The sequence below is a fragment of the Squalius cephalus genome (assembly GCF_949319135.1).
Source record: "Squalius cephalus genome assembly, chromosome: 3".
In the NCBI taxonomy this organism is placed as follows: domain Eukaryota; kingdom Metazoa; phylum Chordata; class Actinopteri; order Cypriniformes; family Leuciscidae; genus Squalius; species Squalius cephalus.
Window position 1 is genome coordinate 31215410 of NC_137124.1, and position 144179 is coordinate 31359588.

At 37.5% G+C, this 144179-nt stretch overlaps 5 protein-coding genes across 9 annotated transcripts in view; 1 reads left to right on the forward strand and 4 right to left on the reverse strand.

The window, feature by feature from the left end:
- Nucleotides 1-7575, forward strand: part of ca7 (carbonic anhydrase VII) — a 7973-nt gene extending 398 nt beyond the window's left edge. The window contains exons 2-8 of one of the 2 annotated variants that reach the window (XM_079867933.1): nt 1731-1928; nt 3447-3565; nt 3665-3760; nt 4396-4458; nt 4947-5102; nt 6555-6656; nt 6822-7575. In XM_079867933.1, the coding sequence (XP_079724059.1) occupies nt 1731-1928; nt 3447-3565; nt 3665-3760; nt 4396-4458; nt 4947-5102; nt 6555-6656; nt 6822-6980 (893 nt within the window). In that variant the 3' untranslated portion in view covers nt 6981-7575. The remainder of the gene's footprint in view (nt 1-1730; nt 1929-3446; nt 3566-3664; nt 3761-4395; nt 4459-4946; nt 5103-6554; nt 6657-6821) is intronic. The other variant, XM_079867934.1, reaches the window with a different exon arrangement.
- A 29859-nt stretch (nt 7576-37434) lies between these two features.
- Nucleotides 37435-72088, reverse strand: cdh16 (cadherin 16, KSP-cadherin). 2 transcript variants are annotated; one of them, XM_079867922.1, is made up of 18 exons: nt 72065-72088; nt 71089-71147; nt 70903-70998; nt 67449-67583; nt 66893-67022; nt 65641-65799; nt 63814-64010; nt 58124-58249; nt 56654-56804; nt 56342-56554; nt 55847-55923; nt 50910-51101; nt 47894-48135; nt 47352-47482; nt 44092-44331; nt 39215-39331; nt 37980-38096; nt 37435-37872 (listed from the first exon to the last, which is right to left on the reverse strand). In XM_079867922.1, the coding sequence occupies exons 2-18, from the start codon at nt 71143-71145 to the stop codon at nt 37772-37774; spliced, it is 2481 nt and encodes an 826-aa protein (XP_079724048.1). In that variant the 5' UTR covers nt 71146-71147; nt 72065-72088; the 3' UTR covers nt 37435-37771. The 2 variants fall into 2 exon arrangements, with proteins under 2 accessions (XP_079724048.1, XP_079724047.1); XM_079867921.1 differs by lacking the exon at nt 72065-72088 and adding an exon at nt 71502-71852.
- Nucleotides 72089-72318: 230 nt separating this feature from the next.
- Nucleotides 72319-74910, reverse strand: rrad (Ras-related associated with diabetes). Of its 3 annotated transcripts, none has more exons than XM_079867930.1 (5): nt 74661-74761; nt 74200-74568; nt 73961-74034; nt 73553-73757; nt 72319-73346 (listed from the first exon to the last, which is right to left on the reverse strand). In XM_079867930.1, exons 2-5 carry the CDS (start codon nt 74552-74554, stop codon nt 73069-73071), a joined length of 912 nt encoding a protein of 303 aa, XP_079724056.1. In that variant the 5' UTR covers nt 74555-74568; nt 74661-74761; the 3' UTR covers nt 72319-73068. The 3 variants fall into 3 exon arrangements, with proteins under 3 accessions (XP_079724056.1, XP_079724055.1, XP_079724057.1); XM_079867929.1 differs by having other exon boundaries at nt 74200-74564; nt 74661-74737; XM_079867931.1 differs by having other exon boundaries at nt 72323-73346; nt 74200-74476; nt 74661-74910.
- A 2931-nt stretch (nt 74911-77841) lies between these two features.
- Nucleotides 77842-80980, reverse strand: ciao2b (cytosolic iron-sulfur assembly component 2B). Its single transcript, XM_079865218.1, has 5 exons — nt 80748-80980; nt 80483-80560; nt 80251-80376; nt 80114-80159; nt 77842-78423 (listed from the first exon to the last, which is right to left on the reverse strand). The coding sequence occupies exons 1-5, from the start codon at nt 80874-80876 to the stop codon at nt 78323-78325; spliced, it is 480 nt and encodes a 159-aa protein (XP_079721344.1). The 5' UTR covers nt 80877-80980; the 3' UTR covers nt 77842-78322.
- A 41676-nt stretch (nt 80981-122656) lies between these two features.
- vstm2b (V-set and transmembrane domain containing 2B) lies at nt 122657-136930 on the reverse strand. The gene is made up of 5 exons (XM_079865653.1): nt 136055-136930; nt 135458-135645; nt 134689-134718; nt 133734-134136; nt 122657-124536 (listed from the first exon to the last, which is right to left on the reverse strand). The coding sequence occupies exons 1-5, from the start codon at nt 136125-136127 to the stop codon at nt 124448-124450; spliced, it is 783 nt and encodes a 260-aa protein (XP_079721779.1). The 5' UTR covers nt 136128-136930; the 3' UTR covers nt 122657-124447.
- Nucleotides 136931-144179: the final 7249 nt, after the last annotated feature.

Here is a 144179-nt window from a genome sequence, read left to right on the forward strand (position 1 = left end):
AGGCATCAATCCTTAAAAACACGTTTTTGTGAATCCATTTTAATTTTGCCCACTGCTAAACACCGGTCGTGCTTCGCGGTAATATAAGCTACTATATGCATTAAAATAGACTTTTATTTCTCATATTCTTTTTATTTTTATATATATATATATATATATATATATATATTTATTATTATTATTATTATTATTATTATATATATATTTGTTTTATTGCAAAAAATATACATAGCCTACATATACATGCAATACATGATCAGGGAAATGAAGCGTGGTTGTATCGCTATCAATGAACAATAAAAAAAAAAAAAATCCTGGATTTGGGTATAGCCTATCAAAATATATAATTACTCTGAAAAGAAAAGGGGGAAAAAATAACAAGAAAAGCACAATAATAAGGTTAAATTATATCTGTGAATAAATTGTCTTTGACTTCTACACATTTTTTTTTTTGGCAACTTTTAAAATGGGCCATTATTATTTTTGACAGCAACAGGTAGCAATTATTATTATATATTTTTTTAAATATGCTGGCCTTATTACATTTATTTAAATTAAGCTTGCACGATTAATCATTAGTCGACCAAGAATCTAATTTTCAAAAAAAAAAAAAAAAAAAAAAGTTTAAAAATGACATCCATAATTTGATAAAATGCAAGATAGAAAAACAACATAGAAAAACATTTAAACCACAGTTTAATTATCAATTGTATTCCATTATTATTATGTAGCATATAGGCTGCGCTTCATCTTGAAGACATAGGCAATGCTGTGTAGCCTACATTTGATAAATATCTTAAAAGAAGAAAAAAAAAAATAGCCCTACATGCATTCTTTTTCATACATTCTAAACGTCTTAAAATACATTTTCTGAATGTCTATTTAACAGACTTGTGTTGATCAATAGCCAACATCCTTTGGGACAGTTTTTGTGTTTGTTGTCATTCATTCATTAATATGTCCAGTCAACTGTCGTTAGATTTAGCGTAGCACATTTTGCTGCCCAATCTACTGTTAATGCGAGATTAGCCCAGTTATCTTTTAAAGGGATAGTTGCTGCTTAAACATTACTAGGCTGTAGGCCTATGCTCTGTTAAAACAGACAAGCATTGAAAGACTTAGAAATGCTGTATGCTACACTCACAATAAAAGTGTGTCAATGTAGGCCTGTGTGTTAAAAATTGTTTAACAATGAATAGCTGAGACTGATTTTACTGTGTTATATAATTTGTCTAAATTCATCATCTTATTTTATTCCCTTTATCATAAGGGAGCCTGATTTTGGCCTGACCACACTGCTGTTTTCAACTTACTTCCTTTATTAGGAAATTGTAATGTAATTATGCTAATTTTGATTAAACAAAATGCATGGTAATGAAAGATAGTTTTTTATTTTTTTTTATTATGCATTAATAATAATAAATTAATTTGTGTACCCAGACATTTAAAGTTACAAATTACATTATTAATAATAATAATAATAAATAATGCCATAATTACATCATTCTTTCAAGAGCTAAACACTTTTTGTTTGGTTTTCCAGAAGAATTGTCAACCATGTGTTACCTTTATTTGTCTGACAGTCTAAAATCCATCTAAAATTCAACAAAAAATGCTGTATCCGTACACACTCACACTCCCTAGATAAGGCTAAAACCAAAACAGTATAAGGTATGACACTGTGCTTTTGTTTATTACTTTCTGGTTGGTTGTTAAACATTGTTTTCTAGGTCCATCAGCATGGCTCAAAGACTATCCCATTGCCGAGGGTAACCGCCAATCACCTATTGATATAGTCCCTGCAGAAGCTGTATTTGATGCCAGACTGTCTCCTATCTCGCTGTCTTACAACAACTGCACCTCTGCCACCATATCAAACAATGGCCATTCTGTAGTAGTGGAGTTCATTGACTCAGATGAGAGATCAGGTTGGTGTCAGTGACAAGATTATTACTGCTTTAAAAATGTTACTGTCACAAAATGAACACAGCTTTGAGCAGGCAACGTTTAGTTCTGCATGTTTGGGTTTTTACACACCACTTGTTTCTTCTTCCTCTTCTCACAGCTCTCATGTTGTGCAAGACCACTGTGAGGTTGAATGCTATAGAAAGGTGTATTTAGAAGAACCTTAGCCAGCTGAAAATGAGATCTTATGAAAGATGAATGACTGACTTGTAGTGTGTGTTTTTGAATAAAGCCGTACTAGTGTTGCTAATGTTAATTAAAACTAAAACTATAAAAAATTGCTTTTGGTAATTGCAATAAAGTAAAATAAAATATAAATATTAAATGAAAAACTTAAACTTTAAAAAACTTAAGTTAGTTGCAGAGGCAAACTGATTTCCGTTGAAGTACAAACATTTCTAAAGGTAAAATAATAAAAATAAATTCAAGCTAAATAGAAATATATTTTATTTAAAAAACAAAAGCTAATTAAAATGACAAACATACTGTATAACAAAATTACTAAAACTTTAAACTGAAAATATAAATAATGCTATTTTAGGATTAATATTAAAATTACACTGGGCCACAACAGAGTCTATATTGAATAGTTCAGCTTTTTCTGCTCAAATGACCCTGTCATTTCAGTTCTCACTCCACCTCACCATTTGACCCAATGACTGTTATGTGAAATTGCACACATCAAAAATAGTTATAACTTTGTTCGCTCAACAATCAATCAAAAGGGAAGCTCTTGAATAAATAGACAGTTGTCAGCATTTGTGGTTTCTGAGCCATCATAAAGGTCTGGGAAGCAATCAGTTGCTTAAGTTGTCATTGTCAATTTGTTGAAATGTTCAAAGTGTCCCTCATGATCGGTGAGAGATAGATCTAGGAATTAAACAAAACAAAAGAGGAGAGAGAGTTGTAAAGAGTGTAAGAAAAATAAAGTGAGGCTGGAGACAGTATCTTGGCTCCAGTGGGTTTGCAAGATATCATTGGGTATCAATTGGGTTTGCAAGATACCATTGGGTATCAATTGGGTTTGCAAGATATTGGGTTTGCAAGACATTGGGTTTGCAAGATACCAACCACCCATTTCATATCATTTATCTATGTCATGCATGTCATTGTGCTAAATGCAATTCAGTTGTTTTAATGTAAGGAGAGCTAAAGGAGGAGGTCATGAGTTACAATGCTTCATAGTGTGTAGATTCTTGTTGTCTTTACCCTTGATTGCACTTCGAGAAAAAAAGGCGATAGTCACTTTACAATGCAAGTTATTGGATGTTCACACAGAACGTCTTTTTGCATTTCACTGCTCTGCTTTTCCATTGTTTTCCAATGAAAATATGCAAAACAGACGTGTGTGCAGCATTTCGTGCAAGAAACTGTTCTAAAAACGCAGTGCTCAAGTTAAAATAAGCTAAACTTTTAAAAAACGCATCTCTAGACCTTTTTTATTTAAATACCCTGCTTAAACTGCTCTTTTCTTGTGCCAGTGATCCAAGGAGGGCCTCTGGAAAACATGTACAGACTTAAACAGTTTCACTTCCACTGGGGAGGCAAGGGTTGCTGTGGCTCTGAGCATACGGTTGGTGGGAAGACTTATGTGTCTGAGGTGAGGGTGCAGGACAGTGACGCTCCGTCTGCTCGATGTACATGTTCTCTCTTTCTGTGCTTATCACAATCTTTTGGCGTGACCTCTGTCTCTCTCCAGCTTCATCTGGTTCACTGGAACGCCATAAAGTACAAGTCCTTTGGTGAGGCAGCAGCAGCCCCTGATGGCCTGGCTGTCCTTGGCATCTTTCTGGAAGTTAGTGTGAATCGGCACTCATTGAAGAACCAAATAATACAGCATTAGTTCAAGAGCATGTGATCTGTATTAGAATCACATTAATTTTGGAGGATAAGAAAATAAAAATAATGGTTATATAAATAAACAGACATATCGAGGAATGAGTATACTTATTTTCCTGTCAAAGATAAAAATGTAATTTAACACCATTTCAGCAGTCCACTTTAGATATTCTACTAAGTTACTAGCTATAAGTAGCTGCAACTACATGTCAACTACCAGAGTATCAATAGACCGTATGCTAACACTTTATTGAGATGCTCCCCCAACAGACATTCTACTGACTATAGTAGCTTTGCAACTACATGTCAACTTATTCTACTAACCCTAACCCTAACAGTCTACTAATACTCTAATGAGAGTTATTTGGCACGTAGTTGCAAATTAATGAGAGTTAGTTGACATGTAGTTGCAAAGTTACTTATAGTTAGTAGAATGTCTAAAGTGGACCATCAAAATAAAGTGTTACCAAATGTCAGGTTCAGAAAGGTAGTAAAGTGCAAAAATAAACAGTGCATTTTTTTTTTTTTTTTTGTTATTATTATATTAAAACAAAAATTCCTTTTTAATTTGTTTTTTTGTTTTTGTTTTAGTCAGGTGATGAACACAGAGCTCTTCATCAGATAACAGATGCCTTGTATATGGTTAAATTCAAGGTATGTGTATTTATATAAAAACTGGCGAATATATGAATTTCTTTAGGCTATTACGGAGAGAAAACATGAATGAATATATTAAAACAATCATGGTTGCTTACCAAATGGATGCGGTTCTTGAATCCCCATTTTTGCATCTGATATGATTTGGAAACACCCAGATGCCTCTTTGCATGTGATTTCATTTGGAAATGTATGTCTTGAAATATGTTAATCAGTTTTTTAAGAATTCAAATGAGTCCCTTTTTTGACACCACCACAGATTAGTGTGGTATTGGCTCTTGTATTTTGAGTATTTGACGTTAATAAATGATCTGATTATTCAGATCACTATTGTAGAAGATTAAATGTAATATTTTGAGAACTAGGCATTTCAAAAGTCATTAGTCGACCACTTATGAAAATATTGGCATGTGTCCCCTACATCCCTGTTCAGAGCATCTTTAGTTCTGCAGTACACTCCTTTGACGTTTCTTTGTTTCTCGTAGGGAAGTGTGGTTGATTTTAAGGGCTTTAACCCAAAGTGCCTCCTGCCGAACAGTCTGGAATATTGGACATACCCAGGCTCTCTCACCACTCCTCCACTTTATGAGAGCGTCACATGGATTGTGCTGAAAGAACCTATTTATGTGTCTGAGAAGCAGGTGGGTTGCTTTTGTGATTTCTTTTTTTTCTTTAGTTTGTTCACACGATAAACTTGACTGTACCTTATTTATAAACTGTATTGCTAGTGTTTTGTCATGAGCATCCTCTGGCCTATTGACAGATGTCGTTTTATGAAAATTAATGGTTGTGGAGGGAGATGGATGTGGGAAGCACTCCCGGTGAATCAAAATCATTGGTAGTGATGTAAATTAGGGATAATCCACAACATCCCAGTATGTCGGTGATGATAGTGAATCTGGTCAGAAATGATCTGGACGTGAGGGCATGTCTGTTTTCTGTAATTGGTTTTGCAATTAGTAGTATAAATAATTATTATTCATAAAAGTGGTGTATATATTATAAAATTGTAATTACAAGACTTAACACAAGCATTATAGTGTTTAGTTCATAACTAAAGCCCTGCTCAGTCAGGGCAACACATTAACATTTCACAAGAGCTATAAATGAGTGTTCTTATTTCTTATTCTGTATGGATGTGGATGGTCTAAGTATGTATTTTTAATAGAGTCTGAGTGAGCAAAATTAGTGTGAATGAATCCTTTGCAATGGGAGGGTTCAGGTTAAAGTTTTTCATTCAGACAAAATGTGCATGTCGTGGCATTAAACGCAGTCGAAATCCTACTTCTAATTCAACACACTATAGAGGTAATTTAAGCACAAGACTTGTGTACACTACAGAAATGAATACTTTTATTCAGCAAGGATGCATTAGACTGATTAAATCACAGTCAAGACATGAATAATGTTACTAAAGATTGCGATTTCAAATAAATGCTGTTCTTCTGAAAAATGTATCATGGTGTGCCACAAAACACTTTTCTGATTGGTAATTGTAAGAGCAAATCAGCATATTAGAATGATTTCTGAAGGATCATGTGATGCTGAAGACTGGAGTAATGATGCTGCAAAAAATCTGACACTGTCACAATATTACTGTTCTTATTGTTGTGTTAAATAAATTCAGCTTTGTTGAGCACGGGACCTCTTTCAATAACGTTAATCTTACTAACCCCAGAATTTTGAACGGTAGTGCATGTCCTTTGCTAGTGTCAAATTACTAGATTTTCATTTCAGATACATTCTGTGTCCATCTAAGAGTCTGCTGTGGATTTGGTCTCCAGCTCTTGTCTATCCCTCAGACTGTGTCATAGGAAATTGCATCAAAGTAAGCATGAGCAGGTTGGCATGTTGGCGGCACGGTCGTGACAGCGGCCTGGCGCGTCTGGCATGAGGCCACAAGACTTTGATCTTGTGCAGCTTATTAAAATGATTGATTGAGCTAAAAGTGGAAAAAGCTCAGGAGATTCACAGCATGGAGACCCAAGCCTGTTGCATAAGATGTGGAACCAGAGTTGATTTCTTTTGCAGTGCGGCTTGTCACTTTGCCAGGTTCTGCCTTACATGCTGTTTTTCATGTTTTCTGGGCTTAGATGGGAAAGTTCCGGATGTTGCTGTTTAACGGAGAGGAGGAAGAGGACCGAAAGCACATGGAGAACAACTTCCGACCACCACAGCCACTGAAAGGAAGAAAAGTGCGGGCCTCTTTTAAGTAGTCTGTTTGCTTATTGTGATCAACCATTCTTCAAGACACTGTTCTAGAATTACCTCTGAGGTTGAAGCATGAAAAATAAGGGTTTGGTGTTTTTTTTTCTTTGTTTTGTTTTTCAATCATGTCACGCTCTGTCTGCTGCTTAAAGGTTTTGGCCGATGACCTCGAACACAGTTTGACTTTCACATTGAGCTCTTTGAATCCGAGGCTCTACAGTTTTAGATCCCTTCTCATCCACCTTGATCAGGCTTGTGCTTGCAGATCCTTGTTGCAGGAGATATTTGTGCTTCCAAAGGGTCCAAGCTGATGGGGTCTGACAAGCCGGCTGTCGTCTGCTTTCTCACTGCTATAGGAAAGGGTCGGTAATCCAGGAGCCTGAAATTTAACCCGTTAGTCTCCACCAGAGGCTCTTGGTAACTTTTGATAAGGCATGTGTCATTTAAGCTGTTTATAGTAAGGGTGATGGTGCTTTCAAGAACATAGACCTGATGGTGGCTGGATCATTAATACTGAACGTTGCATTATTACACTGAAATGTCTCACTGATATACATAGATAGCATTTCTGTTTATCTGATTGTTGTGACTCCATGAAGTAAGTCTTTACAGACTCCTTTATTAACACTGCACTGCACTGTAGTGAATGTTCCTGTGCTGTCAGTGAAGCCTTATAAATGCTTTTACTGTAATAGGAGGGTGATGTGTGGAGGTTGAAATGAATGATGGATTACACTGCTCACACTTAAAAAACAGTTCCTATATGTAATTCCTAATGGAATCTCTGGCATGGCTGTAGGAGAGTTAAGGAAGATCTCTATAAGGTCAGTGCCGTATTTAGACTCGACTTCTGGATAACATCCAGTTGAAACTACAGGGATTTTTCTTTGGCTGTATTTGGTGGTTGGCAAGATTTAATATATATATATTTTATATTGTATTTAGTCTTTATTTTAAATATGTACAAAATAATTATTTTAATAATCTATTTGTCAATGTTTCTGACATTGTTATGTGACATTGTTTGTCATTATATTTGCAGATTAAATGGTAGCTACTTATACTTTGTTCCACAAATAAAAATATTTTTATGCAATATTTTATTTGACATTTATTTTAAAAAGACAACACAAGCACATTTTAAACGATTTTATTTTAATCTTTTTATTTTATTTTACTACAAACAACAGATACAGTTCAAAATGAAGACAAATAATATTTAGAGACTGCTGGATGAACTGCACTTGTGTGAACTCGAGGGTCAAAGAGTTCAAACATTAGCTAAAAAAAAATTCTTGGAATATTGAATTGGTTGGATGTTTTGTTATATAATGCAATGATATACAATGAATTTAAGTGTAGCCTAGTCTTCACGCTTTGTTTTTACTTTCTGTTCACCTTTCTTAAACCTTTGCCCACTGCAGCAAAGTAGAGGCCTTCTGGATGCAAAGTTACAATTGTTGTGATTCTAGAGACTATACTTTCTCCACAGAAGTGATTTGTCCCTTGTATCTTTTCCATGTGGTCGTATTTCTGTATGACCACAATCCTGCTAACATACTGTCAGCACTCTCAATCTTTTGGTCGTGCTGTGCTGCTCGCTTCAAAAATTAAAGAAACGAAAAGAGGAAGCAAACAGTGGCTTGAGACGTTCTGAATTTTTGTATCTACTTCAGCCTGCAAACAGCACACAGTAAGATCCTAAGTGTATCATGACCACTGTTGTAAAAATGAATTAAAAACACTTTAAAAATGCTGCCAAACAGTTACAGCTCAATAAAACGCTACTGTTCTCGATAAAGATCAATTGGTTTCTGTTAATCAGTCAGTTGTCACGAATTAGCGATGCATTTTTAAGGAGTACTGAACCTCTCTACAGATTCATTCTGACTAGTCTGGCGCCCTCAAATGGTGAGATGTGGATTAACAATAACTTGCAATTAGTTTAGATAGGATCGGTGGTGGGAGAGCTACTCAACATTTTAGAAGTTGACAAATTTCTTTGGTTTGAAATGATGAATTTTAATCGAATTGTTTTGATCCAATAAACATATGCAACAAATATTTCTGCAGGACCAATACATGAAGACACTGACATACAATTAAACCACATACAAAGATTCATGATAGCCTAATGTAGCTCTAAAATATTTTATAATAGCGGGTTGTTGTTCCTTTAAAATATATTAATGTTGGCTTGTAATCTGAAAATGCATAATTTCACCATTTGCGTCACTAAGCCTGGGTAGTTTTTATTTATTTATTTTTTTTTTTTTACTAAGGCTATGTGGTCCTCAAGATAAGAGAAAATAAAACCGGTACAATGAAAGTAAAGACATTTTAGAATGTTTCCTATCATTTTAAGTGATCGGAGAGCATCTATGACAAAGGATGAAAAAAAACTGAATTAGAATGAATGAATAAATGTCACTGAATCTAATAAACATAGTTTTGGTAGTTGTTCTGCAATGTCGAACATGTTAGGCCATATGAGAAAATTGTCACGATCTGGGTTGATGAAAGGAGCGAGGACTCAAGTGCAGGAACAATGGTTATTTATAAGTGGTAAAAATAAAACAAAAATACAAACAAAAACTCCCTGTGGGGGGAAACCAAGGCAGGCATCAAGAAACAACAGAACTTATTGCAGGAAACACGAGGAAACATAGACGACGAACCAGCACAGGACTGCAAACACAGGGAGACTAAATAGGGAAGCAAACAAAAGAGGGTAACGAGGGAAGGAAGGTGGTGCAAATTGATCAATAATCAGGTAACAAGATGGGAGGGGCTAGACAATCGACAGGAGAGCACATGGCTTGTCATTTGTTTCCTTGTGCCATGAGCACATGGCTACAATAGTCCTGTTTGTTGTGAGCACATGGCTTGTCATTTGTTTCCTTGTGCCATGTGCTCACAACAAACAGGACTATTATAGTCCTGTTTGTTGTGAGCGCCTGTTTGTTGTGAGCACATGGCTTGTCATTTGTAAAACACAATCACATGACAAACCGGGAGTCCCTTGTGAAAAATTTGTTTATTCAAGTGTTCTATTATTATACTTCTTTTAAACTAAAAATAAGTAAGTATACTTTCAGTCTAAATTTTATATACTTCTCAGAAATATACTTTATGTAATTCTCAGAAATATACTTAAAATTACACTGATATACTTTAAGTATAATTAAGTATTCAAAGTATATACTTATATACTTGGCTTGTAGATGTGTTAACTCTTTTGATCGAGTAGCCTGTTAAATATACTTTTTTTTTAACATAGTTTTTCATATACAGTCTTAAGAAACTTACATTGTTTGAAAATATTGATTAGAATATTGATATAAAATAGATATGTTTCTAACTGTTTCTAATTCTATCTGAATTTTTGTGTAGGCTAGTCCATTGGCGGTGTACTTTAATTCTACTTTACTCTTAGCTATCCATGTTTTCACTGTTATACGGTAGGGGGCGCTATGACACATCTTCTAGTACAGAATCTCCGGATCAAAAAACAGGAGAAGAAGAAGCTGAAAGAAGTGATAGAAGATTGCTCACTCAAATGTAAAATAACATGATCATCAAACATTAAATAGCATGTACTAAATCAAAACTGCTTAATGTTAACAAATGAAATGTCGAACCAATGAAGAGAAAACGACTGTGAAGCTTTGGGGGTGTTGGACTCGATCTACTCTATCTGTGTTTTGATCATCGTTCTCAGGGCCCTATTTTAACGATCTGAAACGCAAATATCAAGCGCGAAACGCAAGTAACTTTGTGGGCGGATCTCGGGCGCTGTTGCCATTATACTGGCGGGATAAATGACTCTTGCGCCCGACGCAAATCTAAAATGGGTTGGTCTGAAGTAGCTACATTACTCATAGGTGTGGTTTGGGCGTAACGTGAAATAAACCAATCAGAGCATCATCTTACTGTTACAATCACGCCAGACTCCACCCTCACCCAATCACGGCGCACATCCTCTCCCGAATACTGATCACACACACCTGCACATCATCAGTTCATCATTCACCTCCTGCACTTAAACCCCGCTCTCACTCTCACTCATTGTCCGGTATCGTTTGCACCAAGACGTTTCTCTGAATGCTTACCTCCAGGACTCCTCATACTACTTACCTGTTCCGTGGCTTCCTCTCCCAATCTCCCAGTCTACCTCGTGGGTCTTCGTCTCCTGTGTTCCCCAGTGTCTCCTCCGGTTCTGGTAATCCCTCTCCGCTCTCCATCTGCAAGAAAGACATACAGTATCATTCAAGTCATCATCATCAGGACTATATTCAGATCTACTCACCTTCATCTGCACTCCGTTCACTCTTCTGGTTGATTACAATAAACTCTCATTACCTCATCCTTGTGTCTGCCCCTTCTGTGTTGTAACACTTACATTCTGCAGCAGGCGCGCTTGTTCCATGGCGGATTGCTATTATAACGGCAGATTTGCCAGGCGCACACCAGGAGCGGTTCACAGCCGAGGAGACAGACATTCTCGTCAGGGCCGTAAAAGACAGAAAAGTGACATTGAATGGGGATGGGAGAAACCCACCCAAATAAGCTTCGGTTAAACAGGCGTATAATAATTTAGGTAAATGTGTAAGCTAGATTTATACCTATTTTTTCACATCTTCATGGACACAACAATGATTTCCCTCGTGTGGAATATTTTTCCTTGTAATTATGTATGGTTCGCAAAAAATGTCAACTGCTGCATCTGTGTAGATGAGAGAAGCAAAGTGTATGCATGTTGTGCACACGCTACATTATGGCCAAGCATGCGCCCTTAAAATAGCATCTGAATAACATGTGCAACGCTCCACTGACTTTAGACTAGGTTTTTCCTGGTCAGTGGCGCAATCGTTTTCTAAAACTGCAAAATAGCACCAGGGAACATTTGCGCCGGAACACGCCTCTTTTCGCTGAACCACACCCGGGAGTGCAAGTTCATTCCCTAATTTACCGACGTGCGTCTGTGGAGGGAAAAGTCCGCTGTGCGTCGGGTGCAAAATAGGAATGATACATGCGTCGGTATACAAAGTCAAATTGCAGTGGGTGCAAGATAGGGCCCTCAATCTGATCAATTTTCTCAACTTTTTTGTTTAAAATGTTGCTTTTCTTTATGAAACTGACTGACATTCAAGTAGGCTCTTGATAAAAAAGGAGGCATGAAGCTAATAAAATGTTTTTAAAATTAGTTAAAGTACATTTAAAGGTATTTTTCAAGTAAAAAAAATATCTACATTTTAACATAGTAATATATAAAATAAATATATAAGTATATTTAAAATAATATAAATAGTAAACTATAAGTAGGCTATAATGTTATGTTCACTTAAAAAAAAATAGGCCTACTACTTGTATTAAAATAGTAAACTACTAGTATACTTATAAGTTCACTTGTATTACAGATGCATTACAAATGAAAAACCTGGTTGTGTACTTAAAGTTTACTACTTTTACACTTATAGTACAATTAAATGTATACTAACTAAAAGTGGGCCAATTTAGTCTCAAACAGTATTGAAATAGTACACTTACAAGTTTACTACAAGTACACATTGATATTAGTATACTTACTACATAAAGTATACTTAAAAATATACTTGAACATTGCTTAAGTATACTTCATAAAATTAACTTGAAGTAGCCTAGATACTTCTTTTTCGTAAGGGGTGTCAGAGCTCTGTCACCAAACCAAGATATAAACTAGATAGAAGTGACACTACCCTGACTGAAATATGATAAAGCATCTTGCTCTTATCAGAGAAGGATTTGGTGTAGGCTACTTGTACACTGTTCCTATCAAATAAACAAAACAAAAATATAAACTATAGGCAAAACCAGCAATTGAATCAATTGTCAATTGTCTATATAGGTCTAGGGGAGAACGGGGTAATGTGAGACATCGGGTAATGTGAGACACCCCCTGTATCTAGGCAACGGAACACAATTTTGGCCATTTGACCATTATGTTTTCAAGCCCCTCTCATTTCCCCTTGGCCATGAAGGAGAGGACCTCATGGTGCTGTAGTAAGCATGTTTTTTTCACAAAAATATTTTTTTTGCATGTAAAAGTAAATTTTCTTGCTGTCAACTTAATCAACTGTTGTGCCAAAGCAAATTGATTCAGGTAGAAAAACTTATATCATACATGTTGATGAACTACCAACATATAAAACCATGTGATGATGCTAGCTGAAGATTACCCTGAATTGCTAAGAGAGATCGTTTTTTTCTAAAATGTGGCGGTGGGGTAAAGTGAGACAAATGCTGTGGGGTAAAGTGAGACATGAGGCACAAGTTAAGTTTAGTCTTAAACATATTTTAACGTAATATTACATGACATGTTTTATTTTTAATGTCATAAACATTGTAGAAAAGCCATCAAAAAGAGAAGGGGGAAGTAAAATCAGTAGCCTAGGGTGCAGTAGCTGAGGCAAAGAGGTGGAGCACCTTCTCCCTCTCACCTTGTCCTAATGGAGCGTTTGTCCCCTCCTCGACAAAACCCCCAAGGTCCGTTTTAGGACCGAGGTCACTGACACTCTCCCTGGGAGCCTGCTTGGGAGTAAAGTCAGCATGGGAATCTCGTCCATCTGCAACCACACGGACACTGTCCATTTTTGTTTTCGGAGGAGGACCTTCCTCCACCGCTTTTTCTGTAGGGGTGTCTCAAGCCCCTGGAGTCGCTTCGCCGTTTACCCAGACCGACCGTTCGACAAGCATACGTTTTGCTTTGGGATCAACCGAGAAGCTCCGGACGTTGAACCGCGATGCGCAGGCTCCCTACACATGGGTCTCGCTCCACTCGGGCCTGGGCTCGAGACGACACGGCCACTCATAGGGTGCGTGAGGAACCATCTGCCGGGGGCAGGGGCGGGAGGCATCTGGATCGAGGCCGTAACCGGGAAGGGTGCTTTCAAAGTGGGGGAGGCTCTCGCAGGGCGAAGTTCGGCTCTTAAGGCGTGCCAGGGGGGCCCCAGCTAGCCCCCCCCCCATTCCCCGCCCGCCCGCAGCCACCGCCACCTTTGCGGACATCCATTTCAGGCGGGCCATCTGAGTCTCCCAAGGTCTCGTGTCGACGCGCAAATCAGGGAGGAGCAAGCTGACCCTCGACCGGGCAGGGGCCATCCCCAGGCACGTCCGAAGCTCCAATCGATCGGGCACCCCGACTTGACGGCCTGAAGGAGAGGGTGCGCTCCTCTGGGCCCCAGGCAACCCTGAGGCGCCTGTTTTTCATTACCTTGTCCGATAAGTGTGGTCTCCCTCCTCTACAACACCCCAAGCGTCCGTGTTTGGACCGTCGTTGCTTCAGCAGGAGCGCCAGCAGGTGTACGGATCTGACTTTGACCGGAGATGACCCAACCCTCCCTGGGGCCGGCCCAGGAGGTCTGCGAGCATGGAGCTCTTCTTCAAATACAAGATATTTTTGGACATTTTTACGAGGAGGAATATCCTCCAGTGTGTCTTTCACCCCTAGCTCACCCAGGACGGTGCACGTTCACTGGTATGCACGCCCTGGCACCGAGGGACTGGGTGTCCAAACCAGACCCTATTTACTGGAAGTCTCGCCCGCACAAAGTGCACTTTCTCTGGGCTGGGTAAGGCGGTTTCCACACCAGGTCTGACCATCACGGTTTTCTGGTCCATGTTCCTTGTCCAAGCGGAGCATTGTCCCTCCTCCACAAAGACCCAGAGGTCCGTTTTAGAACTGACTTTGCTCCAGACGGAGCTCCAGCGGTGGCGGACAAATCCGAATCTGGACCAGGATGGGCCACCCTCCTTGGGCTGGCCAGGGGACGTCTGACTGCATTGAGCTTCCAAATGTATCACAATATTTTGGACATAGTTCTTTTTTTTTTTTTTATATCCTCCAGTGTGCCATTCACCCTTATCACGCCAAGGGTGTTGCACCTTCACTTGGATGCGCACCGATGGGCCATAAAAAAAAAATGTGCTTAATTGACCAATCCCCATGATTCTGTTTCTAGTCCGACATTAGTTCTAGAATGTGTGGTTGTCAAGCTAGCTGTCAGGATTCTAACTGTTACGACATGTGTTGTTATGGAAGTTTCAGAGTGGAAAAAGTAAGTGGATCAGTTTACCCCCAGCTGGTTCACTTTACCCCCTTGATTTATCTGGTCTGTCTCAGTTTACCCCTAAGCTGGGGTAAAGTGAGACACAAGACCACTTTTTAAAAAACAATCATATTTTCACTGCCCTTTATCCTGAATACATTCTAATAATTTCTATTTCTAGGAAACATCCTGAATTAATGGGAAATGTGTAAATTTGACTGATATATCATTTTAGCTCGCTTAGAGGGGGACAAATGTAAAAAATGTCTCACTTTACCCCACTCTCCCCTACTATTGATAAATTTATCCCATTAGCTCCCAAACTTTCCCAAAAAGCCTCTAACACGCTTTTGCTTTCCCGTAAAACCACCGTATTTAAGCTCAGCTCACGATTCAACCTCTGTTTGCAGCCTTCAGAATTGACTGAGGCTGGAGAATGTTTAACCTAGTCGATCTATGCGTCACTGTTTTTCCCGCAGGGAGCAGCAGTCGAAGTGTCTTAGTGTGGAATATTCAATGGCACTTGTTCCATCAAGTAGGCTAATCAGGCTAAGGCTCATTACACGGGGAAAGAAATGATAATAAGGGGGGATGATAATAATGAGTGAGTTTACACTTCTATTTGTTTGTTTTTACTTGCATTGTATGGAAGTGAGTTCGCTTTTAGTTCTAGAATGAAACATACATACATTTTAAAACGCAGTGAATATAAAACATAGGCTAGGCTACTGCATACAACTGTAAGGTAAAATACTGTATCAGTTGTGTGTTGTGCTTTTGAAAAACTTATTTTAGGCTACTTTAAAGCTTAAAAACAAATGTGCACAACGCTATTTCTGAAGGGTGTCTAATTAGCATTAACCAGTAGATGGCAGCATATACCTACATAGCGAGCAGGTTTCAACCGGTTTTAACCAAGGGCCATAAGAAGCCCTCAGTGCACGTCATTTTTACATCTGGACACCTGGACAAACAAATGACTTTTTTTATCAATCAATAAAATCAATCAAATTATCTCTATGCCATATTAATGTACTATTCTATTATATAATAGCACTAATAAACAACGGACAAACCTGTATTGTCTATTTATACCATCATACACTCTTCCTTTCTCCAAGGTCATGCATTTCCTGATGACATCATAGTATCTGATTCTTCACATGAAGTGATGATATCATGCTTTTGGTTGCTAAGTAATCCCAGGTGGAGTCATATCTTTGTTGTCTCCGTTGTCCGTTATCTGTCATTTGAGCAGTCTGATTCATGGAAATTTTTTCTGTTTGTAGCTTTATTAACAATTAATGAGGCTGCATGTCTAGTATATATTTAACATATTTGCAGGGATAGGATTCCCAGAATAGTCACTGTGTCGCTGTGTAAGGGTCGATGATACCTGAGCAAGCACAAAATGTATGGCTGCAATCAATGTAGCGTGTAATGTAAACTGCATCTGGATGTCATAAAAATAACAGCAAGCTGATATTTTTGGCAGCATGGATATCAATAATACCAACCACTGTCTCAACCTGAGAAATAACCAATATCGCCCAAGGGAAAGCAAAGCAGACTCTAGATCGAATCACAAACCCATGCTGTTGCTCCTTTGTTGGTCATTAAATAAGAGACATGCAAAACAAAATGTAATGAAATGTTGGTGTTAGATGCAGCCTCACGCTCCTGATCCTGTTTATTTCACAGGCTAAGAATACACCGTCAGACAACATACAGTACACGGACAATTAGTCATAGCAGTTTTTAATGCACAGTTATTTACAAAGCTTTATTCAGCTGCAATATGATTATGATATATGCAAGACTCTGATATCAATAACTGCAGCCAATAAGTAAATCAAGTTGAGATTTAAAGGGGAAAAAAGTTCACCCAAAAATAAAAATAGATAGATTAGAAATATTAGACAGACAGATAGATAGATAGATAGATAGACAGACAGATAGATAGATAGATAGATAGATAGATAGATAGATAGATAGATAGATAGATAGATAGATAGATAGATAGATGGATGGATGGATGGATGGATGGATGGATGGATGGATGGATGGATGGATGGACGGACGGACGGACGGATGGATGGATAGATGTGTTTAAAAAATATATATATATAAACTGAGACTAACTGTAACTGTAAGAAACTGATTATCTTGTTTTTCATCCAGCTTTTTGCAGACTAGAGTGAGGAGATGGTAAGTTTGCTTGTTAAACTGCAGGGGGCAGCATGTAGGTCAGCTCACATGCACCAAACCACATCTCTTCACAGGCTGATGTTGCCATGGTTACAAACAAACAATCCCGCCACTTCACATTCACCTCTGAACAAGCAATCTTTTCTTTGTACATCAGAAAATAAAAAGCCATGGAAATATGAAATAATTTTGCAGCATTTCTGTGACGTGATGCTGCCATATATATATTGCAGGTGCACGTCACGGAGAGACTGCATTGAAATGATCAATCTTTGAGACAAATGGCAGTTCTCTTCTCAACCTTGATCTCGAACAGTCATACATCGCCTGTCCAATCAGAGTTCAGTGTGACTGTCACCATTAGTCAACACCAGTGACAAGCATGTGTGATTACTGATCTCGCTATCAATAACCCATCATCGTCCTCCCTATGTTGGGGGTCAGGGACGGTCCTCATATCCACTCTGACGGGACAGACTGGGTCAGCTTACAGGCTTGGCGGGGTCCTGCTGAAATAGCAATGCTGAGAAGTGAGAATCTCAGCAGAACCACAGGCATGCCCGCTTCATGCACTGTATGCGCCAGTAACATTGGCAGGGGTGCTAAGATAGATTGTTGATTCCCACACACAATTTTCATTGATGAGAATTACTTTTATTACAGTCCTGGAAGTCACGAGATTCTGTCAGTCTGGTGTTTTTCCCAGTGATGATGAGGATGGTGACATGGCCTGGCTGGCACGTAGACCAAATACTGCCGATTTGTTGATTCATAGTCGAGTCATTTGAATCATCATCATCATAGCAGCTCTGAACAGCAAAGCCGATCATATTCCATGCATTGCGGTGTAGATTCTGGGAAAGTGTAAAGATATTCAAAAGCCTTCTCACCATCCACCCTTCTCTGTTCATTAGACAGGCAGTGACATCTCACTTTTAAACCCACTGACTATATCTATATGATTTCCTTTCCCCCACACATTTATAAATATCTGCATGTACAGTACATGTCATACACCGAGATAGAGAATATTTATTTCTATAATTCAGTTGAATTCACTCATGTTGACCCATGGGAAGAACAAAGTGGCCACCATGTCTGCTTTCTGTCCGTTGAAAAGCCGCCCTCTTAAACATGCCATCACATTAACCTTTCTCCCAGAGAACAACACTCAGACGTGTCAGAATCCTCAGTCTCCCACCGCACGGGTCACTTGTACATTACACTCCGTGCTCACATTCTCAACTGCTAATTGAACGTGTTTTAAGAGGTCCAACTTTTATGTGTGAAATATTGAATGTGTTCCTGCAGACGAAACATAGAGCAACACCAAGGTCATGGGTTCAATTCCCAAGGGAAACTGATAACATGTATACCTTGAATGCATGTGTCTGTCAATGTAAATTAGAAATTCATTTAAAAAAAAAAAAAAAAATGGCTGGGCACTTAATTACAGTTAATTAAGCAGTTATTAATTTATTATCAAGTAGTTGTTATTATTATAGTTCATCATGCAATATTGTTAATTCATAGAGTATTATTTTACCCTATATGTTTTATTTTAGTGATTTTATGTATAATGTATTCAATTTGATACTTAAAGTAAATGGGGACATTTTCTATTTTATGAATAACTAATTACTGAGCATATTTAATTATATTTGGTCTAATAAATCTATTAGCCTCACCTTCATCTTAGAAATCCCAAAGTATCCCAGTGTAAGTCATTTTGGAAATATCTGCAATTGCATTTTTTTATTACATATAAAACTATTAATAAATGACCGGGCAAATCATGAAATAATAAATAGTTATTATTAGCTCAGCATGATAAAAATCCATCTTTCACCTTGTTTTATTTGAATCATTTAATGTATTGCATTTCTTTTAATACTTTTAAAAGGGGCCATCTTGTAATTTGTTAATAACTGAGCATATTTAATGATATTTTGGCAATTAAACCAATAAGCATTGCAATACCATACTGCCCTGGCTTAGTCAACTAAAACTAAAACCACTTTTTTTGTAATGGTTTTAGTTTTAGTTAAATAACCCATGCAGTGTATACGTATATGGTATTGTCTTTTGGATTTCTAATATGGGGTGAGATGTTTATATTGCTTGAAATAATTACTTATTTGTATAATGTTATTTCTGAATTGAAATAAAAAAAAAGTTTCACAGAACATTTCACATATTTAGTTTAAATTGATATACTAAAATTAACTAAAACTGAAAAAAAAAAAAAAAAAAAACCGATACAACAAAAAAACTATACAAACTCATTTAAAATATTAATTAAACACTATCAGTTTCTATACTTAAATAACGCTGCCTTACAAGGGTGAAATATTTGTACCTTGAAAAATATATGGATATATTTTTCCCAGGAACTCAGTGGAAAGGAAACTCACGCTTGTCACTGTCATCTTACTTCACATACTGATCACTGTGAGGTTTTCCTTGAGGAACTCCACCACAGGAGTCCATTACTGCAATAGCATTTCTTCCTGGACGGCCTCCAGGACATACAGACTTTGACTGCTGTGTCACTCACTCTGCACTAAGCACTATCTCCCAAAACCCCAGCCACACTCAGGCCATGGGGTCAGTCATTCAACCATCACAAGTTTCCACCAGAAGACCGGTTAGTCAAAAAATAGACCCCTCTGCCTTTTATAAATCAAAGCATCCCTATAAAAAGCATATAGCTGGTTGGTGGCGTTGGTGGTGTGGCCCTATCTTTAGCTTTATTTATGCACTGGTGTTGACAGTAGCACTTGCATGCTTTCCAGTCACCATTCAATGGGTCACATGTCTACCAGGGCTTTGTTGCTGGAAAACACCATCTTGAGAGAAAAGCCTTTGCACGTGTGTTTCGCCAACAGTTGTAACCGTAACTTAACGACAAATCAGCTGCTAACATTCTTTCCATTCAAATACTGCTTACTTATAAATGCCATGCAGATACAAAAACACTTTTTTGTTTAGACAAATAGTGGCAAATATTAGTACCAGAGAAGTCTCCATTCTAAGTGATGTGGTTTCTTTATATATTAATAAAAAATACATGACTTGAAAATGAATTCCAGTTCACATGGTAGAATGAGAGAGATAAGATAAACCTAAAATAAAATAAAATAATAAATAAATAAATAAATAAAATAAAATGAAATAAAATTCTTATTCTTTAGGTACTAGTACCTTTTTAAAGATACTTATTCATTATATTCTAGTTCTTATTTATTAGATACTAGTACTTATTCCAATAGTGTCTAGTATTTAATTATGCATAACTTGTTAAGAAACAATAGAAATAGTGCTTATTTTTTAGTTACTAGTAATACTTTAGATCAAATATATCCTTACCTTAATAGATATTAGTGATATTTAAATAATCAGTGTGCAAATAATATGTTGAATATTAATGAACCAACAACATATCAAAGAGAGAAGACACAGGAAACAGACTGAATTGCAGAAGGCCGTTTTTATAATAACAATATAATAATAGCCATTGTAATGCTATTAGAGTAAAAAATATATAATGAATAGGCATATGTAATATAGTGCATAGGCCTATATACTCTTATTTTGACATGACTCTCATTCTCAGACGCAGATTAATATTCCGAATTTTTGATTGTAAGGAATTATGAATGCTCACCAAAAATCCTAATCTCTGGGTATTGTGGTTGTTGGCTGGTGGGTATGAAATGAACCGGTTTTTGGACCTACTTAACTGTTATTTGAATTTTATCATTGGCAGTTAAGTCTTTATTATAGCCTACTGTACATTCAAAACAATAAATGTCATATTAAACATATATCTTTCCTTGTGTTAATGCTAACCAATTAGCTATACACCAACAAAGCCAGTTACTTACGAAAAATCAATCTTCTATTGCCTTAGTTTAACCTGCATTACCATATGAACTCTGATTGGATGGTTGAGAGTATACTCATGTTTATGTAATGATCTGTTAAAAGAAGATATCTCTTAATATTTTCCTACTAGTTCCTTATGAGGTTGAAGATATCTGCAAATTAAGCTATTCTGTTTTGATATCATCTAAAAATGTATGACTAATAATTATTCCAATATTGACTAGTATCTTTTTAAATATTACTAATAAGTATTCATTAGATAGTACTTATTTATTGTATACAATTACTTTTTATTCAATACTAGTAACTATTTAATAGATACTAGTAGTTATTCGTTATTTATTAGACACTAGTATCTTTTTTTAATTGTAACTAACATTTCTTATCTTAGTCACAACTGTTTTTTTTTTTACTCGTCTTATGTTATGACTAGTCAGAATGACCACTGTAGAGTTCAATTAAAAATCTTACTAGTAACATTTGGAATACATACTAGTATCTAATAAATAGTTACTGTCTATTGAATATAAGTACTGGGGGCTAATGAATACTGGTATCTATTTAATAGGTAGTATCTAATGACTAAGTACTAGTATCTAAAAAATAAGTAATAGTACCTATAACTACTAATATCTAATATATAGTCACAATTGGAATACATACTAGTCAGAACTGAATAATTGATATCTGAATGACCCATAGAAGTCAATGGCAAAAATTGAAAATGTGTTAGTAACAAAATAATAGTTACTAGTCACTATCGAAATAAGTACTAGTATCTAATGAATAAGCACTAGTATCTAATAAATAAGTAGCCTACTAGTACCAATTTAATAGGCACTATACTAGTGTCTATACTAGTATCTAATGAATGAGTACCAGTCTCTAAAAAAATAAGAACTTGTATCTAATGAATAACTACTAGTATATTTTAAAAAGGTACTAGTAAAGAATAGGCACTAGTACCTAAAGAATAAGCACTAGTACTTAATGCAATAGACATTAGTATCTAAAAAATAAGTACTATGATAGATACTAGTAGGTTTTAAGGATTAAATGTTAAAATGGCTTGCCATATCCAGCTCTCTTGTCAACCGTAGCTTTAGATTTGTAGGCAATATAATCCATTTTTCAAGTTTCCAGAGAGTTTGCCACCAAAAAATGGCCACCATCTTATCACCTGCTTATTTGGCAGCCGAGCTAACGTAGGATAGACACAGGATAGCCTACATGGCAGTTTTCACCAGGTGAAATCAAGGGGACTGAGAAGGGTTACTCCTGGCTCTTATTCTGTTTTTAGACTTCAGTGTTTTCTTGGTAATGGCTGAAATAAACAGGAGACCTGAAACCAGTCTATGCATGGCCAATCAAAGGTATTATATGGGATTATTTGTGACACAGCTGATCTCACAGAAGACAGACACAGCCTATGTATGGTTTAACCTCCTGAGAACCAGAACAAAATCAGTTCGCGATTGCGTTCCAAACGGTTTTTAGGTTTCAGGCTAAAAACCAAACTTTAATGACTCTCAACTATGTTATGAAGGATATAACATAATGATTTGATATACTATTTTACTTTATACAACATGTGTGTAAAAATGTCCATAAATGGGTTTACCCATTCTTTACTATGTAACTACAATGCTCTTGGTGCAACATGTGATGAAAAAAGAAGTGTAATGATTCTCCTTAGAAGTTTATTTACAACAAGCTATTTGCAAATTAGTCCGATTTAAATAATAATTAAAAATAGTTCTAAATTTGATTATTCAGTCAATGTCGATGATTAAAGACCAAGGAGAGGGGGTTGTCATGGTGAAACCTCAAAACATTTGGTATCTCTGAAAAGCCCATAGTACAGTATCTCTGAAGAACATGAGATGATCTCTAAGAAATTCACAAAAATATAATGTCATCTACAGAGGACAAAAGTCTATGCCTGGGTCTACCAATCAAAATTATGAATCCATGGGAGCCTATTTGTGCCACTAGTGATGAAACTCAACTGAGAAATTGATAAAATCAACTAAGAAATAAATATAGTATTTATTTGCTGGTTGCAAGTAATCATCAATAAATGTGGATAAATAAGTAAATTAATAAAAACAAATACCTAAATAGAAAATACATTATTTTAAAAAAATTTTTTTAGGAATTGATAACAAAAAAATATTTTTTTGTTTGTTTTTGAATATATATGAAGTTGAGTTAATACCTGGATAAATAAGTAAATTAATAAAAACAAATACCTTAACAGAAAATACATTATTGTTTTTTTAGGAATTGATAGTTAACATAAAAATAATAGTTGTTGTTGTTGTTTTTAAATATATATGAAGTTGTGTTAATACCTGCATTTTCAATTATTTTTTTTCTATTATCTATGACCCTATTGATTTTGTACTGAACCAGGAGGTGGCAATCAATCTGTGGTCATTTTTTTTATTTTTTTAAGAGAAGATGTAATTCAACAACTACTGTAAAGCTCAAAAGAGGACACATTATAATAGTCCATAGAATGAACTTATTTACAGTGGAAGTTACATGACGAATTTAGCTTCATACAGTTTGTATTCAGCAACTACACCTCCATTTAAAAATATTATACAGTATGAGTGTATGTAGGTATGTATGTAATACACATTGCTGCCCCTGAAGTTTAGAAAAATTCACCGCTGTCCATGTCGACCAGCAGCAACTTTCATAGATGACAGCAGGACGTCTGCTGGTCTCCAGGGTTTAGGGGGGAAAGGCAGGGGTCGGGCAGGCTTTCCAGGAGATCTAAGCTGCGCAGCTGTCTCACTGGCCTGTCTAAACTTTAATGCGGCCATATCGGGCTGTTGTTCCTGGAAGAGCACAGCAAGATTAAAACCACTGATAGTTCCCTCACAGTGGGAGACAAAACAAAACGTTCAAATTGGGCTCTCTGCCTGCCTGCACGTAAAAGAAAGGGTCAGAGGTTAACTGTTTAAAGGGAGGGCCTGAGCAAATGGAAAAACTTCAAGCCCTATACTTGTCACATTTAAGAGCCATAAGGTTCAAGGCCTCTCAAAGGGGACAGAGAGATGATCATTAAAAATGTGCGTTTCTGACCAAAATTATTCTTAGTAATTTTGATATGTGTTTTTGCCATTTTTAATATTTTTATTAAACTTATTCTTGTTTTTATCTATTATTTATATTTCATTTTATTTCAGCTGTATTTCAAGTAATGAAAATTATTTTAAATCGTTAAATATTCACCATTTAAAAAAAAAAAAAGTTGTCAGCCACCGCCAGCGTTTTTGATCATTTTCACAAAGTTTTCATGGCCCCCAGATTATTTTGTTGTATGGATATCTGAACATGCAATATATCAAAACAAAGAACATACACTCTGCTTTAAAAAGAAACATGTTTTATTCTAGCTTCATGCATCCTTTTTTAATCAATACTTGAATGTGGGTAAATTTCATAAAAAAAGCAACATTTTGAGCAAGAAGCTGAAAAAAAATGTGTTTTTGTCTAAGACTACGTCTGAATGTACGGAGCCCCAAAGGGACGTGGTGGTGGAAAAAATTTGGGATGGGAAACTTTGTGTTCCCTTGCAAAACTTTTGCGTTCCCTCGCAAAGATATTTGTATTCCCATGTGACACTTTTGCGTTCCCTCGCAAAGTTATTTGCATTCCCACGCAAAACCTGTTGTGAGCTCGGACAGACACCTCATGTTCAAAGCTGCAGTCTGTAGTTTTCCTCTTTGTCGCCAACTCTGTTCAAAATCTGCTATTGCAGTTATTCACGGAATTATCAACTTTACGTGGGTTGTGCCTCGGCACGGCACAGCGCGGATGAATCCAATGTTTTGAGGAGAATGTGCAGCTGTCAGTCACCGCGCCGGTGTGGATAATGTCATTCGCAATCACAGATTCTACTTTTTGGAAGTATGACCAACATAAGATTTTTCACTGGAAAATGTCATCTGAACAAGTAACATCCACTTTTGTTCTGACCAACTAAGGGAAAAAAAGCATTGCAGTAAAACACGCTGATTAACGATCGCTTATCATATCACGTCAAACCGTGCAAATTATACTTCGTTCTCAAATTGTTAATGTTAACAACATTGGCATTGCGTGACTAAATTGAATGCCCTTCCGATATTTGTCCCTGTTTTCGCATGGGGCCGGTTGCAGTCTCTTTTTTTCTGAAGCCATTCCGAAGTCCGAAGTCTTTTGCATTTTACACTGGTGATTGAACCTTTCTGGATTCGCCATCAAATTGATAAGTTTAATTATATCAAGTGCTGTGAGAACAGGCTATAAATCTCCACCTCCAACATCCTCACACGCAATATTGCCTACTAGCCAAGACACCTTCTTTATGTCTACAGATGTGACGTAATGACGCAAAGACATGCTCGAATTTCCCGCAGAATTCCACCAGAACCACTGGAATTAAAAACATTAATACAAGATTACCATTTTGAATCGAACTAAGGCAAGTAGATAGTTTTGAACACTGGCTGGTTATGTACTTGCTCAAAAAATTATTTTGGATAATTTTAACCCAAAAAAGTTACGGACTGCAGCTTTAATGTCCCGCTGGCAGTGATTCAGAGCTCCGTACGTTAATGGAGCATTTCATAGTGTTTGAACTTGGACTCGAATGTAAAGAAATGCGGTCAGTGCTTAGCTCAAGGAGTTATTTAGCTATCACAGATTCGAACTTTACGGATCAATAACTCGTGAGCTAAACGTTGTTAAAACAGAAATTACAATTATTTACAATCACAGTAACGTAGACTGCGGGCTTCATCCAAATTTCCCTCAAAACGAGCTTTATGATATAAATTGATCTCTATGAGCAGGCGGCTGAGAGACAAGTCCGAAGGAACTGTCTACAAAGGCCTATAACCCCAAAAAATGTGACTACAAAAATAGTCATTAACTTCAATGTTACACACTGTGTCACCCAATCCAGTTTACACATCAATGATCTCCCACTGGTCATACTACACTGCTTTTGCACATTTTAAATTATGAAAAATATTCAATAACACTGTAACACACCAAATTGCAGTTCAGCAAACTAAGTATTGTAGTATAACCAGCAGGAGAGCAGTGATGTGTGAACTGAATTTGGTGACAGTACAGTGTCACAGTGAAGCTATTGAATATGTTTAATAATATAAAATGTGCAAAAGGGCTTTGGGTTTTGCACTTTGCAGACGGTCCCTTATTCAGACTTGTCAATCGTCTGGTTAGAGACAAATAAATATTAAAGCTTGTTTTGAGGACAATTGGGTTGTACTGTAGCTTGTTGTTTGTTTTAACAACGTTTAGCTCACAAATATTGATCCGGGAAGTTCGAATTATGTGAATATATTGCTAACTTCACTGAACTCCGCACTGACCGCATTTCTTTATATTTGAGTCCAAGTTCAAACACTATAAAACACTCCATTAACATACGGAGCTCTGAATCACTGCCAGCGGGACATTAAAGATGAGGTGTCTGTCCGAGCTCACAGCAGGTTTTGCAAGGGAACGCAAATATCTTTGTGTGGGAACGCAAATATCTTTGCGAGAGAACGCAAAATTTTGCGAGGGAAAATTTCTCCCATTCCAAATTTTTTCCACCAGCACATCCCTTAAAGCCGGGGCTCCGTATGAATGGTATTCAGAACGATGATCAAAACACAGATGGAGATCGAGTCCATCAGCTTGTCCTGGGTTCAACATTTCGTTCTGTAACATTAGGCAGTTTTCATTTATATGCTGTTTAATGTTGGTGATCGCGTAATTTTACATATGCATATGATTACATACGCTATCGCTTGTTTCTGCTGCTTCTTAGCCTGTGTTTTGATCAGGAGGAGATTCTGTAGTGCTCTTTCAGGAGATGTGTAATAGCGCCCCCTACCCTATAACAGTGAAAACACGAAAGCCGTAAATTCCCGTCAATAACGGGTAAAGAGTTAACAATAACAGCACTGTTGTGTAATACAGCAACAGGATGTTGTGTTAGAATTAAAGCAATAGTTGCACATTTTCTCATCATTTACTCACAATCACGTCATTTCAAACCTGGCTTTATTTCTTCTTTGAAACACAAAAGAAGATATTATGGAGAATAAACTGTCTTTGTCCATACAGTCTGTGTGGTCCAAAACAACATTTGTCCCCATTGACATTGTGACATGAAGGTTGGTAGATTATACCAGTTTTTGGTGAACTATCCCTTTATTTTTTCTATTTGCTATTTAAATGTATGCAGTAGCTATGGCATAATTAACTGTAAATGGACAGCATTATACTGCTCCATTTTGAATCATTTAGAAAGCCAAATCACACAGAATAATAAAGAGTGAATCATTGTGGTGTTGGCACGCAATAGTCGGTGTGGAAAATATCACAATGATAATGCACATGGCCCACATGGGTTCATAGTAGTGGATGTAGGCTAATCCCACACATAATGCCTACAAGTCTGCTCGTGATGGCCTGCGTTCACAACACCTAGTGAAGACTCAGACAGTGGGCGGCTTGTGTGGGCGAATGGGCATATGACTGTAGTAAGACTGAGTTCAGTGAGCTTCACTACCACCGGCAAGACAGAGTGGCCAGTATGTGTAGGTGGGTTATGCTGTAATGTTAAAAGTGAAAAATACACATATAGATCTGAGGACAGACAGAGCTGTATTTGTACTGAACATTTTCTGTCACATGGTGCATGTAATAATTGAGCTGTAGCTCTTCATGTCTGGCTTCATCTGGAATAAATCTTTTCATTTTGCAGAAGGACGCTTTGTGAGCACACTGTCAAAGGTGTGGATAAACGCAGTTATTTAAGTGCTAGTTTTGCTCAGTAGGATATCGTCGACACAAAAGAGAATGACGTACAAAATTGTTTGTCGTTCAAAAGGGAAAAGAAAGAGAATCAATCTGAATTAAAGGCTCAGAATTGGGCTGTTTCTATGACAACCGAGACAATGCAGCGGATGTGTCCACAGACAAATCAAACTTCCTATTCAAGGTACAGAAGAATAGCATAATTTTATAACATTAAGATCACCCCTTGAGTAGGGGTATTCACTGCGCAGTACTGCCTATAAAAAGGTTTAAACTAAAATAATGTCTGCCTCCTTATGTGGAATATAACATGTAATGGGGCTATTATGATTGGGCAGTATTGTGCTCTCACATTTATACTTGATTCACTGCTTTCAGCCTGGCTATGAATCACGGTGAACTATTTCTCCAGCTGTGTGATCATGTCTCTATGTTAGAATCAAACCAATCACAGCAGCCATACTGTCTTTGGCACTTATGTCATCATGTCTTAATAGAAAGAGAATAAACCGCATGCTTTTAACTAAAGCTGAATGTCACTGAGTTAGACTGAAGTTTTGTTCTGTGACTAATTTTTACTTTGATTATCCATTAAAGAGTAAATCTCGGACATATTTTGATGATGCATTAGAGAGAAGACGCTTTAGTGCCATACAAACATTGACCATAAAGTTAAGGGTCACACTTTAGATTAGGGTCCAATTATCACTATTAACTAACTATTAACTATGACTTTTGCCTAAATAAACTCCTAATTACTGCTTATCAATAGTTGTTAAATTTAGGTATTAGGCAGGATTAAATGATGTAGAAAATAGTCATGCAGAATAAGGCATTAATATGTGCTTTATAAGTACTAATAAACAGCCAAACCCCTACACTGTAAAAAAATATTTTCATGATTTGTTATCTTAACTTTTAATCTTTTGTCAAAACAACTTAGATAATTAATGTGGTTCAGATAACATATATTTTGAAGTTCTATTTATTAAACCATAATCTTTTGTCAAATCAACTTAGATAATGTTGTTCAGATAACATATATTTTGAATTTCTATTTATTAAACCAATCTCTTTGTTGCATTAACTCAATTTTTTAATTTCAATGAACTCAAAATTTTAAGGCAACCAGGTAACTTACATTTTTAACTTAAAAATGTAAGTTACCTGGTTGCCTTAAAATTTTGAGTTCATTGAAATTAAAAAATTGAGTTAATGCAACAAAGAGATTGGTTTAATAAATAAAAACTCAAAATATATGTTATCTGAACAACATTATCTAAGTTGATTTGACAAAAGATTATGGTTTAATAAATAGAACTTCAAAATATATGTTATCTGAACCACATTAATTATCTAAGTTGATTTGACAAAAGATTAAAAGTTGTGATAACAAATCATGAAAATATTTTTTACAGTGTAGTAATATATGCTTGTTAAAATGCAACTGGTTAATAGTGAGAATTGGACCCTAAACTGATGTGTTACCAAGATAAGAGTTAATATGTACAGTCAGCTGGTCAACACAAAATAGAGACAGACAGGGTGATGATCCGCAGTGTTATTTTAGTATTATTTATATAGTATTATAGTACCAATCAGAATGAAGTATTCCAGAGAGCTGTTTAATAAACAACAACTTTCAAAGACTGTATGAATGTTATAAAGTAGGTACGGTTGCTGTAGGCGGTACTGTTATACAGTCAACCCTTCTGTTCAACATGCTGGCATTTAGAGATCTTGACAAAGACAGACCATCTGATATGTAAAGCATGTTGCATTCTCCACAGTGTAAAAATCGCTTTAATGCAGTTAGCATGGCCAGGCACCATTTTCACTGAGCAGCAACTAGCCGACATCATAATGCAATAATAGAAAGGTCTATTCTATTAGCCCCAAGTCTGTAGCTTTCTTTGAGAGATAACTAGGGCCATTAGCTGGCAGGCATTTTTAAGCAACAGGACCTCTTTCTGAAAATAGCAAATCACGCGGCCATCTAAATCACAGTAAATGCCAACTACAATCTGATCATTTTAATGACAAAGTCTGCTGTGTTGTTATGACACAAATAATAATAGAGGTGCACATACTGAAGACCAGGCTGACGAGACAAGAAAATGTCATTTTATTTTTTAAACAGGGAAAAGGAAATTACAAACCAATGCAGAGGTTAATAGTCATGGCTCTTGTCCTATAATGTCCCTCAAACCCTCAAAGCACTTGCACCTGTGGCTAAACAAATAATGGCTGACGTGGTTCTGAAGTGAGTCTTTTTAACTGTGGTATATTAATAGGTCACTAAGGACCTCTATGCAATATCAGAAGTTAGTCAACACCCGATAGCTGCAAAATCAATCTGCCTGGTGTATATATATATATATATATATATATATATATATATATATCAGTCTATACACATTGCATGGACTGTAATTTATGCAACCATCTAAAATCTTTGGAAAAATTTGTGCTTTAGCCACTTATCAGTGTGTAGGCCTACCATATTCTATAGTGGCTGGCAATCAGCTGTGCTGGTATTTAGACACGTTTATAACAATTTAATTTGCAACGTGGTAGTAGGCTATTTTCTGTGAATGTGCAAGACTTCCAATTCATTAGCCACTATAATAACTAAGAATAACAAAGTAGAACTATTTTTGCTACAAACCAGTGTTATAATTACGGCAATACATTACAATTATTTGGTAAGAAATACCAGTTTACTATATAAAGCAGCATAACGAGCTGTTTTGTACAGCTAAAAGGACACAGAAAGCTAGCTGAACACATTCAATTTATCCACAACTGTGCCCGCTTATACGTTACAGTTTTTTACAATCGCTATGACAGTTTTTTCAATACATTTAACAAGTTTCCTAAACTCTTAACGCACCAACACACCTAAAACACACAATTGGCAAAACGGTTAATTTCATGCTCAAAATCACACATTGTAAACTAAACTCCAAAACTAATTTTCAAAATACAATAATACACTAACACAATACATATGTCTAACAAAACACTGCAAACATGTTTCAAAATCAAATAATTATTCAAAACACTAACACATGTTCTCTTCCAACAGGAACATTTAGTCAATCATAACACAATGACAAAAAAAACACTAACATCAGATGGAATTACAGAAACTGCATTATTTTATGTGTCAGGTCTGCCCTTATACAACAGACAGTATATTGTATTGATCATAGATTGTGTTTCGCACTGCAGTTTTTTTTTGAAGTCTCTCTACATTTTTGTTTTGTTTGTAATGTAAATGCATGCATTTTGTTGTTGTTGTTTTTTTTTTTTTTGCAGCAGCAGCAGCAGCAGAAATTCAATACAACAAAATGAATGACCCTTCTTAGAGTAGCTTTATTGAATGTATGGTTTATGAAAAAAAGAAGACAGAGACAGAATTGCTGCAGTAACGACTTTATTTGCAACAGGACATTTCTGCAAGATAACAAAAATATGCATACAGCTGCCATTTACAGTATTACTGTATGTGAAAATACAAAATATACAAACAGAAAAAGCCATCTTCTAATCTGCCCGGTCTTCTGCATTTGTCCACGTTCTCATCCACATCACACCTGATATCTTCCCTGGCAAGGCATCTTGGGAAGAATCTTTTGGCTTGCCTTTCTGTATCCTGGCAGTGTTCAGCTGTGATGTCTTGTATGCAGCATCTTTTGCATACAGGAGGGACATTTGGTCCTGTGGACTATGGTCAAAAACCTTTCATCTCCATGCTGAGAATACTCTTCAATGGGGTTGAGGAAAGGGAAGTAAGGGGCAAGGAAAATGGACATCATCCTCTGATGGGCGTCAAACCAGGCTGTGACTAGACGGGAATGGTGGAATGCCACATTGTCCCATATTTGCATAACTTCAATCAGCTGTTTCTCACTAGCAATGGAATAATGTGAAAATACAAAATATACGAACAGAAAAAGCACCAGAAGAATAAAAAAAGAAATAAAAAAAAGTAATCTTCTAATTATTTGCATAATTCAATCAGCTGTTTCTCAGTAAGAATAGAATAAAATACAGGGGATATATTTGTGTTTCAATTCACAATATAAGCAGCTGTTTACCTTGACTTTAGCCTGTAAGGTCAGGTTTAGAACATGGTGTTCTCTGTTCTGACATACAGTGTTCAAGCATTGGTAAATTTGGCAGTAAAAATCCATTGTTTTGGTCTTGTTTGAGCTTGTGTGTAAAAGAAGATCAAGCATTTTAAAATTGTGTTAATTGTATGCATTTTGTGTTAAAGCAACAAGAAATGTGTTAATAGTATAGCTTACACAGACGGATGTAGTGCTAACTGTGTTAAGAGTTTTGGAAAATTGTTAAATGTATTGAAAAATCTGTCATAGCAATCGTAAAAAACTGTAAAGGCACACTATGCAGTTTCCGTTTTTGTCAAACAGCGACCCCTAGAGTCGCTGTGGAGTACTTGTATTTAACGTTACTGTAGTAAATAGTTTCTCGTTTTCTTTTCCTTGACTCTTCCGACCGCGCTTTCTTCGTTTTCTTCGTCGACTCTGCCATGATTCACATCTGAAATGCGTGCTAGTGTCTTCCATAGAGGCTGCTTTATGTTGTTGATGTATGTGACGTTGTGCCATAAAGCAAGTTGTGATTCTCACGAGATTTGTCGGGGCGCCACTCTCAAACCTGCATTGCTGGTTTTGGGAGCGGCGTCCCCCCCCTGCTTTGCTATCGGGATGATTCGCCCTACTACAAGTTTGTTTACCATCGAAATGACTTCGAAGCTGTTATATTAAGGTACAAATCTTGCATAGTGTGCCTTTAAAAATAACGTGGATACAACAAGAAGTTTAATAAATATGATGTTAATATTGAGTAACTTACATTTAGATAAATTTAAGTTAGTTTGTGTATTCTTGCTCGGCCAACAAATATAGTTCCAAGCGATGCCACAGCCAAATGAAAAACGCAGTAGCTGTGTTTTTGTATAACAAATAATTTTGAGCAAGTCGGTTAAAGGGGTCATATAATGGTTCTAAAAAGAACATTATTTTGTGTATTTGGTTCAATGCAATGTGTTTACGCAGTTTTAGTTTTAAAAAAGTTATTATTTTACACATACCGTACATTATTGTTGCTCCTCTATGCCCTGCCTTTCTGAAATGCGTAGATTTTTACAAAGCTCATCATTCTGAAAAGCGTTGTTCTGATTGGGCAGCGACCCAGTGCATTGTGATTAGCGCGAATACCTTAAGCGTGTGACGTCACGCCCCTTACCAGGAACATCGGCTCCCAAAGCAATAATGACAAGTGATAATGTCGGTTCTACCTTATCAATTCGAACCCGAATCTGGTCCGGAAAATGCAGTTGACCAAGCTTATTGATCAACTTTGCCAGCGCAACTGGACCAGATCGTATCAGATTGGTAAAGTTTAATTTCATTGGGGACATTATAATGCTCTGATTATAATGATTTATACTGTCTTTTACGCGTTGCGCTATGGGTGTGAGAACACTATGTAAACATAAAACTACGTCTGCATTTGTGATCGTAGAAACGACAAGCAAGTGCTACTCTATACTGCTCAAAACTCGCGTTTGAATCAGTAGCTAATTCTTAAAATATGAAAACATACTTATAGGCTGTGTGAGTCAGAAGCGCCAGAACGTACATGCAAAGATGGAATTGCCCCACTTTTTAGAATCAGCCTTTGTGCACAGCTGGCCTTGTGTACTCTCCCAGGTTCTGGAAACAGTCCTCCAAAAAATGCGCAGCACACAGTCAAAAATTTTAGTTGTACTGTTCTGGAACAGTGTTGTAAATAAAGCTTATGTATTTTGATGAACGAAAACATGTTCTATCATAGTAGCTCAAAATTTATCAGAAATTACTATTCTGCTTTGCTCTTTGCATTTTTGTTTGTTCTTCCTCCTCCTAGTACCCCTATTTTTACAGTACTGTACCCTGCATCTCACAAACTTGTCCTTTGTCTCTGTGATACTGTAATTCTTGTTCCTTGTTGATATGAACCTGCAGCCAGTCAAACATCAAGCGGGGGACAGCAAGCAACATAACTTACCAGTTTTGGAAATGTTGTTTTGAATTTATTGCACCAGTGTGTAGACTATGTTGTTGTGTTTGTGTTTGTGAGGGCTTGTATGTGATGTCTGAGGGCAAAGTTTGTTTTTTCAGCAAGAGTGAATGGTTTTGTGTGTAGAGCTTCATTCTGACCTGAAAATAGGATGTTTGGGGAATTGGGTGAGACGTTATGGATTTGTGTTTACAGTTTTGAGAATACGAGGCATAGTTTCAAGAAATGCGTTTAAGCAATTGAGAAAAACTGTAAAAACGATCACATTTCTATAGTTGCCACGAAATTTCAATGATCATTCAGTGCAAGGTTGGAGTCAGAATTGTGTGTAGTTCAGTTGTAGTGTAACACAATACAGTTTGACCCATATTTATGATTAGGACCCACAACTCCTACAGTGAGCAAATGCCAGTAATGAGTTGTATCACTGCTGCCTGGTAAGGTGGTTAAATTTAGATCTGGTATTCTCGTAGTTGCGAAGTCTAACAGTCTGGAAACTCAAAGGTACATGCCTCACAGCATGTCGAAGATCAAATTTATCATGTGCCTGACTGATGCAGAACTGACAGAACAGAAAATGTGATACTGTTCTCCACATACTATGTTAAAGTACCATAAGAAAAATGAGTCTTCAAAAAGGAGTCTTCCAACAGAGATAATGTTTGTTTGGACCAACAGAGGGCGCTATCAATTTCCTAACTGTACTAATTACTTGTTCACACTAGACTATTGTTAATCACCATGGATTAATCAGATATCATCATCATGTTGCCATGTGTTGTGTGCTGTTTTTTAAACATTATCTAAAAACGTGGTGCTCATGGCGCGAGATGCTAAGAAACATACACAAAAACCTTTACAATGGTACAGTAGTTCATCACAGTATTACAGTTGACAATGGTCAAAATACAGAAAGTCGTAATTGTCCTAACTTTTTAAATTCATGGATATTAACATAAAAAATGTAATTAATATTTTGACTATACTGAAATAGAAATGATAGTTTTCAGTTCAGAAATCGGAATATGTACAGCTCAATTATAGATACATATGCATGTAATAAAAAAAAAAAAAAAACAGTAACAAAAAGTGACATGAAGTCCTGCCAACAACAGTCATGCAAAAAGTGCAGCTAACAAATGTGAAAACAGTATGTTTGAGTGTATGGAAGTAACAGATGTAAGCACAATGTGTTCCCAAAGAATAACACTGGGTAATGAAAATGTGAATGTTGAAGAGAACAACTGGATGAATACACCACACTAGGGTCGGGTGATCTGATTCTGAATCACTGACTAAATTGGATTTCATGCTTGTCCTTCTCCAAAAAGCTCAATAGGAGATTGCATCACTCAATGTGGTGAGATTAAATTAGCATCGGATAAAGAAAATGGCAGGTTTTCTGGTTGAAGAAGGCCTCTTCGATTTAGATGGCTAACCTTCATTCACCTTTTCCAATCTCAGCTACGGTAAACAAGACAGGTCAACAGGCAGAAGTGGAGAGAGGCTAAGTGGCAGAGGTCCTATTAAATTAATCAGGTAGGCGAACACTTGGCTCATTTTGGATAGATTAAAAAGGACTATAAATAGAAAGATTCAGAGTGTTGCTAATATTGAATCTTGACCAAGTGTGAATGCACTGCCTGTGTGGTTACTGAAACTGGCAGGAGCAAGGATGGTCAATCTCTTATGCTGGCCTGTGGCATCACTTTCAGGTCACCAGTCCCTGCCTCCACATGTGTAAACAGCAAACGATAAGAGCTGCTGATGCGCTGCGAACATTATGTTGTCTGGAAAAGCAGTGAAGAGTGAAGAGACAGTTAACAGAAAGAGGACAGTGTCCAGCTTTGGAAATGACGAATATTTTCCAGAAAGTCATTTTCACCAAACCAACAGCATCATGGGTACTTAATCACCCTGAAACTTGTTTATATGTCTCACATAGAGTTCACGCCTGCACTCTTCCTGGCCAAGAATAGAAACAGGACTTATATCTGACATTTGGCAAATCACTCAAGACATATTTCAACCCAGACTCAATGGAAAAATATTTTCTGCAGAATTATACAGTACAACTTTATTGTCAACCAAGGCTGAAATTTCTCTTTGACCACACCATATCACTTTTGAAAATAACGTACCACACTTGACCCTACACTAAACCTAATCAATAGTTAACAAAAGCTGTGAATTGTATGTATAGGTATATTTTTGGACTGAGTTTTGCAAAAATGTAGATCGTCTTTCCAATGAGCATTTATTTTCTCTTTTATAATACAAAATGTACATAACATCAACAGAGGTTAAGAGCGAAAGCTCACAGTTACAGCTTGTTGATAGTTTAATCTGCCCTGTTATCCAGCTGTACCGATCTAATCCTAAGATAACTAAAACAAGGCCAGAGAATCTAAATATAGTTCCTGCCATTCACAGTATTTTTAGGCTTGACCTATGAATGACTCAAGCTTTTTGGAAATATTCTTTTGGGCTACTGCCATTCAAAAACACACAACCATGACCATTCATATCCCTCATGGGGTTGCTAGTAGCAAAATAATGTTTTGACAGTTCCAAAAGCAATTCATGTTTTGTAATATTTGCGCAAATGTTTTATTTTAAGATTCCATTAGGGAACGTCTTGAAAACGTCTGTATTGGGAACTCTACTTGAAGGAAAAATAATCAGCATGTTGTTTTTGGACATTACGAGTCTCCCTTCCTATTTCAAAGGATGAACAACCCCGGATGTGATATTATGATCCTACGCTTAAATAGCCGAATACTCATGAAAGAGACATTGGGAGAATAGACTTTATCTGCTGCCTGAGAATTACTGGCTCGTGGCAAGAATCAGCAGCAACATGACAGGAATTGCATGGGGCAATTTTAAAAAAGCAGGGGACACGACAACAGTTTTGTTGTCCCCTTTACATTCAATGCCAAACAGGCTTCATTTACAGTCGTAGCGGGAAGGCTGATGTTTGGCGTCACTCAGCGGCATGTCTATTTTTGGCGCACTGAATGTCTATATATAGCATACTTGTAAGGTCATCTGGGTCACGTTCGCCAGTGTCATCTCACCATAAAAAGGATATGGCTGGCTAAAAGGGTTTGTGGTTAATCTTCCTGTCTCACTAAATGTGAAACTGTTTTAGGCTGATTATTATAACAGGGGATGGGATTATTATTCTATATCTCTAAAACCTGAAGATGGCCTGAAAAACAATAATGTGGTTAAGCACTCTTTTGCTTTCTCAATGTCATTCTATCTTCTTCTCTATTTATATGAAAGACCAAACAAAGCTTGTTTATTTCAGTTAAACAAAATCAATACAGCATACAAAATGTTTTAATCACCACTACCGTGTTTAATCGCAAACAAGACATTCTAATTGGATTGCATTAAAATAACAGAAATATATAGAAAATAATTTTCAAAATTCATTAACCAAAATCATGAGGTAGTTGTCAATTCACCAAAAACTCTCAATGAGTCAAATTAGCTGCTTCCATTATTATAGACTATACATTATTATTATATTTAAATTCATTTTTTAAGTGATATTATACTAATTGTAAGTTATTGTTGTCCCTAATTCAAGAGGGTGCAGATTTTTTTCCTTTATGTATATGAGTGACCAAACAGAGGTTGTTTTCTAATTGTCTTTATTTCAGTTCATTGATCACACAACTCAGCGGGGAAACAAAATGCATATTTATCAATCAAAATGTTTTAATCTCTACTAATTATAATAGATTATGATTGCAAAAAAGATAATGCAACTACATAGCATAAAAACAAATAAATAACATAGAAATATCTCATGTAGACACAATTATTGAATGCTTCACAGTGGTGCTAATATTTTTTTGCCTAATATTTTGCTTTTCGCTAAAACCACAAAAAAAAGTAAGCTAATTGTTCTTTAAAACAAAGAAATCCCTCAATGATCTGATGTTAGTTTCAAGACTGTAGTGACCAAAGATCAGGTGTTAGAGAGAGACTTTAAGTGGCACTCGTTCCTGGCAGTCTTTGTTTGGTGGTGTTGAATTCTGGTAGGACAGCCTCACAAATATAACAATAAGTATAACGCCTGTAAACAAAAACATAAAATGTGATTGCATGAACCGCAAATTGTGTTATCCTCTTCCGTTTCCAATCATTTCAGGATGTTTTGAATGAGCTGTGTACGTGTCTCACCTATAAATCCCAGAGTCCCAAGCAGGATGCCCACTGTTGACTGAATAGTGGGCATGCCCTGAAGCTGTTTTGGTGCAGTTCTACAGTTCCCCCTCACGTTGCACGGGCAAACCGTCACTGTGAGAGAGACAATGAACATTGAGCTCTTTTTAAATGCATTAGAAGGGGCAATGGTTGCACACAGGGAAATAGGACATATTTATGGAGCACTAGGTGAGGGTGATTGCAATGGAGAGGTCTCGTGGGAAAATAGAATGAGAGTCAGACAAGATGAGAGAGAGAGAGAGAGAGAGAGAGAGAGAGAGAGAGAGAGAGAGAGAGAGAGAGAGAGAGAGAGAGAGAGAGAGAGAGAGAGAGAGAGAGAGAGAGAGAGAGAGAGAGAGGTGCCATTGCCCTGTGGCCATGCTATGCATCACTGGAGACTGTGTGAACAAGATGTTTCAGGAGAGAATCTATTAAACCAATGGATGTGAATGCATGACAAAGGAGACACAAAAACACACAGCATTTGTTCTCAACCTTTTTGATCAGGTGGTCACCCCAAAGATAATTCCTCTTGTATTTCTACTGTAATTATGACAATGCTGCTTGTTTTTAGATTTTTTTTTTTTTCAATTTCTTTTACAGAAACTGGAAGTGTAGATAATAGATTAATTTAACAATTTATTTTGTGATTCTCCGAGATTCATGATTCTGTGTTTTTCAATGAAAATAATAGTTATCGAGAGGAAATAACTATTAAAATAAATATGATAATAAATAACTAAAAAAATGTCTAAAATGTTAAAATGTCAGACATCAATTAAACAAGAACAAAAAGTCTCACCTATTCCTCACATTCTTACATCAGTGAGCTTTATGAGGAACAAGACTCAATTATTACAGATACTGACTACATTAGAGCTAAATTGTTTCACAAAAATCCTCTGACTGAACAGTAATTAAGCTCATTTGTACATTTAAATTACACGAATGACGTGAACGCTTGTTTATCATTGACGTGGCTGAATTGCGTTTTTAATGTGTCGGGGAAAATTTGTTAGAGATCTAAAATTAAACATCCCATTTGTGACCTCCAATGAATATTACAGTCTCCAGTGAGCCCATTGAACATTGTGTTCAGACAGCTGATAAATACAAAGCATTAATGTAATCAAATTACGTACATGATTTTCCTCTTTATGCAAACATGCTCTCTTCAATCATTCAGTTTAATTTTAGTCCATGTATGTTACCTGGCAGATTGATGAATGTGCTTCTGGGAGGAGAGCTGCTGTCTGAGATGGTAAAAGGTACGATATAAACCTCTGGAGGCAGGTACGGGACATTTAAAGACAGGTTGGTGTGAGTATCTGTGGAAACAATAGAATTCCAGTTTACATTTCTATAGGGTGTAACTTTATCATCCACTTTAGACATTCTAACTATAAGTAACTCACTTCAACTACCAGTCATTAGAGTATCAATAGACTGTCTGCTTACACTTTATTTTGATGCTCTCCCTTCTACGGACTATAAGTAACTTTGCAAGTAGATGTCAACTTATTCTACTAACCCTAACCTAACAGTCTACTAATACTCCATAATGAGAGTTAGTTGACATGTTGTTGCAAATTAATCAAGCATAGTGTCAGTTCTGGCTGGTCACGTTAGTCAAGCTTGCATCAGCTGACTCTCAGCTGATCCACGTACCTATAGGAATACAACGCCTATCACTGTATACATATATAAGCTCCTTCAGTATTATCAGCAGCGAATTACCCTCCACCATCCCTAGCTCCTCCTGTCTCCAGTCAGGATTTGGCATTCTGAATCCCCTCTGAATCATACTAAATTCTCAAAATATGTTGTACATTAAAATCTTGAATTAATGATATCTGCAATACATTCATGTTGGTTCTGTTCAGTTTACCCTAACAGGGGTTATTGCTGCTCTCCCTGCTCTTATCCATGCTAGGCTGCATGGGTGCGCAGGGAGTTCTTGCCCTGAACAGAACCAGACCGCCAATCCAAACTATATGCTAATTGTCAATCGTATTTGACGATAGTGGTCCTGACAGAAATGAGAGTTAGTTGACATGTACAGTATTTGCAAAGTTACTTATAGTTAGTAGAATGTCTAAAGTGGACTATCAACATAAAGTGTTACTAAGATTAGTCATAACGAACAATGTTATTGCTCTTACCACTTGCTATTTTGCCTTGCCAACATAAACATATTAGCAATGTACCAAAACATGTTGGCAACATGCTAAACATAGCCTATTAGCTAATTTTTTAAATATACCAATGGTGTGATAAAACATTCTAGCAACATGCTAACTCATAATAGCAATGTCTAGCTAGCTAGTTGTGGGCTATAACCATATTTATAATCATCAAACTTTAAACTTTCAGATAAGGCTTTCTCACCCTTGATATTAACAATAAATTAATTAGGTGATCCAACATAAAGTCAAGCGGTTGAGTAATGCTGCTGAGTAAATCTTATGGAAAAACTCCTGACTGGGCCTAATCAGGACTTGGCTGTGTGACGCAGAAGCATGAACTCAGTCCAGTAAACAAGGGGGTGTTATCAGTCTCTGCTCACTCTTATCAATGGTCCAAGAAGCCCCACTAGTATCCTTTGACACCAGTCCTTTAATGTGCTAGACAACAGGGTCACCAGTACTGAACTAACACAGAATTATCTCCCGTCAGAGGTGACCAATATGTTGCCCATGGCCTCCATATCAATGTAGTTAATTCTACACAATAGAACAACTGATTCAGGCCATGAATATTTAGATCCCTCTCAACAGAAGAAAAACAAAGATATATGACCAAGACCAAACTTCACATTTTTGCACTTGCAATTCCTTAATCTGGCTTACTAAGAAGACAGTGATTTGAAAAGATCAAGTTCAGGGGCCGGTTTCACAAAGCTATTTTAGACCGGTCTATAGTGTTAGACAAGTCTAAAATTTGCTCATAGACAGTCTAATGCAAGTTAGACTGTTTCACAAAAATAAAGACTGACTTAATTTAGACCAAAAAAATTAGACACCTTACCCCCAGGCTAACTTAGGTCTAAGACTCTATGTTACCTTGGCAACCAGCAGTAACAATGAGTTACATTACAAACTGCCAAAAGAAAAGGGAAAATGGCTCATAATTTAAACATTTCTTCTTGCTACTACATTCCCAAGTAAAATGTCCTTTAGAGCCGTTACATAGTCAACGCGAGCAACGATCGACGCGCTCCCTTTCATACGCAGTCACGGGCGATGCGTGAAATGCAATACACCGTGACTGTTCAACCGTCTATTTCGCTTCAAACGCTCGCTTTATACGTGCGTCCTATTCGCCTTGGACGCGCGAATGGATTCAAAATGTTCAAGCGTCGAACTAGACACGATAGACGCGAATTTGACGCTCTATTCGCGTTTGGTGTGAATGCTGCATAATAACAGGCTGCGATGTCAAGATTGCAATGCTGGAATGTGTGTGTGTATGTCAGAGAGAGAGATGGCACGGGCGCGATCGAACAGTGGAAACATAAAAACATACTCCGTCATTTATACTCCTCCAACAAACACATATTTTCCGCTGGGGTAAACTGCACTGAGCGGTTGAATGCGCTTACTCGATCCGCCATGTTTTTTGTTTTGAAAAGTGTCTTATTTTACCCAGAATGCATTGCAGTGTAGTCCTACTTAAGATAGTCAGAGTCTTAAGTGCTTTGTGCAACAGTCTGATTTAGATGTCTATCTGAAGTCTGACTATCTACTATATCTAAGCCATAGTCAAAGTCTATCTTTGTGAAACCGGCCCCAGTTTACACTTTATTTATGATCAGGGGTGTTTCCTCCATGGAGGCAAGGAAGGCAGTGCCTCAAAAAAATTGGATGAGAAAATAATCCATATTACAAAAATAAAACAGCAGCAGGAGTTCGTGTCTTTCTTGCCTCCCCTGAGCCCTTTGACTTTTAACAGACCCCCTAAAGCGTGCGGTGGGTTTAATGGGGGGCAAATGAGAATGAATGGGGAAAGTCATGTGAGAGGAGGCAATGCCTCCATCGCACTATGATCAGTGGTTATGATTGGCTATGACTGGTTCACATGATAAATCCTGCCTCTTATTTTTGTGCACGTTCCGCGTTCGTGAATCAGTCTGAATGAACAAAATGATGAAGTTAATGGGAAGACTAATTAAAAAGCAAGTAAACAGCTCAGCCACTTAGATATCACCACTTTTTGTCACGTCATGATGACTGTGGGGGTTTTTAGTGAGCGATCAGCTTGGTGAAATCAAAGGAAATTAAAGGTAAAGGTATGTCTGTGACCAGTGTTTACCAAGCATGGCTGATGATCCGAATATTGACTAACAATTAAAAAGAACTGCTGAACATCAGTTCACAAATAAAATGTTTACATTTTTTACTGCCTTAAGTTATTATTTTGGAATCTATTTAAAAATACTTAAAACAGTTTTCTTTATAATGGTTTATGATGGGAAAATGCTTAATGTGAAACTGTGTGCATTGAATTCATATGTTGGGTTCATCTGCTTGCTTGTACATACAGTACATATAGTAGTAGGCTGTTTTTGGTCCTCCAATATCACTTTCTTAGTGCATTAAGACACATTAAGCATTTTCTTTATTATGATTTTCTATGGGAGAATGCTTCACATGCAATAGTGTATTGCGTTCATATTCTAAGAATTCCTGTATATATTATGCATCACGAATAGGGTGCATACTGAAGTTGGTCTTTTAATATCAGTCTTACAACATTAGTACACATCTGGTAAAAAAATAAATAACTGGATGAAAGCATTGTTCTGCCCTCCAGATGGGTGTCCAGTTGTCAACTAGCAAAAACTATGAATAGACCTTCAAACTTAAAAATGCTTTTTAAATTCTTTAAAAAAACGTTTAAATTCAGTTCAGTCAAGCCAACATTCAAAGTTTGACTAGTGACAAACTTGCTGTTCTATTTACAATGTACAATTGAATTTATGGATTTCTTTGAGCTTTAATTCATTTCAAATTTTCTTCCTTAAATGTCAATTCTTAGGGTAATTCTGAGTCCTGTTTTTTTGGAATTGGAATTTAAAAGATATTTTCAATTCTAAATGGTGCACAGCTAGGTTAAATATCCATCAGACATTAAAGAGGATGTGGTTGTGTATCATGAGTGGATAAACAGCATTACACGCACAGACAGGGTTAAATTTAAATTAAGACCTACAGATGCCATACTACGTCATCCCTCCCCATCATTCTTGACACACTTTCATTATAGAGCAGGAAAAGCTGGACGAGTGAAAAGCGAGAAGAGAGAGAGAGAGAGAGAGATAGGTGAGTGGGGAAAAAAAGGAAACTCTCTGTTGGATGTCAAAAGATCAATTAGATTAAAAGTCAATGGAAGTACACATTTAGCTCCTTAACCAGTCGACACTAGCTGTGAGATAATATAAATTAAAGGCAACATAATTACCCATGTTACTAGACGAGGCCTTTTTATCAATTAACAATGAAGAGAAAAAAAAAAAAAAGCCTGAGAAATACTGAGACAGACCAAGAAGTGTGTGTGCAAAAAACAACAAGAAGTGAACAAAATCTATTTGATTCTGGTCCATGACTCAGATGCTGCAACTAAGTCAACTTGCTCACCGGCATCAGCTTGGCACATTAATGATGCCTAAAGCTATCAGGAAGAGAACCATTATGCTTATTACATCCAAGACAGATTCATCTGAAGACACCAGACTTGGAGGGCAATTTCCTTCTTTGTCAGTACACTCTTTTCCCTAGACCTGCACTGTGTGTGTGATTCAGCAGGTGGCAAACATTATACCCTTTTCAGATGACGTCTCAATCTGACTGCACAGACTCTACAGCAATTTTTTTTCCCCATTTCAAATCTCTAATTTTATCCACATTGACGTCATTGCTAGAGGAGGTCAGTGTAACTGGGTATGTCAATGCTATTGCGGTTATACAACGGTTTAGAACATTAAGGGAACTATAAAGTGAGAGAAGCTTGTCTGACATGTAATTTTGAAATGACTGAAAGAAAAATAGATATAATAGTGTCTGGAAATGGGTGAGAGGACTAGACAAACCATTGATGGGAGTGAGCTTCCAGTTGCTACGAACAGTGGTGTCACTGCGGAGGGAGAAGTTGAGCCTTCCTCCATGCTGGGGCCCATCACTGTCTCGAGAGGCCAGAACCAGAGCCTGATCCTCCCAGCGAGGTGTGCACAGGTACTTCCAGGAGTAATCACCCACCAGAACTGGGCTGTTGTCATTTACATCAAGAATGTGGACTGTCACTAGCGTGGAGGCAGACAAGGAGGAATTACCTGAGGGAGAAAACAGATGACAAAATATGAATAATTTTCATCTTGAACTCTGTTTAGTGTGCATTTAGTCTGTGTATTTCAGCAATGTTGGTAACCAAATAGTTTTGGTGATTATTGACTACAATTGTACAGACACTACCATTGTTCACACACCACACCACAAAAGCTTTATTATACAGTAGATCAAGCTGCTGGTATGATAAAGCTGCTGCTTGTGCTGCTTCTTTTCTCTCTTCACTACAGTACACATTTAACCCTTAAATGCATTAATGTTTCGCCAAGCATTATTACATATTCTGGTCTTTAGCGACCTGGAACTATACCCAACAGTGATGGATCCCTACCTGTCGTGATAATATAAAACCTTCCTGATATTAGAGTAACAATTACAGAAGAATAACATAAAACATATTTTGTTACTTTTTGGATCTTGGAAGGGTTCAGTTTGAGCAGATGTTTTATACCATCATCACTGTCCTCGTCAGAGCTCATTTCCCAGTACATTCAGCATCTGGCTCATATTCACAATCTCTAACATATTCTCAAAACTATAATTTTCAACATCATCGAAATCAATATTTTGATCGCTGACAGCTTCTTCACCAGATCCACCATCAAGTGACAGTGACACTAATATTTGACTGTGTTCAATACTTGCTCTGAAGTAAATTGCTGAGCCATTTCAAGTTTTGCTGATGATTCTTCCTATTCTTTTGTTTTCTGCCTGAGTAACTATGAGTGAAACGTCACTTCATCATTGTGTATCAGACATTGCCACATTGTGGAATAAAGATGAATTGCACTTATTCAGTTATCAAAGATTCAATTATTGTTCTGCAGAAAAAAAAATAAAAATACTGTTACACACCTCGGGTCATTAGTGACCCTATGCAATTTTTTACAAAACATGAATGGGAAAACAGACATTATTTTATAAGTTTATATATGTTTTTCTTGTTAAATTGTTTATAATGAATGTATTGAGGAATACTCAATGTAAAAAATGAATGAGGAGGAGGGTAGTGAATGACGTCCCGGGTCACTAAAGGCCCGAGGTATGCGTTTAAGGGTTATAACAGATGTTTTAAAGCAGGCATTAAACTGATGCTAAATATTGGTCAGGAGATACATTAAAGGCTGTGCATATTGAGATTAATGCTGTAATGCAATAAAAACTGATTTGAAAAGGAATTTCTAACTTTATAATATTATACTGTATCTAGAAAAGAACAGCTCTTACTGCCTGAATCACATTAAGTGAAAACGTAGCCTACATACATCCTGCATGCAAGAGGGAGAAAAAAAAATCCTCAAAATAAACCAATAACAAAAACCACCAAAGAAAAAGAAAACAAAAACCTAATTTTCTTAAAGGTCTTGAAAAATCATAACTCTCATTAGAAAGACCCAAACAATAAACAAATATATAATAAAAAACACAAGTAAATTAAATAAAGATCATTCACACAGTGAATGTACAGGTGGAGCAAACATACTGTACATACTGTAATGTATTTTTTCCCATATTTCCTCTGCCACCTGCACCTGAAATAGTTATTTATTTATTTCAACATCATAGGTATTGATAAGGCGTGACCATCTTTATAAGATTTCCTTGGCCATCTTTCAAAGAAAGCCCTGAAAAAAGAAATAGCTAAAAAAAGAGCTAAATAGCTTAAATCATCCTCAACCACACACTCCAGCAAATGCACTCTTTGTGGTCATTAAAAATCCCATGGCACTTCTCGTAAAGAGTTGGGAGTGTCCTGAGTGAGAGTGTCCTGGCCACATTCTACCCATTGGCCCTTGCCAATCATGGCCCCTTAATAACCCCCATCCACTGAATTGGCTCTATCACTCTCTCTCCTCTCCACCTGTAGCTGGTGTGTTGTGAGCGCACTGGTGCCGTTGTACTGTGGCTGCCGTCGCATCATCCAAGTGGATGCTGCACATTGGTAGTTGTTGAGGAGAGATTATCTCTGATATGATTGTAAAGCGCTTTGGGTGTACAGTAGTACACATGAAAGCGCTATATAAATGCCTCATTCATTCATTCATTCATTCATTCATTTCAGACAAACCTTTTAAATCGAGTGTTTGTATTTAAAGCCTAGCCTACAATAACATGCATATAGTCCCACATTTACATACTTTGTTAAGACATTATTATATTTAACTTTATTTTGGCTTCTTAACTTTGGGATAGGTTGAAGTTAACTTAAAATAGTATTTTTGTTAACATTTAGTAAACAGATTTGAATATTTGACACAAAAATGTATCTATAGTTTCTTAATTTCTCTATCCTCATATGCCCTTCCTCTCATTTTAGACCCTGGTTCACCACTCAAGACCACACAGGACCGGGAGTCTCATTTCTCTCCTTTCTTTCTCCCCCCTAAACATTTGTGACTGAGCATTTTGGACTGGACTGATTTCACATCTGAGAGCATTGATGGGGAGAAAGAAGGTAATTGGAGTGTGACCTTCACACCTCAAGACTTTGATCTGCGCCCCTCCGTTCAGGTGCAGAGGAACAATGTGGAATTCTGTTCCACACACACATGCTGCAACATCTCAGCTGGTGACTCATTCACCGCTAGTTAAAATGTCTGAGATTTCACTCACGGCGTGTGGATGTGGCCCAGAATTTCCAATGAGATTTGATACTGAATAGAGCCTGTCACAGCATTTTGAAATGTCAAGTGTCTCAGCAGCACTGATGATTTTGAAAAAGAGAAAGCAGAGGGATGCTGATTTTCCCAGATGTCTTGCATTTGATAGCCTCTTTTTCTTGCACTTGCTCTGTATAATAACTTCAGTTTGATAGACATGTTTATTCAAACAAACAACATGAATTGACAGCCCTCCACAGTGAATGTACAGCAGGAGGAGGGAGAAAAATGTTTCTTACGCCCATCTTCAGCCAGTTTTCACACCTAATTTGTTTGAGTGTATATGTGAACAAACCAAGTGATCTCAGTGAATGTACAGCATTAGGATGGAGAAAAATATTTCTTACGCCCATCTTCAGCCACCACCTCCATGGTGTAGGTGCTGTTCTCCTCTCTGTCTAAAGCCTGGACTGTCTTGAGCTCTCCTGAGTACTTCCCAATGGAGAAATATTTCTTAGTGTCTCCTCTCAGCGAATACCTGAGAAAAGAACAGTCAAATACTGAATTAAAAATAAAATAATCTATTGCAATTTGTTAGTTGTGCTTATCAAAGCATTTCAAAATGTATAGTGTTTCCTGATGTGCATTCAGATCACATGCACATACTTTTATACTTTGAACCCAACATATTCCCAAATACAATCACAATTTTACTATGAATATTTTAACACAGTTTATTATTAGAAACAAAGGACAATATTAATTCATAAACAGTGAAAGCAAGTGGAAATATTTAGATTAAGCATTGAATTTATGAGTGGTCCGAGGCTCTCTTTAGTATACTAATGAATGCGACAGATGGAAATTGTTTCAAGGCATGAATCGATGTATAGATACCATTTGCATTGTGACCGAACTACTTATTTAAATTAGTGAAATATCACTTGACCTGATTGGATGAGAGTCAGGGTCATAACCTCTGATTGTGGCAATAACACGTCCTGGCTCCTCCCCTTCTCTGACAGTGACTTCATAGTGGCTTTGAGACAAAACGGGTCCTTCGTTGATGTCATCGATGAAAATGGTGACAGTGGCTGTGGATGCTGGTCCGTATCTGCCTCGCACCAGAGCAACTGGGTTCTGAGCGCTCAGTACCAGTATGTACTCATTCTCCCGCTCAAAGTCCAGCACCTACATACACGTGACCAATGAAGTGTTAATATATCACTTTTGTTTTTCATGCTTGGAGGATGGTTTTAAGAAAAAAATAATGCCACTATGTGTTAATAAAAATAAAAAGATAAAAAAAGCAGTGCTCTGATTTTCACAAGCAGCTCTCCTAATCTGTACCAGCCCAATGTAGTCCAGGACAAAAGAACAAAATCGGAGAGTGTCTCACAAGCCATCACAATGTGTCACAGTCAAACTATTTTTCTGAAGGAAAAATGTGTTCAAATCAGGTTCTGAGCGACCCATTATATGCTGTGATGTCATTCATCAGACTGAAGGTCAGACATTTCTCTGGACGTCAACCTGCTGTCGTCACTCTGACTGTATGCTATACACTGGGCTGTCTTCCAGGAAATCATAGCTGTGATGCAAAAGGTAACAGAGTTCAAATAAATGTCGATTTAGAAGTGGGTGGTAATGACATGTCATTATTGATGTCAAAGCACTTTTTTTTTATCCCTACCGGTAATTTTGATCTTTTCATTTTCATTTCTCATTTAACTTAATTCTCAACACTTGCACCTCTAATGTGTGTTTGTTGAAAAATCAACAACAAAAATCACCCTTTCTTTAATTGAGAATAACTGATGATGTCAGTGATGATGCAAATGTTAAATCTGTGTGTGTTTCCAGAAAACAGAAAATGAGAGAGAAAGACAGAGACAGAGAGAAAAAGACTAATGCTACTGACGGGAAGTGAACAGCATTGCTGTTTTTTCCCCACTAGTAATATTACAACCAAATTTCACTTAATTTAATTCATTAAGTCACTTTATCCACTTGTATTTTTAAGAGCAGACAGCATTCTGACCAGACCCTGCTGTTCTGTCATTCTTTGCCTATATTACATTTGTCATCCCAGCCAACCCATCAGTTGACCAGTGTACAGCTAGGATTTACAAATCAAACGCAGCCAGGAACCAGGTGGCAGTGTTCGATGAAAAAAGACAGTCTTGCAGGTTCATGCTTTATGAAATCAAGAAAATCAGACCCTTCCTGTCTCAATAAAGCCTTTGCAAAACACAAAAATAAACAAAGTTATAAAAGGTTATGAAATAAATACAAAACCACTTTCCAGAAGTCTTGTTCTCTCTGTTCTTGTGTGGTGGAATGAATTTCCAACCTCCACCCAAGTTACTCATCAAAATCTTCAGGAAACAACTCAACTTATTGTTGTGTATTTTCAAAACATTTTATCTGAAACTTTGCATTGTGGTACTGTGAGTGTTGTTGGCGCTTATATGACACATTGCTTGTGACGTTCCTCATCTGTAAGTCGCTTTGGATAAAAGTGTCTGCTAAATGACTAAATGTAATACTACATTTATCTTTTTTTTCAAAACTAAATCATTTGAATTTACAATAATGAATTTCTAAAATTGTTACATAAAGCTTTGTGCCCTTCCCATGCAATAATAAGTTGTCCTTTTGCTGCACTCAGAATACATCTGAGAGTTCAGCACACCCGTCATCATGGACAAGAAATTAGCTGTTCTCAAATCCTCAGGCAATCCCTGCATAAAATCGAACACAAAAACATTGTTTATAGCTCCTGACAACTGTTAAAACATCAGCCCACTGCTCTAACATGCTTCAAGGCAACAGCAAATTACATTTATTGTTGTTTCCTTAAAAACAGTCCTTCTACTATTTGTGGTCTCCAGCGTTGACTGTGCATGCTGAAAACTTGACATTCTGTAATTAGTGCTAACTAAGAATACAATACAATTACTTAATCACAGGCACAGATCAACATCCAAGAGAGTTAACTAGAAAACAGATAAACACAATGTAAAACAAATGGCTTAGCTCCTTGACATACAAATATATATCAGTTGAAATGTCACCACCTCCCAGCCTGATGAAAAGCTATTAGCACATGAATAAAATATGTCAGAAATGGTTCAAACGGGTTGTATATCACAGACAGGGTGGACAGAGTTCAAGATCAAGGGAATCAGTGACACTAATCATATGCTTGTGGTGACCCTGCAGTGGAACAACTGCATCACCTGAAGAGAATGTAGGTCACGGCGAGGATCAGGCCTTGAGCTCCGGCTGAATGGCCAGCTAAAGAAAGACTTAACTGTTTGTTTTTATTTAACGGCCTCGAAAATGTATTTGAAAACCTAAAGCCCCACTTAAAAATGCATTAAATTCATTGCGCTAGATCAAACCAAGTGGCATCTGGAAACAAATGATACTATACATTTTCTCATAATTTACTTCATTTTTATGAGCCATTACTTTTAACCAACTGGGCCCAAAGGCATTTCTAGTTCACACAGGTGCCAAGTTTTGTCTTACAGTAATTTTGAAAAGTATATACACAATTAAAAACAACAACAACAACAACAACATATTTTCATGAAATATGTTGCTTGAAAAGTGTATGAACTCTTGGGGGTTGAGTGGTCAACAACTTAACTTTTAAACCTCATCCATGCACTTAACGTTACCTATAAAAATACCAGTTAATATAAATGTAACTGTTCAGCGAAGGTAAACACAGAGATAATTTTAGTAACTCAAGAATATGAGCAATCACACATTTTGACAATTTGACAATGAGCATATGCAGTGTCAGTCCCATTTTGAATATGGCTCACTTCAGTGAAAAAGAACAGACCAATGAAAGTTACTTTAAAGCTCCTTCTTTAAAACAAGTGCAATTTGGTTTAATGTTTATCTACGCATCTATGAATGGCAGTAGTATAGTCAGGCAGAGATGATACCTTATCAAGGATGAGGGCAGCTTCATTGGTCTGTCTGTCTGTCACTAGAGTAAAAACCTCCTCCTCATTCCCAGATTCAAGTCTGTAGTCCACCTGCCAGCTGTCTCCACCCCATTCATCCGCATCCCATGCTGACACTACAGTAACTGTGGTGCCCACTGAGGAGTCCTCAGCCAGGTGGAAGGGTCCGTACTAGAGAGACAGAAACAAATGAAAGATTTCAAAGATACTAAACACTCTTAAAAATAAAGGTTCTTTATTGCCATTGATGGTTCCATGAAGAACCTTTAACATCCATGTAACCTTTCCATTGTACAAAAGGTTCTTTATAGCAGAAAAAGGTTCTTTAGATTAATGTTCTTCACACTAAGAAAATGGTTTAATGGTTTCGTTTCGTTTAGTCACTCCGAGTTACGTCAGTGACTGACGAATGGGGGTTTCGCTTAGAAGCCTATCACCTTCGAGTTCTTACAAAACAAGCTAATGGCAAAACAATGCCATGGGTCTGCGGAATTTGCATAGCGCAACTACGCCCCACCGCGTGGGTATAAAAGGAGCAGCGTGGAAATCTCGCATTATGTTTTGTTTCTTCACTTCTCTCCACTGAAAGCTGTCCAGGAGTTCTAGATACGAGATGAGCGACTCTTCATCTGTGTTGGTGTGACGGCGTGTTCCAGCGAGATCTCATTCCTGCTGCTGGTCTGTGCAGTGATCTGCCAACAGTGTGTGTTTTCTCCCTGGGCGCTTCAGCACTGCCGTTGAGTTTTATCCTCTCTAAAAGAGCTGCACGCGGTGCATCTTTTTAAAGATGTCTCGCCCGTGTATTTCTGGGTGCGGTAGACAGATTAATTCTGCTGATGGGCACGAACGCTGTCTGGCGTGTTTGGGCTTAAATCACGCTCAGGCAGCATTCATGGATGCATCATGTTCTCATTGCGGGAACATGACCATTGCAATGTTGCAATCGAGACTCAATGATCTCCTTAGAGGTAGAGTCCCTTCTGCCACACCCCAATCTATTCTCTCCACGAGAGGGGATACTTTGGCTGGTGGCCAGGGTGATCTGAGGCTGCCGGTGTGGAACAATCCGACAAATCCTGGGGCCACACCCCCCTCTTCCACCCGTGAGGTTTCCGGATGAGGTCGCTGGCCTGTCTTATGGAGGGCCCAGCGTTTCATTTGGCGCCCCGGCAGATGACATCATGTCTATTGCTGCATCACAAGGTGGGCTTGAGTCATCTGGAGATGAAGACTCCTTCGGGGGTGCCAGCATTGCCCGAGTCTAATCCAGAACTGACTGCCATGCTTTCCCGGGCAGCCGCGAGCATCGGGCTTGTGTGGACGACTGGCTGATTCTAGCTCAATCTCGAGAGCAGGTTTGCGAACACAGGGACTTGGTGTTCCGGCACCTCGCCCGTCTGTGCAGAGGACCTCTTTTCTCGGTATGGAAATCGACTCGGTCGCCATGTGCGCGCAGCTTACGAGCGAGCGCAGTCACTGCTGAATTGCCTGAGTCAATTCAAGGGCAAGAATGCGGTTCCACTGAAGTTATTTCAGAGGCTCCTGGGGCATATGGCGTCCGCCGCTCGGACTGATTCATATGCGACTGCTTCAGCACTGGCTTCGCGATCGGGTCCTGAGATTGGCATGGCAACAGGGCATGCTCCGAGTACCAGTTACTCAGGCCTGCCATCAGACCTTCACCCCATGGTCGAACCTCTCCTTTCTATGGGCCAGAGTGCCCTTAGAACAAGTTTCCAGGCATGTTGTTGTCTCAACAGATGCCTCTGCCACGGGCTGGCTTGCCATGTGCAAGCTGCTGTGGGCTCCTGGACAGAACCCCAAGTCCTGTGCAAGATCAGGGAGGCCGAGGAGCAGGTCCTTCTGGTTGCACCTCATTGGCCCACCCGGACTTGGTTCTCCAAACTGGTGCTCCTCGTGGCAGCTCCTCCCTGGCCAATTTCTCTGAGGAAGGACCTCCTTCACCCATGTCCCGATCTATGGAACCTGCATGTGTGGGTTCTGGACGGGACGTGGTTTACCACCTCAGGTGGTGGCTACCATCACTTCTGCTAGGGCCTTGTCCACGAGACACGCCTATGCTCTGAAGTGGAACCTCTTCATCATCGAAAGTGCCCGATCGGCTCGGTGCGTTAAGCCTAGCCCTTCGTCCGTGCTAGTCTCATGACAGGGAGCTCAGACTTGCGCAGGGCACTGAAAGACAGCCGCTGTGGCATGATTGAATTGGCACCCCCATTCGTCAGTCACTGACGTAACTCAGAGTGACTGAATGAAAGGGAACGTTTTGGTACCGTATGTAACCCTCGCTCCCTGAGGAGGGAACGGAGACATTATGTCCCCCTGCCACAACCGCTGGAACAGCCGGGAGTTTAGTCTCGGCTCTTCAGCATAACATAATGCAAGATTGCAGCGCTGCTCCTTTTATACCCACATGGTGGGGCGGAGTTGCACTATGCATTGTTTTGCCATTGGCTCGTTTTGTAAGAACTCGAAGGTGATAAGCCTTCTAAGCGAAACCCCCATTTGTCAGTCACTGACGTAACGTCTCCGTTCCCTCCTCAGGGAACGAGGGTTACATACGTAACCGAGACGTGCCTTTAAGACCTGTTTACTGAAAGGCTTTTTGGGGAGCCCAAAAATGGTTCTTCTATGGAATCATGGCAAAACACACCATTTGGAACCTTTATTTTTAAGTGTGTATGCAATTATGATAAAATGGAGAATAAATTAACCATGAAGATGTGTGTGATTAGAAAACCTATTGAACAAATGGATGCATCAAAAATGTTCCATTTATGAATGATCTCCAGTTAAGAGAAGAGCTATATCAAATGGAAAATGAAAAAAATTCAGTAAGATAGAAAAGACTTTTATAATGTTAAAATGGAGAATATTATAATTATTTATATTGTTGTCGATGGAGCTAACCACACTAACTAGACAAACTTGACCGATTGCTATATTGTTGTTGACCTTCAGAACTACTTAACTCCTGACATACAGGCATGACCCTCTCAAAAATGTACCTCCAGAGAGAGAGACAAATAGAAAAAAAGAGGTAAAAAGGAACCAGAATATTAGCTGAATATGTGGGCATGACCCGGAGAGTGCCTATCAGGAGAGTAGAAAATGTATGTGTGTTCATTTCTGCAAACAATGCTGTTCATTAATGTAAGTACAGCACAATTTATCCAAACATCATCCATCTAAGTTGAGGCTGCTTCATAGTGACTAAACTTCATTGTCAACGAAATGGGGGACACATAATAAAAAATGAAAAGGCACACAGCCAGTGAGGTGAGATTTATGGTTGTTTCCAGAATGCAGAACAGAGCTTATTTCAAAGACGATCTATATATACCTCTTGAATTCAAGCCAGCACTGCTTTTTTACCCCTCTACTGCAGCTGCCCTCCATCTTTACACCGGCACTCTGTCTGCACCCACATACATCTCCTGTATTATTCACAACACGTAGGCGTAAACACGCAGGGTGTTTTCCAGAAATCAGGGACCATTGCCTGCCTCCATCCTGCATCCGCTCTGTTCTGTATCCGCTCTCCATCCCTCATTTTTCTCACCTCTTCCAGTCATTTTAGTCAGCGATCATAATCTCACTGTTTATTATTCAACTCAGACACATCAATGAACAAAGATGATGACATAAGAAAGGCGCTCAGGGCTGTTCTGCATAAGTGAATGCGTTCATGTACCATAAATAGACAGCGCTACAAATTAGTAAGTGGTCATATTTAGAACATCACCTCAGGGTAAGAAACTCTTCCAAAAATAGCAGAATCAGACATGTTCTGTAAAAATGCTCATCACAGAATTATATATTACATTTGCTCACTGAATGTAATTATGGATGCACTAATGTTAATATTCTGGCCAATGCAGATAAGGTGATAATTTACTTAAATGTACTAGTTGAAAACTGAAAAATGGCTCATATTAAAATTCACATAATCTAAATGTAAAAAAAGAGAAATTAGAATGTACAGTTAAGTTTCTAATATCAACTGATACAAATAAATTCAACATGTAAAACTAATAACTGATGTGGTTGGTAGCCTACCTTGAATATAACATAATTTCAGGTAAAATGCAGAATTAATATGAATAAACTGTCGTAATTGGTGTCATCCAATTATAGCTGTGAGCATTGTACATTTATAGTGCTCAAAACTAAAAAAGAAACACTCACAGCTAAATTATTATATGTCCATAAGCCTAAGATTAAAGCATGGATTCCCCCTGAAAGCTCTTTATCTCATCTGACTCTGTAAATCACATTTTCTAGAACACAGGCCTTGTACACACACACACACACACACACACACACTTTATATGTGGTTTACGGTGACTAATGGTTTATGGGGCGTAATGGTTTTTATTCTGTACAAACTGTATATTCTATCCTCTTACACTAACTCTATCCCTAAACCTACCAATCACAGAAAACTTTCTGCATTTTTTTAAATTTCAAAAAACACCTTTTAGTAAGTTTTTTTAAGCCTTTTGGTTTACGAGGACACATGAAGTGTCCTCATAAACCATGTTTACGTTATAACTATATAATACCCATGTCGTTATAAACATTTGTGTCCTCATGAACCACACATTCCTACACACACACACACACACACACACACACACACACACACACACACACACACACACACACACAAACACACACACACACACACACACACACACACACACACACACACACACACACACACACACACACACACACACACACACACACACACACACACACACACACACAAGAAAGTGAGAGAGAGGCTGAGATGACAGCAACAACATCAAGAGTCCAAAAGAAACTTTTCACACACAAAACTGAAAATAATATATAACAGAGACATAGTAGTACCCATAGTGCACAGCCCTTACCTCATGATGGGAGAAGATAGGTGGGTTGTTATTTTCATCCAGAACTTTGACGATGACAGTGCATGAGCTGTTCAGCCCTGAGGAACAAGTCAGAAAACATATTAATTATCTATTTATAGCAATACCACTGAATTAGAGACTGCCATTTAATATCAAGGGTGATAAGATATCATGTTGCTGTCTGACAGCATATCAGATTCATGGCATATTATACATGGCATATTATTTATTCTAGCTGACAGAGTAGTCATACTATGTACAGTATGTGGAAAGAAATGACATTTTAAGAGCCATAAAGTGACTGAGATTGTGCTGCATAACTACACTAAATACCACAGGTGTTATAGGAAATTATGTTGGAGCATCACAATGTGAAATCTGAAAAAAAGAAAATGTGTCTTTAATCATGCAAACCAATCAGAGAAAATTGCACAAAATGACAATGTTTAATTACATGGTGCCATTCTAACTAAACTAGTTTTGCATTGTGTCGACCTTTAGCGTCCTCTGCTGTGATGGTGAGTGTGTACTGTGGAGCGGTGCCCTCCATGCTGTCCGCCTGCACTGTGATCACTCCCGAGTCCCGGTCCACACGGAACAAATTTCGAGGAGTCTCAGGCATCTGGCCCACCAGCCGATAAAATATTCGCACGTTATCGGTTTTCGGATCGTCGTTGTCCGCTGCTTGGACAGTGAGAATCTCTGTACCTGTGAGCAGAAGATCATACCACTCACTAAATTAGCTTTTTTTTGGTATTTACATAGGATTTTGTGTTTCTATTGTGCATGTGTGTGTGTGTGTGTAACCTTTTGTCGCAAGCTCCTTGACTACTGTGTGGTACTGCATCTGTGGGAATGTGGGCCTGTTGTCATTGGCGTCCCCCACCATCACTCTCAGCTCCACGGGCTTAGCAATCTCTCTGCCATCTGGCCTCTCCACTACTATGTCAATATGAAACTAAAAGTGAAAAACATAGAAATGAGTTGTAATCTAAATCATTTTTGTGAATTATAATTTGCAAAGAAATCAGAACTGTATGTCATCTGTCTATTGATGTATAATAGATGATGAAAAGAAATCATGCTCACTTGAATCCCAAATGTTCTACAGATTGACTATTAAAATGTATCAAAAATAAAATTAGAACAGACTATTACAACAAACTGGCAAGTGAACTTAGTTATAAATTTGAAGACGTTCTGTCAAAGTGGCTAGTTATCTGATGGCGAAGATGTACGTACGTAGACCTATTTACAGAAACATCATGAGAATTATGATGCTATGTGAGTTACATACTGTAGCTGGAAGAGTGAAGTCTTGTTACAGTCTTCTTAGTAAAAAATGATTGGGATTTCCCTATACTACTGATGAAGACAGATACAAAGTTCCAGCTTCCTTTGATTAAATGACCTCCACAGGCATATGTACCTCCAAATGGACACCGTAGCAATGCTGGCCTACTCTTAAGTGATTAAAAGCCATGGAATTGTTGATATTTGGCTCTTTATTGAGAATGTTGAGAAAATTTCATTATTCTGTGATCCATTTGGCTATTTATTTAGGACTTTTTTTCACCCAACAATTGAATAGTTGGGTGAGTATTTTATCCAACAGTTAATATAAGAAGAACTGAACTGGATTTTTTGGGCATAACTTGGGCAAGCTGATTAAATAATGGCTTTATGTACAGTACTACCATTCAAAAGTTTGGAGTAAGATTTTTTTTTTTTTAACTCATCTATTCAACACTCCTGGAGTAATGATGCTGAAAATACAGCTTTGCCATCACAGGAATAAAATTAATTTTAAAATATATTAAAATAGTGAATATTTAAAGTTTTGTTTTAATGTTTCACAATAATTACTGTATTTTTGATCAAATAAATGCAGCCTTGGTGAGCATAAGAAACTCCTTTCAAAAACGTTAAAACATTTTATCAATCCTAAACTTTTGAATAGTAGTGTAAAGTCACTACATAATCCTCAAGCATGGCACTGATTTGTTCAAAACGGGCTTGAGTGCAAAACTTGGCTCGAGCTTGATCCCTGCTGGACTACTTGTTTAAAGAAATATAAATGGATAGAAAAATAGCAGCAATAAATGATATTGGGGTTAAAATTGGAGTTAGAGGAACATCAGAGTGAACACTACTATTCTCTTATTATTTCAACATTATACAGAAAAACTGTTGTAAATAATGAAATTTAGACAGAATTTACCACATTTAGCACTGATGTAAATCCATAAAAGTATGAATGAATTGTTTATCTTTCACCTGATCCTGTGTTTCTCTGTCCAGAGGAGCATTCAGGTAAATGATTCCTTCCCTGTTGATAGTGAACAACATTTCCGGAAACTCTCCCTCAAGACTATATTCAACTGGGCTGCCACTCCACTTCACCTGCAAAGACACACACCCAAAATACATAACATAACCAATCAATACTATTGACAACATTAACTTGAAGTGTATACCCAAAGGCTAATCTTAAAATCAAGCCTGCTTTATTATACAGTGTTCACAAGGCACCTGTGAGGGCACCATCCAAATGGCTTGGACATCAGATTTAAACAACGATGAGATACAGTGTTTGAGGAAAACCCTGCATGTTTAGGCACTGCTGAGAGTTAGCTGATAAGTGCGGTGAGGCCGGGAACCTGCCAAAACAAACCAGCTGCCTTTGCGATGGAGGGATTTTCCACTGCGCTGCCACAAATGATGCAAACTGTCCTGGAAAGGGTGTGGAAAAGCACCGAAGAAGGAGAGGACCCTGTAGAGGGGAGAGCGAGGGGGACATGTGTATCTCCTCAATACCTCGCCCTCCAACCATTTGTTATGGAGATGGCTCTCCAAACTCAAGCACTCTGTATACATCAGCGGGCCTCTCTAAAGGTGACCTGCCCACACTGTTATGAACCGTCAAGGAAGCACAGCTTTGAAGAGATTAGTGTCGTCCTGCTGTTCTAAAATGGTGAGCACCAACTAAGGTGATGTCATCTATTTAGATGACATACACACTAATACACACACTGTATCTCATCGTTTCCATGGCCTGTTTTTGATAGAAGTGATAGAATCCTCTTAGGACGAGTCAGTTCATGCCTTTGATGCTTAGTGCTGTGGATTGACAAGAGAGAGTGTTAACAGTTTGATGCTGAAAATGTATTCTTGTGATAAGGAGAATGATGCTTTAGCAGTCTATCAATGCCCAAGTTTCACTGTTGAGATGCAGGTTAATATGGGAGAGGCTATTTTTATTTTAGCTAAGTTTTTTTTTCTTGTTATCATGAGAGAAAAAATAATAATCTGATCAGCTGAAAATCATTTAATTTCATCTGTCAAATATTATTCTATTATCATGCAGTTGTCCTGGGTCCTCGAGCTGGCTGGCAATAAAATTTGACCACATGTTTAGAGTCACTATTATGTAACTGTTAGATAAAGTTGTTGCCTCCTCCTCCTTGAGTATACAGATTTGGAAATGCTCAATCACTCATAAGTGAATATCTGATCAAAATGACGAGATAATTTGCTCATGATGCACCCTTTTATATTTATTGTGCTTAAAAAATGTAAAAAAATGAGAGATAACTTTTACTGTAAGTTGAGATCTTGATAAACAGTATTTGTTGTGTTGAGATCGTGAGACAATTTGTCAAAAAACAAAAAACATAAAAATTAAGGATGATAACTAACTACTGTATGACTAATAACTAAAGTTTTAATAATCATAATTATATAAGAATATGGAGGTTCAGAACACAACTGTAACGACAACGAACAATATTGTTGGAATCACTTTCAGAACTATTCTTTCTGGCTAATAATAACTTTAAAGAGCTCAAGCATTTCAAAAGGGTTTTTGTGCAGAATCCTATTGAAATGACTGGATTTCACCTGCGAAAATTAGCTGAACAGCGGTAAATGTGGCCACACCTTAAGTGTGAATGCACCTTTAGGGCTTCTGTATCTTTCAAATCTAAAAGAAAGTGTTAGGAAAGGTTCACACAGTGATTTATATAGTGTTTTTTCTTAGTAAACATGAGCTGCATCTTTGGCTGTTTCGCCTAGTGATCCACATCTCACTGCCTGTTCAGCGTCTTGCCCATGAGTGCCACTGTTTTCAATAAAGGAAAAGAACGGAAAGGAAAAGAAAGGTCTCTTGAGGAGTTTTACTTCATTTAACATGAAGCAGCGTCTTCAAAAAATTTGTCACAACGATCAAATATGTCTGTGTAGCTCACAAAGCTAGAAAAGCAATTTCACAACAAAATACTAATAAATTAAATTGGAAAGGGATTGAACCTTGCAATAAGGCCCCTAACTGGATATGAGTAGGCGGTTCCTTACAGACGCTTGTGTGATGATTGACAGGACAGGTTGATCAGGCTTCTCCTGAACTTATGTTTAGAACTTTATTAAAATGTAGCGCAGTGAAATCCAAGAACATGTAGAGCATTAAGCAAGCCAAATTTTAATAAAAGCACACCAGCATCTTGTAAAATAAACTATGGAGTGCACGGATCACAGATTTACAGGGAAAATGTTGACATTTTCAGCCTGAATCTTCATCATGACAACGTCCACAGACTTGACTTAAACATGGCAATTTAAAATGCTTCTGCTGTCACCCCATCAGTCTAATACACACTCATTCACAAGCAAATTGTGACTCTTGAGCAGTGATTTGTCATCTAGGGTCAATTTGATAGAAAAAAAAAGTGGATTGCACTATTGTGGCATCAGCTAAATGGGGATAAAGAATGGGCAGCTGCTGAATTTAGCTGCTCTTCTGAATTGTGGCACCCCTGTATTTGGTGGATTTGAGTGAGAGCAAACAAACAAAGCTGACATCCTAAGCTCAAGTCATCCACTAAGCATTATGATCGAATAAAGCTCTTTATCTGAAATACCAAAAGTGTTTTGTAGGAACACATGGAGTTAAGAGGATTGAGATACAGTTTTTATAAGGTTTATATCTATACCATTTTAAAAATAGAAGAATTGAGAAGGATGAAATGAGGAGTACTGTACTGGAGTGTTGCTATGAGAGACACACAGAGTCTGAGTCCTTCATGACCACTAATCTGTTTCATAACCAGTGTAACTCCAGCCACCCACATGCACATCACAGCACACATGAGTGGGTGGGAAAAGGCTTTTCCCATTAAAAAAAATTAAATAAAAAATCCAGACAGATCCAGCTCACATAGCACATGTATTATTGTTCCTTATCTGACTCCCTTACATCAAGAGTTATTTTGTGTAAATTAATTAAAATATAATACAATGCAATGTCGATGCAATACTATATTATTGTATTAATATAAAAAGGTATTTGTTAAAATTCTATTGCATACATCAAAACCAGTACTATAATATAAAACAGCGTGTCTCACCATTTCTGTCATTTGTAGCTCCTAACTTTAAAACAATACTCACTCAGAAATTGCAAGACATTTTTTTTTAAATAAATGACAATTATCTTACCAAAATGTTAGCTCACTTAATGTATTTGTGTATTTATGAGGTAATTTGTTGCAATAGTCAGTAATACAACAAGAATGAATAAACACATTAAAAGCAGTAGCATAAATAAATACAATAGAATAAAGATACAAATTAAACAACGCTGTATATTTTTTCAGTTAGGTCTAACAGTGGCATTCAAGTAAAAATACCACAGAAATTGAAGAATCAAATATAAAATAACTGTGCATAGTCATAACTGTATAAGTAAAATATAGATTAATCCTTATTAAAGCTTTTCTTTTGTTGTTTGATTATCATTAATAATACAATAGTAGACAGTAGCAGATTTTAAAGGGGTCCTTGATGATGATTTCACTTTTTTAACTTTAGTTAGTGTGTAATGTTGCTGTTTGAGCATAAACAACATCTGCAAAGATCCGGCGCTCAAAGTTCAATGCAAAATTATCCATGATTTTGTGATCGATTACGGTTTGGATTACCATAGTTTTCCGATATGATACGTTATAAATATGATTAAATGGTGGATAACAACGTATCTGTAAGAAAAAAAACTTCCCACTCTGAAACGTCCTGTGAAATCCATAATTCAAGTCTGTTCAGCACAATCCTCTTGTTCATTAACATTGTCAGGGTCTGAATCAGACTTGAATTGGTTTGAAATTGACACTAATCATTAATATTTACATCTGAGTAGAGCTTGCCGTTATAAAGGGTTGGGACATTTCGGTGCCAATCACAACACACTGGGCCAGCTAACCAATTACAGCACATTTCGTATTTCAGAAGGAGGGGCTTCATTGAAAACGACGCGCTCAACCATACTGGGGTTAATAATAATGAAAAAATAATGATTTTTTTAACAATCAAGCATGAAAACATATTCTAGTACACCCCAAAAACAAAATCAAGACTTCGTAAAAGGGCATAATAGGACCCCTTTAAAGGCTGCTGTCACTAAGACCTAATCGATGGAGACAATATGCTGTTCACATTCACATAACTGATGCGAATATTCACCAAGATGGGCATTTGGACATAATTCTGTGTGTGTATTTGAATGTTTATGTGAAATAAGCCGCAAAAATCTGACACTCGCGAAAGGCAGCTATGAGTGTGCGCTATGGTTGAGGGTGCAGCGACTGAAGACCGTCTCTCAGAGAGTGCGCAAGTACTTTATAGTTCAAAATCGCTTTAATTTATAAATTGCCATGATATAAAACGATGTGAGCTAAAGTCTTGTATTGTACCGTGTAGCTCAATGTGGATACTATTGAAAATGACTGATTTGCTCTGATAATCAACCTACATGCTATAGTGCATAAATGTTCAGTACCATCGGTACTTACGGTACTGTAGAAAAACAAGTATCGTCAGGATTTTCAAATGTTGATATCGACTTGGTACCCAAGTATCGGTTCTCATGATATTTCTAATAGGAACACAACGTTAACGCAAGACAAAGCACTGAGGAGAATTAAGGGCTTAAATACATCAGGAGGCTAATCAACAGAACTATAGACAGGTGTGTAATAATCAGAAAACAAACAAGGATCGGGAACACAGGCAAACAGGAACAGAAGAGAACCACACCAAAACACAATTAAAGTGACACCAAGCCAAACCCACCCCCCTGGATGCATCCTCATGCCATAACTAAATAAAGTTCAACAGAGGAGGTAGGGTGGGGGCTCTGGAGGAGGACGAGGAGTCAGAACAGACTACAACTGGGAGGAGCCGGCAGATGAGGGGAAAAAAAAAACTACAAAGGAGCACATATATTCTGCAACAAATGTCACTCACTTTGATATGTTTGCTTTCCTTAAAATATCATGACTATTTCTTGTAAACATTACCATCAAAACCTTTCCACGCTACTTTAGTACCCCTGGAGTAGCCCAGGCTGGGAAAGAAAAGCATTTTTGTGATCCAGAAATTTAAGTGGGTGGAAATGTGTTGGTGTGTGTGTAGGAGGCATCCATAAAGGAGAGAGAGGAGGATCTTTTGCCACAAACCCACAAACAACTTGTGATGGTAATAAATATTTTTCTGCAAACACAACTTACATATTTTCCACTTCACATAGCACAATTGTACTCTGATTTCGCTGACTGTATTCAAGCATTTTCTGATGTTACACGTTAATTGTCAAGCTAGATTTAACCTTTGCTGTGGAGTTAAATGTAAAGTAAACTAAAGATAAGTGCTAAGAGGTTGGAAGTAGATGGCCCATATCAACTATCACGATATCAGGTGTTTCATTCAGACTGTATGTTAAGATGGCAGTGAGTCATGATTAATATTATAAAATCAGAAGCAAAAGGTCATGTCATGATGAAAGCCATGTGCAATTGAGGGATGCTGCCACACTTCCCTTTGAACGCAATATAACATACTCACCTACAGTATAATATATACACACAGGATATCTATCTCATGCCGCCAGTGCCTAGAACCCTCTGCTTTCATCTTACCTGTGAAATTGGGATGGGATATGGTCCAGGCAGATTCTCCTGCAATCTCACTGGATCAGGTGAGGCCCACGCATTCCCAGTCACCTCCACCAACACAGTTCCAGTCGAGAAGAAAGCGTTGGCCTTGCCGGCCATGTCCTGCACCATCACCGAGAGCTTGTAGCGGCCACACATCTCTGGATCTAGTGTTGAGGCACCTGGACAGATAGACACATTTAAGGAAAAACCCCACAAACGGCTGATATAAAAAGATCCCCATAACACCAACAACAGCTAAAAAGGGAAACTATTTGGTGTAAGTATCTTATACTGTATGTAAAATCTAAATTAAATCCAATTTTATCATGTTGCTCTAGATGGTGCAGGGTGATGGGTCCTTAACTGAACCTGCTGACAATTACATCAACTACATGGCACAAGCTGATTGGTTCCTGTTGCATCTGCAGCCAATGAGCTTGCTGCTAAAATTTTAAATAGTTGGTTAGAGTTTTCTGTAGCAGTTTGAGTTCCACCTGTATAGATCTGCTATGGGTAATTTCATATATGTTATTTTTTATACAGCAGTATGTCTTACATGCTCACAGCAGCGTGTCTGTGTATGTATTGGCAGTAGCAGCAGCACTGTAGCAGATATATATTCTGCCAAGACCAAATACATTAACATTGTCATATCCATTACCATGCAAAACTGAGAGTTGTCATAATAGAATTGATTTTATTTACTCTACCATTCTAAAGATTTTTAAATGTTGATAAAAAAATTATCTTGCTCACCAAGGCTACAAGGTTATGCTACTGTTTATACAGTAAAACAGTAATATTGTGAAATATTATTACAATTGAAAATTACTGTTTTCTATTTCAATATGTAATTTATCCCTGTGGTGGCAAAGCTGAATTTTCAGCATCATTACTCCTGTCTTCAGTGACACATGATTCTTTAGAAATCCTTTTAATACGCTGATTTGGTGCTCAAGAAACATTTCTTATTATTATCAATGCTTTTCAGGATTCTTTGAATAGAAAGATACATAGCACTTATTTTAAATAGAAATCTTATGCAAGACGGTAGTGTAAATCAAATATTTTTTTTGTTAATTGGACTAAATCAACCTAACTAGTAAGAACATTAGATTACTCCACAAAGTAATGTAATGCATCTAATCTAATGTATCTAATGTACTCCACAAAATAATCTAATGTATCTAATGTATTGTTAACACAAGGTATATCACTCCGGGAGCAAATCAAATGCAGCAGTAAAGACCTACATTGCAAAACCATCTATTGTCTGCACAGCCACATAAAAACACAGTGTACAAACTGTGAGCGTATTAAGCCTCTGTTTTTAGCCCTCTCTCTGAGCTAATGCCAGGCTGCTCTCATTGCATTTGAACTAGAATCGTCTGAGATGACCTGATAGGCACGGAGTCTTGATGACTCATTCAAATAGTGGCCGTGTTTAAAAAAAAAACAATGAAAAACAAGGTTGTTAACAGCCGAGTTAACAATGCAGTAAGCAGAGCATGTTGGACTGGCTGAGCGAAAGAGAAAGTTATTAGCTGATGTCATGGTGGAATTGGGCTGAGAGGAGTGACAGATGAGGAAGGCAGTTTACACCAAGATGCTTAAAAAAGCATGAGTGCACTAATCCAAAATTTACAAGGAAAGAGGTATTATTCTATGCCTTTTCAAGATTTGATTGGTCAATGCAATGGTATTGTGATTAGGACATGCACTGACTTATTCTTTACCAAATATATCAGTCAGACTATTCATTCAGTTTATCCTAATCTTAGTCACAGAGAAGCATCAGTAGTTTATTACCATCCTCTGTAAGAGACACTTCTCCGGTGATAGAATCAATGGAGAACATGTGGCTGGCAGGGATGCGTGGTATCTGGTCCAGAAGACTGAAGCGCAGGTCCGCGTGGGCTGTGTTTCGGTCGTCTCGGTCCAGCGCTTCCACCTGCATGAACGGGATTCCTGTGACAATGACACGTACACACAGACACACATCAGAATGATTTATCACAATCTACATGAACGGACGCATTTAGATTGATGAGCAAATGGTGGTTATTTGCATATTAACAGAACGGAATTTCAAAAATAGTTATTTTTTTCACAATTATATTTTTGCCCATTTTATTAACTGTGAAAGGAGAGCGAAAATGACATGGAGAAGAGGGAGGAATTGGATTGGCCATAAGAGAAAATCTCTCAAAGCAAAGTCGTTGATTACCACAGAAAATAATTAAGTTTTTTACTAAATGGGGTATTAGTCAAAATCATTATTAACAGCTGTGTATAGAGCTTAATTTGGTTGAAACCGGAATACATTTAAATTTCTGTAATTGTTCTATTCTTAATGTTTGATTGCAATCAAGTGATTGTGAAACATCTTACAATCTCACAACTAGCCTGACATTCAACACAGGTCATTATTGATGTTCTATATTCAAATAATTGCCAATGCGTATTCAAGAGGATGACTTCACTGCACTGATAAAAAACGGTGAATCAGTTTGTTCGTTTGTTCTTCAATTAATTTTCTTCCTCAGCATGAAGCCTCTGAGGTCAGAGTACATGAGGCTCTCTTTTGTGATGTTCTTAGAGATGAGATGAGTAATCTCTGAACATTAATGACAAAAACATTCTTGTTATTCACTGCAATCTCTACAAGCAAACAAGAGTTTATGAGAAAATTAAGAAATTCAATTCACAATTGTTAGCACTTCAAGTACATTTAATCTATTATCACAGTGATGGTGTACAGGTAAAACAGCTTGTCTGCATGTCAAACAGATGTCAAACATGTCTTCATGTGTCTTATAAAAAGTGAAAGGAAAAAAAGCTACAGTCCCATTCAACTATGGCACAATAAGCTTTTTCTAACTGCGCTACTATGCTACTCTAATTTATGGTGTGGTGAAGGAAATGTGGGACATTCAAACTAACAGTTTATCTCATTTAGCATCACACGCCTATATCATTTAAGAAAAAGTCAAGGCAATTAGGATAAGCATCAAGCAAACGAAGTTCTCTGATGCAGGCCTGCTGATCACTGCCCACCCACCTTTGAGAAGCCCCAGCTGCACGCTGCCTCTCATGCTCTCAACCAAGAACACCGGCACGTTGTCGTTCTTATCGATGACGCACACTTCGACAGTAAAGCTCTGAGTGTGCATGGACTTTGTGAAGGACACCTGGGAAAAATCACTCAGTTCAAAACACTTATAAAATGTCTTATAAGAGCTCAAATCTTTGTGCTTCACGTTTCATTGGCCAGCAATTTTCTTCAGCATTTGTTATTTTGGGCTGCCTCCAGATGTACTGAACACTGATTTTTACTAAAATTTGTATCAAATGATCTGAGTGGCATAGGTTTAATTTGAACATTCGTGATCCAAGAAGCTGTGTAGTAGTCCGAATTGACATGCATCTCGAAGTAACTTATGCATTTTACAAAGAACTTCTGTAACAATGAATGTTAAAAAAAACAAATCTTCTTGACATGGAATTGATACAAGGTTATCCTGATATCTTCAATGTATCTTGAAAAAATGACATTAAATATAAGTCAAAGACAAAGGAACATTACTGATTTTTAAATGTTCTTTATGATTGTGCACCTGTAAGGAGTAGGATGGCTGCTTCTCTCTATCCAGAGGTTTAAGGGCATACAGGAAGCCTGACTCCACCCCAAAAATCCCTTCATCATCACCACTCACAGTCAGATCAGAATAGGTCAGGGGGAGATCCAGCAACTGAAATATAAAAATATGGTAAATATAAAATAAACTTATCTATAATGGGAAACTGTAGGCTACTAGTGTACTATTTATTTGTAAAAAAACAACAACAAAAAAAAACAACATCATTATGTACAGTATGAGGCTGTAGTGAGTACTGGCTCAGTTCACACTTGACATTAAAATGCACTGAAAAACAAGAGTAAAAGCTTTTGTTACAGGCAACTGCTTGATATCGAGAGAGTTGGGGATATGATTTCAATGTAATCTAAATGCTATCTAGTCATCATATCTGCATTCAAATCACACAAACCCTGCCCATTCCACCTTGAGCTTTACCAGGTCTAATACGCTCAGCCACGTAATTTATTTTTAGAAGAATCACATGAAAACTGCTTTGCTTTGGGGTCATTTGTGCAGTTGTCACTCCTGAAACTTTGCAGTGTGTAGGTGACCTCTTGTCTTCTTAGCAGCATGAATAAATATATATATTTTTTTTCAAATAGTTAATAGATTATACAAGGAATGCAAGCAAAGAAAGCTTTATCAGACAGGGTACGTTTACACGACAACAAGTTTTTCCTTTGAGTTTTCCGCGTACAGACGACACCCTTTTCAAAACGATCCCCATTCACAAGGATCCGCAAAAACGACTAAAAACCCTGTATTCTGCTGCCAGGCCATTAGATGGCGATGAAACACTAGAGACTGAACACGTAATACGCATGTGCACGACGTAATCGTCTTCAGAGATTCACGTTTTTGTTGGTTACGGAAACCGTTTTAAAAAACTTGCACTTTGAAACCTTTTTCAAAAGTTTGTGTTTTCCGGCACCTAAAAGGTCGTTGTTGTGTAAACGAACGGCCAAAATGCATAAAACGTTTTACGTATATTCTAGTTCGATTTTTACAACTGAGTCACACATTCAAGTTGTAAAATTAACACAGAATCTGAACTCAAAAAGATGAATATTTTTCCAAATCTATAATGTATTTATAGTATCAAAACTAAATGTCTAACAAAGTTTTTACAATGATTTCACTTTTGGTGTGAAAGGGTATTTACTTTGGCCAAAAACATAACTTTAGATTTTCAATCAAGTCCAATCAACAATCAAGTCCAGCCCAGGTGAGAAAAAGTAACATAAAAGTAACTTAACATGACTTTCCATAAAAAGTAACTAAGTAACACAATTAGTTACTTTTTTAGGGAGTAACAAAATATTGTAATGCATTACTTTTAAAAAGTAACTTAACCCAACACTGCTGATCTCTCAATCTGATCTATCAGTGTTTCAAGTTGACATGCTCCTTCCAGCGTCACAACTTGTCAACTCATGTATTATCTAGAATTCAGAGTTTCCCACTTGTAAATACAACTTGGACATTCATGAGCTCGAAACTAATAATTATGAAATTCCAACCCCATTTGAAGGGCACATTAAAAAACATACCGTCTGTTAGTGTAAACAGGGCCACTGGTTGTGCAGTTGGAGCGGTCAGTGAGACTGATGTTTGGCTGACCACCCCTTCTCTAAATTTCTGAGTGTGAACAAACATGGCAGCTGCTGTTGACAGCAGGTATGTGACTCAGTGGTTGACACCAATTCGCACGGATATTCTGAATTAAGCTGAGCATGAGGCTGCACATTGTAAATGCTTTGTGTTCAATGGCACATCCAATGCTAGGTACAGTGTGATCACATGTCTTAAATAGCACACAAACCAGAATAGTCCGTGTCATACCAATAATTCCCATGCAGTGAATTTTAATTCTTTGGTTTGGTTCCTGGAATGTAACTCTGAATAGTGTTTTTCCATGCTTGCCCTGCTTATTTAGAATAGCATGCCAGTGAGTGTTTATTTGGGAAAGGTAAAGATTGATTGAAGCGCTAATTGCACACAGCATGACTCGTGTGGCACTTTGTAGCTCGCCTTTCCCCCTGTCTGTTCAATCTGATATGCAGCTTACGCACCTGGACAGGATATCCAGGGAACAGTCTTTTAAACCCATGCTTGCTTGTTTTGATTGACTGTTAAAAAAAAGCTAGCTTAAAATTGATCAATTCTATCTGGGGGCCTTGCAGCAAGAACACAACACTTCTGTGAGAGCTAAATAAAATAAAAATAAAATACATGAATGCGTCAGCCCTCATTTGTCACTTATTTGTAAAGCCTAAACAAATATTCTGTAGCCATCATCCTGTCCCTTCAGTGATCACACAGGGTGTGGGTAATTATCCACCCACTCACATGTAGGCCATTATACTTGATTTGGAAAATGCACAGAGACTGTTTTGATAGCATGCCATGCCATCAAATTCAGAAAATGGTGAGCAAGAAGGAATAGGACCCAAACAGTCCTTCAGAAATGCAGCCAATTACAGTGTCTAAGCAAAAAGCTTTTTGGAGAGCAACTGGGCTATTACTAAAGACATCTGGTAAAGATTTCTGACACAAGGCTTGAAGTAAAGCATTGTACAGGAGCTCCATATTTAGTTTGGTGATGACTGGTTGTTGCGTGAATGCCTGCTCATAATTACACCTTGAGGTTCTGAGTGTTCTGAGGAGTGGGATGTAGGATTTATTGAATGGCGTGTTCAATGCTCTGCTTTTTCAGTCCTTTCTCTACATTGCTCTTAGAAGCAGTCATTAATACATTCCCAGAACTCTTTAGTCATTCTGAACACATCACAAGGACAGTCCATTTTAACCAACTAAATCCAGTCTATAAATAACACGCAGGACAATTTCTTTCACTCAGTAATCTTTGTGGTATTTTAGTCACCAGATCTGACAATATGTTGCTTAGTCTGTCAGAACTGCTTATTACAATTTTTAACCAACTAAAATGTTCAGAACCTTGGTGTTACATCTTCTCACACTTTAAGATTACATCACTTCTTTGGTCTGGACTGCAAAATGGCACACCTCCGCACCATATGTAATATGAGAATGAGAGAGTCTGACATTCTACTTGCCACTTGCCTTCATAATTTCCCATCTTGATTACTGCAATGCCCTTTTCATCAGCCTAGTCAACAAAACCATTGCTAGACTGATTGGCAACCTATATCATCCTGTATTAAGTGCAAATAAAACCTCTTAACCTTCACAGCTCTTTATGGCCCTTACCCTTCATCTATTTGAGCTACACTCAGTCTACACACACTTCTGCAGTCAGTTCTTCTTATTATACATATTTTATTTATTATTTTCTTGTATATATTTATTTTTACAGTGGACAAATATACCCAATATAAACCAAGCTAAATCTTCCACTAATATGTAAACTTTCCAAAAATATTTTGCCCTCCTAACAGAAAAAACTCACCTTGGTGAGGTACCATGGGAAAATACCATCATAGTTTTCAGGAACACCAATTTTAAGATGAGCGGTCTCAGAAAGCAAAATGTTCTGAGTCAGCACCTAAAATAGAAAGCAATTAATTGCAGAAGTTAAATCATGGTGAGTGATGAAAATGTATATATTCCAGACAAAAGGGCCAAGAGAACTTACGCTCAATGCAATAAAGCAAGCACTCAGAGATTCCATCGAGCCAACAGCGGCCTTCATGCCTGAGACAAAAACAACAACATCATTTTATTTGCTTTAAAGTTCAAGCTTAAGTTTTGTTCAGTTTTAAACACAGATAAGAGACAAATTGACTACTGGATTTGCTTTTAAGGTGCATTCAGTAGCTGTCAAAGTTTGTGTTTATATATATATATATATATATATATATATATTTAACCAAGAGCAACATGTAGGCCTGTCCCTGAACACTTAGAATCTTATGTAAATGTACTGTAGTGTATTTCTCCAATCGTTTAAATAAAAACTAAACTAAACTAAACTAAACTAAAAACCATTGGGTACACCCTTAAGAGAATGTAATTGGCTGAGTGAACGAATCAAGCGTGCCATCATACTTTTTCTCCAGTTAATGTTCAACTCGAGTACATCTCATTAATGTAACATCACGTAAGTGTCGAGTTACTTCTATGTCCTTTTTTTCAGGGACAGCTACACGATTTAGGCTAACTTATTTTTTAATACAATACATAAAACAAGAATATCCGGCAGGTACCGGTTTCAGAAAAGGATAACAAGTACGCAGCGATTACATCAATGAAAAAAAAGAAGAAATTACGTCAGTCAAAAAAAAAAAAAAAAAAAAAAAAAAAACATATAGCCTGCCCTACGCCATGTGACACAGAACTAAATAGATATACTCGCACTTTAATAAAATAAATAAAATATTGCCTAAATAAAGTTACGATAGTCTACTGTAACAAGTAAAATGCGGATGTTTTATGATGAAATAATAATAAGTGTAGCCTAATAAAAACAACGCAAATAATTAAAAAACGACAACAAAAATCTCCAAATTAATGTCAGGGTGAACTGTGACAGATACAGCAAAATCTTCCACGCTTTTTTCTTCTGTTTATCTGATCATAGGCCTATGTTGTTTAATAAAAGCAGCTCTTACCTCCAGTCCACACTTGCCGATAGTGAAATTGAGAATGGCAAAAGCGTTAAAAGAGCATTGCATCTGCCTTATCTGATTAATGATTAGCTTTCTTAATTTGTCTGAGAAAACCTTTAACTACCTTGTTTCCTCCAATTATACTACCGTCCTTGGCTTGCATATGTATGGGGGAATAAATTACATGGTATTATAGCCTCAAGTTTGAATCATGTATTTTGTGTTTGTAGAAAGAGTACACTCAGATTGTTTTTTTATAGATATATATATATATTTTATTATAAAAACAATTGTAAACATGTAACAAAATGAACAACTCAATAATATTAAATGCCTTTAAGTGCAAATCAAACGTTGTTAAAAACAGCTCACAAAACATAATTTATTGCTTCTATGTCGTCATTTGCACACGGAGCATAGATGTCGAAGTAGCCATATGTCAGACCTCTTATATTGAAACTTCTTATTTATATTGCCTCTTGCCCTCCCCTCCCCCACCCCAAAAAACCCCAAACCTTCTAGTTTGGTGTCTTGGCTGAGTTACGAACCTGCGCACTCAGTTTCAAGTAACATTAGATTCCATATGTTATTTCAACAAGAAAAATGACTTGTGCTCATCTATATGCACACATGTGCATTCCACACCTGATACAGCTGTAGTGCACATCAGGAAAAGAACCAATTTCTTTTGCCTCCGTGCAAACATAACCATGGCTCTCCGAAGGGAACATTGTGATTAGTGGATTTACCTCCTATTTACATGCGTAGAATTTGACAGCTATACATATTAAGGCAACGAAACAAAAAAAAAGTAACGTAACAATAAAAAAGCCTCATGCCGGCCAACATAATCAACATGATTTTGTCAGTTTTGTTTCATACATAATCTCTTTTTCAGTTTACAAAACAAGTTCATATTTGTCTGTACAGCTAAATAGTCCTTATATTAGCATTAAAAACACACAGCTTCTGGTCGTGGGTATCAGAGGGCATATTAGTCCAGTTTTTCAGAGCACTGACAGGTCGTGACAGGATTTGGACTTCTGTCTAAAGGCCATCTTCTTGTTCTTCCGGGCCACCATACGGCCCAGGAAACGCTTGGCCTTTTTGCTGATGCTCTCGCGGCGCTTGCAGTTGGCCATGCGGCGGGCGTTCTCTTCCTTGCTGTCCTTGCGAAGGCGAATTTGCCGTAAGATGCCCTCGAAGAGGTCGCGCACATTGTGATGCAGGGAAGCTGAGGTCTCAATGAACTTGCAGTCAAACACAACGGCACAGGCACTGCCCTCTAGAGAGACACGGAAAAAGAGATGCAGGTGAGCAATAACTCCATTACCAGAGGGACTGAGGCTACAGTGTCATCATTACTATATGCCTCCTGGCTGTTCCTCAAAGCTCAGGAGAGATGAGTACTTTATCCAAAACATGAAGCTGCAAAGTCTGTGTTTCTACATGCCATATTTAAAATAGAGAAGGAGATGGGTGAACTCTTACCATCTACAGAAACTTCCCGGGACCGCACCAAGTCACTCTTGTTTCCCACCAGGATGATGGGGATGTTTTCCGACTGCCGAGCTCTGCGCAGCTGGATTCGTAGCTCTGAAGCTTTCTCAAAACTGGACTTGTCTGTCACCGAGTACACAATGATATAGGCATCTCCCATTCGCATGCACTGATCTTTCAGCCACTGGCTGTTATCCTGTAGGAATAAAATGAACGGTTATACAGTGCAAAGTTGATGGAGATCATAAAAGCCATTCCATTTTTTAAATCTATTTTTTATTTATTTTAATTCATTTAAAATATTGCATTTTTTTTTATTTGTAATTAATTTTAAATAGTTTTATTATTATTCATTTTAAATCAATACGTGGATAAATATTATTAATGTTGATTGCTTACCTGTTCCCATATATCATACAGAAGGATTGATGTCTCCTCGTCATCAACCACAAGCGATCTGTCATATGTGTTTCCTGAAATGAAAGTGCAATACATAAGCACAAGATAATATTACACAGGTTTTTAAAACAAAAAAAGCACCACGTCACTTAAGACAGATGCTGCCCAAAGACTGACTGTGTCCTAAAATCTTCTGAAATTATAGGTCTGTAGGGTAAAGATGCAATATAGATATTTACCCGTTTCCTCGCAGTCGCTACTGTCTTCAACTCCACCGAATATTCTCGCCAAACTCGACTTCCCAACGCCGTGCTCTCCCAGGAGGACCACCTTGTAGACCTGTCCGTCTGAGTCGCTGCCGGAGGAGATGACCGAGTCGGAGGAGTCGGACACGCAGCTGTTCCGGTGCTGCTCTCCCGGACTGAAGCGCATGAGGCTGGACAGCTCGGTGGGTTGAGCCTCGGGCATCGAGTGCAGCTCTCGGTCGTCCACCGGCATGCTCCTTCTGTGCAAGTTCTGCAGGTGAAGGGGAAACGGCATGCTACCTCTCCTCTTATCCATGTTCCTCAACTTGTCTCCTTTGTTCAAAGTCATGACTCCAAACCTGTCTGTGTAGAACTATATTATAACAGCTGTAGGCTACCTATATAATACTACCAAGAGATATGAAGATATGAAAACATGTCAAAATTATACTTACATGTGAGTGCGGCTGTAAAGTCTTCCGTTCAATGTCAAAATTCCAGTTGTTCCGTTTTAACTCCGTTATTCTTCCACTGAGGGTTTCGCTTATAATCTCTGACGATACAGATGCCTTATTTATGCGAGTGAGTGACGTCAGCCGAGGGAGGGCTTGCCTCGGAGAATCACTCGTCTCTCTTCTAGTAGTAACATGATTTTGAGGGAGGGGCGTGTGATTCACAATCTTGCGAGGGCGTCCATCAGAGAGGGTCTTCCCTCCCCTGCTCGTGTAGTGCGTGGGCGATGGGCTTAATCAGGTTCCGCCAAATGCGTTCTTTGTCTGTAAAGGCGTATGGCCAGTCACCAATGCTTCAAGAAAATAAATCAGGGTACAACATTTTTTTTTTTCCCCATTACACTGCTGGAACAAATATCTTGCTGGTTTTACCTGGTTTAATGGTTATATAGCCGGAGAACAGCTGCACTGTAAAAATCGTATTTTTTTATAGGTCAAACAATGTGAAAATATTGTAAATTAGTAGCTATAAGATGCCTAACCATATATGGTAAATATATTTCAATAGATAACGTCTATGTAATTTCGCTGTCAAATGTTTTAGAAGTATGAATTACAGAATGTATTTTAAATCTCTCTCTCTCTCTCTCTCTCTCTCTCTCTCTCTCTCTCTCTGGGGTGTTTTCTGTAGCATTTGTGTTATAGTTAATATTTATAGCATTATTTTTGTGTTATGTTTGTTATCCTGATGTTTTCTTGTTTGTGTGGCAAACTGTGCTCTAATATCATTGGTTACAGCTGGAAAGGTAAATTTTTAAGTCATCATGCTTTTAATTGTAGCCTACCACCTTTTTTATTATCATCAGTATTTTACAGTAACACATTTAAAATAGCCTACTTGAACAGTTTACTACATTAACATTAAATTATTTCATGATAAATTGTAAAGTCACCAAAATGTCATCCTACGTCTTGAAACATCATCAAAATTTTTTTTTTTTTATATCCAGTAATTCTGAAGGGCAAAACGACCCTTTCATTACGTTGCCGGAGTGCATTAATAGGTAGTTCAATGTTGCCATCTAGTGGCAAGAATCGGCACATATGACCATTTCTTCATGTTTTATTAGATCTGATTGTTTTTTTATTCATTTGCTCTCATGTGTAGAGACTGACACTCTGACTTTGAATACATTTGGCAAGTATGCTCCACTCAGTTCTTTTACACACAGACTTATTATGTGGAGGATGTTTATGCATTGCAATGACTTGCCAAAGTTGTGAGCTTCTAAAATTCACCTACTATGCCAAGGCCTGGAATATAACAGCTTAACCATGAAGAAACACTTTACAGAGCAATAGACATAACCAATTAAGTCTTGGACATAAGCATAATCAGAATAAATGTATAGATCACAGTTAGTTGATGCACTGCATCATTTACAATGTACTGTTTTATTCAGACAATGAGATTGTGAGACACAAAGATGTGACCTGACATTTGTCCTTTCTACTTATAGATGCACGATAACAAAAAATAATATTTGAAAGTTCGGTATTTTATGACTGGACCGAAAAAGACTTGCAACGTTAGCTAGTCTGGTAATTTATAAAAAGACTATTGAATAAGAGTTCTGTTACATGAAATAATATCTATCATGCATTTTTAATGCATGCCAGAGAAAGCACTTTTTATGACTTGAAAGCCAAGCAAGTGTAATCTAAATCGACTCTGCTTAGTAGCCTACCTATTGTGCTTATTATAGTGTCTGTATATCATCACTGTCTTCTGCCTTTAGCTTAGAGAGACTGGATTATCTTCAAACCTTTAGATGACAAAAAAGTTTCAATTATAACTTAATTACAACACATGGTCAGTAACTTGTTAAATTGCAATAACATAGAGTGTAAGCCCATATCTGTTCTGTTACAGTTAGTAACTGAAGTGTAGATCACATTTGTACAATTATATGAAAAAAAAGATGATTGAAATAAATGAATAACTCTAAAATTTCAACTTATCTTTTTCAGGTTTGATTCTAATCATAATGTAACATTATTTGAAAAAACAAAATTTCAGTACAAAAAAAACATTTTATTGTTAGAATTGTGATTTCATAATATTTAGATATGAATCCAACTTAGATATATTTAGATATGAAAATCTTGTGAAAAGATATCTTTCAGTTAGTCAAATAGCATATAGTGGAGCTCTATGGCCATCTAGTAGCTAAAATGATATTTTACATTTTACAAAATATGGGCAAAAAGTTTACACAAAACCATGTAAAATTATCCATGTTATCCCCATGAATGAAAGTTAGAAATATGGGTATTTTATAAAGTGAATTTTACATAAAATGCTGTTTTTTGTAAAAAGCCTATTTAAATAAATATTTATTTATTTTAAGAAATTTAAAATCTATCATTAATCTTCCAAAAACTGCACAAATGTTGAGTAAAAACATTAATAAACAGTGTAAAATTGCATTTGTAAAAACAAAACAAACAAAAAAAACTATTATTCTGTTACAAAATTAAATGTTATTGTCTGGGGACCCCAAAGATAACTAGTGTCGTCCCAAATGAAGATGATCAGAGGGTTAAATAGCGGCAGCTGCGCTTGTATGAAACAAAAGAGAACGAGTCCACGATACTGGATGGCATATTTAAATAACTGTACACAAAATATTGATTCGACTGAGTTTTAATATTTTATTTGCTCACCAAATGCAAAACTTGCACAAAGAAAAACCGTTCCTAGCAAGTATATAATCACAGCTGACTTAACCCAGATGAGCCCCATGTTATCTGGGAATAATTTACCGCTGGATGGCACTATTGACCAATCAGAATCAAGTATTCCACAGAGCCGTGAAATAATAATGTATAATGCTATATCCATGTACCAGTAAATCCGTATTTGGTTTATCTGAAGAAATGAAATATTTATACCACAGCATACAAATTAGGCCTATGTTTTATTTTATTTATTTATTTTTAGCCTTTTTTTTTTTTTTTACTGTTACCTTCCAAACAAGCTTATGCAAGAAAAAATATCAGATTACAGTAAATAGCTGTAACATCAATACAACTGACCTTGGGAAAATATTGTTTTCTTATGGGTAATTGCTTGAACTTTTTCTTAAACTCTTTAAATCTTTAAAAAAACTTTCACACAAAATTCATTTTCAATTTTTTATTGGCAAAAACAACAGGTACAAAACAAAGCAGTCCAAACTATTTCTGCTGTACACATGCTCCATTTTGATCAATAAGAAATAATGATGCTATGTCAAAATGAGACTACTATTAAAAGTAATTTTGTGCATATTCACAAATATAATATTCGGAAATATAATAACTTTTCGTTCTGTATCAATGTAACATAAAAACGAATTCTGTTTCCACATACGTTCTCTATTACTGTGGTTTCCTTTCTTGACACCTTTTCAGCTCAACTCTCACTTTATAAGTACTAACCAGTCTTCCTGATCTGGTACTGTGAGTGTAGCAATAGAATTACAAAAGAATCAAAACAATAACAATAATGATCAAGGCGCTCACATTATTATTATCATCGTCACACAACTCTGGCTTGCCTTTAGGAGTTCAATCAAGATAACGTGTCAAAGGAGCACACTCGAGCGGCAGGCTTCTTCTGATCACATGCTTCTGGTGTACAGACACTGGTTGACCACCTCCAGAAGCTGAGAGTTCTCCAGAGCGGCTGCCACTCTCTCTTTGTCAGCGAGCTGCTTATTGACTGGAGGAGAAAAAAACACAACATATTATCAAACTCAACAGGGTGCTGTATGATAAAAATATAACGTTACATTAACTCATAAAGCCTACTGTACCATTTTTGATACATTGATTTCTAAGGCCTATATATTATCAACACTTTGCTGAAAAAGACGATGCACACAATCTACTACATGCCTTCTGCACACTGACTGATGGTTCAAGTAAAAGGCCTTTAGTATAATTCTAAAAAAGTCCACCTTCAGGTCGTAGTACACGTGTAAACAACATAAGAATAACTTTTATATTGTAAGTAATATTTAAAAATGAACATTTCCTAGACTGAGGGAACTTTCTTTTTATTTGATTATGCACGTGTAACGGAGGCCAGCTAGTAGTGGCTGTGCGAGTAAACCTCACTCCTCTGATCTCAACAGACTTGTTAGAGCGCCTGACTCTCACACCGGAAACCAGTGTTCGAGGCCCGCACAGAGCGGGGCGAGTAGGACTCGGGTGAGGGGTTACACATGAAAATTAAAAAAAAAAATAATAATAATGTTAATGTATGAATCAAATATGATATAACGGGCTGTTGGGGAATGCTTATTTTTACATTTCTTAATCATCATTGCAGTGCATTGCATTTATATGTTTTGCCACCCACAATTAAAACTACAGAGCTTTGATCATAAAACAAAGCATTTTAACATCTTAATATTTATACTTATATAACATTACCTTGGATCTTATCTTACTAAGACATTATTGGGAGATGAGTAACAAATCATGTGTATATGCATTTTAGGAAAGTGGTCTACCATACTGTTATAAAAATCTCATAATTTATATTACAAGCTATCAGAAATGTATCTTATGTTTTGGACATATAAAGATAACAATATCTGCACAAAATTACAGTTTTGCTCAGTGGACTGAATAATATGGATGTATTTTTTGTCATCCTAAATGGGCCATAAAAGCCTGATGTATGAAATAGATAATATCAAACGCATATGCCATGTATAATGTATAATATATATAAAGCTGACTTTTCATCAGCCATTACTCCAGTCTTCAGAGTCACATGATCCTTCAGAAATCGTTTTAATATGCGGATTTATTATCAATGTTGGAAACAGTTGTGCTGCCTAATGCATTTACATTTTTTCTTTAGTTAAAAAAGAACATCATCTATTTAAAATATAAATACTTTGTAACAATATACACTCCCTTTCAAAAGTTTGGGGTCAGAAATGTAATTGTTAAAAGAAGTTAAACTGATAAACAGTGATAGTAAAGATTTATATTGTTATAAAAGATTTCTATTTTGAATAAATGCTGTTCTTTTTAAAAAAAACGTTTTATTCATCAACGAATCCTGAAAAAAATCCCCCCTCCCCCAAAAATAAAAAATTCAGCAGCACAACTGTTTCCAACATTGATAATAACGGAGTAGCAAATCAGCATATTATAATGATTTCTGAAGGATCATGTGACACTGAAGAATGGAGTAACAATGCCGAAAATTCAGCTTTGCATCACAGAAATAAATTATATTTTAAAGTATATTCAAATAGAAAAACATTATTTAAACTGTAATAATATTTCACAATACTACTGTTCCCCCCTGTATTTCTGATTAAATAAGGCATTTCATATGTCATGCATTTCTTGCCATTATTTCATAATGTCATTTTATAATAAACGTTTACCTGCTTCCTCTGAGGCATGTGTGCCAGGTGTGATGTGAACGTCAATCTACCAACAAAAAGGCAAAAATGAATGACTTGTAGATGGGAAACCCCAAAGCCTAATGCAAGCCTGTGTTTGGCAGCTCACTGAAATGCACCTTAAACCTGTCAGGCAGGGAGCGCAGAAGCTTGACTTTGATAGACAGGCCAATGAGAGTGGCCATACTGCAGTGTGGGATAGTCGGTGTGAACTCCACAGACACTGTGCTCTCCTCATCACTCACCTACTCGGAGAGAAAAACGTGACAGACAGACAGAGAGAATATTGTATCCATTTCATTAATGTGTAAAGGTCTGTTCCTCTCCAAACTGCTCGCAGACCGGACTCACATTGACGCGCATTTGTTCCACGACATTCAGTTCTTCGAGGGACAGTGGGTGCTCAGGATCGTTGATCGATCTGATTAGATGTGATCATTTAGTTAAGGTCTGACTCAAAATATTCAAAATGCTTTAAATTGAGGCTTCTAAACTATTGCAGTTTGCTAAGAGTAGCCTAACTTTCAACATGGCAGATAATTCAAAGCAACAAGGCTGACTTTACACAGCACTTGTGTAGCGAGAGCCAAATGATGTAACGTATTTTTGAAAGGATATCGAAGATTTCCCTGTCATCGATGGGGTCCGCTACATCCTCATCTTCATCAGTGGCAGTTAGGAGTCTTTCCCCTGATCGCTGAAAAATCAGAGGATTGGCGTTTTCTAGTCGAGTTCCCCCTGACATTATTATCTACTCAACGATAAAACAATAACCAACGCTGTCAGACGTCAGATCACTTCGCAAACTCTGCGATTCCAAAACAAGCCAGCCGGAAATTATACAATAAAACCCGGAAACAGTATAAACGCTTTTTAAAATAAAAGTTTTATTTATAAAAGTCCGGCAGTTTTCTTGCAATTTTTGCCTTTGAAGACATATAATAATAATAATAATAATAATAATAATAATAATAATAATAATAATAATAATAATAATAATAATAATAATAATATAGATTTCCATGCAGTTGTTTTACCTATTTAAACTTGGGAGTTAAAACAAATCTAATCCCAAATCTATCCTTTTTACTTGTTCAACAGATGCTGAAAAGGGTTGTTCTGATCAACACAAATAGGCCTGTATGCAATACTTTGAGCATTTCTCATTATATACATCTGCAACATTTTATCTCAGATTTATGGCAACAATGACCTCAGATTTAAACTATTATCATTGCACAGAATGACCTCGTGGATCAAGACAATTTTCCAGTTTAAACTTTAAAGTGATTTTTTCTTTGAAAGGGGGAAACAAAAATGATTATGTCTTTAACTAAGAGGGGTGATAAAAGTTCTGTGATATACAGTAGACTGAGACATGGGCATTCAGTATTATGCATTTACACCTATTTCGCTAACTAACACACGTGAGGCAGATGTGAGCAAAACATTTCCAAAACATCTGTCGTGCCAAGGTGGCCACCGTCATCAGTACACTCCAGAATAACATAACAGGTAGAAGAAAGCAAAGCTTTGTCTTCCCTGAACTGAAATGGTTAGTTTTTCAGGTTTAGCATATGCTCACATCAAAGCAGTGTTCATCAACCATGAAAGCATGACCTTAATTTAACAGTGAGGTTAGGCTATTTGTGAGCCAACCAATGCTTATTCCAGTTATAAAGAGCCCTTTGACCTAATTGTTAGGCATCTGTATGCATAGATCTTGAGTACCACAGACAGCACACAAGGCCTAGCAATCCTATAAACCAATACAATCACAGTGACAGAGTGTGCTATAAATCTTCTTTATTTCATTTAATGACAATAATCATTGCGAGGCAGCCAGCATTTGCTTGTACATTTCCTTGCACAATAATAATAACTTTCAGATACAGTCCAAACAATCTAAAAAAATGTTTAATTTTAGTAGGCTATTTGAAGATTTGTACATAACTCTTTTTTTTATTTTTATTTTTTTTTATGAATCATCCCTATCAATCAATTGAAAAACTCAGACTCTGGCTATGTTTTCTCACACAATCCTTGCTATTTGTTTTTGCTCTCATTAAAAGTAGTATACTGTGTCACATTAGTATGGTGTTATTTGCAAGACTGCATATCTGCATTAGCTGCCATAGAGAATTCATGTGTTAGCGTTACACATTTGCTCTGTCTCTTATAGTGTCTTGAAATAAATTTGCTGTTTCATTGCATTCATAACATTTGCTTTCTTAGAAGCTCTGGCATTTCAAGAATGCAATGTGTGCTTTATTAAATTACACAATTTGGCTACTACTTCAGTGTTCAGTTCATAATGAGTCTCTTCCTGAGACTCACACAAAGGATTTATAGACAAAGAGATTATCAAGAGAGTCACATGTTATATTTAATGGACAAGTGCTTTTATTGCAGGCTCTTTTCCAACCAATGAGACTATAAATCTGGCATCACTGCTCTGCATCGGCCTGTTAAAAGATTACCATTATTCCGCTGACTGCTTCTATGTGCTAATGTGAAGGTCAAAGGTTAACTGTATGAAAACATAAGTAACAAAGGAATTTATTGAAGTGCCACAACCTCCGTCTCCTTTCCAGTAAGACATTTGTGCACTCCTAAAATCACAGAGGAGCTGGTATTGTTCAAAGCCTTTTGTTTAAAATGTTAATGAGTCAGAAATGCATTCCCACTTATTTGCATGAAATGCACATTTGCTCATTTTTTCATCATTTTCCCTTTAATTGACTATTTGATAACTTTAATAAGCACAATGTTTATAAATCCCTTGATCTGTTGGGTTTTTCAGGACCAACCGTAATTAATATTCCAACCAAACAAATTGAGAAGTTAAAATAACAACTAAATTGCCACCACATCCCTCTTATCACTCTCTGATATTCTCCCACTTGTCTCAAAAACACTACCAAATATACTTTTTTATATGCTGCACATTTTCTTAACTGTTAGTGCTCCTCTTTCTCAGCAATTTAACATCACACCTGTCTACTCGTGTAATTTTCACAGACACAGGATAGTCTCATGTCAAGTGGAAAACTTTGACAAGTGGTTTGATGGCTAGAGCAGGGGAGGTATAAGAGGGGTGCGATGAAGCACAATGAGCTCTACATTCAAATACATATGGAGAGCTTCAAAAGTGGAAGGTCTGCTAGTATGTCTGAAGAACTTTAGCTGTCTCCAAACAGCAAATTACTCATTTTATCCAGAGTGAATGATTAAACCAAACGGCCACTCTTAAAAATGCCTTGAATCTCAAAGATTTCCAGGGCTAGGATGTAAAAAAAGAGGCTTTTGTGATTAAATTTGATCTTAGCATCTCGGTTTATCTCAAGGCAAAGCAACCACAGAAATGATTTTGCTGCCACAAGGGTGCAGTCTTAGCACATGCTAATATCTGCCATGTATTCATAATGACAAAAACTGCAGTAATCTGCACTGGGTTAATGCCAGTTGATAGGGAAGGCAGATAATCTCTGACATCCTTCTTTCTTTCTTCCCTCATTGGTTGAACACAAATAAGAGGATTATTTAAGGTGCTGTGAAAACAAACTCCATTTCTTTCCTCAATACCAGAATCAGATCCACTGGTTTCCTGGAAAAAAACAAAAACAAAAAACAGCCCACATGTACACACACTTAAAATTATTACATTATTTGCTCCACAGGACCTTCAAGAAGGTCACCTGACTGCATCCCAACCCTCGTAAAAGGGCCAGGAATGACACTTGAATCTGGGTGTCTTGGTCCTGTTGAGTGCTTTTGACATTTTCAGTGCAAGTAGGTCTGTCATTCTGTTTAATATAATAACAGAAGTTGTTCAAAAGTTTATACGAAGAGTGATTGGCCTGGTTGTGATGAATAAAGAATGAACATTATGATATAACAGGTAAGTACCAACAGAATAAGTGGGGGACACATACAGTTTTGAAATGAGGGCATATAGGTAGGAAACAAGTCATAGATTACAATATCATTGTCAGGGTTGGTGAGCATGAGGGGGAGGTATATTAGTGTAGAAATGTGTGCCACACAGATATACCCACCCAACAGTACTGACCTATTTAGTGTGAACGCTGCCATAATGGGTTTCTCTGTAGCATCCCTTCATTTAGTCAGAAAGTCAAATGCCTCTTAACTAACGTCACAGCTGTTCACAAGTTCACGGTTTTGTCTGGGATTTATGTTTTTGCAAATGACTTTGACAGAGATTTTAGACAGCATTTGGCGGGCCATGCTCTCTCAGAGTGCCAGGGTTAACCACAGGTTTTGTGGAGGGTGTTACAGATATTCAGTCTTGCAGTAGATTCATTTGTTTACTCTGGATTTCAGCCATACTGCTGATTAAAGACTCAGATGGCTGGTAGAAATCCAACTTGATACACACTCTTTGGAGCTCAGTAGGCCTATGTATCTGTTCCACTTGAAGAGGTAATAATGCAGAAGACCACAATAAACTACAAATAAACAGTTTTAGAAAGGGATGTGGTTGGTCATTATCACAAAAATAAACCCTAAAAGGGTGATCAGGACACAGATTGGAGGCCACTCACCCAATAGATAAATATGTAGACATGAAATATATATTTTAGTTGATTATTTGATCATTTCACATGTATATTATCTTAAAGTGTCCACTATACAATCACAGTTCTGCCTAGGTGTATATGAAAAGTAGTGGTTATGTACGTACATACTTAAATATATATATTTAAAACTTGTGCACTTTTTGACAATTACGTGCAAAATATGCTGACTGCCAGGCAGACTTTGGATTGAAATGTGTTTGATGTAGGGTTTTCAGGGAGAGGTAAAATGCTGAGGTTGTTGGCTTTTGGGGATGTCACTGTTTTTGGTTCTTTCTCCAGTGGGATTGACAGGCTGAATCACTGGGTTTAGGCAGCTGCAGCCATTTTCTTCGGCAGTTCAGCTGACTGGGCACAGAGGGGTGAAGAGAGCAGTCATTGCTTTCTGTCTCGTTTTCGTATTTTCAGAGTCAGACCAAACTGTAATTTTTTGCTCTCACTATTTCTCATACTTAGAATATCAAAACCATTGAATGTGGCAAAAAAGAAAGAAAAATAAGGAGAATCTCTACAAGGCTGTAAATGTCACGTTTTGCCTTTTTGTTTTTGTTTTCTGTCAGTATGTTTAGTCATCTGTTTTCCTATATTCCTTTGTTCTCCTTTTCCTGCCACTAGTCAGTTGTCATGGACACTCATTTAGAATCACACCTGTTAGTCTTTGAGTTAATCATCATTGTGTATTTAAGCTCCTCATTTCCTTTCATTCATTGTAGGGTATAGTTTGTGCTATGCACACTGTTTGTTATGTTACCTGTTTTATCTTATTTTACCTGTTTGTTATGTTATTGTTTTATCTGAGCTTGCTTCATTTATTAAGCGACACCTTTATATCTTGATATGCTTCGTTTATCTTCTTCTTCCTTGGACTAAACGGCAAGTAACCATTACAGAAACGGTTATAGTTACCATGTCTTGAATGTTGTGGGGACCATTTTTTTTTTTTTTTTTTTAGAAAGCATAAAGAAAAAGAAAAGTGCAGGAAATCCTAGGTTTAATTCTTGTTGGGAAATAATAATTTTGAACTGTTCACACATAATATTTGCATTAATTTACATTAAAATGTATGCCTAATATGTTGAAAACGTAAAACGTTTCTTGTATCATCACACTTAGTAGGATCATTTTCAAAACGGCCATATTTGGGAAAAAAGTTGAATAGTTTGCATAATTGGATGTTACTGTCGATCGTTTAACATTTATTTCATAAAAATGTTTTATTGACGTATGAAATGTTTCACTATTTACATCTTACCTCACTCTCTTTCAACGTTAAGTGAAAATTATGCTTTCACGCTGGAATTCACACTCTGCTTCTGTAAACATTCATTTGATTGGCCATCTCAATCATTTTGACATTGACAGTTCGGCCATTACTAATTATAAAATGTATTGTCACATTTGATATGTGGTCCTCTGTAGACCTTTATCAGGAATGTGTAGATAAATCAGTAATAAATGGTAGGCTGTATATACTTACGTTATGAAATCTGGACAGTAACTTCTGTAAATGGCAGGCAACAGTGACATTATGTTTGGTGTGTTTTAAAGAGATTTTTCTGAAGGATGAATGGGATTCTACCTTAAGGAATCACACTAGATAAACATATAAAACACTTATTTCATAACCATTATGCACAAGTTTAATTAGAAAGAATAAAAAAGCTCCCCTGCTTTATTGAGTGAGCACTACCCACATGCATCCTGCTACAAACTGTTCACAGTAATCACAACCGGAACACAAAACCAACACGGCACCAGGGAACAAACTAGGCTATTGACGGGATAGCCTTTGTTGTTTTCATGCATCGATGAGCCTAGGGCGCCCAACACCCTGTTGCCGTTTTGTGTTTTTTTCCTCCTCGGACCACTGCTGGTAAATTTTTACCACTGCTGACTGGGAGCAATCCGCAAGACTTACCGTTTCAGAGATACTCTGACCCAGTTGCCTTGCCATAATATTTTGGCCCTTGTCAAAGTCGCTCAGATCTTTATTCGTGCCCATTTTCCTGTTGAAAAAAAAAAAAGTTGATTATGAGAACTGCTTGTTTGCTTACCATCTAATCTATCCAGACCTTAATATGTGGCCTTGTTAGGATATGATCAATGATATTCGGTTCACCTGTGACTGGGTCATAATGTTTGTGTGTGTGTGTGTGTATATATATATATATATATATATATATGTAATTTTTTTTTTTTTTTTTTTTTTTTTTTTTATAGTATATATGGAATTTGGCCTTACTGTATGTGCATGAAATCTGTATTCTGACGTATGAAAATGTTTATTTTCACCAGTGTTGTAAGATAAAAGCAAGCACAGCAGAATTTTTGTGTCCGTTTCATAAATGTTGAACTGACAGGTTTATTAGATTAAATATTAAAACAATAATTAATAATGCATGTCTAACCTAATTGGACTTTATACTGTCATTACATGAACAGTGAGTAATCTACTCATATTAAGGTCATAATTTCCTGGAGCAGCTTTTACATTTTTATTATTGCCATGCAGTATATGTAATATACGCTGTATTAAACAAACATTATATTTTCACTCAAAATGTACGAAAGAAAGTCTACCTTTTTTTTTTTTTTGGCACATTTCAATACTTGTTACTCATGTCAGAGGTGTGGACTCGGCATTATTTGAACATACCAAAGCTCAGAGGATCTCCTTGTTCTTGATGTTAGTCTGTGTCTCATCTCCAGGTTTCAGAGACTACGCCCTCCGGAGGCTGTCTTTTTGGCCACAGAAGCCTATTCCTCAAGTGGTGTAAATTACTGTTCACAATTTCTTTCTTACTTTGGAATCTAATGGCTACTTTTCTAAAATGAAGCAGACTCAATGACCTTCGGAGGACACGAAATTAGACACAGCTACAACATTTTACTGGAGACTTGCTCTGACCTAGGCTGCAGTTTCCAAAAGCATCGTAAACCTAAGTTGATCGTAGAACAGTTGCCACCAATGGTCTCTATGATCAACTTTGATCTTACGGTGCTTTTGGGAAGCTCAGCACAGATCATGACTCGAAAACTATCGGATCAGTCCAATTCATAAATAAATTGTTCGGTGCCATTAGCCTACCGATTCTTATAGGTTCATTGAAGATTCAGCTCTTTCATGAATATGTAGTGGAGTAAAAAGTACGCTAACATTCGAGTTCACACTTACATAATCAGATATTGTATATACAATATATGTATACAGTAGATGTATATATTTGGCGTGCTGCAAGCTCAGAATTTGGCACGAACCCAGAGCACCCCTCCCCCATCCCTGGCTGGTGTCACAAACTGCTCTGAGACGCGAAGGTAAAGGATCCAAATGCAGTTTATTAAACAGAGTAATCCAAAAACATGATACAAATCCAGGCAAGGGTCATACACAGGCAGGCAGTCCATACAAACAAACAAATTCAGAGGGTGAGACAGGAACGGGAAAACCAGGGCACAGGCAGATATCGAAAACCAGGAACAAGGGAAAAACTATGGAAAACGCTCAGAACTGCAGATAAAACAAATAACAAGACTTCACAGATAATGAATGTGTAGGCTACATGGTTTAAATAGGCTGAGACTAACAAGGTAATGAGACAGGTGGATGCAATCAGGGATGATGAGTCCGGGCAGTGAGTTATGGGAAATGTAGTTGTGAGGGAATCACGATAGTCAAAATGTAAGCTTAAGTAGGCCTACTGTAACAAAGTAAAAATACATTGTTACTGTCCACCACTGAAGCTGACTAAACAAAAAAAAGAATACTTATTTGGTCTTATTTTAGTCATTTGGTCAAATGGACACACTGAAATGACAGTGGGTTTGTGCCAGCCAGGCTTCTTTTGTGCATAATCAGACTGTCAAGAGGCATTTTTCTTTTGGCTGAGCTGACTAGACTTTTCAGTTTCACTTACACACATACATATTTTTGGAAAAAGATAAAAAGTCAATGACTTTCACTTAATATGCTTCACAAACGGAAAGTGCAAAAGTAAAGAGTATCTTATTATAATCTCAGTTTTGCACAAACTGAAAATGATTATGCAAATTCTGCAGAAGTATTCACTTCTCAGTGGACTGAATTTGTATCTGTGGACATTGCCAATCTGAAACAGTGTTTTATTTACACTAACAGTCAAGAGGGATGAGGAGGAGGGAGGGTCGAGCTAGCCTCCGCTTTGTTTGACAATTCTTTGAATGTCAACAAGAAGTGACGTCACCCAACATCGCTTAGAGCACCTTTAAAAAATGATTTCTTTAAAAGCAAATATCTTCCTTTGCTTTGAACTTTGAGCGTTTTAACTTTGCAGATGTTGTTTATGCTCAAACAGCAACATTACACGCTAACTAAAGTTAGAAAAGTGAAATCATAATCAACCACCCCTTTAAATTCAGAATACCAAATTTGATACACCACAAATAGATGAGTAACCTTGAAAAGTGTGGAAACTGCCATCAAAGAATGTCCTATAGTTTTCATTTATTTTATTTTATTTCACCTTTCAAAGGAAAAACGAGGAGTGACCTCATTAGCAGTAAAATTACACAAGGGCAGCTGTCAACTCGGTGTGAGACCACTGTGCTACAAAAAAAATGAAACAAATAGAGAACGAGTTTCTAATGTTAATGATGAATAATGAAAGGGGGCTTCAGCTAATGACAAACCTACATTCACATGAGAAGGTAATAAACTCTCAATGTCTTATTGCCATTGCCGACGTTCTCAGAATGGTTGAAAGGGGGGAAAAAAATCCCACATGAACTCATTCTTTTCAATCGTCTGAACCAAATTTCCTTCATCTGAAAATGTCCACGTTAAATGTGTTTGTGTTCATTTGCTCTCTCGATGTTGCCTTGAGAAATACCAATAACAGGTGCTCTTGTAACAGCAAAGTCCTACTAATGAAATGTATCTTAGACAACAGAGATATTACAGCAGCATGGGTGCAAACATCTTATCACTGGTGAGTGTGCAGAATGCAGAGTGTGCAGCTGCCCTTACTGGAGAGGTTTTCTGAAAGGTGCAGGACAGATGCCCATGTGCAGACCATCTGTCCTGCACCTTTCAGAAAACCTCTCCAGTGTATGTGACTCGGGTGACGTTGATTAAATTGCACAGGGCAGTGGGAGACCCGTCACATTCCTTGAACTGAACACTGAAGCCTGAAAACTCCAGCTGAGCTTCTGCACATCTAAGGTTATCATATTAAAAATGACTGGCTATGTTAGTTGGGCCTAATGCTGATGATTTTTTGTGAAAATGGGCCAGTTGGTCCCAAGAAATTAAAGTGTGAGAGTGACTAATTGTTAGGCGAACTATCAGTTGCATCATGGGCATATTTGGTATGACAAGCATATGGAAAAAGTTGCATACAGCACAACCGGGGGGACTAAACACAATGATTCTTCAGCCAGGAAATCACTTTTTGCGGAACAAAGCTGCCATTAGTAGCAAAGGGCTTTCACAGCCCCCTAGACTATGGGCCTGATTTCCCTCTGCTGCTGTTAAATGCATGACAAAACTTGGAGCGAACTGATTAGATCAATCTAATAGTGAAGGCTAAATGAATTTTCAGAGGGCCACTTTAGGGAGCTGATGGAAATGACTCAGCTCCAAAGTCAGGTGGGAAAGAAAATGGAGGCGTGTCTTTTAACTGAGATCAAATTAAAAGTATTTTGCAGCCTTTTCTGTCCTTCTTTCTTTCGATGCCCTGTATGTTCTCATTTCACTGCATGCAAGAATGAAATATGCATAATGCTTTTCTGATGTCCTCCAAAATCTATTTAACTCTATATGATTGTGTTTCTTTGAAAAGATGTTTTTTATTAATGAGATGGCTAGCCATTATCATATTTCATTGAATTATACAGTGATGAAGGAACCTTAAGAACAAAATACCATTATCTAATGAAACATTAAGTACTAAGTACTAGTGTACAAAGTGTTACTGGAAAAAAAGTACAATGTGATTTACAAAGTAATATTTTCCTTGAGTCAGGTAACACCATTTATACATCCTTTGTCATCACTGTGTTCTTCATCAAGGCACAAATCCCAATCTGTTGTGGTTAATCTTTTTCAGTCTCAGTGTAATATGCAAGCATTAACGTATTAACTACATTTTAAAATGATATGTTGAAAAAGGTGTAATCAATGAATGCATGAGATAAGCTCTGAAATTTGAGCCATTTTCTCTACTTTCCACTACTTCCTTCCTGGTTCTATGTATGCATTTATGTATGCACATATTATGTATGTGTGTGTGTGTGCTTGTTTATATGACTTATGAGGACACAAATTTGAATAATGACATGGGTATTACACTGGTATTACAATGTAAATGTGGTTTCTGAGGACATGTCATGAGTCCTTGTAATTAAAATGGCTTAAAAACATACTAAACTAAATTAAAAAAATAAAAATGCAGAAAGTTTTCTGTGATGGGTAGGTTTAGTGTAGGGGACAGAATACAGTTTAAACCATATACAAATCATTACGTCTATGGAGAGTCCCCACAAAGATAGTAAACCAGACGTGTGTGTGTGTGTGTGTGTGTGTGTGAGTGTGTGTGTATATTTATTTATTTATATAAGAGTGCCTCAAGTATCCTCGCACACATACAAATTGTTTTTATTTTCATTTACTTATTCATGGGTGAAATGAATTATTGGTTTAATAGTACCTTTATCAGTCTAAAAGTCCCCTTAATAATAAATTGCTAAATTGCTCTGTTGAATGTCACATGAGCTTTGGAAAATTCATTAATTTTCAAAATACATGATAAAAATACAAACATACCACAATTTCTGGAACGTTTTAATTGTAATCATCATGATAAATATTTTATCAAAAGACATTAATGAATATTAATTCAATTAGATGTCAAACTTTGTATTATGGAACATATTTATTTGATCCTTTAATACTTTAAACTTGGCAGGTTCAATAACTGAGAATTTGGCAGGTTCAGGTTTGTTGGCATACGGAAATTGCAATAGCCTTTTCTTTCCTATTGAGACATATATCCAATTGAAACAAGAAAATCAAGAAAAAAATGTTGGGTGGGACTTGATTTAGTCAGTTGGGAATTGATTGGATGGTTGTGGTTAGCTATTGCTGCACGTAATCTCATGTGAATGACAGGTAAAAACGTGCCAGTAAACACGTCACTGCAAGAAGGAGGGGAAATAATTTTGATTAATGAATAGGCACATGGATAAAAAATAAAAAAATAAAAATGTGCACAATATTCCATAGAAAATAAGAAGTGTAAATTATGATTGCATGGTGACTTTAAGGATAACCATAACACTCTCTCTCTCTCTCTCTCTCTCTCTCTCTCTCTCTCTCTCTCTCTCTCTCTCTCTATCTATCTCTCTCTCAGCCTGTTGATGGCTGTTCATCAGGGTGAAGAACAGATCAGGTTGATAAAAGGATGTAAAAGGATTAGGGCTTCAGACAGCCAAGGAGTGAACACAGAGGGAAAATGGGATTACTGCTCTTCTCACTGTGGTCTCTGTACATACTGGGTTCTTCAATGAAAAAAAAAAAAAAAAGGAATAATAAATGATCCAATATAAAATGTTTTGATCTTTTATATTTTAGATTCATTTTGCACAGATTATTTTCAAAAGCACAATGCATGAACATGAAGAATATGTAACAGCCGGTGGGGATCTTAAATAATAAAGCACTTTTGTTCACACACCTACCACAGAACAATGTCGAAATGGAGAGAGGACATGTTTTTTAAGTAGTTCCCAACTTGTTCCTTGTCAATGAAACATGGTGATGTGTTCCACCCAACAGACAGTGACTGAAAACAAACGCAGTACTTTCATACTTGAAAATTTCTAGTATTGTTGAAAATGAAATAAGCTGTACAAGACCCTTAATTATTAAAAATCATTGTTTTTCTGGGAAATCATCTAAGTGCTCAGTTTGTAATAGAGGCAAGAATTCACCGTCCATTTGGCGACAGCCATTGTCTTTGTTGATCTGGGGGTGAGGTAAGGCTATTTTCCTCATTTCCTCTTATTGAGCAGTCCTGGGGGCAGGATATGATTTAAAGTAGACAGCAATTTCACTTGAAATGACTGGCACAAGACCTCCTGAACCTTTGCAATGGAACATGGCCATCGGGGACGTTTTCCCGTTTGCATTTTGCATATTTGTTGAAAGTCGCCTGTGGCTCTGGTGCACTCCAATTCAATATTTCATATTTAGTCTGTAAAATATAACTTATGTTATATTTTTGTTGCTTGCTCATGTAGGTGAAAATATTATGTGTGCCACATAGGTTTGTTATTATGTGCAACACTTCTATGGCTTTTATTATCAGCCAGACAGATCAACCAAAGTGAGAATTAAACTCTTGTGCCTGATGCAAGCCTAGGGAAAGAATTTTTTTTTTTTTTTTATAACAACTGGAAATTTCTGCCATCATAAAATCAATGACTGCTATGAAGTCCTTGGAGGGCTTTTTCTTGCAGGACTGACAGACCAATTATGGACTTGGGAATGTGCAATACTACGATAGCTACAGTCACACTAATGCTGCCCCAATCCCTGTCACAGCACAGAGACCAGATAAGATCCCAACAGAGGCTGTGCACCTCATGCTCTTTGTGCCTATGCAGCTGTGCACACTGCACACTGTGCCCTAATGAAGAGAAATAACCCACTGAAATATCACTTACCCAGAGCAGCCTGAGACAGCGGGCTTAAATTAAAGCAGTTCTATCATTAGTGCACAGTGCACACTCAATCCCTCATGCATAGTGTCTGAAGAAACAACCGTAGCTCAGTGTGATGAAGACGAGCCAACCAGCTCGCCTTCGGGCAGAAATGTGAGTCCGTAAAGGGATGTAGAAATGATGGCGCACTCGCAGAAGCACTTTGTGCAAGGTGGAATTTATTTAGAGTGTCAGAGAGGTTTGTCCACAGTGTAGAATATATACAAGTGTCCACAAAAATGACAAAAAAATCCGAAGTACCAAAGAAACAACAAAAGGGAAAAATAAACTTCTTTTTTAACAACGGTTGACATCCATCTTATTGGTGCATTACCGCCACCATCTGTTCCGGAGTGTGGATCAATCAATAAGTATCTAATTCTAAAAAATGCTGATGCTGAGTCTGAACATATTACAACTTTGTCTATTTCCATTTTTTTCACCCAAATTAATGCAACTAAAATTGCCATCATCTCCACTGTATATACTGCTAATTTGTTAGACGTTCCTCATTTAACTTCAATTCCTCTTGCTGGAACCACCACAACAATTCTTGTTATTCCTGTCTCAGGATTCTTGGTACCGTCTGTATAGATTTGAGTATAGTTTTTATTCTGTAACATGATCATTAAACACACCTACCAAATCAGCTCTTTCTTCTTTCCTTTTAATCTAATACATTAGATGCCAATCTACCTCAGGACATTCCATGGGGCCATGACTGGATATACTACCGTAGAACTAACCTTCATATCAGTCGCCCCAAGCTCTTTCGCTATTTTGTTCCCTATCTGACCAAAGTAGTCCTTTTTATTTCTCCCATTCCCCCAGCAGTCATTTAGCACTTCTTTTGTGGGGTGCAAGTCATTATGTCCCTGCAAATTAGTCCAGTAGTTTGCTATCAGATGCCTCATTCTCACTTCCAATGGCATTTCTCCCATCTCTACTTGCATCACTGAAAAAGGCGATGTTTTAAAAGCACCTCTACACACTCTCAATGCCTGAGCCTGGATTACATCCAATTTATTTAGATGAGAGCTGCTGACTATACTGCCATAGTCCATCATAGATTTTATCAAGGCCACATAAATTCTTTTCAATGATTGACAACTTGCAGCCCATTCCCTACCAGTCAAGCATCTCATTACATTTATTACTTTTTTGTTTTTTCCTTCAACTCTTCTAATATGTTCTGCCCATGTTAACCGGGAATCAAAAGCACCCTCAGAAATTTAAACTTTCCAACCCTTTCTAGTTCTTTCCCATACAGTGCATCCTTACTCTCAGTCTTTCATCAATTCTTTTATTTGTAAAGAAAACAATTTGGGATTTTTCCACTGAGAACCTACATCCCCATTCACATCCCCATTCCACCACCATCAACGGCTCCTTGCACTTTCCTAACTACATACTCCATATTTCTCCCTCTTTTCCACAGGGCCCCATCGTCTGCAAAAAGTGATCTACATGTACCTATATCAGTTAGTACCTTTAAAAAGATATCATTGATCATAATTATGAATAGTAGTGGGCGTATCACACTACCTTAAGGTGTACCATTTTCAACAGTAGATTGCTTTGACAATTCTGATCCTATTCGTACTTGGATATTCCTTTCAAACTAAAAATCTTTTATTTTTTATTCCTTTTTTTATTATTTATTATTCCTTTCAAAACAGATCATCTGACCTTTGACCTATTTAGGCCTATACTACAGTATAGCAGTGATTGGTTAGTGATCAGTTAAGCAATTAGTGTTTGCACATGTGCACATAAGTGTAGCATTTTGATTGGTTGTGTTTGGAAAAGGAAAGCAAGTCACTTCCTGATAGATCTTTGTGTTTTAGGTAGAGAATTGTGTGTAGTGTTTTGCAAAAAGTGTTTTATGCAATTGAAAACTGAGTCAAAGGCTGAGAAATAGCTTATGGTTTTGAAGATTTGGCATGTAGTTTTGCACTTTGAGTGAGAGGTTTCAAAAATCGTGTGACATGAAAAGATTTTGTGTGTAAGCAGTTGGTAAAAACTGTAAGCAACTTCAAAAGTGTGCTTTCCCTTAAACTTTTTAGGGTCACAAACACTGATGACTGGATAGCTCATGACGTCATAAACAGTGAAGCCACTGCCCGCCATATTGGTATTCCCTGGCGTTCTATTGAATCAATAAGAAATTTTATGATTTGACTGAGAAAACATTGCCTAAGGAGACCGTTTTAAAATCTAAAGTCTCCCTGTACATTCTTTCAACGCAAACATCCTAAGCATTTAAATAGGGTTTTGTTTAAAGTCGGAAATTTTTCCTGCTTATTAAAAAATTACAGTTTTTCTCGATTGTTTACACACATTTTCTGAAAGCATGCCTCATATTCTCAGAACTCTACACACAAATCCAAAAACACACACACAATGGGCAAAACCCCTCAATTCTCCTGCAAAATGAAGCTTTACATTCAAAACAATGTTATTTCTTCTCAAAATGGTATTTTGTTTTCAATTGACACACACAAACCATCATATGAATAGACATTTATAAGAACCAGTTGAACACTGATGTGCTCAATGTAAAACACTATGATGAATGGAAAACACTTCTTCTCCGTTCATCATAATGATTTAGGCCTTTTTTTGTTCAGTGTTACACTTTCTACAGACAGTACATACATAAGTGTGTTGTAAAATATCTGAGAATATTGTTTTTATAGCCTACTCAGAAGTCAGAACACACAAATACACGGTAACGAATATATTTTATTTTTCCCACAAAAACAATGTACACAGTGTACATCCAAACCAACACAAAACCAACACAAAGTAGGACATACAATGGTCTACCTACAAAACAACAGAAGAATTTACTGTATACAGTTACAGTAATAAAAATAAAAAAATCCAATGTTGGCATCCATTGCCCCATTGAAGAGCTCACCTGTTGCCCTTTTATGCTAAAGCTCTGATTGCTAATTGTAAAACTGTGTGACGGGTGTTTGCCCATGTGAAGAGTCAGTGTGCATATTTGAATGGCAGTGTGTTCCTTGTGAAAACAAGAGATTTTCTGCATGAAAATTGTGCCAGAAGCAGAGAATTGTGTGTAGTGTTTTGAAAAAAGTGTGTTTTAGAACTGCAATTTGAGTGTAAAGCAGGAATTGTGCTTGTAGTTTAGCAGAATTGGCTCAGGGGGTTGGTGAATGAGTTACATGTTGTGGTCATTGTGTCTCAAGTACCAGAAAATGTGTGTAAACAATCGAGAAAAACTGTAAAAAACGGCAATTTCTTTGCAAAAGGAAAAAGCTGTATGAGAACACTAGTCGGCCTTCACTGAAGAGCTATCTTCACAGGTAAGAAAAACAGTTTGATACTATTAATTAAATAGTGAATGCTAAAGACCTATATTTTTGTGAATTGGTGAATATTCAGGTGAATATTTCGTGGCCACGAATTAATAATAGGCTTCCTCAGCACGTTTTACTAATTTGTTCCCTCGTTTTACTATATTGTGGCCACGTTGTAATTCGTTAAATCAAAATGAGGGATGGAATTAGTTAAACGTGTCCACGATTTATTAAAACGAGGGAACAAATAAGTCGTCGTAACAACGAATTATTTAGATCAGTGGAGAGGACGCATATAACGAACGAGCAGAGAGAGAGAGAGTCTGGTCTTTGGTGTTTTATGCCCCCAACGGCGCCTTCCAGGCAGCGAGGGGATGGGTAGGTTAAAGGTTGAGGGTAGGGTTAGCTGCCTCTAAGGAGCCATTGGGGGCTTAAAACACCATCGAGCAGAGAGTCCCGGCTGCGCTCTCACAGTCTTCAAACAACGCGAGCGCTGTATTGCTCTCTTTCCCTCGCGCACATCAAAATGAATTGACACAATAGTAAAAGGTCGGAAGACCGATTATAGATCAGTAGTTTGTTCAAATAAAGTGTTTGATTAGTTAGCAAGTACATGTTCAAGAAATGCATAGGCAATACAAATTGTATGGGTTAATGTAAGTAAAGGTAAACGGACTCTGCACGAAGCTCTTTTGAAGCTGTCAAATGGTGTCGCTATTGGACACTTAATTGTGATTATTGCTGCTCTGAGGTTTCTTATAGGCTACTGTTTACTGTTTTATCGTTTGTTTTGAATTGCCTCGGAGAAAACAACACGGAAATAGCAACAATTGTGCATATCAATTACTACTTACAGGGCTTGAATTACAACCTGTGGGCAGTTTTTCTACATCCTTTTGTGAATGTCGTTTTACACTTGTATGCTGCACAGCGGGTCATCTTAAAAGTGCTGTCGGAGCTACCAAACTTCCCAGTTACTAACACCAGCTAAAGAGTTGGATACTAAGGTTAAATATAATGCTGATTCCTTGCCCTTATTTACATTTATTCTCATACGTACCATCATTCATACAGATACAATTTGTATCCTCCATCAACTCTTCAATTACCCTTCCATTTAAGTCAGTGTGAGACTGACTGGAATTTGTTTTTTGGATTTGATTTTCCCATTTCATAATCTCACGACCACCGTAAGCCACATTATGAGCTCCTCCACAGCACTTTGGCTGAACTCCTGCTCCACACTTTCCATATTCATGATCCCCCCCCCCCCCCCACCCACCCACATCTTGCACATCTTCTCTGTTCTTTACAGTTTCTTGCTGTATGACCAAATCTTTGACAATTAAAGCATCTCAATGGATTTGGAACGTATATTCTCACTGGGTAACTAAAAAAAAAACATGAATACCTTCTTTGGCATATTCTCTTCAAATTCACTGTCCTTCCTTTTGTTGTTTTCAATCTTTGAGCACTTTTTATTTTTCCTCCTTTAACATTCTTCCTCCATGCCTACACTCATTGGTACCCCTGTGATGACTCCTTTACATCCACCTCCATTATTCCCTCCCAATTTCCCTAGGCTTTCCACCCTAATTTTGCCTATCTCTTTAATCTTAAGTGCTTTCTCAACTTGGGTTTCATTTGTTTTCATTTCATCAGTAAATTACCATCATTTAGGACCTTTGCATATATTATTTCCACTACTTTATTTGCAGGGCTGTTGTCAACGTAAATGGGTTGATTTTCTTCATGTTACTTTGGGCTTTCTCATTAAGCCTTACTATGACAGTGTACCTGTCAGGGCTTTCTCTTTGAAATCTATCTTGTCTTCTTCACTTTCAGATCTCTCTTCAATATTACATCTTACTCTTTTACTCCCTTTGCCTCGATTTTTATGCATCATTCTCCCTGTTTCCTCCTCATTCTCTTTATCCCTTTCATCATTACATTCCATTTCTGCCCAACTACTAGTGATGTTACATTTAACACTGAAGCTTCAAGTACACTGAGTACGCAGCGCAATTTTTCATGAAGCTCCTCGAGCGCGTATTATTTTCAGAGAAACACGTGATCAACGAAAAACGAAGCCTAACTTTCTTTCCAGTCACGTGAATGCTTCACTTTGCGTGTCGGAATCTTTGAACCCAGACCACTACTCTACAGGTTTTTGGAAGTTTAAGTCCATTTACTAACATTTTTTTATATATATATAAATAAGCCTATAGCCTATGTTACATGATCATATTCTGACACATAAACAGGATAGAAACCATAAAATAATTAGACCAACATTTACTTGCATCAAGCAACTCTGTTGGTATTTTTATAATATTAGTATTAATATAATTGTTACATTTATGTTATTGCCACACTTTAATATGTGAATTATATTAACAGAAAACTGAACATTTAGTGTTGTCAGGATTTTATTTGTGCTTAATGGATAAAACAACGGCGCTGCGCACTCAGCTGCTCATAAACATGGCTGCTATAAATTTGACCAGCCTCAAGATGGCGCTGTTTTCGACACTCTTGATGCTTCAAATCTTTTCCCGAAACATTCCGGGGAAAGCCTCTGTGCTTCATGAGGCTTCATTTGTCCATCCCTACCAACTATCTACCTTAGATCCATTCACGGAACAGTCGTGCTCAACCGCCTCACAAAAGGTATTTTCAGCTTGATTTGTTTTTCCCAAAAAAACTTATTACGTTGTCGCCATCTCTCAACCACGGTCTGCAGTCCTCCGATGCAAGTCCTGACTTCTTCTTCTTCTTCTTCTTTCCTTTTCTTGGCCGTTCACTCCTTAGGAGTATTACCGCCACCTACTGTATACCTTGAGCACATGAGTAATGGATCTGAATTGCAGGAGAAAAAAAAAAAAAAAAACCTTTAACATCCCAGAGGATCAGAGCCCAAGCTTCAGCTGACGCTGTGTGTTCAGCTCCTCCAGCTTCCACACTGAGCTCCTCAACCTCCAGGATGATCAGAGCTATTTGCTCCTCCTCCTCAGGCTCTAGATCCTGTGATCTAGTCCTGTAAGCTCTAAAAATGTTATCACGTCCTTAAACCTCTGTCTATCACTCAAACCCTTTCCCAATAGGTCCACTATACTCACTGGCCTGTTCTTTATATTACTAAAAAGACTGCTACGCTGTTCTTCATATTTACTACACTTAAAAAACACATGTTCTACTGTTTCAACAACACCACATTCATCACACATACCATTTCCATTCCCATGCTTTCCCATTAATGCCAGTGTTGAGTTTAACCCTGTATGACCCATCCTTAGTCTAGAAATCATTACTTCTTCCTTTCTATGTCTTCCATAGCTCGATTATTTTTTCCCTACTGATTTTACAATACTATAATACCATCTACCTGTACTGCTACTTTCCAATCTTTGTTGCCATATTCTTGTTATTTCTCTATTAATTATTGATCTAACTTCATTTCTTCCTAAATGTATCTTAAAGGGTTAGTTCACCCAAAAAAGAAAATTATGTCATTAATGACTCACGCTCATGTCGTTCCAAGCCCGTAAGACCTCCGTTCATCTTCGGAACACAGTTTAAGATATTTTAGATTTAGTCCGAGAGCTTTCTGTCCCTCCATTATGTTATAGCGACATGCACACTTACGCACCATTTTAAAAAATATAGCAATACCAAAATACAAACAATGTAGAATAGCTTGAATACAGCGTGCGTCTCCCTCAGACTGTAAACGAAGCTGGGGCGCACCAGATAACACGTCAGCAGCGTCACTGCGGAGTCGTGAACGCAGATTGACAACAGACCCGGAAGAGAATACAATGCTAAATAAAGTCGTAGTTTTTGTTATTTTTGGACCAAAATGTATTTTCGATGCTTAAAAAAATTCTAACTAACCCACTGATGTCACATGGACTACTTTGATGATGTCTTTATTACCTTTCTGGACATGGACAGTATACCATACACATTTTCAATGGAGGGACAGAAAGCTCTCGGACTAAATCTAAAATATCTTAAACTGTGTTCCGAAGATGAACGGAGGTCTTACGGGCTTGGAACGACATGAGGGTGAGTCATTAATGACATAATTTTCATTTTTGGGTGAACTAACCCTTTAAAGGGGACATATCATGCTAAATCCACTTTTTTAGTCCTTAAATGCATTTTGTTGTATATTTGGAGTGTTTAGAAGTACAGAAAAGTTGAAATTATTCTCTTCAGGTGCTTCGTTGATATCTTTATATTCTGTTTTGGCCTTATTTTTCAACCTGTTCCGATTTTTCTGTTATCTATGACGTTTTGTGAACTATTACGTCACAGTATTTGCAGCGGAACTGCCAAATAAGGACATTGACTTCCAGCCCAACACTTCGAGCAATCCGCCATTTTTATTTCTCGCTGCAATTTTGTAGTCCAAGCTCAAAGATGCAGAAGTTACGAGAGGGTAAGTTCAAATGATCGGATGTTGGATGTAGTAACCCACACGCTTCATTACACCGTCTAATGTAGATGAACTGCCGCGCTTGTGACAGGGCGTATGTTTAACTGAAAGAACGAGCAGAGACCCGGTCGCGCGCACGCACACTCTCTCTCTTCTGAGCCAGGCGAAAGTGTAAACAAGACACCGTCTCCAAACTAGACGCTGTCTTGCTCACTCTCCCTCGCACATATTAATCAAAATAAATCGACACGGTGGTAAAAGGTCGGAAGACCAAAGTTTCATGTGTAAATACAGTAACACACCATTGCGATACATTCATATGAAGACGTTGTTCTGCAGGCTCGTCGTCTTCATTTTCATCTCGCTCTGGGTCCGACTCTGGCTCGAACATGTAAGGCTGGCTGGACAAGTCTTCCGTTGTTGACATTTTGTTAATAACGTGTGAATAAAAAGTTTCTGTGCCGCTAGATAATCGTATCTCTGCTATCAAACTACAAAAATGGCCGAACGGGGTGGAGTTGAACCGAGTGTAACCTCTGCATCCTGGAGAGGGGGCGGGGTATGAAGTGTCTCAATTGTATTTAAAGAGACCGCACCAAAACGAGTTGCTCTCAGACGCACATAAGAAAAGGGGTAGAAAAGGGGCCTGTGGAGCTATAATAATGAGGAATTCAGACACAAGCATTGTAGTTCCGCTTTACATAGACTACAAATGTATGATTTATATGTAAAAAGGAACGATTTAAAAGCATGATATGTCTCCTTTAATATCTATCAAGTCTTTCCTTAACGCTTCTTTTGCTAATTTATCCGATATTTCGTTTCCTACTATCCCAATATGTGCCGGCACCCAACAAAAGTATACAATTATACCCTCTATGTTCAGCCTATATAATAATGTATAAATTTCTACTAGCAGGTCTTCTATGTCAGTTTTTGTTGACAATATACTTTTAAGTGCTGATGCAGAATCTGAGCAAATTACAGTCAACATCCTATTTGGCTTAGTCTGCTCTAACCACTGCAATCCTACTATTATAGCAGTTAGTTCTGTTGAATATATTGACATTTTGTCACTCATTTTTTTCATCTCAAATTTTGGAATATATATTCCTACTCCCACTTTTTGTTCGACTGGGTCTTTAGATCCATCTGTATAGATCTGTATACAAGAATAAAAACTCTCTCATAAAACCATAAATTTTATTAGTATATCTTTCTTCTGCTTTCTCCCGATCCTCCTGCAGTCTCATTTCAACATTCAGGAATATTCCACACCGATACCCCTTTTAATGGCATATTGGGACAAATAACTACATTTTCCAGACCACATTCCTGTCACGATCCACACAAGAACAGAGGTAATTTAGATCCAAATGCAATATGTGTTTATTAAGGGAAATCCGTTACATCAATATCCAGTCCATGCAGAGGTCAAAATCCAAAGAAGCAATCCAAAAGAACAAAACAAGCCACAGACAAGAACCGACTAAGGAAATGGTGTGATACATAAAAGGACTCAGTGACAAACACTGACACAAACAGGATATATATACACAGACACTAACAAGGTGAGGGGAAACAGCTGAGTGCAATGATGACGGGGAACACCTGAGTGCAATGATCGTGATCGTGATCGTGATAACCCAACACTGTGACAATTCCTTAACCCATTGTTTATACTTCCATCCAAAACTATTCCCATTATTCTTTTTATATTCCCAACAGTCATCTAAAATTGCTTGTGTGCGATGACTCTTATTACAACCCTGCAAATTAACCCAGTACATCATTGTAAGCTTTTCCCTTCTTAAGTCTAGTGGAATCTCCCCCATTCAGCCCTAATGGCATCTAGAGGGGTTGATCTTATTGCTCCACAGCAGATTCTAAGTGCCCTAGCCTGTACGTTGTCCAACTTCTTTAGCTCTGATTTAGCTGCAGCACCATACATTGCACACCCATAATCTAAACTTGACCGTATTAAGGCTTGATATACATGTAGTAGTGCGCTTTTCCTTGCTCCCCACTCATATTTGGCTATTGAAGTCATGCAATTTATTACTCCTTTGCACTTTATTGATTGCACTATTGATTATTGTATTCCTTTGACTACAGTACATTCCCTAAGTTCCTACCTCTTTTCCACACTGCACCATCATCTGCATATAGTGCCTTCCCCATACTTGGTTTAACTCTTTCAAAAATATCATTAATCATTATATTAAATAAAATTGGACTGATTACACTTCCTTGTGGAGTCCCATTCAGAATATCATGCAGTGTTGACATTTCTTCCCCTATTCTAACCTGAAATGTACGCTTAAACAAGAAATCCAATATCCAGTTGTACATTCTCTCCCCTACTCCGATTTTATATAGCTTAATTAATAGTCCCTCCCTCCATAAAGTACCATATGTCTTTTCAATATCAAAGAAAACAGCAACAAGAAATTATTTCATTGTTAAAGCTTTAACCTCATTTTCAATTAATAGCAAAGCATCCATTGTAGATCTTTTCCTCCTAAACCCACTTTTGAGCGGATGATAAAATCTCATGTTTCTCCAAAAAATAATTTAATCTTCTTACTATCATTTTTTCCATCACCTTACATAATGTAGATGTAAGAGCAATTGGCCTATAGCTACTTGATTTTGTTGCATCTTTACCTGGTTTTGCTACTGGTATCACTATTGCATTTTCCACTCTTTGGGTAAGGTGCCTTCATCCCATATCTGGTTATATACATCCAGTATTACTTTAATGGCTACGTCCGGTAAGTTTTTTAACATACTATAGCTGATCCTGTCTCTTCCTGGTGTTGTATCCTTTGAATTGCTAATAGCAATTTTTAGCTCAAAGAGATTAAAATCATCATCCATGTTACTATCTTCTTCTTGTTTTTTCATACAAACATTCTCATACATTTTGTTTAACTCTTGTCTTCTTTTTAAAAACTTGTCACTCAAGTTTTCAATACTGTGGACTTTAGCAAATGTTTTGGCCAATATTTCTATCTTTTCTTTATCTGTTCTGGCCACCTTTCCATCTTCCTCAATTACAGGAATTTGTTTATGAGTATTAATACCATTCATTTTCCTTATCATTCTCCATACCACATGCATTCCAGTCTCTCTCCCAATTGTGTTACAGAACTCCTGCCATGCTTTTCTCTTTGTACTTTTAATTACCCTTGCAGCTGCCCTTTTTTTCTGATAATCTACTACTGTATCTTGAGTTATTAACCTTTTTTAAACCCGGAATGCCTTATTCCTTTCTTTAATTGCCATTGTGCATTCTTCAGACCACCATGGAACATTTCTTTCTTTTCCCATTGCCTCTTATTAATGGTATAGAAAGGTTCGCTGCTAAAATGATTTCATTTACTACTTTTTTATCTCTCCTCAATATTCCCTTCCAGCTATATATTTTTGAAATTTTCTTCACACAACACACAAAACTCCTCCCACCTTGCCTGTTTAAATCCCCACCTTTCACACTGGCTGACACTTTGCTTTTGTACTGCACTCTGAATCTCACAAACTACTGGCCAGTGATCACTGCCCAAATTATCCTCTTGTACACTCCAAGTGCACTTACCTGCTAATGCAGCTGATGTTACTGTGAGATCTATACATGACAAGCCGACTTTAACTATATCCATTCTTGTTGATTTCCCATTATTCAAACATACTAATGAGTGTTCTTCTATAAATTCTTCTACAACTAACCCGTTATTGTCTGTATTCTTACTACCCCATAGACCATTATGTGCATTAAAATCCCCACATATAATAACTTTACCCTGTGAATCACCCATCACATCTTCTAGAATACTATTATTTATTTCTTTGCATGGGTTATAAAAGTTTGAAATTCTAATTTCTTCATACCTCCCCATTACTTCTATACTTACACATTCTACATTATTACTTGTATTTATTCTCTTATACACTATACCTTCTTTAATAAATGTTGCACACCCTCCCCCTCTTCCAGTTACTCTGTCTTTCCTCTCTACTACATATCCATTGATCTTAAAGTCCAAATAATTACTTAACCATGTCTCTTGAATGCACATGATGTCTGGTGCCTTTTCCATTTCTGAGATATGTTTTTTAAATTCTTGACCATTTGCTATTAAACTCCTAGCATTCCAATGTAGTAGTAGGAAAGACATCTTATAGCTAAGGATTATTACTCTGAGTCATATCCATGGCAATAGTTCCTTCCTCCGCTTTCAAAATCCCATGCACCTCCTCTGCTGAAACTCCTGTTAACTTGAGAAATTTATTAGCACATCCTACGATAATTCTTAATTTGTCAGATTTCTTTTCCACTTGTGAGGTACCATTCACCACCGCACAAATAAATGCCACAAAGTCAATTTTGTTTACTGTGATATGCAGATCTGGCTATTATTCCTCTCATGATTTACTTCTCCCTGAGAATAGGATTCCATCCTATTTCCTCGCACATTATTTACCTTTGGTTCAGCTTTACCTTTGTCTTTTACCTTACGCATAGCTTCTGCATATGTTAAATTTTGCATATGCTTCTTGTTGTACAGGACATCCTGCGTATGCTGTGCTATGTCCACCGCCACAGTTACAGCATTTAATCACTACACCCTCCTCACACATGCCATATTCATGTCCCCCCCCACACTTTACACACCGCATTCTCCCTTTACAAAAATTTGCAGTATGTCCCATCCGTTGGCACTTGAAGCATCTCAAAGGTGGAGGAATGAACTCTCGCACCAATAAGCTAACAAATCCTAGCTTCACTCTTGTGGGCAAATTACTCCCTTCAAACTGAATCATTACACTCATACTCTCACATCTTTTGTTGTCTTTCCACATCTGCAGTCTTCTAGTAGAGACAACTGTGCCTCCACTTAGATTTCCTTTAATATCATCCACACTTAACATTAAGAGGTACTCCTGAGAGAACCCCTCTGATTCCATTACCTATTTCTGTGCATGATATCTTTCCTCCTGCCAGCGTTTTCTTTTTCAGAATTTTTTGTTTTTGCTTTTTATCCTTACATTTAATCATTATTCTTCCATTGTTTAGACAAGCTACAGCTTTCACTACTCCTATCTCTCTCAATTGCTTTCGATAATTTAACAGGATGAGTTTGTTGTTCTGACTGCTTAGCAAAAGTAATTAGGACCTTGATTTCTCTTTCCTCCTCTTTATCAGCTTCACTTCTCGTTTGTTTTACTTTATTAATTGTTTGTTCACAATCAGATCCATCACCCATGCTGCTCTTTTTCTTCCTTTTATTGTATCTTACTTCGTGATAATCCATTTATTGATCATTGTCGTCATCCGATGTTTCTCCCCACGCTTTCCTCCCTTCCGCCGCCATTTTTCCCGTCCGTGTCGATCAAGTCCACTCCTGACTTCTTCTTCTTCTTCTTCTTCTTGTAGGATTCCGGCAGTGTAGACGCTGCTGAGCGTATTACTGCCCTCCACAGGTCAAAGTTTGAACTAAATTCTTACATACAGTCCTGTATCATGCAAGAACTGAATAATTGCCTTGGAGATCAGTTTATGCTCGTCACTGTGACCAAACAAAGATAAAAGAGAAAAAGCCTTAACTCCAAGTCCTGCCAGTTTAATAAATAATATATTTATTTCTGCCCTATACTTTCTGCATTCTAGGAAAACATGCCCTACCGTCTCAAGACTCACATTCACACAAACATGCTTTCCTACAATGCACAAAGAATAATTCAACCCACAGTGCCCCAACCTTAATCTACACATTTTAACTGAGTCCCTGCGGGACAAAATGATACATGAACATCTTATCCTAACTTTAGGTTGTATGGAAAAGTAGTGTCTACCCCTAATTTCCTTTTGTCCTGACTTCAGGTTTGGCCTTGGCTTAAATAGGCCAAACCTCACCCCTTTTTGAGCCACACCATTTTCCGGAACATATAACATTTGCTACAAATACTTAATCTATTTTTATAATCAATAATAATCCATTCCCAAATATATATTAATAATAAACACATAATCCATTCACCCATAATACACTTAATACATAATCTTTGCATTTAAATACACACATGAACACCTATTCACACTAGACAATGGTTTCGTCAGCTTCCGGTTTTGATGCGCCGGCGCGATCCGCCCGTGACGTCATAGTCGGCCGCCGCTCAATCGTTCGGTTTGGCCGGCACAACATTCCCGCTAGAAGACTGACTACGCCCACACAGACAAACAACACAGGAACGAAACAACAAGACAGTGCAGTGTAAGTGTATGAAATGACCGGGAAATGGATATGGAAGAGAGAGTGGAGAAATGGATGAATGTCCATGTGCTATCAGCATCGCGTGTGCACCCGCTCCTATGATAGCGGCAATGGCAGGGAGGAACGAGACGTGGATGAATGAGGTCAGTGTCTATGCAGTGCTGCTTCCCCATCGGTGGCAGCTAATGTGACTTTATCACATTCAGCATGCTCTATTTGCGTTTTAGTGAAAGACAAGTTTTGATCGGCTGTCAGAAGACCAGTGCACTAGGCTGATTTTTCCTATTAAATAGAGCAGCAAGTGGCACAGGCCAGCTTGTGTGAAGGGTAGGAGTTGTGGTGTTTGAGAAATTTACAATGGCCAAATTTCAGATCCCTGTGACTACTAAATGGCACAGACTAGGTTGCCACTGCAGAGATGCCAGCTCTAATGCAGGTTATTGTGCCTGCATCTGAGAAGACTGAGATTAAATAAATGCTGTTAAACTGTGCCTATATGTTTACCGTATTTTCTGGACTATAAGTCGCTCCGGAGTATAAGCCGCATCAGTCAAAAAATGCGCCATGAAGAGGAAAAACACATATATACTGTAAGTCACACTGGACTGTAAGTCGCATTTATTTAGAAATTTATTTCACAAAATCCAAGATCCAAAATCCATTAACAGTTATTCAGCTACACAATAGCACACAGAACAACAGGCTGAATAGGTGTCCGGTATGTTAACGTAACACATTAACAGTTATTCAGCTACACAATAGCATAAAGAACATACCTGGGAGGTTGAATAAGTTAAATTAACATAACAAGCCAGCGAGTCCAACAAGCAAGTTACCGGTAAGCAAGTTCACCAAGCTCCCGATCTCATTCCACATCACTGAATCCATTGAATTCTTCATCCTCGGTGTTCGCTTCTGAACAACTCCACCAACTCTGAAGGAAGATGAAGCGCCGTCTCCTCTTCTGCGGGGCTGTCGTCAGACTCAGCATCAGTTCCAGTTATTCTGGCGTGGAGACGTAACTGCACCATTGACAAGCCTCTCCCGGCAGCACGTTGTTCAAGCACCCATCTATGGACTCATTCCTCCAGCTCTGGCCATCTTGCTTTCAGCCCGCGATTAGCTTTGTTTGTTTTCTTCATTACAGTTAGAGTAACCTCTGCTTTTCGCCAGTCCCTTCAATATTTTACTACCTGCAGTTTGTAATCTGCAGATCAGGATTTTCTTTTTGGGGGCGTTTTGTTTGTGTTCAGTCTTTCTCAGTTGTCTTTAAGTTAATGTTTCAGTTAACAGTTTTTCAGTTTTCAGTTTAAATTTTAAATTGAAATATTAATGTTTTCTCTTGGTTCATGTCAGTCAGTATGAATTAATTTTGATATATAAGTCGCACCTGACTATAAGTCGCAGGACCAGCCATACTATGAAAAAAAGTGTGACTTTATAGTCTGGAAAATACGGTAGCACATTCTGTTTTATCCTGCATGACTCTTTGATCTATCTTTTATAATGAATGACACTTGTATACTGCTACTGGAAGACACTATAAAAGATGCTTGAGTAATTGTTGAGGAAAAATTCTATTCTGGCAGGCACACTTTTATTCAGAGGTCTTCAATATTATATTTCCTTGAATTAATATTTATGTATTAATTAATAATGAATAATTATGTCATAATATGACATGCACACATATTTCTATCATGATGGTAAATTTCTGTTGGCTTTCTATCATTTTTACATTGATATAATGATATTTTATATTCCCAAAACTTAATCCTCACACAAACCTTTCTGCAGTTTTACATGTTCACAAAAAACATTGCTTAGCATGTTTATCCATACAGAAAATACATAATCTGTATAGACTATGCTAGCCTATTTGTTGCAATAACAGAATTATCTGTATTCAAATTGAAGCAAAAGTGGGAGGGGCATTTTAAATGCTAACTCCTTTCAATTTAACCCTTAAATCCATGAATGTTTTGCTAATCATTATTACATATGCGGGTCTTTAGCGACCCAGATCTATTTCTAACATGGATGGATCTCTAACTGCTGCAATACAACTCTCCTGATATTTTAAGAACAACTACAAAATAATAAAATGAAACATATTTTTTTACCTTTTGAAACTTGGAAGAGTTCAATTTGAGCAGATGCTTTTTGCCATTATTACAGTCATTTAGAATGAATTTGCCCAGCACATTCAGCATCTGGCTCATATTCGTGCACTTAACCAAACAACTATAATTTTCATCATCTTCAAAATCAATATTTTGATCGCTGACAGCTTCTTCACCAGATTCACCATCAAGTGACAGTGACACTAATATTTGATTAATAAATGACACCAATATTTGATTCACTTGCTCTGCAGTAAATCACGGAGCCATTTCAAGTTTGCTGATGATACTTGTGTAGGTTTTATGTCTGCAGTATTTATGAGTGAAACATCACACCATCATTGTGTGTCAGACATTGCCACCTTGAAGAATAAAGGTGAATTACACTTAATGACTCATCAGAAATTCAATTATTGTTGCATAGCTAGCAACCCTATACACATTCTTAGAAAAAAATTGCAGATATTTTTGTGGCTGACCTTATATGCATTTGTAGGAGTTTCCATTTAGACGCAAAATTTATGGGAGGAGAATATTTAAATGAATCACGCAAACTTGATTTACTAAGGTTTGCGCTACTCAGTTTACTGGTATTTGTTAATTAATTTGCGCGTCATCACTAGATCACTTTTTTGGAATTGCGCGCTCATGCTAATTTGCCCTGTTTAGTAAATCTGGCCCTAAGGGTCATATTAACACAGGCTCACCATAACATTGTAATTTAAGCTGTTTTTCTCATTTGCCCAGTTGAATGGTTTCCACAATGTAAGTGATTTCAGGTAGGTCATTTGGTTACCACAATGTTAGCAATACCAGACCCACAGACACACAAATCCTGCATGACAGTTCATCATTTAAAGACTAAGCTCTTATTCTGTTTTATGGAGACAGAAAACATATACTGTGTCTAAATGAAATTAAAAAGGACGGTTTTAAATGCCTGCGGCCTGCCTGGGATTTTAATAAGCATATGAAAATGGAAACAAATTAATACCCTCTTAATATAATATCTCATTAAATGCTTAGGTGGGTGGTGTACAGCTCCCCTGACAATATGCGACCAGAGACTGTTGCTGAGAAACCAGAAGGGAGAAGCGAGCAAAAGAGGATGGATGGATCAGTACTAAATTCTAAGGCATCAAATCAGCATTAACCTGCCACAGGAAGATCAAATTGCCCCTTCAATGGCGTGGCAATATATTTCCTTTTAAAACTCTAAAACAAGACCAAATTCCTTTGACAGCTTGACAACTATGCTCATAAAGTCATATTGCCTGCGTGAAGCTTTTATGATGTTATTATATAATGATTAGGTTCAGCACAAGGGGAAAAAGGAAAAAATATGTTTTGAGAAGAGTAAGATACTGATCGTTGGTGGCGTGATGTTTTAGTAGCTTGGTTCCAGTCAACTCTTCAGCCCATTCTGTCAAATACAGAACTGAGCTCAGTTAGTATGCATATCAACCAGTTTAAGTCGTAAACACAAGGCTCACATGCTCACGGACTGATCAACAGTCTCCACCCCAGCTGTTCTTAAACATCTGCTGACAATTTGACAATACCATAAGTAGAATGATAACTAATTCAATCATGATTCCATGTCAGGAAGCTGTTCGCTTTCAGTCCATGTTTTACAAAGCGCAGCTGGTGGCGTTCTGAGACTGTTGACGGATCCGTTCCTTGAAAGTGAAGGAGGTGGAAACAGATGTGCAGCTGTCATATCTCATGAGATGGAAGATGTGTTATGAATGTAGCAATCTTGTGCAAACAAAGTGCTGAAATGGGCAGAGCTAAAAAGAGAAGCTGGCAGTATACGGCCTGGATAAAAAGATCCCTGCTGTTAGATGTGCATGTCCTTCGCTGGCAGAAAGGAAGACCTTTGATAGGGAAGCTTTGAAAAGTTATAGTGGGAATGGAATTCATTTTATTCTGGTATTTTGGACGAGTATATACCATACTAGCACAAACACTTTTTCTAACTGCTGTGTCCTGCAGTTCCCCTGAAGCTGGTGCCATGACTGCTGACAATTACAACTGACTTACATCCACACAGCCTTAAATAAAACCAACTGCAAATAAAATCAATGTCTCACCAGAGGATTAACCGGATTACTATATTGACTTATTACAAATCCTTTTGGCTTTATTTATTTCATGTGGTACATGTACAAATGTTGTTGAAGCCCTTATGGGCACTTGGCCAATGACTTTGGTTGAATTAATTCTCTTTCAGCAATTGTCGAAAGTGCATGCTATCACTATTGTTGACAATATTGCATGTTCCTGACTGCAATGACATACCTTTTACTATGTGTGCTTTTTGGAATCAGTGACTGACAGCTGGATTTTGACACATGTAAGTTCCCAAATAAATATGAAAGTCTTTGAAAACAGCAACTTTCAGTTTTAAACTTTCATTAAAGTTGTTATTAGCTGTCCCATTGAAAGCTCTTCTCATAATCCCTGTTATCGAACAAACTTATAATAATTGCTTATGATTATGTTTTTATTAGGCATTTTTCTTGGCTCTCATATATCTAAATGTTTTTTGCTTTGCAATTGATTTAACTGATTTTGTACAGATCTTTTGAAACAGGAGACAATTCCTTTGATGCGTTCAGCTTACCAGTGACATTGATTAATAATATAATTATAACTAAAATATATATTTTTTTCAGTTTTACTTTCAGCAGCTGAAACCAGCTCCGGTTTGCTTGAGAACAGCATGTAAATGCTGGTCCACCAGCTAGACCAGCACTATACCAACATAAACCAGCCTGGACTAGCATGGAATCCATGCTGGTGTATTATAGTTTTTTAGCAACATTGGACAGCTGTCATCAAACACTTCTATATTTGTAACCTTATACTTGAACCTTTCTTGCAGAAGTGACAGAAAACTTCATAGCACTTGTACTTCTGACAGAGATGTACGCATGGAACAGTCTGTACTGAATAGTGAATAGTAACAGGAATCACAGTGGGAGATTGAGGACTTGAACTACTACTTTTTTTTTTTTTTTAGCCAGCCAGTTCCCCCTGGGGTCAAATTATTAAATCCAACTCTGAACAGCTTTTATTTTCTCTTTCATGGGTGAAAATGTTTTGCCTCCCTGAAAATAACAAATCTCTCAAGCTACGAGTTTCCATTAACAGAGGCTTTATGCACCTCAGTATGTTTCAGACTGAAACACAAAAACAACATTACAATATAATAAAGAAAGTAGGACAAATATTGAATACATGTAAGTAAAATGTACAACTAAAGTTATCAGTTACACTCAACATTTTATATTTAGTATTCAAAACACCAAAACCACATTTTGTTGTTGATATTTAGACACAATATAACAACAGCCGCGTTTCCACCAAAATTACCCGGAACAATTTGTCCCAGGAACTTTTTTACCAGGAACTTTTTTCCCCTAGACCTGTTGCTAGCCACGTTTCCACCGCGGTCTAAAGTACCATGAAGATTAGGCAAATAGTCCGGTGACATAGGACTGTGTGCGACTTTACAGTTCCCACTGGATTTCATCCAATGAATTTAAGCTTAATAAAGCCTGCACCTCGTCGTCGGTCCATCGGTCGTATTTTTTAAACTCCATTGTTGATTCGAATAGTAGACGACTGTTACTGCACGCACCGCAACAGATGGTGGTTGAATAAAATGCTGCGTGGAGTCAACCAATCAGCATGTTCAGCACCCAAGTCCCACCCCTGAAAGTTCCTGAACTTTGAAAAAGTACTACCTCACGAGTAGGGACTTTCGGAGGGGGAAATATTTACCCGGAACTTCATTTAGACCAGGGGTGTCAAACTCAGTTCCCGGAGGGCCACTGTCCTGCAGAGTTTAGCTCCAACCAGCTCCAAAAACACCTGCCTGGATCAGGTGTGTTTAATTAGGGTTGAAGCTAAACTCTGCAGAGTTGTGGCCCTCCAGGAACTGAGCTTGACATCCCTGATTTAGACACTGGTTCCTGCGGTGTAAACACACTGAGTACCACCCCAAAGTTCCTATTTCCTGGGGAAAGTTACTGCGGTGGAAACGTGGCTATGCTGTACCATACTATGGTATTTTAATAATGAAAATATGTAAATATTTGGCTGTGGCAAATTGCGTTTGAGTTATTAGCTTACAAAGATTTCCATTCGACAAGTTTCAGGTCCCACTCACCAACTCCAAACAACTCAAGTGTGTTCATGGGTTTCATACCTAATGTGAACTGTTTTTGCTAAAATTTCACCCTCTTCTGGTGGAAGTCTGTCACACTTAGATTAAAAATGGAAGAGGGGTGATAATAAAAAAACATCTGGGTCCAGTACTAGATCTGCACCATCTAAATTGTTTGTTCAAAGATTTCAAGCTCAAGATGTTGACATTAAAACAAATCGTGACTCAAATCAGATCCGAGGACTGGTTTGTCATAGACCTCAGGGACGCATACTTCCATGTATTCCTTCCTTCCACAACACAGGAGATTCCTGAGGTTTGCTTTTGGGGGCGAAGCATACCAATATCGGGTTATTCCCTTCGGCCTAGCTTTATCACCTGTGGGATTCGGCGCCAATGCAGTCTCCTGCTCATATCGTATTGATCCTCGCAGCCGTAAACAAGCTAAAGCTATACCAGTCACTCACTGTCGAACTGTTTCAGCGACTGTTGGGTCTGATGGCAGCGGCATTCATCGTGATACATTTTGGCCTGCATGAGACCCTTGCAGTAGTGACTCAAGACCAAGGGGTTTTCCCCTAGGGGCAACCCATTCCGCATGATCGAGGTTATGAGCAGGGGTCTTCATACCTTGGTGATGTGGAAAGAACCTTGGTTCTTGTCCCAAGGTCCCATGCTGTGAGCTCCTTGACGTCGTGTGGCAATTGCAACAGGGCTAAGGAGCGATCATGAGTGGTCGCTCAGCACAGGGTCTGTTGAGGGGCCATTGTCTTTCATGGTAGTACATACATTGCCTGGAGATGGTGGCTGCCTTTCTTGCTTTGAATCACCTTCTCCCAGACCTACGGGGCCATTATGTGCTTCTCTGTACAGACAACACATCGGTGGTCTCCTATATAAATCATCAGGGGGGATGGGATCACACCCACTTTACAAACTGCCAGATCAGATCCTCCTGTGGGCTCAGGGAAAGCTGATGCGGATGCTGAGCAAGTTCTGGACAACCTTCACCTAATGGCTTTCAGAGCTCATTCAACGAGAAGTTTGGCGGCTTTTAAAGCCTTATTGTCAGGAGTATCCCTTTGTGATGTGTGTGATGCGGCGGGCTGGTCCTCTCTGCTCACATTTGTAAGGTTTTATGATGTGGACCTGGGCCCTGCACTAGGTTTTCAGGTGCTAATGTCATATGCACCTGTTTGTATTCATTATCTCTGTTTATTTAGTTCCTCTGTTTACAGTCTTTGGTTGTCGGTTGGTGTTCATGTAGCCTATACTAATGTTATGAACACTGTTATGCCTGTCTGCCTTTTTGTTTATTAAATCACAATTATATTTGTCTTCCGTCTTCCTCATCTTCGTCTGTTGACAGTAAGCATATGTAATAATTTCCCTATAATTTGACATCAATTATTTATGTGTAAACATTGTGCAGGTTCACTGGTTCTACTAGATGTCCATTTGCATTGTTACTCAGCCATTACACGACCTAGGCTGTAAATCATTAATGTGCTTTATGTTCTGAATCTATATTGTTGTCAAAATAAAGCCAAAACAAACGATAATAAAGTGAAGCTTCAAGCATATTCTGAAGCGATTTGGGACCAAATGATTTGTCAAGGTTTGCTACATTGATAAATACATTGAGGTTTTGAAACACAGGTTTAGACTGATATGAGCTCACACATACAGTTTATACTTCCATCTGTCTTGATAGGACAAAATTAAAGGAATTTATAGAGTAAACATAATACATAAAAGTAACAGAGATAAATTCTACAGACTGTCTATCTTCGCCTAAAAACAGTTTAGTCTCCATAGCTCCACTTGTTTGTGTCTAAAAAGTCAGCAATAGCATATGTAGTGTGAATTTTTAAATAGTGTTTAGTGCTGCTTTAAACAGAAGCAAACAAGCAGGCAAAAAATTTAGTTCTGAATAAACATTAATTGCCTGAATCTAAATTGATTTACCCCTTAAATATGCATTTTTTTTTCTTTCAAATTGCATCTTACTTTGGCAGGCATTACTTTGAAGTTTTGTTGTGCCTGAGCGTACAGCTGGCAAGTGGGTTTATTAATGAATTTACATTTGTCTGCATGCCTTGTCAGGGAATATATCTGTGTGTAGGTGTGCCTCTCCCAGATTGTGTCGCTCAGACAATAACAATATTAGAGTTGACACAGGCTGTTGGCAGGGGTAATTGTTTTGAGTCTTACCCAGAATCTCTCTGATTTAAGCATAACTGGATTAGACCGAGGCTTTGCAGTTGACACATCCACTTTCTCATTTTTGTTTTTTCATTTATTCATTTCCTTTTTTTTTTTTTGCATTTAATCAAGCTATCACTCTATCTTCTCCACTGCATGCAGGCTCTCTGCAAGTCAGTTCAGGCCTAAAGTCTCCACAGTATACTGTATTCTTGTCCCCATCAACAGGGAATGTTCTCAGAACTTTGGCTATATATGGCAAGGTTTCCTCAAAGTTATGAACAAACATTCTTCCTGTAACATTAATAGAATGATCATTCAAATTATCTGGTCTTTAATACTGTTCTTGAAATATTAGCTCAAAAACACTATTTAGGTATACATTGTTCATGGAACGTTTTTATTTTCTTTTTCTAAATAGTTTTAGTTGGATGTTTATCTAATGTTATTTTTAAATGGTACTACTTGTATCAGAACATTTAGGGTACATTTATATTACAACGTTTACACAGAGACCGGTTTCAAAAACTTCCACTTTGAAACCCGTTTTCAAAAGATTGCGTTTTGAGGCACCCAAAATGCCATTTTCGTGTAAATGAACGCCCAAAACGCATAAAAAGTTTTACGTTTTTAGTTGAAAAGGGTGTAGTGAAAACAGCCCCTCAGAAATAATGTTTTCATAACTTAATGGGAGCAAAACACTCTTTTAGAATATAATTTGGTTAGCTGGGACTGCACAAGCTGATCAGAGATACAAACAGCTGTATAGTGAACAAAAGCCCTGAATTGATATGTTCATGGTTTAGCTCTTTCTCTTTTCTCGAGGAAAGATGATGTGAGCATCACCAGACATCTCACATTCATCCACAGCTTAAAATTCAAAGAACACAGGCAGTGCCAACCGCAGTGGAAATGCTTTATAAAAGATCAATGTGCTTCCTTAAGTGCTGGACTATAAATAAGCTTTAGGACTGTTTTCCTCTGTGCATTCCAAACAGCAGTCAGAGAGTGATACCAGTGTCAGGTAGAGGAACCAAAATGCTCTTTATTCGTACACCTTTTCTAGCTCGTTGATTACCTACACCCATTATTAATGAGTCAGGTCAGAAAGCCTGTTGCTTTCGTTTGCTGATAAGCACTTAATGTGGACTTGTGAAGCATATGGTTTTTAATCAAGCGTGATAAATGCAGGGTTTGCATGTGGCTGTACATTTTTAAAGCACTGAAAAAATTAGCCTGAGGGCGCAGAGTCCTGTTGGTGCGCCTGCTTGCATTCAAAACAAGTCTGTGGCAACAAAAAAGGCATTACAGGCATTAAAGGCAGGGTAGGTAGGATTTTTCTAAAAAAAAAAACATTCCAAATTTGTTTAAACTGTCTTTATATACCAATACATAATTAAAATGTAAGTACTCTGAAAAAGAGAGTATAAAAATCGAGTGTATGTAGACCTCTCACGACTGTTGTAAACACAGCTAATTATTTCCATTCACTCCACCCCCTCCCTTCTGGGGTCCTTCCAAAGCCACGCCCCCAAAACACATGAACGCACGACGCCAAACGCTCAGGCTCAGCTGGAAGACGCATTTATTTACCTGAGACGAATGGAGAGGAAGAAGGCAGTGCATGAAGTGACATCATGTCAGAATCACATGTAATAAAATACCTAACTTTATCACTATAAATATAAACAAATAAGATTTCTTTTAGTACTCACTATCAAGCTAGCATATCGATACTGGTAAAGTTTAAAATATACTTTGTTTGATTCGGTAACAAGCTATATTTATAGGTAACGAGCTATATTTATAAGGCAAAGCTAAAAACAGGTTGCATTGATACATGTTTTTCCATTACCATCAGTTACACTGTGATGAAGGTGAATTTCGTGTAAGATTCATAACATATACGGTGTTTTGCGAGTTTCCATGATGAAAACATTGTTGACTCTAATGAGGACTACATTCCGGAGACAAGTACCGCTTCGTCGGTTCGAGGATAGGTCCGGGGTCGAGGGCGAAGCAGAGGAGGTCGTTCAAGAGTGCGGGCAACCAGGGTCCGAGGAAGTAGTTTTTGCCTTGTTTGCCTTCGCTGACTGAATATGCAGGTGCTTTGAATTTTGAATGCTCTTTCTCTGCCATAATTTTACTCTTCGTAGGTTCCGCGCCTCTCTTGCACTCCTCAAATCAAACGGGTGCGCGTGCATATGGGCAGATCTAGCAACAGGGGTGGTAGCCATGGTTGCGAGAGTGAGTGACAGTCGCCCAAACCAATCAATTGTTTCGTCCCGAATGGAAATAATGAGCTGTGTTTATTGCAGATTAAAAGGTCTACAGTCACTCGATTTTTATACTCTCTTTTTATACTTACATTTCAATTATGTATTGGAATATAAAGACAGTTTAAACAAATTTGAAAAAAAGTTTTTTATAAAAATCCTACCTACCCTACCTTTAAAGCTCGAGCGTGTCGCTTTGTCTTAGAAGACATTGTCCTTTCCAGGCATGGTCTAACTGGCAATGTCAGACCAATGCTATAGACAGAAGAAAATCTAACACTTGGTGGACAAGGACTGATGAGCAAAATTAAAGGTAGTGCAGGCAATTTTTTTAATAAACACCTTTTTGTTATAGTTGAAACTCACACCCTGAAGCCATCAATAATAACTATAGTTGTCTATATATATATATATATATATATATATATATATATATATATATATATATATATATATATATATATATATATATATATATATATATTTTTTTTTTTTTTTTTTTTTTTTTTTTTTTTACATATATCTGCTGTGGAAGTCTTAGGACCAAATGACAGGTCCAATAATTGCAAAAGTCAGCTGGTACAAGTAAGAGCTCTGTAAGTTGTTTACGTTCATTATTATTGTAATGTTATGTGCTTTGAGACATTTAACGCTGTCTCTCATGAAGCTTAGTAGACTCTGCTGTGTGCGTTCATGTGTTTTGAAGGGGCTTGGCTTTGGAGATCTTCTTAATATGTTTAATTATTAGTTCTTAATGAGGCTAATCTCATTCAGTAATTATTGATTACCTAATAAGGAACTATCTTAGTACTAATTTATATTACTTGCTGATTAGTTTATCTGGTTTCCATACTAGTTAAATAGTAGTAGCTGAAGTAGTACTCATTGGTCCTCGTTACTTTCTGCATAATTGCCTATAAATCTCACCATTTTATAACATATTACAACTGTTCTTCTCAGGCAAGAATACAGAGCTTGATGTATGAGTGGGGTTTTGTATCCTTCAACTTATGGAAAGCTTTAGTTTTTTGTTTTTGTTTTTTTTCTAATACTGCTTCTATTTAAACTTCAGGAAGGAATGCAATGGCAAATCTAAATTAAATGCAAAACAAAAAACTAAAGCTTTCCATAAGGTGAAGGATACAAAACCCCACTCATACATCAAGCTCTGTATTCTTGCCTGAGAAGAACAGTTGTAATCTCTTCTTCCTGATGCCAGCTATGTGTGTAACAGCGAGTGGAAATTAGTTTCCCAGAATTTCGGTTAACACAGGGTCATGTCATTTTGTACTAGAGCAGAATGTAACACATCTATCTAAGATATCTTAGATAAAAATACTTTAAAATCACAGTTACTATATTTTACCTTTGTAGGACACACACAAACACACACACACACACACACACACACACACACACACACACACACACACACACTCCTGGTCTCGTTACGCTGTGGATTTATACCTGTGATCCGACCTATATTTACGCACATATCTTCTCCTTTTTCGCCTTAAATGGTGCTGTGTGTCCATATACTTGACTGAATGGAAACAAAAGTTGTATCCCAAATGGCATACTATACATTATGCACTTATGCCATATGTACTCAACAGTATATTGTATGAATTTTATAAAGTTATTTTGGCATCCAGCATCGGGGTCTGAGAACCCCATCCCTCTCTCTGCTACATATAAAGCTGTGATAGCGGAGTGCAGTGTCCAACGTTCCACAACTACATTTTTTTTTCAAATTTTATGTCAAAATTTCAAGTAAGTGCATCATCCGAGTATTTGAAGTGAAGTTTTGAATACACTCACACTACCAAAAAATAGCATAAGTGCATGATGGGGATGCACTTAAAGTTAACGGTTGTATCAGTATTTGAAAGGGCAGCGCTGAGAAAAAGATTTTCTGTGAGTAGTCTCTCTATTCTGGACCAGTTCCTCACTCAAACTCATTTTATGGTGTAAGAAGGAAGTGTATGAACTACTTGTGAATCTCTCACAATATCTTTACTTAACCTACTATATCTTTACATCTACAACCCAGTTAAAAGGATGTTATAAATGATCAAATTCCCTTATTTTTGCTGTTACATTCTCATCTCATCAGCTGCTTTGCATTTATAGCTAATGCATCTCATTAACAGTGACCACTTATATCATTTTGCAAATTTCTACACTATTAACAATCTCTAAAGTCTAAAAAATCTGAAATATCAAAATGACTAATTTAAAACAATATGTAAAAATAGATGTTTACCTTTTCTGAAGGAGAGTATAAAATGAAAGCCTTCTCTATTCATTGAGGTAATATAATTGAGTTAATGATATAATTAATTTCATTTAATTTGATTAGACATTGAACTTTTCATTGTATTTGAAAAGACATCCCTTGAGACCACAATTTTGGTTGAGATTGTAAACCAGTGCTACAGTATGTAACCATTGCTATAACCTGTTGGAGTAGTAAGGACCTATAACATATTAGTTATGAAACTGCATAATTTGTCAAGAGGTCTGACACTGCCACTCCAACTGAGAGTGTTCTGAGACGTTTGGCATTACGCCTATTCATACTTCACTGGTAACACCCCTGTGATGTTGTTTGGTTATCTCTGTGTTGTGCTTTATTAGAACGGGACAGATTGCATCAGGGATTTATCATCCTCAGTGAAAGCGAGAGTCTGAGGGCAAAAGTCTCTGGCACACAATGCATCACCTCAATGTGCGCTGACTGTCACCCATGAAAAAAACAAAAAACAAAACACTGTCATGTTCCCAATGTCCTGCACCATTCCAGGCACTTTCGCCCCTGTGTTTCTGATTAATCGGCAGACATGGCTTATGAACTGAACACACTGTAATACAGCAAACCTTGCTCTGAAGTCTTTATCTACTGTAAGGATTTGCGTCTCTTGTGTGGTAACACAAATTTCTGCCTCGGCTAGTCCATTGCAAAGATTATCATCTCACCATCTGCTGATCAACCACACATAAAGCTTATAGCAAGAATCTAATGCAAATATTACTGTATTTGATCGCCTTTTATTGCATGCAAACACTTCAGTGAAGCCATTACCTGGTGATACACCAAGTATTGAGATTGCAATTTTATTTATTTTGGTATATTACTTAAATATTGTGTGCATTGTGTCCAGCACACATTTTATTTCACCTTATAAAAGCAAAATCACCATAGTTTAGTACTGGAGCGACATTTATTAACCTCTTCTAACCCTTTTTACCGCAGATTAAATATGAACTTGAATTTTTTTTAATGTACTATACCATTTCTTTTTAATCTACAATGCTCAAAATCCCAGGGATACCAGCATTAGGCTGTTTGTCTGTTTCCAGGTTAGGCACAATTATAACCGGAGGCACATAAAGTGTGTCATAAAACAACAGCATTTTACTTGGAGGCTTTCTGCATATTAGAAAAAATGATAAGAGATTTCATATCTCTGTTGTTTCACAGACCATAATGGAGAGCTAAAGGAGTATCCTGCTTTTCAGATTCAATCTCATGTGAGTCTCCTCTATATAAAGTGGAGATCTCTATCACAAATTGTTCTCAGATTTGCCTGTACACTGTAGAAAAAGTTGTTCTGAAGTTGTAAATAAAAGATTATTGGAGTACGTTTTACAAAAAAATATATATATTTCAGTCTTTCAACATGAAAATTTCAAGTTCAATTCAGTGTGTTACTTGCTGTTTCTTTGCATTTATTTGTGGAATTTACTAGCAATTTCTGGGTGAAGACTGTTTCAAAGTAAATCCTACAAACCTTTTTCTGGTCACACTTTATATTAGTTGTCCTTAACTACTATGTCCTTCCATCAAAAAAATAAGTACAGCGTAGTTATTGTGTTGATGCTGTTTTGCAAAACCGCTATTGAGGTGGGATATGGTATACGGTTAGGGACAGGTTTGGTGGTTTGGGTAGGTTTAAGGGTGGGGTAAGAGAAGGGTCAACAGTGTAATTATAGATATGATTACAGTAGATATTAGACTGTAATTACATGCAAGTGGGAACCTTTTTTTTGTGTAAAACTTTAATATTAATGTAAACATTTCTGATCATTCTTTCAAAACCAAAATCATCTTAAATGTTCTATTCACCTTAATTGTATTGGTCTACACTAGTCAGTAATTGTCACATTTTATTTTTCCTAAGAAATTATTTGATTACATATCTGAGACAAAGTTAAGGTGATCTGAGCTTTAAAAGAGCAACCAAATATACATCTTCAAGCCTCTGTGGTATTGTCATTCTAACAGTCTCATTGACAGCCAGAGAAAGAGTGCAAATCAATTAATCAATGACAAAGCAATTATAATCACTATATTTACTTTATTGTTGTCAACAGTTGTGTCTTACACGAGTTATTTGCATGAGTGCATTTGCATCAAATCCACAGTGGGATTTTTTTGCGGTCTGTCCCTGATGTTTCCTTCAGAGGTGAATTTTAGGTGGAAGAAGGACAGAAAATAAGAGTGAGCTGTGTTAGTTTATTTGAATGAGGGATGATTTACAGCGGTGGGGAAAGCACTCAGGGTCTTGTTATGTAACACATATAAATGGCCATGTCAAATACTCATTAATTTGATGGGAAGAAGAGACCTTCACCAAGCAGAATAAAAGCCACCTGGCTCATTTCGCTTAAAAAAGAAAAATGCTAATGTTGTGGTGGATACTCGCTTGCTGCTCGTTTTTACCCCTAAGATCCATTTATGTTTGTGTAAACTGTTATTTATTCCATTGAAAGGAAGATGACTTTTCATTATGCATGTTAAATTCAAAGTGAGTGAAAGTCATTAACTTGAAGGCGATAACCACACTGAATGTCTAAGTCAGTGAGAGTCTGGTTTGTTATGTGATGCCTTGCAGGCTTCCATTAAGACAATAGAATGCAGTGTTTTAGCAAGGAACAATGCCTCTGCCATTCATCAGGAGATGTGTTTAGGTAGAGTGGAAGAGAGTGGAGCAGGGTTCAGTGAAGACAGCAGCAGAGAGTTTAGAGTTATTTGACAGGGTAACGTGCATTTGACCAATGAAATGAACCGTGTGTTGTACGGCAGCTGTTCGTGATGCTTGCGAGAGTAATGTGTTTTTCAGCTGGATTTGGGCCTATCCTATTGTGAAGAATACATTACAGTTCATGACACCCGCGGGATGCTGTAGTGTTTAGCCGAGACACTACCGTCATGCAGCTGCCTGGTGCTTGTGCACCTGAATAAAACAAAAACAGTGTTTGTTTGTTTTTTTATTTAAAGAAACAACTTTTATTTCAACTGTGTTGGCAACATATCAATGTTTTTTTTTTCTTTTCTTTTTTAAATTTTATAAATGAATGTCTTATCTTGACCACCATACCTTTAATAAAAATAAACATTATTAGAGGTGACTAACAACCACTATGGTAACATGTGCCTTATTTGATCAAAATATATATGGTTGCATTTTTATACATTATGAGACAAAAAATGCTTGAACTCAGAAGTCAGATGTGAGGGAACAGAATACACAGTATTACACACAGTCTTGTAGAAAGAACTGACATGAGAGAGTGCCTTCTTTCACATTTATAAAATGAAAAATGAGACCAGTTCATGCGAAAAAAAAAAAAAAAAGAGTTGATAAAATGATCCAAAAAAAAAAAAAAAATGCAATCTCAAAAGACTACGTCATTTATGATTCAACATCAGATACTCCAATAAGAACAATGCTAAAATGAAAACCGTAGTGAACTGGAAAACAAACCAAAAGACCTTAATTAATAATAAAAAAAATAATGAAATTAAGAGAGCCATGCATTTGGCAAGGCAAGCGTTTATGGATGTCAGTTGAGTGTGTGACACAGTTGTGAAATTCTAATTCACATAGACACCTTTTAATTTTTTTTATTTTTGTTTTTCATCATGCTTCATATAGAATCCAATTTACATCCAAATCTGAGACAGATCTTCTACACAAGTCCCTTCTCATTATTATTCTGATATTTTTATTTTCTTCAAAGTCATATCCCATCCCTCTTTGTGAAGTGCCATAATGGTAGATATATTTATATATATTTATAGATACATAGTTATATTTTCCCTTTGTTGTTTGGTACATAAAGTGAAATCATTGCAAGTTGTTTGGCTGTGGTCTCTTAGTAGGCAAACAGGAAGGGGAGGAGCTTATGCAGGATCAGCAGAGTGATGTAAATGAGTGGCTCAGTGGCTGCCATGTTTCCGGAACCTGCAAATGTCAGCGAGAGAGACAGGAATGTCTGTTAGATCACATGCACAATAAATATCATCAGTTTTTCATTTACCAAGAACATTAGCATTAGTTTGACAAACAGAGCATCTTCATTGCTTTTAGTCTGAGGACATTTATTGCATCAAAATCTGATTCAGCATGTGCGCCATATTTCACATCATTAAAGTCCTTCAAATGGCTCTTTCATAACAACTTCACAGCAATTTTGCTGTTATCGCCTCATTCCTCCATCGAAGTTGACAATCTCAATTTACAAGACCGAAATGCAGTCAGCTCTGCTGGAGATGTTGAAAAAACATGGTGCACCGCTCCTAACATGGAGATAATAGCCCTATAGGGCCTCCACGTGAGCTACTTGCCCTCGTGTGGAAACTACATGACATATCATCTCTGTGACTGACAGCAAAACAGAAGCCCATGGGCCTTTTGAGTGCTAGCCAACAACAGCAGATAGAATACAGAAACCGATTGTGACATGAACGCACTTATACAAACACACAAGAAAATGCCAGAAGGATCCATTTAGATCACACATCTCTCCAATATATAAATGTACGCATATTCTCACACTACATAAACACACTAGTAATGATTCATTGCTTAACGGGGCTGCAGCGGCGCTGACTTTTAGAGTGTGAAGCGGCCGTATGTTTTCTGATTTTCCCATGGCCATTTCTCACGACGCTCCTTTACTCTTACTCTCCCATCATCCCCAAGCAGATTAGCATGGTGTGCCAGGCTGCTTCGTGACAGGAACATCGCGCACGTCACGCTAGCACGACATCACACAAGCTCTAGGAGCATGTCTTACAGTGGGCTCCTGGAGCGTGTCCATATGTCTCATGAACCCAAGTTTATTTTGCTGCTTCTCTTCGATCATCATTATTACAGAGGGAAGAGGATGGTGTTGTACTCGTGCATGGTTGGTTGAGTTGGTTCAGGGCGGTTGGAGAGACGGTGTGGTTCAATTTCATGCTCTTTCTGCAAAGTCAAACATTACAGCAGGGCTTACTCTTGATTTGACACAAAGAAACCTTCAGCTTTTCCTCTTTATACTTTGTATTGGTATTACTGTATGAAGACATAACAGACTTTAAAACCCTGATATATTGGAGCTATAGTGGGTCACACATTTTCTGAAACCAGAGGATCGTCCTTCAAAATGTCACTCTGCACGCAATGAAAATCTCTTACCAAGGGACATGATAGATACACAAGAGATTAGACTAAACAAGGGTAAGTGAATACACGAACAGACGTGCAAATCAGCTAAAATGGCAAAGTCATGACCCTGACTGCTGTGGAAATAATTACAGTCACCATCGACGCAGAGGGCTTCTGCGTCCAGCTCATTACTCACATGTCATCGGTAATCTCCTCCTCTTCCTCATTTAACCCTCTAGAAAAGGACATTAATCTGTCTGTTCGCTTAATAACATATTTAATGAACACACCCCAGTGATCGAGGTCAGTGCCACTTTTAATAATATTTTATAACCTTTGAGGGATTATGGTTCTCATTCGGTTTTGTAGAAATGTGAAAGGTAAATCAAATGCTTGCAAAAAAAAAAGCCCACATTGTTTGTTTAATAATTAATGCTGGTCAAAAAAGAGTGAATTGTCTTCTGGTGAATTGAATTGTAAGGATATTTAAGATATGTGAATTTAGGCACGTCTTCAGCAGACTGACTGCATGCAGAATATTTATTCCCTAACATTTATTTCTAAGTCATTTGTTCCCATTTTCTCACTCTTTTAACTATATGCTACATGAAGGATCCTGCCTCAGGTCTTGCCACAACCTTGAGATTACATCTTCATGTGTACCAGTCACTGTAAAAGCAGAATTCTCTTAACCGACCCTGTTCTTTTCTAGACACGAATGCTTAAATGTATCAGCTCACAGTAATAGTCCCTTCCGTCCAGCCCTCGGGCCATGCATAAATGACCTGACATTCTCCATTAGCTTCTCCTGATGCAATGCAGATTGTCTGATGATGGCAAACCATCCTGATCTATGTGCAGTCCACTTATAAATCATTGTATACCGGTATTAACATTAGTATTATAAATGCAGCGTTCTTGAATTTTTAAAAAAAGAAGTCATTTTATCAGCGGTTTTTACTCTCTTCTGATCTCAGCAGGTGTTCTTACGCAGAGCTATAATGGCCCACGAGGGCCCACTGGAGGATCAGAAGCAGTGGACTCTAAAGATGAAGGATTAGAGGGTTATGGTGTGATCATATCTGTTGAGCTGAGGCTGTGTCCCTCTCCCTCTGAGGGATAATAGAGTTTCAGCAGCACACTCTGCACACCTCAAAATCCAATTGACTATAGATTGTCAAAGCCTTGCTTTATAAGCTCTGGGCATATGTTTGGCCATCCCAGCATGCCTGTGAATGCGGAGGCTGGTATAGTAAATCAATGACACCTTTGAATGATTTCTCGTTTCAAGTACTTAAGATGCTAATGGATCTATAATGAATTATAATATAAAAAATGTGGTACAAAGCAGTGCAATTATGATATCTTCACATACAAAGAAAGCCTATGAAAAGGAAACTAAGAAACATGATGATAAACAATCAATGATTATGGAAATGAAAAAGGACGGGTGACACTTGTTCCCTCTGGACATGAGCAGAGCTTCAGCGAACAAGAAGATTTAAGCCCGAATGGCTGAAAAAGAGGGAATATTGATCAAACACAATCAGTATTCTGTATATACTGGCAATTGACCTGTTTTAGTCATTTCACCTATAAAAGACAAAGACAATCAGTTACTGTAAATGTTATAGACCTTAGTCAGGGTAATGATATTTTTAATTTTTGACAGGAAAAAAAAAACAAGGCTGTGAGGGATAGAAGTACATCACATTCAATGGATTGTACTGTTGTTTAGCAACATATAGATTGTTCATTTGATGAAACATCTTTCTGAGAAAAAAAAACTGTAGAAAAAAAATATACATAAGAGTTTTGAAAGCTGTTCTGAACATAATGTGATCGAAGTCCTTGTTACAGTGCTTGCCTTGTTTTTACATCCACGTTAAATTCAAAATGCCGTATAATCTGACTGAAGTCTATAGGGCCTGAAGAAGCACTACACATGTACTGTATGTAAACATCAAATATGGATGTGTTCTTAGTTTTACTCTTTTCAGCTGTAGCATGTCATGAGAGATGGGCTCTGTTTGCACCTGATATTAATAAGCTATGCATTTTCCATGATCCGATCACAAGTGGTCAGCATTAAATACATGTGGAAATTGGATCAAAAATGTTTTGTGATCAGGTCGCTGAAACCACATATGAAGGGTGCATGTTACCACATCACATTTGTAGTGGAAATGCTCATCCATCATAATGCGTCCCTGACTGCGGTGAAGCACCATCTACTCACCGCCTAGTCATCTAAAGGTGCAGGCGTTTTTCAGTGACATTTCAATAGGAATCCATGCAATCATGAATTTTGCGTAAGCGTGAAAGTTTCCCTACACAGATTTCGCATATGATTCAACAGAAAGTTGCTTGGTTTGAAAGTGACTTCTGTGTGATCTGTGCTTCATACATCTACACTATTGACAATAGACAATGGGCATTTTATACCCATGAAATTTTCTATAAATGTTGTTAATATGACTGCACCTTAAAATGTGATCGTTCTGGGAAGTGTTGTGACAAATTGCAGCTGCCTTCCATATCCTTTTCATTCGCCTCTTTTCCCACTCGTTTGTAAGCCATATAAAAACAGTTTGTTCATTTAATAGTATTCATACATAGTACGTGATGCTGAAAGTAATGTAGAGAATGAAATCAAAATACAAAACTGGTCACAGAAGACTAATTTGAAAAGCATTTAATATCAGATGGAAACGGTAATGTGATAAAAATTTGCAAACAGAAAGAACTGTCCTGGCTATTTTGTGATTGATTGCGTTGCGTTACTATTTCTGTGTTTGGTGTGGATGGACAAATTGCTTCCACCTGGTTGGTAGACAGTGTATTGGTGTAAGTGTAAAACAAAGTAAGATCCCATTTACAGTAGTAAATACTGGCAGATACTGTGTAGCAAATAGCATCCTGTTTATGTGCAAATAGTAATCAATACAGGTCTAAATAGAAGTAACACGCTGTTTGTCTCAAGGGATTGTCTGAGCTACAGTATGGTGGGCAGAGTAAGTGAAAACAGTCATTGCCAACAAGGTTAGCAATTTGTGTAAATAAATACTACCATTTTGTTGTTAATTGTTCCCTTAATTTGACGTCCTTAGCGTTATTAAAATTAATAAATAAACACAAACTACGACCATGTCAGGTTTAAATACAAACTCGAGAGACACTGCACTATTGAAATTGCTGACAATGAGTCATGAAGCTCTCTTATTTTCCTCTGGATTGTCCATTTATTCGGTCACCTCCCATTTTTAAACATCTTTTTACACCGATTTTAGCCAGCTATCATATATCTATTATTCATGCTCTGAAGCTTTTGTTCAGGCTTACCTCTCTCTCTCTCTCTCTCTCTCTCTCTCTCTCTCTCTCTCTCTCTCTCTCTCTGTTTATGTGAGTAATGTAGCCAAACAAAAGCTACTGTAGATTGAGACAATGCTCCCCTTGATTTCCCTAGTGGAATCAGCAGGTACACAACTAAGCACTGTCCCAACATGACAGAAGCAAAGATGAAACAATTAACCCTCGTCTATGAGCGCTGAAGTGCTCCCCTCATAGTGACAATGCACAAACCTATCCAGTGAATAAATGTCTGTGGCGGGGGGGCTGCAACTGAATGTGGCTCATCAGTTAAGTGTGAAAGCTGTCCAGCAGCACTAAACACTGGGCTTCTCCCCTAAAGCATGCAATCAACCCACCACCACCACAACCCACCTCGCTCGCGCTCGCGCTCGCTCTCAGGGGGGAATGCAATTTGATGACAGGTGTTTTAAGTTTGCAAAATGTGTGGGAGGCAAAAATGAGCTGAAAAGTAAGTAAAAATCAACCAGGATTGGCACACATGCATCCTGTATAATTATCACACACAGAATAACCAGATTGATGTCGGAGCGCATTAGATGTCGAGAGAACGTAGAGTTCTGAGAACACACATGCACACAAACAGAGACTAGATTAAAACAGCTGTGCAGCTGGAGTGATATTAACTTATCAAGGGCGCCAAGGTCACCTGAGGTGGCATGATGCATTGTGGGTAGAGGCATTGCGTAAGCCTGTTTGTGCTTCTCCTCTTCTCATATCTTTTTCTCTTCATTGTATTTTTTTTCTCTCTTTCACAAACTATTTGCTCTTGGATTGTCACTCAACAACTTGACTCCAAAAAATCGTTTACAAACCCTTGTGTCGATGTAAATCATTATCGTGAAAGTTATGAAGATTGAAGATTTTTTTGTCTTTACAATGAAAAAGTCAAAAGGATCAACATAGTTAAAAACATTTACTTTCATTGTATGGAATGCTAAAACATTTTTCTAAACATCCTTTTTTTTTTTTTTCTTCACACAAGAAATAAAGCCAAACAGGTTAGGAGTGACATTGAGGGTGAGTAAATTATGATACTATTCTCTTTTTTTGAGTGAACTATCCCTTTTACACTCTCCCTCTTTCACTCTCTCTACTGCCCCATTCCTCTTTCTGATGCAAATAGCCAAATGTAAGAGTGAATCTTAAAATTATCTTGTGCATTACGATTATTCAAACCTGCTGAAACTGTAAAACAAAAAAACCTATAGACAACCACAAAGAGCTTAATTATAGAACCAGAAAGCACTGACATTAATATTAAATGAGCATCTGGATTAAAAACCAACATCATCCTGAAACAATATATTAACAGGAAATGTTTCTTAGAGAGCATTTTTGTAACCTTTTTGTTTTTAGGAATCTGTATCCATTCTCAAAAGTCCAATGAGTTAATCTGCCTTTTCCAGCAAGGACAGACATGCCACCAAGCCCTGCTGGGAAAAATAACAAAATAAAAGAAGTGAAAGCAGCAAGAGGCAATTTGATGCACCTGACAGTGTGTAGAAGGCCAAGCTTATCAGCTCCCATCCATGGCATTCCTTTAATATTAATTGTTTCTGCCACTCAATGAGATGACACTGTGGAAAAGTGACAGATACATGTTTCCAAAAGACAAGATGTGCGTCTGTGAGAAAGAAAGAGAGTGAGTGTGAGCAGCGAGGGGTGAATCTTCTTTCTGTCCTCAAAAGCTGACTGTGGTCAGAACTGAAAGGTGCAATCCTTCAAATGTGGCAGATGACTCTTTAACCCTCTCACTCCACTGACAAAATCTGAGCTCTTAACCAAAAGGGGGAAAAGAGAAAGCCAATATAAATTTGACATTTTTCTGTCAATGTTAAATGTGCCAAAGCACTTACAGACATAAAACTAGCATTGGTTGGCTGGTTTTGAATCAATTTGCCTGACTCTGTGAGAGAGACAGGCCTAAAAATCTCTTTCCACATTCATAAGTGTAATATAGAGGCTCTTCATCATATTCGATGCAAAGGTACACAATAATAGTCTAAAACATTATTTTTTTTAATTATTTTTAAACTAAACAATAAATTTATATATTGTTTTTTATACCATAATGCCTGTTATTGTGATCTGCAGATCTGTGATCTGTGTAAAATAAGGGAGAAATTAGCATTGATCCACACCACTAATGATTTTAAACCATGGTTTGTATTTCCGAGCAAAGGCAAATTACCTAATTATACAAAAACATATTCCTGTTTTTAAATAAATAAATAAATATGGTTAATTGATTTTGCATTACAATCCTAAATTTAACCCATTCTCAGGGAGAACAATAATGCATGAGGTATCCAAATAAATAGAGAGATAGAGGGATAAAGCCTGGAATGATATACTGTGGAGGATCAGAGCACTGGCCCTCTTAATGTCCGACATGCTTGCTCGCCAAATGGCTGCCTCCATGTCTGGCTGCACTAACGACAGGGCTGGCTGAGCAATGCATGTTGGCACACACACAGTCACTCCCACACACACACACACACACACACACGGATGTACTGTATATATACACACGGTTGTCATGGTCCCAAAACAGCATGCGTCATAGTTTTATATATCATCAAATGCATCCCACTACTTAAGCTTCTTCATCAAGAAAGATTGCATAAAAAAAGCTCAATTTACTAGTCTATTAAACATTTGACATTTTTACTTTGTTTGCACAGGGAACTTTGTTGAAGCCTCAAAGGTATACACTACTGTTCAGATAAGTAAAATCAGTAAGATTGTTTTTTAAATAAATTAACACTTTTACTTAGCAATGACACATTAAATTGATCATAAGTGGCAGTAAAAACATTAATAGAAACAAAAGATTTCTATTTCAGATAAACACTGTTCTTTTGAACTTTCTTTTCACCAAAAAATCAAAAAGGATTCTTTTGTTTCAACAAAAATATTAAGCACAACCGTTTACAACATCGATAATAAAATGAAACGTTTCTTGAGCAGAAAATCAGCATATTAGAATGATTTCTAAAGGACCATTAAGACTGGAGTAATGATGATGCTGAAAATTCAGCCTTGCCTTTGTTGTTGTTGCTGTACTATTTCACATAAAATACTGCTTTTATGTTGCTTTGGTGAGCATAAGAGACTTCTTTAAAAAAACATAAAAAATCTTAACGACCTCAAACATTTGAACAGTAGTGTATCTGTAAATTAAATGTAAATTCATGTTACACATAATAGGATTACTTTGCTGATCAGGCTTGTAGAATCTCAAACATTTTTAACTATATATATATATATATTATGAAAATCTAAAATATAACTTAACATTCTCAAGAGAAGAAGTGAAATGTTACAGTTATAAAATGGGATGAACAGGATGATATCAGTTCTTGTTCACCATTGCAGCCCTAGAACGCAACTACTGTATTGACAGGGACATGAGACTGTTAACTTCCACTATAACTGAAACTACTTCTGAATTCACTGTATCACTCTATAGTCCACAGCAAGGTAAGTCACTGCAGGGTAATGCATCCCTGCCTCAAACAAACTCCTCTGGCTCAGCTAGAGACTTGATGTAATCGCCCTCCGTTGTCTGCAGGATTCTCTCCCGCAGTGACAGAAGCCAGAGTCAGAACACATCCAAGCCTCTAAATCTCCAATGAAGACCCTAATAAATAAGAGGCCCTGACCCCTGAGGCCAGAGTTAAAGAGACAAGGTGATATCTTGATAACCTCCTCTGTCACACTGCACAACGGTCATAAAGAGACAAGAAGGGTCGAGACTGATGCTCTGAGGCTGGACAGATCGCAATGCCACTTCCTGCTTAAGACAGACACACACACACACACACACACACACACACAAACAATTTTCTCCTGGACTGCCTACTGAGCAGACAGAGGTTTGATATGGAAGGGTGACAAATTAAACCTTCCAGCAAAATGTGATTATTCTGTGATGTGCTTCAGTGATAAGTGTGTGCGTGGGTCAACAATCTCCAACATCGTGGCAACCAAATGTCCGCACTGTGATAGCCTGAAAGCAGGGAGTGGGGGTTGGCAGACAAATGTCCCCATGAGGAAAACAGTTTGATAAACATACTAAATGATGTCTTGATGAAAAGCTATAAAAGTGCAAAGACGGTTCTGGGAGGGTTAGGCTTAGGACTAAGATAAATAAAATATTATTAGTGCAGTATGAAAAAAATAAAATAAAATCAATGCCAGTCCCACCATGATAGAAAAGCAATGTTTATGGACCTACAGGATTCACCGACACTTTTTAGTGGTAGGGCAATACAAATGAATTGCTCCCATCACACACAAATTTTTTTTTTTTTCCGAAACATATATCAGAAATAGAAAGAACTCTAAAGAGCCATGTCAAAAGCTAAATCTGCTCAAATCATGAAAAAAAAAAAGAGCTAATATCATGGAAATAACATCATAATTAAAGGCCTTAATTGTATAGGCTATTTCAGTAATTTAATAAAAAAAAATATTTTTTCTGAAATTCAATATGAGCCACATAATAGTATACACTAAGAACTCCAAATCAATTTGTTTTACATTATGGCTTAATTCCATTAATAAAGTCTCTTGAACACCTGATTATTTTTCCTCACTCGACCGCTCGGTGTCGCTGTTGTACTGTCACTCACCGGATCCGTGCTGTTGTCTCTGGATAGATGAATTGCCTGGCCGAGGCGAAGCAGACGACTTGACTGCAGATCCCGTCGTAGTCGCTGAGGAGGGAGCGGGTCCCATTCCAACCGGCGGAGGCACGCGGGGTTTTCCCTGACCCTGGCCCGGTTCAGAAGTGGCCCTTCCACCCGTCGCTGTGTTGCTGTTCCTCAGTGGCCATCGGTTCTGGATGTGAGACACGGCCTCCTCGGCCAGCATTCCCTCGCGCGGTGTCACGCGCAGAGTGGCCTGCACCTTGTATTCCTGAGTCTCATCAGAGTACAAGTCCAAAACCCGACATTCATACACTCCCTCGTCCTCCTTCCGCACACCCGATAGGCTGAGCTTGTGGGAAATGGCGTTGCCCTGGACCCTCACCGTCTGCTCACAAAGAAACAACAGGTTTTGTTGACATGAATCAGGGATTTGAGCAACCCAGTCTTATTAACCATTAGGCCTATGTTTTATATTGTTTACCATTAAACAAAACATGTCCGAAATGGTGGGGTTGGCGGATAGCAATTGAGCAATAGGATTTGGGCTAATCCAAGGTGTAGAATATATATATATATATATATATATATATATATATATATATATATGAATATATATATGAATGTATATATATATATATATATAGTTATATAGTTTAGTTATACGTTTTTAACTAAATTTAAATACGTCTATTATGGTATTAATCATTCTTATAAAACATGTCAGCTGAGCTTATCCGGTAGAATTTAAGGAACGTCACAATAGCGTTCCTTTACCAGTTTATCTCTTTTAAATTACATAGTATGTGTTTTTTTTTCTTTTCTTTAAATTTTCGTTTCTTTCTTCAAGCGACATTCTGATTCTACTAAACATCACATAGCCTACACTAATGTTGTTATGAAAAATACAATCACTGTAAATACAGATTGTTATACTCACGCTTATTTTCGTGGCGTCCCGGTGGGTAACCTGTAATAGATCACATCAAAACAACATAAGTAGCCAGAAAGAGTAGTTTAATTAGACTATTCGTGTCACAGTATCAGTGGGCAACTTTTATTGAAGCTATGAAAGTAAAGTCCATACAATTAACAATGAACGAGAGGCCCACTATTGGCAGTAGCACCATGGACAGCAACAGTTCCCTTTCGTGTTTCATCAGAATTCCTATTACCGGTTCAACTGACATCTAGTGTTTCATTTGTCACTTTCAATAGGCTATAAGAGACCTTCTTCATTGATAAAAGTATATTTTATTTTTGATTTGGTTGGTCTGTCAGTAATTGAAGTTCTGATTTTTTTTTTCTTGCAGCCTACATAATGAACCATGCAACGAAAGGGTAAAACACATTGCTTTATTTGTTTATTTATTTATTTATTTATTTATTTATTTATTTATTTATTTATTTATGTATGTATGTATGTATTTATTCTATCCATCTATCATTAAACATGACATCACGCTCGTATCCTCCTTGTAAATGCCCACCCACAGACACAACCCAACTCAATTCACGACGTAAATTAATAGCTAATCGCCTCAGTGCGTTTAGTTGGGATCACTCATCACAAGGGATCCATCTGCACGCAAAGCCCTGCCACATCCCACTGCGGCCATCAAACAGCAGTCCTCTTACTAGTCGAATAAGAACTTAAACTGAACATTTCTGTGTTTAGGCAGCTTTGAAAACAACGAAAGCCCCATTACCTTGGCTCTGTTGGCCGGAGCGCTAATTTGCAGTTCGTGAGCGAGCTCTTTAGGGGCCGCTTCCTTGAGGTGCCACCATTGAATCTCCAGAGAGAACGGCGAGACTCCGACGGCTCGAAAAGCGCACGGCATCTCTATGTCCTCGCCCTCACCGACACTCACATCTTTGGGCACTTCAGTAAATGTGGCTTATGAAGAAAACACATCAACAATAACAGATGGTTTGGTTAAAAGAAACCCCTCGAATAGATATAGCCAACTAAAAGGCCTATATGTAAGATGTGACTAACATTTATGTGTGTGTGTGTTTTAACACCTTTGTTATAAATTGAATCTGATTTGAGTAGGCGTATAATAGTATGGTTCAGTTGGGAGCATGTCAATTCTCTACACGTAGCCTATTACCTTTTCATTCAATTACAGCCTCAACATGCAACGATATGGCATGAAAAAGCTATTAAACTTAACCAAGTACAGTGCATTAATAAAAATAAAAAAAACGAAGAAAAAAAAGTGGATAATCTCAACAGACTGTGCAGTAACGCTGAGTAAATACGCAACGTGGGAGAGACTAGAAATCTGCCCAAGTTTACTCACCTTTTACACAGAATAGCAGGGACGCATTCAGAATGAAATAATAAAGGACGCTGTGGAGTCCCCGTTTTTCCATGTCATAAATAAGGTGGTTAGATTGGAGAACGAGTGAAAGCGGTCATTTGACCCGGAGATAAAGGTTTTATTTCATCGGCATCTCCATAACTCTCGTCCGGGTTTATTATTTTAAAGATATAGTTTCTTCCCCGAAATGTAGAATAAAAGGACTGAAATCTCCATATAAGATACTCCAAAACGATGCTGCGTCAGTCAAACAAAATGTAAAATCCAATGTAGCGGACCAGAAAACCCTTTTCTGTTGAGAAAACTGTGTTTGAAAAGTGTTATCTTGAGTAACTATCCTTCGCCTCTAAAGAATCCTCTGTTCCACCATTTGCTTCTTATCAAGATAAAACTTGCTTTCAACAGTATAAAATCTGCTCACTTTGGTCTCCATAAAAAGAGAAGAAATCCGTGATTCGCTTCCACCACCCATCACAAAACAATCCTGCGTCTAAACCTTGCAAACCAAAACAAAAAAAATCCAAAAACTAAAAAAAAAAAAAAAAAGCCCAACGTCGGAGGATGAGATTCCCTCGACGTTTTTAAGGAGCAGTTAAGCACCTAAAGGAAGAAGCGACATCAGTGGATCGTTCCAGCTCGCGCCACCGGAACCCTCAGCTTTGTGTGAGAGCGAGCGCGTGAGCAGCGAGGAGGCGCTTTGGCATTTCCAGACCACTGACAGACTGACGGGGTTTGGGAGAAAACTAACCGTCTCTGTCTCTCAAATCAGCATACGGCTCGACCAATAAGAGGGAAACCGTAGCAGCGGACGGATACAAAGCAAATCACTGGGAAATTAAAGGCGCTTCTTCATGCGGTTCGCTCTGCGAGATCAACAAGCGTCTAATAAATTAACAGCCGTTGCGTCACGACCAGATGTATTTAATTTTAATATGAAACTCCGATACCTCAGATTAAAAGTATACCCTTAATCTCCCTAACCCATCATTTGCCTCAGGTTACTGATAATAATACCATCGAGGTAATCTGCATTTCTTCTCCTCCCTGCTGGAAAATCCAGATTAAGATGGAAACTGTTTTGGAACATGGGGAACTGTTTAGCTGGTCTTAGATGGTCATTAGCTACAGCAAGGTGGTAGACCATCTTGGAGCATGCAGGAACAAACCAGCTATCTTTTGGTCAAACTGATTTTGGAACATGGTGGCTGTTCAATTTTCCAGTGACCTGCTAGCACCAACGAATGACCATTTTAGAGCAGAAGCTGATATTATGCAGTATGTTCCAAAACACAGTTAGCCTACCATGTTAAACTGTGTTTTCCATTAGGAATGGCAGTCAGTCAAAATAATTATCTGCTCATTTACTTCAGACTTGTACATCACATGATTCCAAGAAGTCAGGATTTAGTCTTTTTCAGCTCTGAATCTTTAAATAGGAACAAAAATGTAGTGCTTTCTGTATTATTACTGTTTAAAGCTCAGGGAGATCCTGCCTTAGCAGAGATACAGTAATGGGAAATAAGCTATTGTGCAAGGTGGCCAGTGGCCAATATAAGCCAGATGTACATAAAAATACAATTTAATAATGGAAAAATATCATCTGATATATTGGTCAGTCACTGTGGCTAATATAATAATATAATAATAATAATAATAATTGCAGTAGAAGTAGTATTAGAAGTATTTTAAGTAAAGATTAGTAAAAACATATTAGCAAGCGTGATATAAAATTAAGATTGTTGTCTTGAATGATCTTTGATGGTTTTTGTCATTGTAAGGCATGTCTGCTACAAGTCAAATACAAACATGTCCTTTCTAATGGAATTGAAGGATGTGCCACCATATCTGACCACTAATCCAGAGTTGTCCCTGGAGGAACAGGCTTGTGCAGCAGAGTGCTTCTCTGGCTGAATCCTAAAACAGCCCTCCCTCCCAGCTGCCTGCCTGCCAATAATGTAGCACTTGTTCACCCCTACACTCCCATTAGCACTTCACCAACACAGAAAGGAAGAGAGAAACTGAAAGGGAGAGAGAGATAAAGGGAGAAACTGGGCGAGAACACTATTGAAATTAGGCTTTTGCCCATTATTGAAGTATTGGTGCTCAAGAGATGGTGAGAAAGAGAATGTAAGAGCGCTCAGTGTGGTTGAAAAACAAGATGAGAAACTATATGAGATTGAGAGGGAGAAATCGAGAGACTGTAAGAGGCGGAATATCAGACAGAGAGGGATTGAACAGTAATCTGTCCTTCTGTTGTAGGAAGATACTCATCAGTCAAGTGTTTTGAAAACAGTCCCCAATATCTTTTATAAGAGGAGTCAGATATCCATAATGTTAACCCATGCAGCATGGCTGGTGTTTTTGTTTCTCTTTTTCTGTCATAGCTCTCTCCTCATTTTTGTATAGACACCATGGTCAGTTGCTTGTACTTGACAAAAAGACAGGTGCAGGTTTAGCTTTACTGTCACAATCCAAACCTTCACTAAGCATTTGTTTTATTCAATATGCTCTGCATCAGTACAATATTGTACACAGGTCTGGTGGTCCACTGGCCTTCCTGTGAGATTTTTTTTTTTTTTTTTTGTCTTGTCTTTTTTTTTTGTCTTGTGTTTCTGTGTTCTGTTCCATAGGAACACTCATAGTTCAGCTCACATGCTGATTTGCCTTCACCTGTTACTCATTAATGGCTCCCTATATAAACTCCTCTGTTTGTATTGTCCTTTTCCAGATTGTTCTTTGTAGTCCTGGTTTGTTACTGCTCTCTCTGCCAGTTTAATGTTCTGTCACCAAGCTTTTTTTGCCCTTTGGATTTACATATGTTTGGATTTTCCAGTGGACTCTGACACCTTTTTGCAAATTCCATCATTTAATTCTCCAGCCTAGGAAATGTCCAGCACTTGTTTTTCCTCAGCTGCATATCAAGTGGACTTGATCATTTCTGATGAACATATTTGTCTCTATAGACATTTAATAAACTGTTAATTCGATTCCCTCTGCGTTTTAGTCCATGTTTTCCTACGGTTGAGTGACAGTATGTTTACAAACAAACACACATGATGAGTCCTATTTGTATATTTTATTATTTCTTATAGGCCTATGGATGTAAAGGTATGTAAATATACACCTATAGTATACACAGATTACTGTTCATATGTTTGGGATCAGTAAGAGTTTTTTTTTTTTTTTTTTTTTTTTTGTAATGAATACTTTTATTCAGCAAGGATGTGTTAAGTTGATTAAAAATGACTGTAGTTAAATTTCAAGATTTCTATTTCAAAGCAATTTGGTTCTTTTGTACTTTACATTCATCAATAAATCCTGATTATTTTTTTACAGAAATATTAAGCAGCACAACACTGATATTAATAATAAATGTTTCTTGAGCACAATATCAGCATATAAGAAATATCATGTGACAGCACAAAAACTGCTGTGAAAATTCAGCTTTGCCATCACAAAAAAGAAATTAACATTTTTAAATATGTTCAAATAGAAAACAAACAGGTATATTAAACTGTAATATTTCACATTGAAATAAAAGCACAACATAAACACATTCGGTATATGGATGTAAATAAATAGTCAAGTGTAAATATGTGAATAAGTGTTAATAAATAAATGTTTTGGCAAAGATAGTGCAAGGCATGATTCATGATTTTTTTCTTTAGTTGCATAAAATACTTTTACATCCATGAATGGAAGTTGTATCAGATAACCTAGATCACAATCACTCAGTAAATGCCACTATGACACTAAGCAGAGATGGATCTCATCAAAGTCTGTCACTTATAATAAGTGCCTTTTATGGTCCTTTGGGTCTGAACCATCTGCACCCGTCACTCCTTAGGATGGAACAGAAGCCCTTTCTGATAGAGTGACAGCAGGGTATATCTAATTCCTGCGTTAATAATAGATAATGACCATTATACACCACTGTCGATTTAAAATACAAGTAAATGACTAAACTATATAATGGCATGCATTATCTGCTGGCATTAATTTCTAGGTAATTCCATAATCCCGAAGATAAACTGTCACAATCAGAAAGCTGTTAAAGATAAGCCATAGCTCTGTGGTATGAATTTGTGAATTAATTCATGGAGAGATTGTGTGAAACTAAACTTGACTAAGAGGTGGTATTCAGAATTGGACAACTGTGTTACTTCAGTGAGATAAACAGAAAAGTTCACTGTCAAGAGCCTATTGTCTTGTATCCTTGGTGAGTCGTGACTTTCTAACCATGCCTGGGCCAAGGTCTCTTCAGGTTCCCTTGTCAGCTGGCCGATACCATCTAAAATCTCACTTCTCTTGTGCTGTTGTACTGCATTTAGCAGGAAGCACAATGCGATATTTATGATCTCTGGGAGGCTGTGTCTGCTGCTGGCCAGTCTCGAGAGCTATAGTTATTCCAGGGTGACAGCAATTCTGTCTAATTCATGAGCAAGCAATGTGATATGAATGCATGTGACATGGTAGATGTAGCCAGCAATGCAATTTAAAGCAACACAGCTGATGGCACTCTGACTTTTTCATCATTTCCATGCTATTTTTTCCTCCATTGAAACCAAAAAAGCTATGACGCTGGGTTTTTAACTTTTTTTCTTTCCCCAAACTGTCTGCTTTCCTTGAGTGTCCTGGTGTTATACTCCTTGTAACTTAGCTCATAAATTGCAGAAATCTTCCAGGTTCAAATAGTTTTGTTTGTATAACACCTTACACGAAGCTTTGAGAAAACAGCACTGCTACAGTTACCTTACTTTATTCTTTACTACCGTTCAAAAGTTTGGAGTTTTAATGTATTTGAAAGACGTCTGTTTTGCTCACAATGGCTGAATTTATTTGATTAAGAAAACAGTGATAGTAACAGTAAAATTGTGAATTGTTATTACAATTGAATAACTGATTTCTATTTTAACATAATTTAAAATGTGATGGCAAAGCTGAATTTTCAGCAGTCATTACGCCAGTCTTTAGTGTAACATGATCCTTCTGGAATCATTCTAATATGCTGATTTGGTGCTAAATAGTTTTATTATTATTATTATTATTATTAACAATGTTGAAAACAGTTGTGCTTAATGGAAACAGTGATCATTTTTTTTCAAGATTCATTGATAAATGTAAGTTTTAAAAGAACAGCATTTATTTGATATATACAATTTTGTAACATTATAAATGTCTTTACTGTAACTTCTGATCAATTTAATGCATTGTTGCAGAGTAAAAAAATAAAATAAAAGAAACTTACTGACACCAAACTTTTAAAGGGGTCATCGGATGCTAAATTGACTTTTAAATGGTGTTTGCATATAAATGTGTCTTTGCAGTGTGTGGACACAACCACCATACAATGAAAATAATCCATTCACTCCTTTTTTTTTATCCTCAAAAAGTCTAAACACTCTCAGTAATCAGGCCATTTGGATTTTCCGAGCACTATGATGTCATAATGCTCATGCTCCGCCCACGACCACTGACTGACTGTCCAGTATTAGCATATTTCTGCCCTCAGCCATTCCACACCCCCATGGAAGAGAGGGGTGGGGTGAGCAGTTGCTCATTATCATTTAAAGAGACATACAACGAAACAGGTCACTGTGAACAACACTGTTTTTGAGGAGGTAAAAAGTGTGCTGTTTTACACAAGGAATTTTAACCAAAGTATATTACAAACTTTACATGAACACCCTAAAGAATCATACTAACTTGTGGAAAATGGGTATCCGATGACCCCTTTAAGCAATAATGTATATTTCAACAAAACCTTACATCAGGGGTGCCCAATCCTGCTCCTGCCGATCGACTGTCCTGCACAGTTCATCTCCAACCCTAATCAAACACACCTGCCTTTAATTTTCTAGTGATCCTGAAGACCTTAATTGGTTGCTTCAGGTGTGTTTGATTAGGGTTGGAGATGAACTGTGCAGGACAGTCGATCGGCAGGAGCAGGATTGGGCACCCCTGCCTTACATAATTCAAATTATTTACCTCATAGAGGACAGCACAATTAAAAACCTGAGTCTTCTTTTTGCAATTTTCAATGTTGTAGATTTGGTATTTAGGGGCTAAATTTAAATTTAAATTAGGTATTTAATAGGCAAAATTTATCTGCTTGTATACATATCCTCAGAGAGAGAGAGAGAGAGGGGGAGAGAGAGGGGGAGAGAGAGGGGGAGAGAGAGGGAGAGAGAGAGAGAGAGAGAGAGAGAGAGAGAGAGAGAGAGAGAGAGAGAGAGAGGGAGAGAGAGAGAGAGAGAGAGAGAGAGAGAGAGAGAGAGAGAGAGAGAGAGAGAGAGAGAGAGAGAGAGAGAGAGAGAGATTTTAATGTGTCACACGTTGCAGCCAGGTGGCTTCATGTTCTGTCTTGAGGATGGCTCTCCACTTCTTTTGTTATGCTAAATTGAACAAGGTTGAGTACAACACCACACCTTTCCTACTGTGACACATTTATTTCATTGTCATCATTCTCTAGACAACTGTTTGATATCAAAAGATACCAAACAGGGAAGGTGTGCGTGTTTGGGTTTTTGTATTATTTTCAGAATGGCAGATTCGCAAATGTATTTTAGTTTTAGATTCAGATCAGTATTGTGCAGTACATTTTGAATAGCTGCAGTTATGTCAGGTGTACCAGCAATTAGGACTCATCCACTCTCACGTTTCATCTAACAGAGGAATATCTGAATCTGCAATAAACAATCTCAGGAAACAGAGGTCACTGTGGTAATGTTACCCTGTCGCCAGCACAGAATCCACTGAGAGAGAAAGACAGAGAGTAGAGACAATAATAGCATAAATAAAGGCGTCTTAATCCCTGCTCCTGGAGACACACTGCCCTCCAAAAATGTATATCCAACCTGCTTCAGCTTTTAATTTTTAAAGTTGACATGAAATCAAAATTGACCCTATTTACTCACAGAATTTACTCACTTTAATACACAGAAAAAAATTGTTTGCCGTGGTAATCTTTAATCAAAGTCTGAAAAGTTACTTCCGGTCTGAAATGGCATTCCTTCTCTGATGACGTAGGCTTGACGGCTTGGGTTGAAAAACGCTTAACCACTCCCCTCAAACTGTTAGTCTGCTATGAGCGAGATATGTAGAGGAGGAGCGCTGACACTAAAACCTGCCCCCTGTTCAATATTACGTTTCACTTGGAAATACGTCACAACAGTTATTTGCAACTTCCGGTTCACGCGGACTTTAAGCAATCCTGAAGAGCTTGATTAGCTGGTTCAGGTGTGTTTGATTGGGGTTGGAGCTAAACTCTGCAGGACAGTGGGTCTCCAAGAGCAGGGTTGAAGACCTCTGCTTATAGTTTACCCAATAATGAAAATCCTGTCATGTACTCACCCTCATCATGTCAGTCCAAACCTTTATAACTTTTTTCTTCTTCCGTGGAACAGAAAAGAAGATATTTTGGAAGTCAAAAGCGATGCTAACCCTGTTCCGGAGCAGGGTTTCATAACCCCGGGTAAAAAGTGGTGCTAACCCCACTTGTAAATTAAAAGCAGGATTTTAGAATGACGATAGTCATTTGTGTTCCACAAAAGAAAGAAAGTCACAGCGATTTAGGAATGACGTGAGATAAAGTAACTTTTGCAGCGATGCCATAGAAGAACCATTGTGGGATCACCAAAGAATGTTTCACTGAACAGACAAATACCCCCTTTTTCCTTACCTTTAAAGGTTCCATAGAACAGATGCCAATAAAGAACCATTATAGTTCTAAGAGTGTATCCCTTTAACACATCACTACACTGTACAATCAACTTGGATGTTTAAGTCATTTCAACTTAAATTACATTAAAATGACTTAAAAAAAAAAGAGCTGAATCTTGTATAGATAATAGTTAATTGCTTAACTTTTTCTGATGAGTTAAAGCAACACTCTAAAAAACCTTGGGTTAGTTTTTCTACCCAAATCCAGGGTTGAGCCTTTTGGGTATTTTTTTGGGGTTATTTTTTCAGTATTTGGGTAGTTTTTGTGTTACCCAGCTCTTGGGTCAGACGTAACAACCCTGTGTTTGGGTAGTTTTCTTGTGTTACCCAGATCTTCCAGACATTAAGTGTTGTATTGTTTTGTTTTGTTTGAGAAAGGTCT

What these genes read in the sequence shown, in the direction of transcription:
- cdh16 (XM_079867922.1), bottom strand. Translation starts at nt 71,145, where the DNA reads ATGAAGGCCGCTGTTGGCTCGATGGAATCTCTGAGTGCTTGCTTTATT. An exon ending in CCTGACTCTCATCCAATCAG is followed by an intron (nt 47,483 to 47,893) that starts GTCAAGTGATAT and finishes TTCTTTTCTCAG; the next exon opens with GTATTCGCTGAGAGGAGACA. An exon ending in GGTGGTGGCTGAAGATGGGC is followed by an intron (nt 44,332 to 47,351) that starts GTAAGAAATATT and finishes TTTCTCCCTCAG; the next exon opens with GTAATTCCTCCTTGTCTGCC.
- rrad (XM_079867929.1), bottom strand. An exon ending in TAGCGACTGCGAGGAAACGG is followed by an intron (nt 74,035 to 74,199) that starts GTAAATATCTAT and finishes CTTTCATTTCAG; the next exon opens with GAAACACATATGACAGATCG. An exon ending in CCGGGAAGTTTCTGTAGATG is followed by an intron (nt 73,347 to 73,552) that starts GTAAGAGTTCAC and finishes GTGTCTCTCTAG; the next exon opens with AGGGCAGTGCCTGTGCCGTT.
- vstm2b (XM_079865653.1), bottom strand. Translation starts at nt 136,127, where the DNA reads ATGGAAAAACGGGGACTCCACAGCGTCCTTTATTATTTCATTCTGAAT. An exon ending in CTCCGGCCAACAGAGCCAAG is followed by an intron (nt 134,719 to 135,457) that starts GTAATGGGGCTT and finishes GATCTATTACAG; the next exon opens with GTTACCCACCGGGACGCCAC. An exon ending in GAGACAACAGCACGGATCCG is followed by an intron (nt 124,537 to 133,733) that starts GTGAGTGACAGT and finishes TGACATTTGCAG; the next exon opens with GTTCCGGAAACATGGCAGCC.
- ciao2b (XM_079865218.1), bottom strand. Translation starts at nt 80,876, where the DNA reads ATGTCAGGGGGAACTCGACTAGAAAACGCCAATCCTCTGATTTTTCAG. An exon ending in CCCTGCCTGACAGGTTTAAG is followed by an intron (nt 80,160 to 80,250) that starts GTGCATTTCAGT and finishes TTTTGTTGGTAG; the next exon opens with ATTGACGTTCACATCACACC. An exon ending in ACATGCCTCAGAGGAAGCAG is followed by an intron (nt 78,424 to 80,113) that starts GTAAACGTTTAT and finishes TTTCTCCTCCAG; the next exon opens with TCAATAAGCAGCTCGCTGAC.